We start from the raw sequence: 144,179 nt of genomic DNA, 5'->3' as shown, positions 1-144,179 counted from the left end.
CGACAGAGCTGTCCTCCGCTCACGCTTCCTGGTTCTCCGTTCCAGCCACTGGGTAAGTGCGCAGAGCAGCCTCTCATGACCTCAAAATAAAATCAATTTGTGTACGGGGTAATTTTTGATTCACCATCAAAAAGCGTTCAACTGCCGTCACTCCCTTGGAGTGAGGGATACTGGTGTACAAAGCCTGCACATCCAAAGTAGCCAATCTATATCCTTCACTCCAAGGGAACTCACTCAAAATTTGTAACACCATGGTTGTATCCTTCAAATGAGAAGGGAATAATGTGACTAAAGGCTGTAAATAAAAAATCCAGGTATAAAGATAAATTAAAAGTAATAGAATTAATGCCAGAAATAATAGGACGACCTGGAGGGGTAGTGAGGGATTTGTGAAGTTTTGGTATATAATAAAAAATAGGGACAGTGGGAGCTGGAATAAAAAGGAACTCGAATTCTGCTTTGGTTAGAATCCCCACACTTTGTGCTTTCAGGCCTTGGTGGGATCTGTCTGCAATCTTTCATACGAGATTTTGTCCGATAGGATTCTTTCAGCCTCTTTATGGCAATACACTGTATTCAGAAGAACCAGTCCTCCCCCTTTACCTGCTGATCGTACCACGATATTTGGATTAGTTCTTATTTATTTTTAATACTTAGTGTAGCCTCCTGTAAACAGCACAGGCTATACCGATCTCCCTTCTACTGTGGTAAGTCCTGTTAAGATCAGGCACCAGTAATCATCATGGGTTTTCCCCCTTCATAGCCCTGCCCTGAGTGGTAGATGCAGGCCTGGCTCTGCTGCAGGTGTGAGCAAGAGGGGAGGTTCTGCTGACATCACGAGAGATGGGGCTAGCTCTATATTTAGCAGCCAACTCCTGTGAGTAGTGTCAGTCTGTTCTGTTCAGAGTAGTATGCCGAGAGGAGTTGGAGGAGACCGCGGTATCACCTGCGCAGCCATGCAGGAGCAGAGAGGAGCGGAGACACTCAACACCTTTAGTAGAGCTGATAGAGTTATAGACCTGGTGGACCAATGCCCCTCACCCCTCTGCCTGGGGTGATGGGGAGAATCCAAGCCCCACCGCGAGAATAACCTCGGGGGTGGGCCACGGGGTATTGAAACCCTAGCCCAGACCATCCTGTCGGAGGAGAGACTTGGAGGGAAGGAGAGGAGGAGATATCTGTGTGGGAGGAGAGCGAAGTAATTTGCAAGGCTTTACGGTTGTTGTTGCTGCTGCTGGACGTCCCTACCTTTGGGAGTTGCTGAGCTGCCAATAAAGAGACTATCCTTTGTACAAAAGACTGTGTGAGTTGGAGGCTATTACCCTGGGACCGAAGGGGTTCTTCTATACAGGTTCTGTCCCATATTCCTGGGAGTATAGAAGATGGAGGCGCTGCACCACTAAGAGATCATGGAGGCTACCACCCCAGAAGCCCGGTCCTGGCTCCCCCATAACATCGCGGGAAGCTCAGGCCCTCCTGTTCCTCACAGGTATGCACCACACCGCATGTAATCTGCCCTCATGCACCCTAGACACCACCGTAGAGTCTGGGGTAAGAGGGAAAGCAGGGTTACATTAGTAATTCACTGGGATTTAAATTAGAATATGAGAATGGATTTTGAAAAAAAATTATAAATATATATATATTTTTTTTTTAATTACATCTAGAGAAAGCACAAAGTGTGGGGATTCTAACCAAAGCAGAATTCAAGTTCCTGTTTATTCCAGCTCCCACTGTCCCTATTTTTTATTATATACCAAAACTTCACAAATCCCTGACTACCCCTCCAGGTCGCCCTATTATTTCTGGCATTAATTCTATTACTTTTAATTTATCTTTATACCTGGATTTTTATTTACAGCGTGTGGGTGCTGTCCGGACAATTTGCGCCAACACCGACCACTGCTTGTGGTTAGTACCAGTTCCCCTAGTGGTTACCAATCAGGTTTTTCATAGAAACTTCTATTCTGAATGTTTAGTTTGATTAACTTTGATTTTCATTCGTGTTTTTTGGTATTGTGCTTCATAGAAGCTTATATGGGTTCAGTATCCCTATATGTGTGAGTGACCATGTATTTCATGTAGGTGTTATATGTTTATTGATTTGTGTTTTTTCCACTGTGACTTATTATTTAATTATTGTGGTTTTGTGGTCTTAAGACCAGTTATTAAAATTGTTATATTTTAAACTAATCCGTGGTGTTTTCATACAAAAGGGATTAAATTGCTGCAATGTGTACCAGTTTGTATTATACCTACACTATGTAATACGAGCTTTGCTAAACTAGCATCAGATAAAAACCATAAGATAGGGAGTCAGGTTTCCAAAAACACAGGTTGTCCTCACATAAACTATACTATACTATGCTAAAAGTTTGCAATGAAATCCAGTGTGGAATGGAACAGGGTCAACTCACTGGTGCAATATTCCTAGATTTTGAAAAGGCTTTTGATATTGTTGATCATGCAATCCTGCTTAACAAACTCCAGAGCTCTGGAATAAAGAAACATGCTTTAAACTGGTTTCAGTCCTACCTACTGTATCAGGTAGATCCCAACATGTGTCTATCTCAGGCTAAATCTCCAACCCCCTGGATATCACCTGTGGCGTCCCGCGAGGCTCTGTTCTCGGGCCCCTACTCTTCTCAGTGTTCATCAATGATCTTCCCACAGTTTGCAAGGAAGCTTCAATACACATGTATGCAGATGACACAATCCTATATGCACACAGCCATAGCCTCTCTGACCTTCAACACATACTTCAGTCTGACTTTTTGAGACTCGAAAACTGGATTTCCCAAAACAAACTGTTTTTAAACACTGACAAGACTGTAACAATGGTATTTGGGTCCAAGACTACATTTTTAAAGCTTCCAGTGACTGAGCTCCAGATCAGAACCAACGCTAACATCCTGTTACTAGTTTTAAGTACCTGGGCATATGGTTTGACTCCCACTTAACATTCGGAATGCACATTGATACCCTGACATCCAAAACCTATGCCAAACTAGGTGTACTTCACAGGAACAAATCCTCCCTAGCCTGCTGGTCAGAAAGCGTATCGCACAGCAGATGCTAATGCCAATTATCGACTATGGAGACATAGTATATGGCTCGGCGCCCCAAACCCACCTTAGTAAACTTGACACCCTCTACAATTCAATTTGTCATTTCGTTCGCCAATGCAACTGCAACACACACCACTGCGAAATGCTCAAAGAACTAGATTGGTCATCACTCGAGTCTAGGCGCAAAGTTCACCTTTCCTGTCTTGCCTTCAAATAATTTCTGGGCAAGCTACCCATCTATCTGAACAAGCTCCTCATCCCTACCACATGCAGCACTTATCATCTGAGATCAGACTCCAAAAGACTGTTCATGGTCCCAAGGCTCAACACAGTATCCGGCCGCTCCTCCTTCTCTTACCGTGCACCCCACAACTGGAACAACCTACCGGAAACTCTCACATCCACCACCAGTTTAAGTTCTTTCAAAACTAAGTCTCACATTTTATCTGGTTTGTAATTGTTACTTAGGCCTATAATATACATCTTCTCTAACTGTGCATGCAATGTATTGTATATAATGTATACCCTGTTCATTTATGTAACTGTATTTGCAACCATGTATTATTTATCATATTAACTATGGCCTGGACATACTTGAAAACGAGAGGTAACTCTCAATGTATTACTTCCTGGTAAAACATTTTATAAATAAATAAAATAAATAATACTGGCACTATCTGTAAGGTTTTGGAAAGTTGGCCTTTATAGTTGCAACCTTGTCAGAGTTCGAAAGCAATTCGCTAACCTAGGGGTGCTCAACTCCAGTCTTAAGTCCCCACCTCCCCCCAAAAAGGTCAGGTTTTCAGGACATCCCAGCTTCTGCACAGGTGGCTCAGTCAGAGCCTCTAAGTGAACCACCTGTGCTGAAACTGGGATATCCTGAAAACCTGACCCGTTGGGGGGTCTTGAGGATTGGAGTTGAGCACCCCTGTGCTAACCATTAAGTCATTGACGGGATTCATGAACATGCAGGCCATCACGCCCGACCTGGCGAGAACTACCATTCAATTCAATGGCAGTTACCACGAGATCGGAACCAATGTCCTTCATGGCGGCTTCATGACTTTCTGCCATTGTGCATTGCTATTTCATTGTACATGCTAATTTGCCAAATACTCTAAAATCGCTAGATTTATTTTCCAAATTCTTTACAAAGCTTACTAATTTGGCCACATTATCATCCCTGTGAGCAGAGATGGGTGAATTTTTAACCGACATTTTGAATTCGCGAGTTCCTTTCAGCTGCGAAAATACACAGATGAGTCTAAAAATGCACACTCACCTACCTTTGCTCAAATGCTTGCAATACCACCAGCCACCACTATTTGCACAGTTTGCGAATCTCATGAAATCCACCCACACATTTTCATATTCAATTTTTTCACTCTTCCAGACCCTGAAATATGGATTTTGCAGGAGACAGACCTATTTATATTAGTGTCCCAAGTGCTATCTATATCCCTTCAAACCCATCTTGAAATAACTTATGAAGAGACACCTGTGCACAAAAAGGAGCACACCTGGTAGATATGCTAATAGACTATGCAAAAAAAATTATTATATATATATATTCCACTTCACACCTACTAAAAGATTTCCACAATGCTTATCTTGACAAACCAGGTTTCTGAGGTACCGTGTGAGTAAAGTGGTACTGTCAGGCACAAAATGATTGGAAACCACAACCTCTGCTATTTAGGGAAGCAGCTTTAGCAGTGAGCTAAACCAGTTCCTGGGTACCATGCCCAATGCTACATCCAATGTGACAGAAAATACATAGTACAGTAATATACTTAAATGTTTGTATTCTCATAAGTTAAAGCTCATAGTTAAACCCTTTGACTTAAAGTGTTATAAGCCTGCAGCCACATCACGGCATGACCACTATGCACACCCTAACACTACCTGTGAGTACTCTCATGTACCTCTACAGTGGAGGGAGAAAGGTCAGGTACATGGAAAAATCTGCTACTTAAAAAGTGGGGAGGAATGAGCTTAAACCCAGGGAGGAGAAGCCACCAACCTCCAAACAACTGTTACCAGTTGACAATTAATGAACAAACAAGCCCATCAAGTTCTAACCCAGCACCCACCACATTTATATATATATATATATATATATATATATATATATTTATTTTTATTTTTTTAAAACCTTATTGGCTATATGCTAACGGTGGAGGTTTTTTGTCGCCTGTATAGTGTAGCCCTGGTAAGAAAATGGTCTATATTTCTATTCTCCTCCTGTGCAGTAATCCCTGGTAAGGGCAGGTGCCAGGAGTTATCATGGGATTCCCCCACTTCAAGCACTTGCCCTGATTGGTGAAGGTAGGTCACCTGACCCTGTGTCCAATCAAGAGACACAGGGGCGGTGCCTGCTGAAATCATAAAGAGCAGTGCACTTCCTATTTAGAGTTAGTCTAGGCACAAGTCTAGTGAGTAGTGAGAGTTCAAGAGAGTTAGTTAGCTAGGAGATGAGTAGAGCTGATAGTGAGTTATAGGTGGACCAAATACCTCTTACCCTGCCTATGGGGTAAGGGAAGAGCTAGCCCCACTCTGGATGGCCCTAGGTCCAGAGTGGAGGCAGGGACATCCTACAGGAGTACAGCTGGCTGCTGGTTGCTATGTGATACCTGATTGTATGCTGCAAAGAGAGAGAGAAATAAACAGCTGCTGCTATTGGAAAAAGACCTAGTGTGTGAGACTGGAATCTCTCATCCCTGGGAGGGGATTCTGCGGTATGGATTCCACCCCGTATCCCTGGGGCCTACTACAGATGGAGGCGCTGCACCATTAGAAGAAGAACGAAGGCATTCACCCAGGGACCTGTCCTGTTGTCCCCCACGTCATCACGGGAGGCTCAGGCCCTCCTGTTGCCAGTAGGTATGCACCACACAAATTCGTTCGCAATCCAGGGGGAGCATATAAGGGAAATAAAACAAAGAACAATCTAAGTGTAGACAATAAAGCAATTGTGAATTCACTCTGTGGTATATCTTGGCTCATATGCACAGCCTACTCACAAGATTCTAGTAATAAATGGGCAACAGGGAGCAGTATATGGATGAGAAGAAGAGCTCATGGTTCAGAATAGATGAAGACCTCCAGTCTCAGCAACACAGTGGTGCATGAAAAAAAAAGAAGTATCCATAGTGCAGACCAATCATAAAAAACGTAATTTTATAGGACTATAAAAAATGCAAACTTACAATAAAAACAATCAAATAATGCATATATCACAACAGTGTGATAGAAGAGAGTTGCTGTGGACACCTGGCTCACCCCCCTCCTCCGGTCTGCAATCGATTCGTGAGTCGCCTCTGTAGCAGCTCACTGCTTCCTGGTCTCTTTCAGAGGCGTTGCGTCACGTCACATCCAGTTGTTCGCGAGACGTCACTTCCGGTTTCGGATTCGGGGTCCGCAATCTCTGTCACTGCTTCTCTCCTCCTGTGGGCGGCTACCACTCTACGCGTTTTGCCTATCCGATACGTGGCTTCGTCAGGAGACCCTTTTGTTTTATTTTGTTTTGTTGTTTTATTTCCCTTATATGCTCCCCCTGGATTGCGAACGAAACTGTACCATTGGGGGACCAGAGAAACCAGTCCCTGCCAGCTGGGTTTGAGCAGGGGGTCTTAATTCAATTTATTATATTTATGTCACGTTTTTGTCACGTTTATTAATCACCATTTTGAAATCACTTGATGATTAAGTTTATTCACTGTATACTTTAGTGATCACTATTAGTGCTAGCGCCGTTTCTTTTCACTTTAACACAGCATGCACCACACAAAGACATGTAGCCAGACCACAGAACACCTTAGGGGACCTGATCTGCGATTGGGTGGGGGTCCATGGGTTACAATTGTATGTGTAGCCCCCTCTCCCCGGGCCAATCACAGATTGGCCCCCCTAAGGTGTACTGGGTCTGGCTATGTGGCTTTATGTGGTACATACTTGCTGGCAACAGGAGGGCCTGAGTCTCCCGCGATGACATGGGGGATAACAGGAACAGGTTACTGGGGTGGATGCCTTCGTTTTGGTTCAATGGTGCAGCGCCTCCATCTTTAGTAAGCCCCAGGAATGCGGGTGGAATCCTTACCAGAGAGTGTTCACACACAGGGATGAGAGATTTCAGTCTCACACAGGTTTGTCTTTATTCTCAGCAGGGCAGCAGCAGCAGCCGACAGGTACAGTTTAGTTCATACACCATCCACCAACTGTTCTCCCTTTGTGATGGTCCTTCCCTGCCTCCACTCTGGATCAAGGGATCCAGAGTGGGGCTAACTCTTCCCTCACCCCCTAAGCAGGGTGAGAGGTACTGGTCCACCTCACTAACTTCACTATAGTTGGATCAGCTCTACTCATGAGCTGATCACTCCTCTCCTCCAACTGTAACTCACTATCACACTACTCACACACTCTGCCACTAACACTAAATAGGAAGTGCACTGCTCTTTTATGATATCAGCAGGCACCGCCCCTGTGTCTCTTGCTTTGACACAGGGTCAGGTGACCTCCCTCCACCACTCAGGGCAAGTGCTTGAAGTGGGGGAAACCCATGATAACTCCTGGCAACCTGCCCTTACCAGGGATAATACCAGGAGGAGGATAGAACTATAGCCCCATTTCTTACCAGGGCTACATATGCATCATAGTTTTATTCAAATGAAATAGTTTCATCACTCTTGCCTTTAAACATTAAGGGGCCTATGCAGTAAGCGTTCATAAGCCACTTGTCAAGCACTTATCACCCAAAATGCCTACTGCTATTCAGTAAGCGGTGATAAGTGGGTGATAAAAGACTGAATCACTCAAAAAAAATTGGTCATAAAAAAAATCACTGAGGCAGCGGTGATAAGCCACTTATCACCACTTTTCGGCATGTTCATAAACTCGTGCAATTCTAGTAGCAGTGATTTGGCTATGAACGCCTATCACCACTCTAGAATGGTGATTTTATCACAAAATTCTCACGCCAGAAAAAGTTGGCTTAAAGGTGTTGGAAACCTGCAGAGAAGCGGCGAGACGGGACTTAGAAAAAAAATGCATTTTTCCTGCATAGGATTGATGCCGGGAATCTCTGGAGCTGATATCCATTAATATTAGCACCAGAGAAACCTGGCATGAATCCTGTGCAATAAAAATGCATTTACAGTAAACTTCATTACCATAGCGGATAGCCTCAGGGACCCCCTACTTCCCGAGATACAGGCCCCGTTATAGGGGGCCAGTATCTCCTATGCATTTAAATGTCCGCGTCACGTGACCATGGGAATAAAATGCATAGGAGATACCGGCACCCCATAACGGGGCCTGTATCTTGGGAAGTAGGGGGTCCCTGAGGCTGAAACCAATGCGGTTCAGCTCAGGAGACCCCCTGCTCATCTAAACTATTAACAAAATTAAAATTTATACACATAAATTTCGGGCTATATTTGCACAGGGAGAGACAGCTCTCTCAGAGCAGCTCTCTTTGCAGCAGATACAACTCACCAGGTAAGGCTTTTTCAGAGGGTCGTTCATCAGATCACCGGCTTATCACCCGTTTTGTGAATTTTGCTATGACAGGTAATGAAGGCTTTCTTAATACCGTGATAGCAACGCTCATAAAAAGGGTGATTTAAATGGTCTGGTGATTTTTTTTATGAACCTTTAGTGCATGAGGCCCTAAGTGTGGGATGTAACTAATCCTTATGTCAAAGTCCATTAATAGAAAACACAGAATGTGGGAAAGAAGCAAAGCAAATACAGTCTAATGCTAATACTTTACTAAGGGCCTCATTCAGAGAGGGTTGATAAAAATTATCGCCAGGGCATTTAAAATGCCTTTTTTGTGGGTGTTCCTATCACGGTATTCAGAAAGGCTCGATTACCAGTGATAGCAAAATTCCCAAACGGGCGATTTGCTGCCAGCGAGAGCCTCGAGCCTCTGAAAAGGCCTGAACCGGCAATTCATTTCTGCTGCAGAGAGAGCGGCTCTGAGAGAGCCGCCTTTCCCAGCTGAAATGTCGCCCGAAAATTATTTATTTAAATATACATTTCTTTCATAGTGTAGATGTGCAGGGGGTCTCCGGAGCTGAACCACGTTGGTTTTATGTCCGGGGACCCCCTGCTTCCCGAGATACAGGCACCTTTATGGGGTGTCGGTATCTCCTATGCAAGGAAATGTCCCGCGTCACGTGACGCGGGACATTTCAATGAAGAGGGATACCGGCACCCCATAAAGGTGCCTGTATCTCGGGAAGCAGGGGGTCCCCAGACATAAAACCAACGTGGTTTCGTTCCGGAGACCCCCTGCACATCTACACTATGAAAGAAATGTATATTAATAAATATTGTAATAAATATCAATACACGCCCCCCCCCCCCCCCTCCGCCCAAACCCATACATTACAGTAATGGGCAAAATAACTATTATCCAGATATGGATAATAGATTATTTGCCCATTATTAAACACTGCATTAGCATACAAAAATAAAGTAAATAAATACAGTTATACTTACCACAACAGCAGGTCCTTCTGTCCTCCGTAGCAAGAAAGCATATACAGTATACATTACATAATAAAGATATTCTAATGGCCCCTAACCCCTTAATCACCTTAGCGGTTACTAACCGCTATAGTCATTAAGGGGTTAACCCACCCTGACCCGATACAAACCCGGGAGGCCTAAGCACCCACCCCTGACTGACTATACCCACCCAGTACCCATTGTGTAGTATAGTGGTACATCATACCCATATAATAATAATATGGGCATGATAAGCCTCTATAGCACTCAATGGGCACCCTAATTACAATACATTAATACACAAGACACACAATAATAAAACATAACTAAACTCCAAAAAAACACACTTCACTAAATAAAAACAGTAGCCAGCAAATCCAATCAATACAAGCAATAACAACATCAACAATTAATTAATTAAACCATTGACCAATCAAACCAATTAATTCCTAAACCAACTCAAAATGAATAGTAACACTAACCAATCAAAACAATGAATTACTACAACATTAATGAATTTAAACAGTAAAATAGAACGAAAGAAATGCTAACAATATCTGAACTAATCATAAAACGCATTAGCTAACATAATATAACATTAACTACATAATAAACTGAAATGAAAAAAAGCAACAGCAATACCAAGCAAAAAATGCCCCCCAAATATTGTCATAATAATGTAGTGGTACAGATTAATATATTATCAGTCAATGTGCCTCCCCCAAAAAATCAAAAAGCACATCCAAAGAATAAAACTATAAAAAGAGACATTTACAAACATTCAATATATTACTTACCATTAGAAGCGGTGGCCCTCCGACTCCCGGGGTAACAGGAAGCTCATGTACCTTGAAGCCCTCCAACAGCATCCGATGCCATCCGCCATGAAGATCCGGATCAGGTACCCAAATCTTCTTTTTTCTTTCTTTAATCACCTTCTTCTATCTTCATCTGTAACCATTTCTTGATCTTCTTTATCTTCTATTTTCTTGTTGTAATCCAAAAAGCCCCATGGTAGATCCCAACCGATGTTGTCTCGTCGTCTTCTTGGGCTCAAATGAGGCGTCACGGCCTTAAATAGGGCTTGTGACATCACATTTAGCCTCAAAATGGTTAACAGCCACCTGATTGGCTGTTCAAACCATGTTCCGACTTTTTTTTTTTTGACATGACGTCACTTAAAGGGAATGATGCCAGCCAATCAGAATGCTGTGCTTCCTTTGCCTTTAAGATGACGTCACGAAGCCGGCGTCACATGGTATTTCAGCCAATCAGATCGTGGGAACCAATTCCACACTCTGATTGGCTGAAATACCTTGTGACACAGCGGCCATATTGGATTTAGTCACGTCATGTTAAAGGGAATAATGCCAGCCAATCAGAATGGCTGTGCTTAATTTGCCTTTAAGATGACGTCACTAAATCCAAGATGGCCGGTGTCACCAGGTATTTCCGCCAATCAGAGTGTGGAATTGGTTCCCACGATCTGATTGGCTGAAATACCATGTGACGCTTCGTGACATCATCTTAAAGGCAAATGAAGCACAGCCATTCTGATTGGCTAGCATCATTCCCTTTAAGTGACGTCATGTCAAAAAAAAAATTAAAGTCGGAACATGGTTTGAATAGCCAATCAGGTGGCTGTTAACCATTTTGAGGCTAAATGTGATGTCACAAGCCCTATTTAAGGCCGTGACGCCTCATTTGAGCCCAAGAAGCCGACGAGACAACATCGGTTGGGATTTACCATGGGGTTTTTTGGATTGACAGATGAAGAAAGAAGATAAAGAAGATCAAGAAATGGTGACAGATGAAGATAGAAGAAGGTGATTAAAGAAAGAAAAAAATAAGATTTGGGTACCTGATCGGGATCTTCATGGCGGATGGCATCGGATGCTATTGGAGGGCTTCAAGGTACGTGAGCTTCCTGTTAACCCGGGAGTCGGAGGGCCACTGCTTCTAATGGTAAGTACACAGGCGGCACACTTTATCCGAGTGCGGCTCATTCCGCAAGCCGGGAAATGTCCCGGCTTGCGAGCCGCACTCCCTCAGCGTGCCGCGCATCACCGATGCGAGGTCACGCATCATCGGGTGCCTGTGCCGCTTGTACGCGTGCCCAGGGCTCCCCGAGGGAGCCCTGGTGTCGCGTGGATGTCACGACGGCGGCGGGACGTTCCGGGGGACCCGGCGGACCCGGTAAGGAGAGGGGGAAGCCCCGATCGGCGGGCCTCTCCTCCGAGGCTTCGGCGCGCGCCCGGCACACTCCGGCGCGCGCCAGGTTACTGCTGCGGCCGAGAACGGGCAAATGCTCGAATAAACTCGGCCGCAGCAGTAATATATTGAATGTTTGTATATGTCTCTTTTTACAGGTGTCTTCATTGGATGTGTGTTTTGATTTTTTGGGGGAGGCACATTGACTTATAATACTGTATATTAATCTGTACCCCTTTAGGGTACAGATGAATACATTATTATGTCAATATTTGGGGGGCATTTCTCGCTTGGTATTGCTGTTGCTTTTTTTAATTTCAGTTTATTATGTGGATGTGATTGTTTGTTTTTTCATGCTTAATGCTAATAAAAGGTTTGCGATTGGTGTTCATTTGTAGTTAATGTTATATTATGTTAGCTACTGCGTTTTATGGTTATTTCAGATATTGTTAGAATTTCTTTCTTTGTATTTTAATGTTTACATTCATTAATGTTGTAGTAATTCATTGTTTTGATTGGTTAGTGTTACTATTCATTTTGAGTTGGTTTAGGAATTAATTGGTTTGATTGGTTAATGGTTTAATTAATTCATTGTTGATGTTGTTATTGCTTGTATTGATTGGATTAGCTGGCTACTGTTTTTATTTAGTGAAGTGTGTTTTTTTGGAGGTTAGTTATGTTTTATTATTGTGTGTCTTGTGTATTAATGTATCGTAATTAGGGTGCCCATTGAGTGCTATAGTGGCTTATCATGCCCAAAATTATAATATGGGTATGATGTACCACTATACTACTCAATGGGTACAGGGTGGGTATAGTCAGTCAGGGGTGGGTGCCTAGGCCTCACGGATGGGTGAAGGGGGTATTAGCCCTAAGCATGGGTGTCTAGACCTTGTAGGTGGGTAGCGGTTGGGTTAACCCCTTTATTACCTTTGCGGTATTAACCGCTAAGGTAATGAAGGGGTTAAGTCCCCCCGCAACCCTCCCCGCAAGGCCTAAACAGCCACTAAGGGCCAAATTCCCCCTTCACCCACCCTCGCTAGCCACAGTAAGCCTGGCACGGGTGTTTAACCCCTTGCTGTACATGCATTTTACATGCATCGGATGCATGCCGGGGGGGTTCGGAGCTGCTATTAATGGCTATCAGCTCCGGAGACCCCCGGCATCAATCCGAGGCAGCAAAAGTCCCGACACAACGCAGCTCATCGAAGCAATCTCCCCACCAATTTACCTAAATTTTGAGGTGAATTGGATTTGGGGAGAAGATCGCCTTTTGGGGCTGCGATAGGCTGCGACAGTGACTCGCGGGTATCTGAATCGCGCGAGTTTATGATTCTCCCGAAAATGGTCGATAAGCGGCTGATTGCCGCTCAATTGGCGATTTTCTTTTGATCATAAAATTTTACGTCTATACAGGCCGTTATCGAGCACTTATCGAGGCTTTCTGAATACGAGTAGCCATTTTGGTCGATAAGTGCTCAATAAGGGCCTTATCGAGGCTTTCTGAATGAGGCCCTAATTCTTTACAAAAGTTCTGCAGTTGAAACACACCCAAATCAAAAATAACCTTCAGGAACTTCTCTTTTCTAGCCCTTGCAGGTTTCAGAAGTATTTTCAGAGATAATTCTCTTGTTCCTCTGCTTTCCAGTGTTATTTTATAGGCAAATCTTGTGAAATATCCTGTGGCACTATACAGTACATTTATCATTATTAACCGAATGAAAGATCACAAATAAGTTATGGCAGTTTTATTTTTATATTTCAGGATACATTTGTTTTACAGTGACTTCAACTATACAGAATAAATCAATGTTGTTCTTTTTATACATAGCGTAAAAGTTATTGTTCTATTATAAAATTGAAAGAAAAAACAACAAAACAACAGTTTTTTTGGTGAACAACATAATTGGGCCCATAACTCATTATTGCCATTATTTTGCTTTTCTACATTACATGGCGAATTCATTAAACTTTGTAATATTTAATAAATAATCACAATTAGTTTGCATAAATTAAAATCTGCCCCTAATCCCACCAAGGCTGATGTTGTGAAACAAATTGAAACTTGGAGCAGAGATGTCAAGTGGCAAGGACAAAACTCAGTGAGATTTGGGGGCTTTCGACCAAACGCTGACATTTTCATGAAATAATGCAAACCTCTATCAGTGAAAATCAGATAGCTGTGAAACTTTCCCCAAATGAGTGAAATAAACACAAAATCAGTGGGAATTCATCTAAGGAACTGAGTCCCTTTAATTCCACAAAATTCCAAAATGCAGCAAGTTCTACACATGTATGGGCCAACATCTAATTATTTATTACACCATTTAAATACACAGTGACATTACAAATAAATATTCCCATACATAAAATAAATAAAAAATGGTTTGTGTCACTGTAACTTTGCACTGTACTGTAACTGACCACCTGTTCCATACATACATACATATGTAAGGGTGTGCTAAAACCAGGTGCGTGTGCATGGCAGGTTCCGCGACAGCAAGGTATACAGGGTGCCGCCATGTTGTTGCGCAATATTGCAATGGACACTGACAAGGTCGGGAGGTCACGCCTGCGTAAGGGGAGCGCGCGAACACAGGCCAATAAGGGAAAGGCTCTGATAATAGACGGCAACTCCCGCGAGCTCTGGGACAATCACCTGATGCTAGGAGCCAATGAGAGGGCGGGGATTACGGAGACAGGAACAGGAAGCGTGGGGGCAGAGACCACGCTAGGAGAGGAGCTCGGGACCGAGCGAGAGGAGGTAGTGTGAGTGCAGGGGGTCCGTGACCCGCCCGCATAGGCCAAGTATTACCCCCAGGCCCATAGGAGGTTTCCCCTGCGTCACCGTAGGCAGCTGTACTTCAGGGACGCCCGATAGTGGAGAGATTTGTCCCCTTAGTTAGGGACAGCGCACGGAGTTGTGGACAGTCACAGTCATCTGGGATCAGACGGCTGGACATCGCGACGTCCGGAAGATACGAGCGGAGGCAACGGACCCTTTGCGAAGAGGCACCGGTCACCGCCGTGACCGGAAGGTACAATTGTATATCAAGTGCACCAACACCGGTCATCAGGCGCTGATCCCGCCTTAGAAATAACTCTAGTAGTGACACTAGCAAGTGGCTAGCGGACTGAGTACATTAGCTAACCTCTTACAAGGACAACACTCTATAGAGCGTGGCAGAGCCACTGTTATCCGGGACAATTTCACTAGGAATGCGGCTGAGCCGCTGTGGTATAAGGACTCCAACGTATAGTATAAGTATATAAGTTATGTATGATGTTATGTAGAGAGTAAGACATGGGTACCTATGCACAGTAAACTTGGTTGCACGCATTGTTGGTTTGTTTCTTGCCCAGGGCGATCTTACGTAACGGGGATCCTGGGTAAGTGGAGGCGCTGCGCTAGAACCCTTACCCCAGGCTCCCAGCTAGCGGAGGCTCAAATCTCCTGGAGCCGCAGGTTAAGTACAGCACTAGTAGTCCCTTAGGAAGGTGTTCAGAAAAAGGGCTACACATACATACATACATACATACATGCATACATGCATACATGCATACATACATAGATCAGTGTTTGTGTGTACAGTACCTTTAATCCCACTTGCCAGCATTTGCAACATGTCAGGAAGACATCCCTGTTTCTGTTATATGATATATTGATTGAAATAATAATGACAAAGACCCATAATTCATCACTGTAGCATATCATTCTTAAACTTAATAAATACATATTTGCTCAAACAACAGCATTTGATTTTCTTAGTGTCATTAGCAGAGTAAAGACACTTAATAATAACACTGCCCTGAAATACACTTTTGCTATAAGGAATGAAGGTATCTCAGGTGCCATATTTATTGATCATTTATTTTCAAAAATGTTATTGTTATTATTAACAGGAATGGGACCTGTGTCATCATTTCTTTGGTGCCGGATAGTCCTGTACGCTTTTGGATATATCTTGGCTTAATGTGTTTTTACACTGGAGACAAGTAGGAATTAAATATTTATAGGAACATTATTTTTTCGTCTCTTGTGTTTTCAATGCTACCTATTTTGCCTGGGTTTTTTTTCTTCTGTTTGTTAAATCTTGGTAGGGCAAATCACAGTTTACTTTAAATAAATAAATATACATATATATATATGTAACCCCCTTTCCCTGTGCCTAAAGGAAACCGCGAGCAATTACATGTGCTGCTGTTACCTGTGAGGCTCACAGGAGGCCAAAGCCTCTGCTTCTGGGGAGCCTGGGGTGCTATATCTCACGGTGCAGCGCCTCTACCTACGCCTCCAGTGTAAGCGGGATTACTCCGCATAGGAAACAATATACACAGCAATAAACAATATCACACCAGATATTATATAACTCGTCTTTACTGTGGTCCCACAGTATGACAAATAAAACAGTACACACAATACAATACCACAGTAGCACAGTACCCCTGTGAATTCCCTCCAAAGTACTGAGGGTGCCATGGGCACCTAGAATCCTGGTGTCTGCCGAACAATTCCCATCCTAAAGAGTATGAAGGTAGAGCTACCCTCCCTGAGGTGTGGTGGTGCACGGTGGGTACCTTCCTGGCTACGACAAGGGAATTAGGGGGATCCTCTGTTAGCAGAGCCGCATCTGTGGTCCCATGATCCGGGGACTGCAAAAACTCCCCTCACGCCTTACAGGTGGTGGTCCCGTGCGGTTTCGTCTGGAGGCCACAGGTCGCTGCGTGAACGTCCGATGTCGCGGTGGCACTGGTTGTGGTATCTAGGGCGTTCCCTACAATACTATTCTCAGTAAGGATCGGGGCCTAGCTTGGACATTAGGGCAAAGTTCTGGCCTAGTCCAGGGGCTTACTTGCACCCTGGACACATCGGTCCTCCTTGCTGGCTCCCTCCGGACTGACGTTATTCCCTCTGCCCCTCGGAGGAGATCCCGTTCCTCCAAAATTGCCGCTCCGACCCTGAAAATGGCTCTGCGCTCCTCATTGGCTGTGACAGCCCATGTAACCTATCCCCATCTGGGGCTTCTGGGAGTAGTCCCGCTATAGTACCTGAAGTGCAAACCTCCAGCTAGCCGCCGCAACTTCCCCCAATGTCCCAATCTGGCAGAGCCTCGGACCACCCGGAGCACCAGCTGGCCGATGCAAAGTAGCTCCCTCTCCTTTGGGCAGGTAAAGGGGACCTCGCAACACCCTCCCCCTGGTGAAAACTCCATCCACCCCACAAGAGAAACTTATGTGCTACTAACATTTCTTTATATAATGAAAATGCATATCATATATATATATATATATATATATATATATATATATATATATATATATAACTTAACCCTAAACAATATTAAAGATTTCAGTCAGCACCGTCATTATGGATGCAAACCTGCTCTGAGACAACTGCTGAGACTCAAAATGGGGTGCTACTAGCAAATCATACACCACTCTTGTTGGAGGACGTCTCAGTCTTTGACTCCAACGAGTTTCTTCCTCAGCATTTTCTTGGTTGGAGAGGCTACCATCGGCTTGAGGCCCTGGCCCTCTCCTAAGGTGTGACAGTTTCTGACAATCTCTATTCGATATAAAGCTCGGACTCCTTGGGTCAAAAGGTCGGCTTGTTGAAGCCACTGAAGGTGGCACATGAATGACATGACCATTACCCGATTCTTCCTCTGGTACTGCCCACCAGTCTCCATTTGTTTTGGGAGAAGTTCCTTCCATTGGATCCTGTTTCTCTTCAAGTAATGGATCCAGAATTCTGCTGGAATCTTCCCGTTCCATTGGTGAAATTATGGGCGATGGATCAGGATCACTTCCCCCCACTTGAGGAATTGGTAGCAGATGGTTCCAATGCCATACCTTTAATCTGCCCTCCGAATCTTTGAAACGATAGACAGGGAGCACACTCCACTTTGGAGGGAGCCTCTCGCCATTGGTCAGCTAATTTGTGCTTCCCCGGTATTCCCATGTTCTGCAACAGAACCTTGTCTCCAGGCCGAAGTTCCCGATAGCGTACTTTACAGTCATATCTCATCTTGTTATTTGATTCCGTTTGACAGTGGCTTCTTCCGTCAACTGATATGCATTATGGTGGTTGTCTTTTAGACTTTTGACATATTGAGAGTGGGTCATGTTGGCCACCCCATCGGCCTTTAAGTGATGTTGCAGAGCTCACTTCACAGCTCCTGCTCTCCCGGGCTAGCTCCTCTCATCTACAGTGTGCTGGCAATGGGAAGGTAAGTGTAAATGTATGCGTATGTAGCCCTTGTACCCCTGGGGTACGGTAACTACTGATGCTGCTGTCACCTGTGAGGCTAACAAGAGGCCTGAGCCTCCGCCACTGAAAGCCTCGGGTATACTTACAATAGGTGCAGCGCCCCCACTGATGAGGGATCCCAACTTGGTGGGAGTGTTCCCTTATCAGAACCAATATATACTGTAACCACACGCAGTTGGATAAAACAGTATTTACTCAGGATAATAATAATAACCTTTGCATAACGTTTCATACATAAACAGCATGACATTCCTCTGCATGAATATCATCACATCACTCCACACATGTAAATGGTGGCACCACTTTAGTGTCAGTCTTTATATCACCCTAGTCCTTGGTGTACCAATGTGCCAGGGCACTTAACCTCTTAGTGTCCACCAGCTATAGATTGAAGTGTGTGTGTGAGGGACAGCGCTTCCCTGTGTTGGGGCCCGTTGGTGCACTTTAATATAATAACTTCCAGATTATGGTCCTAACCAGGAGAATCCTTGAGGAGTCTGCAATACCGCAACGTGATCCCACGTAGCACTGCACTGCTCTCTGCAGAAATGAATGCACACTCTGACTCCACAGGGGAGGGATTCCCAGACGGATTATACCTTGGCAAACAGTCTCTGTTATGCAATCAGAGTCTCTTCCTGCTACACACTGTGCTGACAGTCAGGCTCTGTCCTGCAACCTCTTTCTCACTAGGAGTACAGTAAAGGAGTCCCTGTCTTAAGGCAGTTCCCTACACAATACAGTTACTTCTCTACAGTGATTCAGGGAATTAACTGGGCCCTGGGGTTTAACTTCTGGCCTAATCCTTGGAGCACTGCTCTTTGGGTCTAAACTGCAGCTTCAGGCTCCTGGTCTTCACTGACTGCTTCCTGTTCCATCATGCAATAGTTTTTCCTGCTATTCAGCAGAATCCTTGAGCCCTACTGGCTCCCTGTTGTCTGGTGGTGTCACTGCCCCGAGCATCATGGGGATTGTAGTTCTCTCTGCAGCCTTTAACATAGGGAGCCTCATGCTCTCCCTCTAATGGATGCCGCTCTGCAGCTTGCACTCGTGCGCCCCCTGAAATGGCCGCTGTGGAGTTGCCCTGCTCATGCGCAACATCGCATGAGGTTTTTAGCACAAAATTATTTCTTTGTGCTAACCATAATTATTTCTTTGTGCTAACCAATGGCTTAGTTAGTATTTACCAGATGAATATGATTGTATCTACAATTAACTAATTTGCATCTCATTTACATACTTGCCGTTATTCATAACGCCAAGCTGTACCATTGCATAGCGAATGGAAATTTACTATAAATTATATGCACAATACTTATGTTGTATCCAGCAATAAAATTATGATTCTCAAGTGTGCATATTATATTGTTGTTCCCACAAAAAAACTCTTATCCTACTACACTGTAGTATATTTTCTGCCAACAGCTGCTACCAAATAGCTTGTGCACCTTTTGGTAGCAGAGATTCTGCAACTCTAGAGCAGTGGTGCGCAAACCTTTTTTTTAGCCGTGACCCCTAAATTGAAATGTCTACTACACAAACTCACCCCCCCCCCCCAACCATGACCCTGATAATATTAGAGGACTAACTCTGTGGGGGTCCCTGCTTCTGAATGGAACCCTGCAGTAGTAATCTTCTGATTGAAACTATTGAAACTAATTTGCACCAGCAGCAGCCCATGTCTCCCTCTGTGTCTCTCTCCCTCACTGTCTCTTTCCCTCCCTTGTCTCTCCCTCTTTCTCCATCTCTCTCCATCTCTCTAGTATCTCTCTATGCCTATCTCTCTCTCACCCTGTCTCTCCATCTCTCTCTTCTCTCTCTCACTCTCTCCCCCCCCTCTCTCCCTCCCTGTCTCTCTCCATGTCTCCCTCTCTCTTTCCCAGCACAAGAAGCAGAAGAAGCTCTCTGCTCGGTTCAGCCTGGATGATGATGTCATAGATGCCCGAATATGGATATGCCCGAATATGGATATGCCACCTACAACGTCATTATCCAGGTTGGAGTCATGAGCTTCTTCTGCTGGGGAAAGCGAGGGAGACATGGAGAGAGAGATAGAGAGAGACAGGGAGGGAGAGAAGCATGGAGGGATACACAGGCTGCTGCATTGTAGGGGTCCTTTGTAAATCCCCAGAAATTTGCCAATGACCCCCAGGAGGTTGCAACCCACAGGTTGCTTACCATAGCCAGAGCAGGGATGTGTAACATATTCTAAGGGGGGATCCAAACCGAGCCCCGCACTTACAGAGACCCCTCACTCCTCCCTACAACATTGAAATTGATTGCCGGGGAAGAGACCGGGGCCTCTATTGCTGCCTTTTACCTTCTCTCCGGCTTCTGCTCCTGCAACTTCTGATAGCGTTGACATGTTCCCATGACAACACAACGCCACATGACGCCGCAATGTCACATGCCGCCGTGACGTCGCCGAGATGAAGAGATGCCGAAGAGCAGGTAAGAGGGAAGGTGAGATGCGACTTTAAAAATGTGCGCACACCTGTTCTAGAGTATGCAGAGAAGGACTGATGATGTGTGGTAAATACCTGCAATAGGTTTTGGTTTTAGGTAGGAGTAGAGTTGCTCGGCAGGATGCCCATCTGCCATCTTGAGAATATTGAGTGTATAGGTGGATTTACAGCAAGTGGGGATGATGATGAGGTAGTGGGCATTGTATGTGACTGGATCATACATGGTGGTAATGGTGGTGAGACTTCATATAGTTTAGATGTTGATCAACTGGTGGCTCACTGTGGTTATTCATTAAACTGTGATAGTGCCGATCAGAGTTTTGATGTCACCCAATGGAGCAAACTGCTCAACAGAAAGCACAGTTGGACAGCCCCAAACTACACTATCGCAGTGTAATGAATAACCCCCATGCCCTTGTTCTAACTGCACTGGGGGATGGTTACTGCATGGAACTGTGGTTCATATTTTACTATGCATCCCTCTCGTAGTCGTACAGTATGTACTAGTACTATCAATGGTGTTGTAGAAAGTGTAAAATCTTACACATGGAATCTCAGTTGATTCAATGTCAAAACAAGAGGTGCTGAGCTCAATCTAAAAAGGTGAAACTTTTTCTTGCTAAGCCATTGGTATTAGTAACTTTAAAGCAAACTCCTTTTGAGAAGAGCAAATTAAAAATGTGCCATTTCAATATGCACTGTATGTTTATTTTCATTTCACAGAATTTTGTTGACAACGGAAGTTAACTTTTCATACTGTATGAAGTATATTTTTAATAGGGATAAGTTTAATTTTCAGAATGCTTTTACAGTTGTAATGTACACTCCAGTATATCTTTAACCTTCAGATAGTTTATTGTGCATTAAAACATACATACATTTACTGAAATGAATTAAGAATATATTATTTTTTCATGCAATATATGTGTAGTTTTGCTACTTTTGTATTATTTGACGTACATTCACACTGCGGTAAAAAAATCTTTGGCAAATGGTCTGACCTTTAGAAACAAAATTCATAATTTTAGAAACGTAAAACTTAACATTCCTTGGTAATCCAATATCACAATACATTTAGTATGATCTACTGAATGCTAGGATTCCTGCTTTCAAAAAATAAGCAATAGAAAAGCATTAACAACATGTGTGGTTTTGAAAAATTCATTTATATCGCAATGTACAACACCATGATGTATTTTGAACCAAAGAGGTACAGACAAAGGTATTGATTTTAGATCTTTAACTAAATAAACAGTATGTAAATTGTGTCTTTTTCTTCAAAATTAGATCAGAACACATGCACTGCACTGTCTTTTTTCTAAAAGAATGACATCTATTGAATTTGGCAGACATTGAAATTTGGTTAAAGAGGTAAAGACCTTTGCTCTTTGGTTCGGAATTAAATGAAGCCGCTCTAAGAAGGACAGTAGTATATCAGAATGCTGCTCTAAAAGATATCGTAACAAATTGAACTTCTCTCCCAAAAATGCATCCTCTGGATTTCACTCATTGAAAGGATATAAAAAGTCAATTACCTGAACAGTATTATGGGGCAAATGGGACTACTGAGCTGAAGAAGGTATTGGGGATATAAGGTGCAATAATACTGTCTCTCCGGTGTTTAAGAGTCCAAGCATGGCAACAAAAAGAAATATGACAGTTGTTTATATGACTATTGATTTAATTATACACCTTATCAGAAATATCCAGCAGTTACTGTCTTCATATTCCGTCCTGACATTACCATTGCCTAGACATATGGGCACATGTTTCCATCAGGCATTCCCAAATCTAAATATCTCTTCCTAAATCACCTGGCATGACCACGGTTTTGGAAATATAGACACCCTGGGCTGACCTCTCCATTGAGGATCAGATACCTATATTTGGATAAGTAGAGCCATTCAGTGCTGTCAGGGACCACTCCGAACTGCACATGTTTTAGCTTAAAATTAGAATTAGGGTTTTTCCGCTCTTTCTTTTTTTGTTACTGTCATCATTTTAGTTTTTAAGGGACGTAGAAGACATTGGTGACATTGAATAATGTTCTGCATTAAATGTTTTGAGAGGGCTGCTTGGTCACAAAGTGCTTTGGAAAAGATATATGAAGCCAATGTAATCCCCTAGATATAAATAACAACACTCTTGTTCCCCAACCTATGTTAAACTTCACTGTGCACGCATCTCATGTATCACATTCTGGCTAATTTATTTTGTTATGTTGTCTAACCAACTGATGCAACCTCCATTAACTGAACTGATATGCAGATCAATCCATTTGATCAATGGCTCACTGACTTTTCAGTAGATGGCCTTTTTATATAAGATGTCACCCATGCAGTATGATTGTCATTAAAATGACAAATATAAGTCCAATACTATGTAAATGATTACTGCAAATTAAGTATAGTAATAATGAATGGAAATAGTACCATATACTGAGCCCTTTGAGTCCAAATATCTGTACAATCATCAAAACAGTCATTTATTCTTTCCAACGTTTGCAAATGTTATATGTTTTTATTATCTTAAATATATGCTATAGATAAATAACCTCATGAAAGTTGGCTTTAATAAGGATGGTGAAATTGGTGGACAGTCTAATTCGACATTGATGGCCAACTTTTTCTTGAGTTACCACATTATAACGTGCAAAAACACTGTGTTGTATAAAAAATTATTAAAATAATCTTCAGACTGGAGAAGTCAGATAACCACATAGTGAATACTTTTAGAATACTGTATTATACCTGTGAGAAACAACTTACCCAACTATAGTCTTTTCACTCTTTGATAGTGATAGACGATACAGCAGATGCATCTAAAGTGCCACCAGAAATGACAGGCATAAAAACAACTAGACACAAAGGTATCTTAGGAAAAACCGCCACTTAGAAAATATGGGCCTATATGTCCCATTTACATAAACACTTTTTAATAAGAATTGTATTTTAGGTTTTGACCTGTGTTCCCAGTTAGGCAAAGTAAGAACAGGCTTGTTTTGTGGATCTAATGTGGTTGCTAGCATGCCTGAGTATAAAACTGTTAAAATATTTACTGAGAGCTAAAGAAAGGTCCAGTAGGATCAATATACTTCAGATTGCTCTGAAATCTTTCATCCTCTTTCTCCAGTTTCTTATTTATTAAGTTTGTGAGAGGTGTGACTTGGCAAACACATGTACCAGTCTCTGCTACAGTCCAATACAGTGCTCTGAATGATAGGGGGAGTGTCATCTTCTACCATCTGCTTGGCTCAGATGATAACAGAAGAAGGAGAGGTCATATTTTTTCTGGAGTAGTTGTAAAAATCACAACAGATTGTAAAAGTACAATCAGCATATAATGTGCTGCCCTAGATAGGAGATTGTGTTCATAAGCTTCTATCTTGCTTATCCTAAATAGGGCAGCAGTTCTTTGGTGAGAGTTAATGCGTACGTGTTTGCCAAATTTCATCACAACCAGACTGGCAGTTTTTCAGCACTAGGTTACTAAAATATGTAAGTTTGACACTTTTCTAAATGGTTGGCTCAACTGAAAAAAACAGCCCATCTTTAAAGATTAATTTCATACTTCCCATATCTGTACGTCTGGTTTCCTATTAACACTTTAAGAGCCGGTGAGGGAGCAGCACCAGAAGGCTGCAGCCCATCTGGCACTCACGATCACGTGATCGGTCCGTCACTGATAACGTAACGGAAGAGAAGGACTTCTCCTCGTCCGGTAAGATCACCCTGTGGAGCCTGGAACACAATCTCCTCTACAAAATGAACAAGTAGATTAGGACGTAGATACTATGTCATAGGGCCTCTAAAGTGCCGGACTCCAGAACCCCAAAAGGTTAAGGCAGGGGTGCTCAACTCCAGTCCTCAAGCCCCCTCCCCCAATAGGCCAGTTTTTCAGGATATTCCTGCTTCAGCACAGGTGGCTCAATCAGTCCCTGCTCAATCAGAGGCTCAGTCAATTGAGACATCTGTGCTGAAGCTGGGATATCCTGAAAAGCTGACCTGTTGGGGAGGCTTGAGAACTGGAGTTGAGCACCCCTGGGCTGAGCAGCAAATCTATCAGTTAAAGAAAGTGTCAATAATATGATATCTTGGTCAGAAAAGAACACTTCTGCACATGCATAGACGGACATTTCAATGATAAATTGGTGCATTATAGAGCATCTTTGAATTTCAATATTGTCTAAGTATAAAGTAATAATAAAAATCCTCTTTAATCATGATGAAAGCTGGGACCATGGATTGCAGAGCTTAGGGTGGAAAAATACTTAAATACTCAGAAAAAAACCAGTGTCCACTTTTTGTTCCTACAATCACTACAATGGGGGTGGGGGGGAGAGAGAGTGGGGTTCCCCCAAAGATTGATTAATTTAAAAAATTGGTGTTATCTGTATTTAATCCCAATTTTATTTTATCATTCTTTTTACTAAAGCCCTTTCACAAGTGTTACAGCAGCGATAAGGAGCTTTTAATGGCAGCAATAGGTCAGCATTATTTTTAACAGTGACCTATGCAAATGAGCATGATTTGAAAATGTATGCAAATGAGTAATTCACAACTAATTACTTATTCCCCTTTGTTTTTACTAAACTCTGATATAAAGCAACAAAAAAGGCGTTATCAAAACTGAATTTCAGTGACATAAATATATGTAAGTGAAGTGATAAACAAACAAGTGGGTTGAGGTCTAAAACTACTGTAGATGTGTGTGAATCGTGAGCAAAGCACTGTACTGGCGCAAACTAGTTTAAAACAATTTGTGACCAATAAATGTAATCATATGTGACCAATATGATAATGTGCTTGAGGGGGCTCCCCACAAACCAATCTCTGTACACAGTTGATCCAACAGTACGCAAGTACAATGGGCTCCGATGGTGTCCTTTAGATGGGTCTCCTCATAGCAAAACAACACATGACATCTATATAGCATGATGCTGTGTATGCAGCATAAAAAACGGACATGTAGCAAGGAAAGGAATTACATTCACACTTTTCCTGATGTTATACAACAGCGAGTGCTTTAAGGCATACTCTCACCCTCTCGGATCAGTTCCAGTTGCATTTCAACTCTAACCTGAGTGCAGACAGCCTGGCCGCTCTCTCTCCTGCTTCCGCATTGCAATCAGGGAAACAGCAGGGATCGCCAAGGGACTGGTGTTTGGTTGGTGGTACTGCTTCTGGGACGGTGTCCTCAGAGTGACAGTTCCCAGAGCGTTTTGGCAGTATTTCGACTTCCTCAGGGGTTCTGACTTTGAGTCCTATTCCTCTAACTGATATACACAAGGCAATCAAGGCTCAACCAATCAACTAGAATGGTGGTCTCTAATTGCAGTAGAGACTAACTTTCTACATATGGTAGCAAGGCTAAATCCACTCATTTAAAAAATGCACAATACATTTACAATTGGTTACAAATCCTCTTAAACTAGTTTGCGCCCGTGCCAGTTTTTTGCTTACTAAACTCAGATACCTAGTGATATTCTGATACAGCGGTATTTTTCATCACCTTCCCCAACCCAGCTTTAAGCCTATCTTGCCTATATTTATTATGGCCCCTATGGACATAGGCAAGATGAGACTAGCCAACCTAGAATTGATTATAAAAATACATAATATTAACAATGTAAAATGTATCAATATATTAACCCCTTGGAAACATGTGGCTATCTAGTCATGGTTAACCCATGAGTTATGCAAAGACAAAGAATAAAAACCGGGCGCTTCTCAAAGATAAGTGAATATTAAATAATTAAGTAATTATACGATATACGTGATAGTGATGTTCAATTAATAATCAATACACAAATTGTGTTTAGTGACCTTCACCAATGTGTGAAAAAATATATAAATATTAAAGTGCAATACAATAATAAAAAAGCAGCTCTACACCCTTAAGGCGGACTGTTCAGGTCCAGATGGTTCTTGTGCAGGTTTTCAAATTGGAGCGGAGCCCATGAGTACCTGGCTACTACTTGAGCAAATACATGTAATACAGTATGGATGTTATGGTTTTGTGTTTATGTTCAATGTATTTTGTAGGGTGTCTATGTTTTCTGTTAGCCCCTTTGGTGCCTGAAGGCTTTCCTTGGCCATGCATTGGTAGTCTGAGAAGTCAATGGTGTTACATTTTTTAATGCCATAGGGTTTTGTTAGAAATTCTATTTTATAACCCTACACAAGTAGGATATTCCCAGGAATGATCACATGACTGTCCAGCCCCCCGGCTAATGTAAACGGAATGGGGGAGGGCTCCACATTGGTTCATCTGCCCAAACATTCCCTAGAAAATTTGTATATTTGAAATGACACACAACAATAGGGTCTCTGGTATCTCATCGCACGTGCCAAACCAGATATGTCATAAGATCACTCTAAAGGTTAGCTATTTATATCACCAGCATAATTTAACACTGTTCATTCTCAAGCATGCAAATGAGAATCAAAATTACAACCGTTTTATGAATAAATCATTCTTAAAGAATACAGTGATAATTCTAAAGAATATTCTTTGTAATGCCAAATTGTAATGCTGCAATATCTACCTTTAGTGTATCAAGCCCAATGTTGACTACTCAGTTGCAGTCCACTTCAGTACAATGAACATTTATAAAATGAGTACAACATTTGGAACTGGTTATTTTTTTAAATGATTTCCCTTTAAAGGTGTTTCAATAAAATGATATCTTTCCTTTTTGCCTAAGAAATGTGTTTACATTTTCAATGACCATTGTCAATGCTAACGTCAAGTTGTCCTTTAATTCACATTTGCTGTTAGTTACGCTTCAAAACGCATTGGTATTCTCTGAAGTCCAAACGTAAGCTGTTTAAATTGCCTCTTGGATTTTATGTTAAATTTCCTTGTTGCGGCTTACAAAATATTTAACAACATTGACCACCACTCTAGAAAGAAAAAAGATTTATTGACAACCTTTCTAACAGGGGCAGCTGCAGCCCACAAGACGTTTATCAGTTTATGAGTTTATACAATTAACCCCGGTGTTAAGTAGGAGATTTGTTTTAAATTGCACAAAAATACAGTGATTTCTAACATTTTAGTTGCAAATGGGAAAAAAATATTTTATGACAAAATGTATTACTCATTTCCATGTTTCCATTCCACCCTGCTTTTATTCACTTTTTTTTTATGTCACTCTAAAGACAGATCCCAGGTTGTTTCCTGTCACCCAATGGAGCAAACTGCTCAACAGAAAGCACAGTTGGACAGCCCTTAATTAGTGCTACTTGGGGTAGTCAGTATCACAGTCTGTGTCAGCATCTCACTTAAACAGCAATAGAGCAATGAGAAGAATCAACTGACAGTTGAAAATGCACAACATCAGGTCTTTCACTTCCACCTACAGCAATACAATGAATGTTGCATGACTGATAATGTTATGAGAAATGTTTGAAATAATGTTTCATATGTAAATTAGACCAAAATGAACCTGTCACAATTTATTTTGCCTTGTGTCTTCTGAAATATATTTAAAGACCACCGAAAGGGATAACTAAACCGTTTTGCATTCACTGTGTGTGTGAAGCTTTGTTACCATATTTGAACCAATTGTATAACTGAGTTGTCAACAAATATAAACGGAACATGTCTAATAAAGTGTTTACTTTTAGAATAAAGGAAATGTAATTAAATGCAACACAGCCATGAAAATAAGTATATTTTAAAAATGTATAATTCATTATAAGTCCCCATAAACATTAATAAAAGTGACTTTATTATTTATAATTTTCTGTTATTGAGTCAATGATAAACATAAAATGCAGACATATTAACAGATATGTCATCATAGTTGTAAAACAATTGACTAAACAGACATTTTGATCTATTTAATATGTGAAGCATTACAATTCTTAAAATGCACTTATCCGTAAAACAAGGACGGCCTGTTTCCTTTTATATACAGTTATTCCTTCTTGAAGATGAACGTTCTAATGACATTATCACACCTTGAATTTGTCAGTCTATACCTTTTAAAGGCAGTGACATAATCTGTAAATGTGAAAATCAACTGTAAAAAGGGAAAATAAGTATTATTTTTCATCTTATAACAAATAAATTCGGCGCCTGAAACAAATATCAACAATATAGTTACATAGTTACATATAGTTACATAGTAGATGAGGTTGAAAAAAGACGTACGTCCATCAAGTTCAACCAATGCTAAATTTAGACAACAGATACTTTATCCTATATCTATACTTACTTGTTGATCCAGAGGAAGGCAAACAAAAAAACCCAGAGTCATATCATCCAATGATATCTCATAAGAGGAAAAATAAATTCCTTCCCGACTCCAAGAATTGGCAATCGGATTAATCCCTGGATCAACATCCTTCCCATGTATACTTATTTGGTATATCCCTGTATACCTTTCATATCTAAAAAGATGTCCAACCTTTTTTTGAACAAATCTATTTTCCATGGGTAATGAATTGCACATTTTAACTGCCCTTACTGTAAAGAACCCTTTCCTTTGTTGCTGGTGAAATCTCCTTTCCTCCAACTGTAAGGGATGGCCCCGAGTCCTTTGTACTGCCCTAGTACAATATGGAATCTGACCATACATAAATGTCCAGTCTGGATGATCCGGTAATTTTCAGATATTGTATGTCTTTATTTATATAGCGCCATTAATGTACATAGCGCTTCACAGTAGTAATACAAATGGTAATCAAATAAATAACTGATAATATAAATAACAGATCATGGGAATAAGTGCTTTAAACATAAAAGTAACATTAAGGAAGAGGAGTCCCTGCCCCGAGGAGCTTTCAGTCTAATTGGTAGGTAGGGAGAACGTACAGAGACAGTAGGAGGGAGTTCTGGTAAGTGCGTCTGCAGGGGGCCAATTTTTATGTATCCTGTGTTCAGAATAACCCCAGTGCTATTCATATGCTTCTTTAAGCAAGTGTGTCTTAAGTTGGGTCTTAAAGGTGGATAGAGAGGGTGCTAGTCGGGTACTGAGGGGAAGGGCATTCCAGAGGTGTGGGGCAGTCAGAGAAAAAGGTTTAAGGCGGGAGAGGGCTTTAGATACAAAGGGGGTAGAAAGAAGACATCCTTGAGCAGAACGCAAGAGTCTGGATGGTGCATAACGAGAAATTAGGGCTGATATGTAAAGAGGGGCAGAAGAGTGTAAAGCTTTAAAAGTGAGGAGAAGAATGGAGTGTGAGATCCGGGATTTGATCGGAAGCCAGGAGAGGGACTTCATGAGGGGAGATGCTGAGACAGATCTAGGAAAGAGTACCATGACTCTGGCAGCAGCATTTAGAATAGATTGTAGGGGAGACAGGTGAGAGGCAGGAAGGCCGGACAGCAGGAGGTTACAGTAATCAAGATGGGAGAGAATGAGGGCCTGAGTCAGAGTTTTAGCAGTCGAGCAACAGAGGAAAGGGCGTATCTTTGTTATATTGCGGAGAAAAAGCGACAGGTTTTAGAAATGTTTTGAATGTGACGGGCGAATGTGAGAGAGGAGTCGAGTGTGACCCCTAGGCAGCGTGCTTGGGCTACTGGGTGAATGATCGTAGTTCCAACAATAATGTGGAAGGAGGTAGTAGGGCCAGGTTTGGGAGGAAGTATGAGGAGCTCTGTTTTAGCCATGTTGAATTTAAGGCGGCGGAGGGCCATCCAGGATGATATAGCAGAGAGACATTCAGAAACTTTGATTTGTACAGCAGGTGTAAGGTCGGGTGTTGAAAAGTATATATGTGTGTCGTCAGCATAGAAGTGATTATTAAACCCAAAAGATGTTACTAGGTCACCTAGAGAGAGTGTGTACAGAGAAAAGAGAAGAGGTCCCAGGACAGAGCCCTGGGGTACCCCCACAGAGAGATCAATAGAGAAGGAGGAGGTGTTAGCAAAAGAGACACTGAAAGTACGATGGGAGAGGTAGGATGAGATCCAGGATAGAGCTTTGTTCCAAATACCAAGAGTATGGAGAATGTGAAGGAGAAGAGGGTGGTCCACGGTGTCAAATGCTGCAGAGAGGTCGAGTAATATGAGCAGAGTTTTAATGACCTCTGTCTTTGGCAGCATGGAGGTCGTCAGTTATTTTAGTGAGGGCTGTTTCCGTGGAGTGAGCAGTGCGGAAGCCAGATTGTAGAGGGTCTAGGAGATAATAGGTGTTGAGAAAATGGAGCAAGCGAGAGAATACAAGATGTTCAAGGAGTTTAGAGGCAAAAGGCAGGAGGGAGACAGGTCGATAGTTAGAAAGACAGGTAGGATCAAGCTTGCTGTTTCTGAGAAATGGTTTGACTGTTGCATGTTTGAAGGAGGATGGAAAGGTTCCAGAGCAGAGGGAGGAGTTAAAAATGTGTGTGAGTGTAGGGATTATAGTAGGAGCAGGAGGTTTTATGAGATGGGAGGGAATGGGGTCAAGAGGGCAAGTGGTAGAGTGAGAAGAGGCGATCAACAGCGACACATCCGCCTCTGAGACAGTGGGAAAAAAGTCAAGGAAGGCAGGAGGAGAGTTAGGAAGAGGTGTAGGATGGGAGGAAGAAACAGAGGGAATGTTCTGACGTATGGATTCCACCTTTTCCTTAAAATAGTCAGCAAAGTCCTGAGCGGAGATGGAGGAAGGAGAGGCAGCTGAGGGTGGTTTGAGTAGAGTATCAAAGACAGAGAACAGTCGGCGTGGGTTAGACTTGTGCATGTTGATTAGTGAAGAAAAGTAGGCTTGTTTAGCTTGCGAGAGGGCAGAGTTGAAACAGGATAGCATAAATTTGTAGTGAAGGAAGTCTGCGAGAGTATGAGATTTCCTCCAGAGGCGTTCAGAGGAACGAGTGGAGGAACGCAGCATGCGCGTGTGGGAATTTAGCCAGGGTCTAGGGTTAGAAGGGCGAGTGCAGCAAAGAGGAAGCGGGGCATGTAGATCAAGAGAGGAGGACAAGGCAGAGTGGTAGTTCGTGACCAGGTTGTCGGGGTCTGTAGCAGAGCTGAGAGAGGAGAGGGAGGAGTGTAAAGTGGACTCAAAGTCAGGTAAGTGAATAGAGCGCAGGTTTCTGCAGAACCGGGGGGCAGATGGAGGTGGAGAATACCACACGAACGATTTCACAATATATGAAAGAAAAAAAATAAGAAATATCATAGCATATAACTGTTAAAGACTGTTGGCATAGACAATACTAATGGCAAAAAAAAAAAACAGGGGCGCAAATTTCATCCAGGACAAGAAAAATAATAAAAAGCAAAAAATAGTGCAACACTGTGGGGCCTATGCAGAGAGCAGCGAATTTTAAAATTGGCGAATTTATTAAAAAGTAGCTTTTTTGGGGAGTTTTAATCTCCATATGCAGAGAAGTGCGAATTCTGCTATGTTTAACATGGATGCGTGTGGCGAGTTTAAATTGGCGAGATGCGCGCTTCAGAAATGTGTTAAAACAAATTCGCGCCTTTTTTTCCCCCTTTGTAATGGCCGCGAGCGGCAGTTTTTTCTGGCGAGTCAAAACGGAGACAATCGCGCCATTTTATTGGCGCGAACAGCCGCTAGATGCCGTTCGCGCCTCTCTGCATACGGATATTTTTAAAACTGGCGAGATTGAGGTTCTCGCCAGCCGCGAGGCGAGTTTTACAAATAGAAAAGAAAAATTGGTGCGTTTTTCGGAACTCGCCATTTTCTGCTGCTTTCTGCGCGATTTTCTCCAAAAAATGGCAAATTTCGAAATAGCGCTGCTCTCTGCATAGGCCCCTGTATATCAATATAAAACAGTACGGGTTCACCTTTGAATGTTAGACTCGTGTTCCACATAATAAACAGGTAGTTCGGTTATATAGAGTGACAAACTCTGAATTAATCCAGGTAAGTACTTCACACCGTCACAGATGTCACAAATGATCCATCGGAGAAAAAGAGGGAGGGGAACCCCACATACAAGGAGAATAAGCAAATATAGTGTAAAATGCTTTAATAAATATAAAACACAAAGTAATGAACTTACATAAGTGTCTTTGTAGCAGGCATTCAGACCACCCTGGGTCACAAACACAGAAGCTAAGCAGACGGCACTCCCAAAGCAGCCTTAGATCCTGCTGCACGGCCGATAGGCAGTCACTGGGCTGAGTATTGAAGTCCACCAGCAGTGAATGAATGCCTCCCAAAGTCTCTGTACTGCACGACTCAGCCCTACGCATTTCGACTGTCCGTCTTCCTCAGGGGCTAATAATATTTTATATTGATATACAGCGTTGCACTATATTTTGCTTTTCATTCATTTTCAAGTCCTGGATGAAATTTGCCCCCTTGTGCTTGGGGTTTTTTGTCATTTCTTATCTGGACTGGGATTGAGTCCTGTTCTGGGAGCTTCACTTTCTGCTAAGGACAGTATGTGTTTTGTTTATCACGTTCACTTTGAGTAGTGTTATTTGCACTTGCACTTCCTTTTGTCATAGATAATATTAACACTGACAAACTTACACACTGACAAACTAACAATGCAACTAAACAACACCTAGTGATAAGCTGAAACACTATTTATTAAAAGAATAAAGAGACATATGTCTAGATCACAGGGATAATGGACACTGTAGTTGATCATCCAATGAGACAAATTGAAATCCTACTTACGACAAGCAGGATTTCAACGAGCATGTTGGATAGTCTCTATCCAAACAAGCTGGCTTCAGGCTGTAGGGGAAGTCCCTCCAGGGTACTCACACCGACACTGACCATGTGGAATGGCTAATATCACCCTCACTCTCCTCGCGGTCCACAGCAGCGGCGCTCACAACGCGGAAATCGTTACTCTCAGAGGCTCAGCTCTGCTAGATCAAAAATCCCAGGATCAGCTGTGATCTAACCCTACGCATTTCGTGAAACATCACTTCCTCAGGGGTTTGTGGTTGGAATTAGCATGTCTCTCAATTTATACCCACAGAGATTAACTTGTGAGCAAATTAAAACCATATCAACTAAAGCAGAGACTTAGTAAATATCGGCTTATCATACAACATACAATACATAATGGAAATGATGCATAAATCCTTTATGCTCGCCTGAGGAGGTAATTCCCCATTTGTCAGATTCTGCACCTCAAACGTGATACAGCATAACAATGACAAGTGAAATTAGAATATAGTTAAAAACTTATATCTTATACACCTCATGGACGAAAATTACCTATCAGTCATCTCTCAGTCATTTCCTTTAGCCCTCTCTAATAATTTTTATATAATCTGTAGAGATATTCCATTTGGGTTCTCTGGTTGCAGATTTTGAATTGCGTTCATTTTTCTGTCCCCGATGGAACCTTTTATGGGATTACTTTATTGCAGCTATTATGTGGTCTAGCCATATGTTATATACATGTACCTTGTATGGCTTATTTGAACATCCTTGGGCCATTCATTGAATAACTGTTGATTGTTTATTGTGATTTATTGGATTGTATTAGTTGTTAACTGTTTGGCACTATATGTATATGTTTTATTTGCATTGTATTTATGTATTGTATTTTGTATGATAAACCGATATTTACTAAGTCTGACAAATGGGGAATAACCTCCTCAGGCGCGCATAAAGTCTCGCCTGAGCATCATTTCCTTTATGTATTGTATGTTGTACTAGCTTTTGTACCCGGCTTCGCCGGGGAATGTAATATTGAATACATGTCCCCACCCACAACTTCACCACCAGTCTCCCCCCACTAGCTGGCACATCTCCCCCCCTCCTCCCGCTGGCACATCTCCTCCTTCCCTCCCCTGCTGGCACATCTCCCCCCTCCCGCCCCTGCATCTCACATCACCCCCCGCGGACCGATCAATCTCTCTCCCTCTCTCCTCTCCCTCCTTCTCTTTCCTCTCCCTCTCTCCTCTCCCTCCTTCTCTTTCCTATCCCTCTCTCCTCTCCCTCCTTCTCTTTCCTCTCCCTCTCTCCTCTCCCTCCTTCTATTTCCTCTCTCCTCTCCCACCTTCTCTCTCCTCTCCCTCTTTCTCTCCCCTCTCCCTCCTTCTCTCTCCTCACCTCTCCCTCCTTCTTCTCTCTCCTCTGCCTCTCCCTCCTCTCCCTCTCCATTCTCTCCTCTCCCTCCTTCTCCCCCTCTCTCTTCCTCTCTCTCACACACACAGTGTCACACACACACAATGTCACACACACACACACACACACACACAGTGTCACACACACACACACACACACACACACAGTGTCAAACAGTGTCAAACACACATAGTGTCTCACACACACACACACACACACACACACACACACACACACAGTGTCTCACATACACACACAGTGTCACACACAGAGTCACACACACAGTGTCAAACACAGTGTCACACATACAGTGTCACACACACAGTGTCACACACAGTGTCACACACAGTGTCACAGTCACACACACGGTCTTGCAGCAAAAGCTGCCTCTCTCCCTCCTTCCCGTAGCTAACATGTAAGGAGAAGCAGCTGCCTCACCCCCCCCCCCTCCCTCCGCAAGTGCCGAGCTGCTAGAGCACGCTCCAAGGAGGGAGGAGGAGAGTAGAGGGGGAGAGCCAGGGACACACACACACAGTTTCCAGCAAAAGCAGCCTCTGTCCCTCCCTCAGCTCACATGTAAGGAGAAGCAGAAGCAGCAGCCTCCTATCTCCCCCCGGAAGTGCAGGGCTGCTAGAGCACTCCGAGGAGGAAAGCCAGGGGAAGCAGTGACAGAGACACGCACACTGCTCCCCAGGCAAGGACACGCCCTCTCCCTTAGTAGCCACGCCCCCCGCCCCCTGCTCTCGCTCTAACATTACTGCTGTCCAGCAGAGTGAAACTTAGAATGTCCATAATTTGGGAGGTGAGTGACATTGGAAGCTCAAAATAGTTGCATTGACCTACAAATCCACAGCAGAATGTACAGTGAAAGTTTTGTGGTGCTACATGGTGTCGTTTCTGAGATTTCGATGCTTCTGACATAAAAACAAACGGAAAACGGAATCCAACTAAGAATTATAGTATAGATGATAAGCCGATATTTACTAAGTCTCTGCTTTAGTTTATATGGTTTTAATTTACTCACAAGTTAATCTCTGTGGGTATAAATTGAGAGACATGCTAATTCCATCCACAAACCTCTGAGGAAGTGATGTTTCACGAAACGCGTAGGGTTAGAGTTGAAGGCATTCACCACAGCTGATCCTGGGATTTTTGATCGAGCACAGCTGAGTCCTGTGAGAGTAATGACTTCCGCGTTGTGAGTGCCACCGTTGCAGACTGCGAGGAGAGTGCGGGGGACATTAGATCTTCCACATGGTCAGTGTCGGTGTGAGTTCCCTGGAGGGACTTCCCCTATAGCCGCTGCAAACCGCAATGATAGCGCGGGAGTTATCCAATTCTCCACACGGATGGCGCCGGTGCAAGTGCCCGGGTTGGGTAACCCCTACAGCCGCCTGAAGCCAACTTGTTTGGATAGAGACTATCCCACATGCTCTTTGAAATCCTGCTTGTCGTAAGTAGGATTTCAATTTGTCTCATTGGATGACCAACTACAGTGTCCATTATCCCTGTGATCTATACATATGTCTTTTTATTCTTTTGATACAGTAAATAGTGTTTCAGCTTATCACTAGGTGCTGTTTAGTTGTATTGTTAGTTTGTCAGTGTGTCAGTATGTCAGTGTTAGTACTGTCTATGCCAACACTCTTTAACAGTTATACACTATGATATTTCTTATGTGTTATTTTTTTCACGTGTTGCGAGATCATTCATGTAGTATATCTGAAGATTACTGGATCATCCAGACTGGACATTTATGTATGGTCAGATTCCATATTTTTGATATTTGTTTCAAGCGCCAGATTTATTTATCATATGTTATTGTATCTGACTTGTATCGGTCAGTTTTCTCTGAGCAGTCTGGCTTATATATATATATATAGATATATGTTTTTTGTTACTTATCACTGTCTATTAGTAACACTAAGTAGTATTTAAAGCATTAGCGCTATTACCACACCCCTTTTTTTTTTACATTTTTCAGCTTTTGACTTATTTACCTGGGTGAAGGTCAGTAAAGACTACAGAACGTGTGTCCATATGAAGGCCACTTGGATCACAGACTTTCAGATGTGCAAAGGGCAAGATCGAGTGGACTGAAGGTAGATTTAACATGGGATAACAGATCTTTTGATGATGTGAAGAATGAGGGTTCCTTGGAAAATAGAATTTGATGGCAGATAAGACAACTTGGTTCAGATAGTCTGCCCATTTACCTATCCGCTGTAAAACCATAGACCCTATTTAAACCTTGGCTTTCTTTTATATCTTGGATTGTTTTAACTCTTTCCCAAGCATTTTTAATTCACATACTGTATTAGCCTTTACCACCTCTTCTCACTGCTCAGCTACTTCCTCACATTTCCCTTGAGCCTGCCATGTTCCAGCATCAGAGTATTAGGCCTGAAGGTTGGAGGAAAAGCGATTTCACCACCAACAAAGGACAGTTCAAATGTGGAATTCATTACCCATGGAGACTGTGATGGCAGATTCAATAGGTATCTTTAAGAAAAGGTTGGACATCTTTATAAAAAGGAAAGGTATACAGGGATATACCAAATAAGTGAAGATGGGAAGGATGTTGATCCAGGGAGTAATCTGATTGCCATTATTGGAGTCAGGAAGGAATTTATTTTTCCCCTTATGAGATACTGTATCATTGGATAATGTCTCTCTGGGGTTTTTTATTTACCTTCCTCTGGTTCAAGAAACTGTAAGTACAAATACAGGATAATTATCTGTCGTCTAGTTTTAACATGGGTTGAACTTAATGGACATCTTTATTCAACCTCACCAACTATGTAACTATGTAATCTCTTGCTCTAGCATTTGAAATTTTCTATTCTTCCTTCAAGCAGAACATATTAAGGTCCCTCCCTCTTTCCTGATAGGTTTTATTAAAGAGACCATGGACAAATCCCTATAAGAAACAACATTAACTATATATATTTTGCCTTTGACTCTGGTAACAGTAAAATCATATCCCAATTTATCTAGTGATTCTTTACAGTGTCTTCACCGCCATTGCCCTATTTTCCCCCAGTAATATGAAGGTGCGTGACTTGAGTGGCATGGAAATCTTTGGTTAACATCATTTTTTAACCCAAGCCACAATTTAACCTTTTGCACCTCTGCATCAGATAACAATGTACCCAAATGTACTATTTTCATATTCCCAACAAGGTTACAGGATGTTTGACAAACTGAGGATGTCATACAGTAGTGTGATCAATAGACTTTCATTGACAGTTGTTTTTTTATTTTAGTACACTCCTTCAATTGAATCTCCTATATCATTGATAAATACATTTCTGACCACATTCTTTGTGAAACCTAATCTATAATTGTGTGTCTTCTCCAATTTATGCATGGATATCTTTATTTATATAGCGCCATCTATGTACCTAGCGCTTCACAGCAGTAATACACGGGACGTAATACTATAACACACTGGGAATAAGCAGTGGAGACATAAAAGTAACATTAGGAAAAGGAAGTCCCTGCCCCGAAGAGCTTACAATCTAAGTGGAAAAATGAATATAAACAAAAATAGAACCAATAATGAAGTGAAAGAGTAAAATGCATGTATTAGCTTTCTGAGGTTTAAAAGGCAAGTTTCTTGGAAAGGGACGATTAATTTGCCTTCCTAAAACATACAGGGGCCTATGCAGAGAGCAGCGCTATTTCGAAATTCGCCATTTTTTGGAGAAAATCGCGCAGAAAGCAGCAGAAAATGGCGAGTTCCGAAAAACGCGCCAATTTTTCTTTTCTATTTGTAAAACTCGCCTCGCGGCTGGCGAGAACCTCAATCTCACCAGTTTTAAAAATATCCTAATGCAGAGAGGCGCAAACGGCATCTAGCGGCTGTTCGCGCCAATAAAATGGCGCGATTGTCTCCTTTTTGCCTCGCCAGAAAAAATTGGCAAGAAGCTGCCGCTCGCGGCCATTGCAAAGGGAAAAAAAAGGCGCGAATTTGTTTTTACACGTTTCTGAAGCGCGCATCTCGCCAATTTAAACTCGCCACACGCATCCATGTTAAACATAGCAGAATTCGCACTTTTCTGCATATGGAGAATAAAACTCTCCAAAAAAGCTACTTTTTAATAAATTCGCCAATTTTAAAATTCGCTGCTCTCTGCATAGGCCCCACAGTATCACATTCCTCCTGGTTTGGGGAGGGATCTGAGTTTTTCGGAAATCTTGAACTTTCAACCTAAATGTTTTTATTAAAAAAAAAGATTTTTCTGTGTAACATGATACTCAATAGACTTGCTTTATAATACACATGGAAAATATATTTAACCATGGAAATATTATTTTAATCCTTTACACCTACATTTTACTAACTTGTTTTCTTCTTTTTTTAAGCAAATTTGAGCACAGTGCAATTTCAATGTTGGTGGCAGCTCAGAACGAATCCGTGAATGAGACATAGCTTTACGTGATTCATGATAGCTTGCAGTAAGTCTGTTAGCCCCGTCTGGCTTCCTTCTCTGAGAGAATAATGGATAGTTACAATGTGTATAGTGACATTGTCAAGCCATCAGGAATTGCTGATTATAGCGCTAAATATTGATTTCTGCTTCAGATGTGTCAAAATTCTTTCTTCCCTTAATTAGAACTTCCCTAAGCACCATACAAGAACAAACTGAATATATCAGATCTCAGTGAGAAGAAGTGTGATGCTAGAATATAATTGTGACCTCTTGTCTTCCCTTTTCCTCCTGAGTTTTGAGATGACTTCAGCTGTCTTCCCTGCCCTTCTCAATACATGTGATAATCATACTCATTTTTACCCAGTATAACCATAGATGGAATTTTTCAAGGCTCTGTTTTTTATCATTTGGAACCATTGGAACTGTAGTGAGATGGCAGCGAAACTTAAAGTGCCAGAAGGTGCCTTTTTCTATTTGTTTGTTTCATGGTACGCCGCACCAAGCAATGACCTGTGACAAGAGAATCACACACAACAGAGACAGGTTCACCCAATCAAAGAGAGGTTTAAAATTAACACGGTTCCCTTCATTTCTCCATGCAGGAAATAGGAAGCTCAATTTCATAGGTGTCATGGTATCCTGATTATCACTATGCAACCATTTTAAATGGTTGTACAAGAATTATTCGATAAAGTACTGTATATAGCCAGTTTTGGACAATGCACAATACATTAAAACATATACTGTATGTCAAACGTGATGATAATGTAAGTCTGTTCATCTTGCAGTCTTTAGTTTATTTAAAAGCAAATAAAGAGTACACATTAGAATAGGACTATGAGGTACAGTGCAGATAGTGTGTGCTTAAACTGATTAAGGGAGAATTAGAAGCTGAATTAGAAATCACTGATCCCCATCCCAGTTACATGACAGTTTCCTCTGAATTTACTATTCTCAAATGTATAAAATGACACTAACCTCCAATTATGCATGTACCATGACAAAGCATTACTGAAGAGGTTAATGCAGCTACTTTAATTGACAAGTTCAAAGTGTAAAGCTGTTTGTTTTAGAATTTAATTGAAGTTAACCAAAGAGTCATTTTGACTATAGGACCAGGATTCCATAAGCCACAATCTGGAGTATCGCCCCAACCCAGCGTTGCCAACTATTCAAGTCAACGACAGGCAACACAAGATCAGGGTGCAATACCCCACATCGCTGCTTACTGAATCCCGTACAATGTCTCTCAGCATCAAGGTACACTGCTTAACTTCTTCTCTGTTGCATCAGCAGACAATGTGCAAAGTAGTTATATTTAAGAAATATAGGGGCATATTTACTAAGCTCTTCCATAAGAATCCTTCCAGCACTGGAAGGCACTATACAGTCCATTCACTTGAATAGGTCATAAGGTGTCTTCCAACCCTGGGAAGTGTCTTATGGAGGAATAGCAATTATAATAGTATAATAAGCCATTAATGCTATGTGGTGGAGGATGTTGTAGAACTTGTACATAGATTTAAAGGTAAAGTTTGCATAGTGTAAAAGGCTTGACAAGATACATGTATATATATCTACCATCAACTAATTGATATATCATCTATCAACTAATTGATCGGCAACTTAAATTTGTTTACAGCCCATTTAGAGATTCCCACTTTAAAAATATATATATTTTCTGCATATAATATATATATATTTAATATATATATGTAGCCCTGGTAAGAAATGGGGCTATAGTTCTATCCTCCTCCTGGTATAATCCCTGCTAAGGGCAGGTTGCCAGGAGTTATCATGGGTTTTCCCCACTTCAAGCACTTGCCCTGAATGGTGGAGGTAGGTCACCTGACCCTGTGTCCAATCAAGAGGCACAGGGGCGGTGCCTGCTGATACCATAAAGAGCAGTGCATTTCCTATTTAGTGTAGTTCTGACAGTGTGAGTCAGTGTGTGAGAGTTAGTGTTAGGGAGCAGAGGAGTGAACAGCTTATGAGTAGAGCTGATAGAAGATAGTAGATGGACCAAATACCTCTCACCCTGATTAGGGGGTGAGGGAAGAGCTAGCCCCACTCTGGATGGCTCTTGGGTCCAGAGTGGAGGCAGGGACCATCACTAAGGAGAACAGCTGGTGGCATTGTAAATTAACTGTACCTGTCTTCTGCTGCGGGAGACTGAATAAAGGAGTCTGCTGTTTAAAGAGAACCTTGTGTGAGACTGGAATCTCTCATCCCTGGGAGGGGGATTTATGTGGTAGGGATTCCACCCCGCATTCCTGGAGCTAAATACAGATGGAGGCCCTTCACCATTGAAGGAGAACGAAGGCATCCACCCCAGTAACCTGTCCTGTTGTTCCCCCATGACACCGCGGGAGACTCAGGCCCTCCTGTTGCCAGCAGGTATGCACCACACAGAGACATGTAGCCAGACCACAGAACACCTTAGGGGGCCCGATCTGCGATTGGGTGGGGAAGCATGGGTTACATATATATATATATATATATATATATATATATATATATATATATATATATATATATATTTTTTTTTATTTTTTATTTTTTATATATATATATATATATATATATATATATATATCATCACATTTTAAGTTATGGTGGGTGAAAAAGGCAACAAGAAACCTCCACCGTATTGCATATAGCAAAATTTATTAAAACGTGATGGTAAACCCCACAGCCTTGAAAATTGCAAAGCCAGCAGTACAACCAACTTTACACTGATGATACCCATTAAGGTTATAACATGTCTGTGAATGGTTTCTCTGGCTTTGCATCTGATTCCCATGCTGTGCTTCAAAGCTGTGTTAACAGCAAGCATTAGCTTATATGGGCTCCATGTAACAATGTTTTTTCAAGCAAAAGGTGACACAGTGTACTCATTTGCATGTCATTTCCCAGAATCCCTTGCTGCAGTGGAAACACTGTATGCTGGGTGATAATGGTGAAAGGCAGGGTTGCAGGCCTGCCTAAGACATGATCTCTCTCTCTCTCTCTCTCTCTCATCTAAAAGCAAAAAATATATATTTTTTTTTTTAAAGTGAGAATCTCTAAATGAGCCATAATTGAATTTAAGTTGCAGATCAATTAGTTGTCCCATTATTGATCAGCAAAATCCAGCTTACCAGGGCTCACTTAATGGCCGCCTTTCGGTTTTAATTGATCCTTCAGTCAGTGGAACTGAGCAGCTACGATGTATTCCTATATTACTATTTTAACATTATCTATTGTGACAGGAAACAGGAAAGTGTTGCAAATATCGTGCACTGCTGGGAAGGGTGCTAAAACCTGCTCCAGAAATCAAAGGATGCTTAGTACGGTATATTAAAACATTAAAAATGGCATTAAGAGTTGAATTTTAAAAAAAAGTAGTAAGTATTATTTAATACTACAGAAATTATTTAATTTATTTATTTTTTTAAACACGTAGGATATTGCATGGATTGCTCCTTTAATGTTTTAACGTGGTCTTTCTCTTCAAAATTGTTATATTAGGTTAAGAACGAGTAACAAAAAAGCACAATATTTTCCCACATTTAAATAGAAATCAGTAGCAATGTTAAAAGGGAGCCCTTATTGAATAATGCGTTAATGAACTTGAAACCAACTTGTGATAACGAAAACATGTTTGTTTGTTTTTTAGAAATATGTCTATACAGCTACAAGCGGCTTAAAATTAAATGCAGAAAGTATTCTGTGACACTACAATCTTCTTGATAGCTTTAATTTCATACTTCATAATTATCTTTAAATCAATTAAATAAATATATGTAATTTTTGTATGTGTTTGTTTAGGTGTTATTTAAGGTACTACATCACCCATATTGTCACACCTCAAATGTAGGGTATTGTTACTCTGAATTGTCAACATTTTTGTTCCACTGTATTGATTCTGTATTCTATTATTAATAATAACAATAACTTTATTTTCTTATAGCGCTTTTCTCCCAGTTGGACTCAAAGCGCTTCACAATTGCAGAATAGCGTGCGGTACGCAGCACATAGGAATTTTTACAGGCACTGTCCCTGCCCAGATGAGCTTACAATCTATGATTTTGCTACTTGAGGCACAATGAGATAAAGTGACTTTATGAAAAATGCACATAACAAACACTTCTAAATTATTGGTAATTGTATCTTAAACATGGAAACGGTAATCTTAAAGTTTCATCTGCAATAGGAAGAAGATGATCAACAATCACTTATCCAGTGTTAAGTACGGATGTCCACCTCATGAATCTTAACCAGGAGGAATAACAATAAGTGACAGATATAGTTTATAGTACTTTTTTAATAAGGAAGTGAGTCTGCTAAAGCTACTATCAACATTCTCTGGATATCAAAAATAATAACTGGTTTTGCAGTAGTACAGCTCGGAAACACAGGGGTATAAGATATACTGTACTTTAAGCTCTGTTTGATGAATCTGAGCACAGTTCCTAGGGGATAGATTACTTTAAACCATGCTCTTTTACTTTCTAATCCTAACTTGATTTGATTTGTACTTTAATACAGCTGCCTGGCAATTCAACAGCAAATAGAGACTATTTATGTAATCATATTGTAAGTAGTGGGGCAAGAAGAAACTCTCTAGAACCTTTTTGGAAAATAGTTTGTTGTACTTTTTATTTATTGAACAGCAGGGCTCCGGGCTTTCCAGTGCTCATTATAATTGGTTTTCTGCTTGAACTTTCAAAAACTGTCATGTCAATACTCAAAGAGAATTTTTTTGCTTACTATATGGCTGTGGGCTCTATTTTCTCATGTGCTACTTGACAAAGTTCTTGTAATATCTTTGAGGCAGTTCTGGAGTTTTACAGTAGTTGCTATTTAGGAGACTGCAAGTCAGAGTTATTTTGTCTTCAGTACTGTTCGAGATTCAGCCTTCCATACATATCTCAGGAGCCACCTTATTTCCAGGAACATTTCTGTTTTGACAAGGAAAATGTGTATTCTTGTCTCTCACTTTGGCTAAATTGGTTGGGTAACTTGTATCTCTCCTTTAACAGTGTGTTAGTTACTCTGAATAAAAGATAAATACCTGTCAGGCTGTTTTTATTACACGTTTCTAGTTTGTTTTGAAGAAAAAAAAATGTTTGTTTCATATTTCCTATTTGAACTCTGAAGCCAAAAGAAGCCATGTGTTTATAGAATTTATGTCATCTTGTATACTTTCATACTAAAATTAGTACTCTAGTGTCTGCGATAGTTGAAAAATAGCCTTAAGTAGTTTGATGTAAAAAATAAAATGTACTGCTTTCTATAATGATTCCAGGCATAAAAGAGTTATACGTACATGTCATTGTTTTTAGCATACTCTTCCGTCATTCCTCAACAAGGTGTTTGTAAAGAGGAATTACATGCAGACATGGATAAGAGTTATGTTCTCAATAAATGTAAAGCCAGAAAAATGATATAGCACATAGTGATAATAAACTTTATTACATATAGCGCTTTTCTTCCAATGGGACTCAAAGTGCTTCACAATTACACTCTTTGACAAAGTTCCTACCGGAACGAAATGCGTCAGAGTTACGCTTGTACATGTATACCTCAATTTTTGTTTATTATATTTGACTTTTTCATCAAGTTGCGTTTGGTAGCTTAATACTATCACTAAGGCTACTGCAGCGCTCGCTATGGCGGGCGCTGCGTGGACAAAAGCCGCCCCTTCAATGGGGCCGGGCCCGCTGCGATGGGGTGCTGCCGCGCTGCGCTGTGCGTTTTTCAGACTCACATTAAAATTGTGAGCAGAAGTAGCAACGGAGCGCTAGGCCACGCCCCAATGAGGGCTCACCTGCCGGGTGATGTCACTCGCCCGTCACGCCCCCCTTCCCTTTCTCCCTGCAGCTCACTGCAGAGCGGGGAACTCGGCTGCACGCGCCACCAGCCTCGCAGACGCGCATGTAGTGCTGTCACTGGGGCCGTAGCCTTAGCAGTGCATCACCTTCCGACCATTTTTTCTTCCTTACTTACCTTGGCTGGAGCACGCTTCCATACACGGCTGTTTCTTTCCTGTCGGCACATTCTTCATGAGGATCAACTCTGTGCACAGGTTTCCAGTCTCTGCGTGACACCAGGTGTAGTGGGGTCGTGGGACTGCAGGGAGTGTTGGTGTTTACTGGGCTTCTCACCTTACGGTGGGCACCTCAGTGGCTCTGTTTCCCTCCTTGATTCATTACCCCTCCCCCCAGCCTGTATGCATGTCCGCACTAACATATGGGACTTGGATATTCATTCATTCTATACAGCCCGTCTGTCCTACGTAATTTACTGATTTTTCAAGGATCTATATGGGGCCAGCAGTAATTGAGCACTAGTTTGGGGTTCATGTCCCATCTATCTTGCTTCACAATTACAGTATAGTGCGCAGTACGCAGCACATAGGATTGTTGCAGACAAAGTCGCTGCCCAGATGAGCTTACAATCTATGATTTTGGTGCCTGAGGCACAGGGAGATAAAGGGATTTACCCAAGGCCACCAAGAGCTGACATTGGCACCTGAACTAGATTCCCCTGGTTCAAACTCAGGGTCATTGTTGACAGAGTCAGTGCCTTTCCTCAATGAGCCATTCCTTCTTCCTAGACATGCTTTCTGGCCCAAATATTCAGGTTTTGGGGTTGCCTCCAAATATGTATATATAGTATGGCATATCTACCATTCCGCATAATAAAAACACTGATTTGCTGCTGCTTCATGTAGTGTTATAGCACTACAGGGTACAGAGAACACTACATTTTTTACACTCAAAGTACCACTTTCATTTTTTAATTTTTTTATTACATACAATTCCAATTTCTTATTAAAGAAGAAGGAATGTCGTATAAAGTATCTTCCCCTTGTTATGTTTACAGCCCAAATATTGCTTAGATTCCTTCCTATACCATAAAATCCTTTGAACCATTGCCCCAATATTTAATTAAGAACTCAACCCCCACTTTATTTTAAACCAAACAGCCCAATAAGAGCACTCCTTTTTAGGCCAACACCCTTTTCATCTTCACTTTATACACTGAAAGAGTTTGATTAAGTGGAACAGTTTGGAAGATCAGTATAATACATGTCTACTTTTTATCCACTACATAAACCTGGTACTGTATTTATAGAAACCACTCATCGTGGTATTTATCATGATTTAGATTATGGTATTATAATTATAATCAGTTCAAACAAAGAAGAAAAGTGGAACCACATCATCATTTCTGGAAGAAAACCGGTTCAAAATAGTAATGGAAATAAATCACTATTGTTAATGAATGTTTTAGCACGTGTGAAAGAATATAATACATATTCGTATTCTATATTTTATTTATGCTTTTTGAGCTACTTTCCATCTATAAATAATTACAAAAGCTAATATGATCAACAGTTTTGTATTAAAAGGGAACCCCTCCTAGGACCAAAGTGAACTAATTCCAGTGACATGTTTAAGGGGTCTCGTCTGTGTAATTGACTCTTTTTTTTACTCAAATCTGACATCTGCAAGTATTTTTAATTAATTGGATTTGGAAGGGGTTTGGATTCCTCTGGCTACTCCATTTTATATGATGTCAGTGTCGGTTTTGCAAGTGCTTGTACATCCACTCCTCCCTCCCTCCCTACCTCCTCAACTTTATTTGTTCTCTGATAAGGACAGGGTGGGGATAACGGTAAATAAAACATTTCATCGACCAAGAGTTCTACCGAACATTCAGAGGCCCCTCAGAAATTCAACTGAGTTGGGTGAAGCTTCGCAATTATCTTCGAATTTAGGGTCCAAGTTTCACATCCATACATGAGCACGGGACGAATACACTGGTCGAATACTTTCCTCTTGAGGCACAGTAGAATATTTCCTTGAAAGATTGTCCTTTCTTCCATAAATTGTTACTTGCTAGTCAATGTCAATGTCTAGTCATAGTCTTCCACTTCTTCTAGTTCTATTCCGTTTATTTAAATCTTGGTATTGTTTACACATTTGTTGAACATCCCTTTGGTCTTTCTGAGATTCCAATGGAGGCTCGCCTTTTTACTTCCTTCGTCAAGTTCTCTGCTTTGTTGCTGGAAGTCTTCTGGATTTCTGGTAAAAATAACAGTCATCTGCAAATTGTAGGTGACTCAATTATTCCCTGTTGATTCTAATTCCTTTCCCTTCCCAATTCAATGTACTGAACAATTCTTCAAGCGTTGCTGTGAAAAGCATTGGTGACATGTTCCTTATAATATCAATGTACGTTTCTTCAACATTATGTCTTCTTTTTGCATTTAAACCTGCGGACGTGTTGATACAGTAGAATCAAATGCTTTTTCGTAATTTACACATTCTAAGTTGGTAGATCATATTCATTACTTCGGAAAATCACTTCTTGTATCACGTGGACGTGGTCCATTGTGTTGTATCCACTGCAAAACCCAACTTGTTCTGTAGGCTGAGTAAAGTCCAGGGTCTGTTGCAGCTGATTAGTGAGTGAGTATCTTAGTAAAAAATCTTGTAAGTAATTTTGAAGTAGACTGATTGGCCTGTAGTTCTTGAGGTCTTGTTTGTCTCCTTTCCTGTGGATGAGGAGTACTATTACTATGGCAGTGCTTCATTGTTCTGGAATTGTCCTGTTCTTTTAGCATTATGTACAAAATAAGAAGTGTAAAGGGTGCTCCCAATTTATAGTGAAAATAATAGTGCACATAAATCTATTAGTACAACTAATATCAATAAAGTTCAAATCAAGTGTAAGTCCAATTGTTAAATGTGATAGAATGTGATATCTAACAATATATAAATTAATATATGCATGATAAATCAGTAAATAATAATAATACATGTAGCTCTAAATCACATCAAGAACTGTTCCAGATGTTCTACCAAGTGAACAAATCTTCAAAATTCAGGAAGGGCAGGTTTCATAACTGGAAATAGATAAATAAAAAACAAATTATAGTGCACTATGTTCCTACTTACATTACATATTACAATATAGCACGCAGTATGCAGCATCGGAAAGCATAGGATTTTTTTACAAGCAGTATTATATATATATATATATATATAAAATATATATATATATACAATCCTCGACAAATGCGGTCACCCTGGCGGGTCATCGGGCTTGGCACATGCGCAAAAGAATACTCCGTCCGGAGATCCCGGTGCTCATGCGCAGAAGTCTCGGCGCGCATGCGCAGAGGAGCAGGGTGTCCGGCCTGCAGGGTGGGGGATGTAGTATCTGGCGGTTGCCCCCCCCCCAATCGCCCGTCAATCACCGGACCCCTTCTTCTCTCCCCCCCCCCCGGCAACCCACTCACCCAGTCACCAACCCAGTCAGTCAGTCGAGTCACTCACCCACCCACCCAGTTAGTCACTCACTCACACACCCAGTCAGTCACCCACTCAGTCACCCTCCCCCACCCAGTCAGTTGCCCACTCAGTCAGTCACACACCCACCAGTCAGTCAGCCACCTACCCAGTGAGCCACTCTGATTGCTGGCTCGGTAAAAAGATCGCTGACTGCAGGATGGTGGAATCACATGGTCTATCAGTGGACCGATTCCCATATCAGCGTCTGACGTCTCATTGGCTGAACTGCTCACTTGACCATGGCAAGCGCGACAAATACAAAAAAATCGTCTCGGCAAGCACCTGAGCGTGGAGTGCTCATGGACACATGCGCGCACTCTGGACCAACACATTGTCGCAGCGTGTTTGATCGCGCTGATCATGAGCGCGTATGCACGTTCAGCTTCACCCTGGACGCAGCCTTATGGACCCAGAGTTGGAAACAATTGATTTGCCACAACTGGCCCCAAAAAAACACATAGACATGGATCTAAGACTACATAATACCCAAATGTTCCAAAATTAGCACCCTTAATGGTCGTGTGGTCCTCCTCACATATTGCAACCCACAATGACACTCTAAAAGGTAGACTACATGGTCCATTTTACAATTAATAAAATCAGCTAACTGAAAATGTTCACCCAAAGATTTAGATTTTAAATTGGTCTTCTCTTTTGAACAGAAAGCACATGTACAGCTGAAAAAATCTTTTGGATGATTTAGCCAACTCTTAGTAGAACTCTTAATTGTTTTGAGGTTACTAGGGGCCAACTTATTCTGTAGGTTCGGGGCCTTGCTAAAAAATAATGCTAGGGCAATCAGGAATATTTCCCCCTAATACTGGGTCACACTGCAAAATATGCCAATATGTGGCAATCACATTCTTTATAGTTTCCCTATTATATTGTGTAATATATGCCGTCTTGAAATCTTTCACCTGTCTTACTCTTTTTTCTTTGTTCAGATTTAGGTTAATGGGATATCTGTTTTTTTCAAAAGCTTCTTTTACTGTTAAATCATTAGAATCGTTTTCACAAACCTCCTTTTCAGAATTTCTGATTGTTGGTAGTATATTTACTGATCTATACATTTTCTTTTTAATCTTAAATGGCCAAAAGGGATGTTGGAAATCCATTTTGGATGGTGGTGATTAGATTTTAATATATAATTATTACTAATGTATACACTGGTTTTAAATAAATTTTGGTTTTCAGACTCCTGTCCTTTAAATAATTCCAAATCCAAAACTTCAATTTACAGTTTCTTAGTTTTTATATAAATTTCAAATTGCAGTCATTGCGATTCAGATACATAATGTATTTAGATATTCTATGTTGACCTTCCAAATAAAAAGCACAGCATCAATGTACCTATGCCATAGGACCAGGTTCTCACCAAATGTGTTAATGGAACAAATATGGTCCTCTTCCCATATGCCCATGACGACACACAAATATACTTTTCAACACCCGACCTTACACCTGCTGTACAAACCAAAGTTTCTGAATGTCTCTCTGCTATATCATCCTGGATGGCCCTCCGCCGCCTTAAACTCAACATGGCTAAAACAGAGCTCCTCATACTTCCTCCCAAACCTGGCCCTACTACCTCCTTCCACATTACTGTTGGAACTACGATCATTCACCCAGTAGCCCAAGCATGCTGCCTAGGGGTCACACTCGACTCCTCTCTCACATTCGCCCCTCACATTCAAAACATTTCTAAAACTTGTCGCTTTTTCCTCCGCAATATAACAAGATACGCCCTTTCCTCTGTTGCTCGACTGCTAAAACTCTGACTTAGGCCCTCATTCTCTCCCGTCTTGATTACTGTAACCTCCTGCTGTCCGGCCTTCCTGCCTCTCACCTGTCTCCCCTACAATCTATCCTAAATGCTGCTGCCAGAATCACTCTACTCTTTCCTAGATCTGTCTCAGCATCTCACCTCATGAAATCCCTCTCCTGGCTTCCGATCAAAACCCGCATCTCACACTCCATTCTTCTCCTCACTTTTAAAGCTTTACACTCTTCTGCCCCTCCTTACATCTCAGCCCTAATTTCTCGCTATGCACCATCCCGACTCTTGCGTTCTGTTCAAGGATGTCTTCTTTCTACCCCCTTTGTATCTAAAGCCCTTAAACCTTTTTCACTGACTGCCCCACACCTCTGGAATGCCCTTCCCCTCAGTACCCGACTAGCACCCTCTTTATCCACCTTTAAGACCCAACTTAAGACACACTTGCTTAAAGAAGCATATGAATAGCACTGTGAATATTCTGAACATGATACATAAAGCTTGGCCCCCTGCAGACGCACTTACCAGAACTCCTCCTACTGTCTCTGTACGTTCTCCCTACCTACCAATTAGACTGTAAGCTCCTCGGGGCAGGGACTCCCCTTCCTTAATGTTACGTTTATGTCTACAGCACTTATTTCCATGATCTGTTATTTATATTATCTGTTATTTATTTGATTACCACATGTATTACTACTGTGAAGCGCTATGTACATTAATGGCGCTATATAAATAAAGACATACAATACAATACAATACATTAGCACAGGGGATGGCAAACTTTTTCAGCTGCGCCCCCCTGCCTGCTCCACCGTGCTCTCGCGCCCACCTCACCATGCTCGGCGGCGTCAAATGACGCCGCAGAGTCATGTGACATCATGTGACACCGTTGCTATGGTGATGGATGTGTGACATCACTCCGCATGGCACCGTGGTGTCATCTGATGCCACATTGCCTTGGCAATGAGTCCCTGCCACTCTTCAGAATCCCGATAAGTTAGTTGCAGAGGCCTCACGCGATCCCCCGGCATTTAATTTAAATGCCTGGGGGAAGAGCGTGGGGCCTCTGCAACCGCCTGCACCCCCCCCAGACAAATCTCCTGCCCACCTGGAGGGGGTGCCCCACAGTTTATGCACCGCTGCATTAGCATACCTTTGGTACCCATCGTGGTACCACATAACTGAAGAAAATAGCTATTGTTAAACTAAAATAAAATATGTTTTAAAATAAACGCTATGGCCTCCAATCCAAAAAGAGCCTGTAGTTCTGGCATCTCTAGATCCCCCAATAAAATAGAACGGCAACATCACATGTTACCAATATAACGTCACACATTACCAATATAAGTTAATTGTTCCAATCGATATGTTCTAGAGTGGACAAAACATATGTGGTATCTTTAAGATAAGATTTTAGACCAATAACATATTTCTGAAAGAGATGATCAATATACTCCTAGAGATTGGAGGTCAAGAAATATATATACCCGAGATGAACACTCTTCCCATGGTACACCACCCTGATGAAGGTCCATAACAGATTGAAACGTTTATATATCACTTGTGGAACACAATTCAATCTATTTACAGTATATCAAGATACTAAGTGTACTGTGTCAATCAAAAACACTAGACATTTCACCCCCTAGAGGCTAAAAAGAAGAGCTCCCCTCGGCCAGTGTAACAGAGAGATGCAAACAGTGAAAACTAAATGCTGTGTAATGTTGCGGTGAAAAATGTGTACTCTAACATTGTTGCCAAAATAAATACAGTGAAACATGCTAAAAGTTCAATAAAAATAAAAAATAGAACCTAGTGCATGGAATCATCATTTGTCTATTCAAAATAAGTAGCTCTACATGCACAATATCATTATGTGCATAGTACAAAATGAATACTTCACAGTCCCATCCTTATACGTCAAAAATGTGCTGTTATATTCCAGAAGATTATTGGATATTTAATCTTGATGACCATTCTCATAGTCGCTAACATTGAAGAAAAAACTATCAATGCACTTATCCGTGGATTTAACCTATTTGTGATTAAGATTGTATCAAGTTAACTGCCTGTGTTACAGTACCATTTGTCCACATGATGTATGTATGTATGTCTTTATATATATATATAGCGCGATTAATGCACATAGCGCTTTGCAGCAGTAATACACGTGACAATCATATAAATAACAAATAATACAAATAACACATAATGGGAAGAAGGGCTTCAGACATAAAAGTAACATTTAGAAAAGGAGTCCCTGCTTCAAAGAGCTTACAGAGACAGTAGGAGGGCGTTCTGGTAAGTGCGTCTGCAAGGGGCCAAGGTTTATTTATGAGGTGTAAATTATCAGCTACGGAGCTATTAATATGCTTCATTAAGCAGGTGTGCTGGATGATGGATTAGAATGATGGACTGATGTGAAGACAAAACCGATATTGTATATTGCCCAGGTTCATTCGATTACTTCAGGTAAGTGTAATATAGGCAAAATAGTAGTAAAGGCCTGCGATTTCCTCCATTTTTGGTTAAGTCGTTAACTTGCAGAACACCTTGTAGCAGATATGTGTAAAATTTCACCATTCATCAAGATCTACCCAGAGGTAACCGAGGTGTGCAACGTCCTGAGATAAGTGGAAAAATATATATTCCATCCCGACTTCAAGCAACAAAGCCACATTTTAGGAGTTTTGCCGAGATCAATAAAGCGTAATTGTCATCCTTATCCTACTGTTCCAACAAATCATTGTAGGAAAGAACAGGAGTCCATGCATTTGTAGTCCAGACCCGGTTATTGATACATAATAGAAAACTGGGTTATCACAAAAAGCAACCTAATCCATGGTGCTCATTGAGTCTACAAGGAGATAATGTTTATAACTATTGAATTCATTACGCTTGTCTGTGAAGAAGCATGTTGGATCGATCCCCTCCTCGGCGAAGTGCTGGCACATGGTCAATTATCATGTATCGTAGGGTAGGCAATCGATGCCCTACTGTAGCAAAATGTTTAGCCACCAGTTTGTCCAAATGTATGTCCTTAGTGCTGCCTTGATGGTTGAGCGGTGTCCTGCCATCATCTCCTTAAAAGTCCTGTCAGTCTTCCCGATATAATGTAGGCCATATGGACAGACAGTAATGTACACTACAAAATTACTGGTACAAGTGAGCCTGTGTCGTAGTTTCATCGTTTGTATGAGAATGTTTAAACATAGCTCCTGTCACCATGCTACAATTGGTAATGCAGTTTGTGCATGACGCACCCAGGTTTTTGTGTAGTATAGTAGCCGATTGGTAACAGTGGGTAGGATCTGTTTTTGTTCAAATTCTTCCCCCTTGGGCAGCACATAAGGATTTTTTTATGCACCAATTCATTTAGGCTCCATCACTTTATATATAAACGGATACAATCTGCAAATAGTGGTTTAGCAGATATACCCTGCTCAAGCGAATGGAGAGGGACTAATACACCAAACAGTGTAGGGGAGGGGTGGTGCTCACAGGGAATGGATAATAGACTGAGTGAGAGGAAATAAAGAATCCCTATATTGTGGCACTAAAGAAATACACCCTAGTTAAAACTTAATATTTATTGTATAATCTTAAAATAAAGCTGTTTGGAGTAAGCCATAAATGCAGGACAAAAAGTTAAATAAAATAATTAAAAGACCGGAGAGGTGGGGTGATACATAGGGTAAAATGTATATAAACCCTATTGTCAGTCTATTTAACCCTATAATGGTCTATAAGTGTAGTTGAAGTGTCACACAGGTAAGTATAGTGGGGATATTGTTATATCACTAATCCCTTATAGTCAAAACCTAAATGAAGGCTGAGTGGGAAAAACTATAAACTTACAAAGAATAAGAGGAGGTGTAAATGGATCCTAGCTATATAGGTGAATATCTATGTCTAGAGCAGCCATCTAGATAGCCCTAGCTCTATCTATATAGCTAACCTCTTACAAAATGAACATGGACTAAAAAAACTGTTTTTAAATGTTAGTGTGTTTGTCCTTTTTGGCTTATATGCCTAATAAATGATCAATACTTTTTTGCACCAGACCCTTTTTGGATTTTCTCTTTTGGCAGTGCTCTACTCTTTTGCCACGTTCCTGATTTTTTACCCTAGTATAGCAGCACGCCACGGTACCATTATTGCGGATCAGCTGTCAACATCGAGAGGATTTCCTCTTCAAGCTGCGGAGTGGATTGGGTTTAGCCAGTGTGTAGCCGATAACCCTGCCCCTCACCTTCACCGGGAAGCAACACAACTGACGGACACATCACGGAGGAGTGGATCGTCCTGTTCCTTCTACCAGCAGCCACCACCTACGCCCCGACAGCAACGGACCGGTACATCGCAGGACATCCATCGGGCACCCGGTAAGGCGGCGGGAGACTCTGCTTGCAGGTCTCTACTACCATCTGCTTGTCCAATTTTACCGGGTTGCCGCACGTTCGGCTGAGGAGGTTTTTACCCCATTTGTCTACTGGGGGGGGGGGTGTGTATCATCGGCGTGGTCAGAACTTTTCCATGGCTCTACACAGGTGAGGTGGGGGTGATTCAGGCCCACACACACCATCGGCATACCCACGGGACACTCGGATAAACGCTTCATTATTATTATTATTTTTATACCGATTTTCTAAGTACATATTTTTTGGAAAATTTCAATGACAACCTTGCACATTTAGAGCACCACCTGGGGGTTACCCCCATATCTCCCAATTGGACAAATCTAAGTGTTAATCTACAAAGAACACTGTGTTTGCAGATGGGTACTGGGATTCAATGACATTGACCGCCCCCTCCCCCCAGCCCCCACCCTCCTTTAATAGATGAATGAGATATTGTAGATCCTGTACAAATTAATTCTATTGGTAAGAACTCAGGGGCTTCGTCCAATTCAGATATTGAATTCTCTAATTGCACAAGAATTCACAATAGACCACCTGATGTTTTAGGTATAACCACATGGTCCTAGAGAACCCATGGTATACAGGAAAAAACAGATGAAGACTGCATTCAAGGCGGGGCCGCACTAAACACAAAAGACAGAAGATCACTCAGACAGAAAAAAACTTGATGGTAAATCTCTCAAGCTACACATTGTCACTTATTGAGACAGGGGTTCTGTCAAAGGGCTTCCGTTTCAATTTCAATTTTCAGTGGACGGTTGACGTGATTAAAATTCAGAGACCTGAAACTACGTGATTTCTTTAATGACAAGACTAAGACAGATGAGAGACAACAGTATAGACCACACAGTTCCTTCGACCCTAAGTCGAATAACCCTTCAATTACTACATGTAAACGGATTCAGTAGCGTCTGAACGTAATAAAATGCCTACAAATAATTATTATACTAATTTCAGTCATGTTCTGAAAATAAAATAATTGTGATCAGCAGCGCAGATAAGGGTGGCGATATCGTGAGTGAGAATGATGTGCACTATCATAAAGAAATACTTAGATAACTGAGTGAAATGAATACATACATCCGATCATCAGCTGATACAACTTTGCTGTATAAAAAACAAATTTGCTGATATTATCCAAAAAGCAATTTCTAATCTATGGATCACTGAATTAATATCTCACTTTCTTAAGCAGTCATGTTATATTATTCATATTCTTTACCCACTACCTAAAATCCACAAATCACTTACTAATACCTGGATCTTTACTTAAACCTATTTCACAGTTGTAGTCTTTTTGCTACAGCCAATTGTTCAGAGAACATTTGCCTATTTTAAAGACACCACCACTTTCTTCAATAAAATTGCACATATCAATTCCCTTGCACAGGACACACTGTTTGTCACATTGGATGTACAAAGTTTATACACTGTTATACTGCATGGTGAGGGTGTAGAAGCTGTCAGAAAATATTTGATTAATAATCCACTTTACGAAGGTCCTCCTGCTGAATTTTTGATCCAGCTAATCACTTTGGCATTGACATTGAATTATTTAAAATTTGGCGGGTATGTCTATGGGGTCAAATCTGGCCCCGGCATGTGCCAATTTATACGTTTGACTACGAGACCAGATATATTTTTTATAAAAACACAGAATCAATTGCTTTTTACATATGGTATAACAATGATCTGTTTTTAATCTAGAATGGCAATGAAATGAGTTTGACTGACTTTGTCAACTCTCTAATCTCTTTACCCAAACCAATTCAATTCACTCAACACTATGATATTCATCCTATTGATTTTTTGGAATGTTAGAGTATACAAAACAGCTACAGGTTTAGGCACCAGCCATGTTTCAGAAGGAAACTGATTTTAACACTCTTTTACACATATAATCCATGGACCCCCACCCGGTCGCAGATCGGACCCCCTAAGGTGTTCTATGGTCTGGCTATATGTCTGTGTGGTGCATACATGCTGGCAACAGGAGGGCCTAAGTCTCCTGCGATGACATGGGGGACAACAGGAACAGGTTACTGGGATGGTTGCCTTCGTTCTCCTTCAATGGTGCAGCGCCTCCATCTGTAGTAAGCCCCAGGGACGCGGAGTGGAATCCCTACCACAGAAATCCCCCTCCCAGGGATGAGAGATTCCAGTCTCACACAAGGTTCTCTTTAAACAGCAGATTCCTTTATTACTCGGTCTCCCGCAGCAGCAGACAGGTAAAGTGGATTTACAATGCCACCAGCTGTTCTCCTTACTGATGGTCCCTGCCTCCACTCTGGACCTTAGGGCCATCCATAGTTGGGCTAGCTCTTCCCTCACCCCCTAAGCAGGGTGAGAGGTATTTGGTCCACCTCACTATATCCTATCAGCTCTACTCATGAGCTGCTCACTCCTCTGCTCCCTAACACTAACTCTCACTCCAGACTCTTTACTGTCATACTGAATAGAAAATGCACTGCTCTTTATGATCTCAGCAGGCACCGCCCCTGTGTCTCTTGATTGGACACAGGATAAGATAACCTACCTCCACCACCATTCAGGGCAAGTGCTTGAAGTGGAGGAAACCCATGATAACTCCTGTCAACCTGCCCTTAGCAGGTATTATACCAGGAGGAGGATATAACTATAGCCCCATTTTTTACCAGGGCTACACTCTCCCTCAGGTGGAAATCCAATGGTCCCTACTTGGACCTAATTTGCTGGACCATCCTGCAGGTGAACAATCTGTGAACATACAAAACATAATTAGTTAATATTGTGTACACGAGACTGTAACACCCATGATGGTGACATAACAGCGGGAAACTCCCAACATGGAGAACCCTTAACTCCAATAATAATGACGGGGATCAGGCTTCTTCACTTCCCGCGCATTATTATCCACAATCTTAACAAAGAAAGGTTGCACAGGCCCATTCTCCGGTCTGTACAATATGTTATGCATGAATATGTTCCTGTCTGTACTCTAAAATTTCATTACAGAACATATTTTGTCCTCCCTTATGTAGGCAGTGCTACCAAACTTAATTCTTAAGGGCTCAAGGACTGCATTTCTGAGCCAGGTGCCTCTCTGGTCCTCTATCTCCTGCATGATCGGCTCTGGCACGTTTGGAAACTCATAGCCATGAGATTCCTGCTCTACTTAACTTAGTAAGTTTCCGGTTTCCAGCATTTCCTGGCAGTACCCAGAACTTTGGCTCCTCAGGCGCAATATCATCATACAGAATAGATGAGCCTTTGGGGGTAATTACTTTCTGCATAGTGTCTCTCCACCTGTTATCTAACTCATCTTCAACCTCCTGTGGAGAATAGGTGCCTGCGTCCCACCAGTGATCTACAGTATCTTTCTTTATCAATACAAATCTGGTGCGGTCCATCCACTCAGCATACCCTGTGAATAACGGTGCCCACCATTTATCTCGGTGCTCTTATGAGGATGACACACTCATACCTTCCTTAGACTCTGCTCTTGAGGACACACCAGATGTCGCTGCCTCAGTAGAGTGCGAGCCTTTACGCCTCCTTCTAATGACATTCTTGTAAACCGTGGGATTCATCTTAGGTGGTTTGGGACTTACGGGACCCGCTTTTGCAGTAGACTGGGACCCTCGGGCCCTACCTCTAGGAACAGCATTAAACACAGTGGGGTTAGGTACATGTACAGCACTTGACAATGGTATCTCCCCATCAGAACCCTCATCACTTGTCACCCAATCCCGCCAATCAGTTGAAAACTTGGGAGTCTTATCCATCTTACTCCCACTAGAACCCGGTGGCAAGATACGTGACGGGGCAGGGGCAGTGGCCAGGGCAATGGCGCTAGGGGCGGTGACCACATGATCACCATAGTCCAGTACAGTGTCTCTGAGTCGGGCGATGCCACGACCAGTTGGTACTCTCTTACTGCCTCTTGCAGCAGCGCTTCGGTCTCCCCGCTTGGCCACTTGTGCCTTAAACTCCTCGAACTCGGCTTCCAGCCCAGCTCTCCTTATTGAAGCAATCAAAGCTTCCGGGCCTCTGCGCCAGTCCGACCCAGAAGTGACGTCATCGTTGGTCATCGCGGAATCTCCATCCGCTCCTTGGTCCCGCACCGGAAGTGCGTCGAGGACCAGAAGGGGCGGCGGTGGACCATCAGGGTCGCGGACGGGCAGGTAGGCCTCAAGCCCTTCTCTCTCCACAGGTTCCTCCTTCACCTGGCGGGAATAAGGGTGTGGTGGTGTCCTCTTACCGCTCCGCTGTCTTGCGATGCTCTCTGGTTCCTCCAGAGCCGTCTCGGGTCCCATCTCCGCCACACTGGGAGTCGCCACGGCCGTGGGACTTCTACGCGGTTCAGGCCGCACCAGCGCTTGCCGTTGGGGGGTCTCCGGACTCGTCTGCTCCATCTCAGGGGTAAGTGGAACCTCTTCTTTACAGCTGGGGTGGTCCGCCGGCCGGTGCATCACCACCGATGACAGGCTGTCCCTCTCATCATCCGACAAGGACTGCAACGGCTCCTCCCATGGGGAATCACCTTGAGTCCTTGCTGCACCGCCAGTGGATATGGGTGCGAAACGGGTCCACTCCGGTACCTCCACTGCGGTCGCGCTCTACTCCGTCGAAGAATCTCTTGGTAGCTGGGCCTGGGTCCCTACCACAGGGGTGATATATGGGACCAGGGCAGCCTTCGCAGCACTTCTATCAGCGTCGCTGGAGAGGCATCTCGCGGGGTCACTATTGTAGGGCATGGCTCGATAGGCCAGAGGTAGAACGTGCCACACTGTTGGCACTGTGCCGTAGTACTTGGGGCTGATCCGGGTGACCTGCATTGGACACACAGGCACCGCAGATATTCGCGGCCATCAACCTCCACAACCAGGAGGCCTCCTGGAAGCTGATAAGTCGTCACATTTAAGTCAGCCATCTTTTGCGAAGGGGTTGATTCGCTCAGCTTACTGTTCTCACACTTAGCTCCTTCTCCTTCACCAGCCAAGCAGAAGTGAAGTTCCTCAGCCTCACTTCCTCTCCCTCCTTCCGCTGGGGAGGACTGTTGGGATTGGTTCTCAATGTGCCCCCTCCCTCTGGTGGAAACAAGAGGAGGGGCACTCTCTCTCTTTGGGTGACGTGGCTTCGTCCGTCGGCCAGTCACTGCACAGGTGGGTGCGGCTACAGCTTTCACGCTGCTCCCTTCTTTTAGCTGGGGTTCTGGTTTTGGCGCCAAACCCTTGCACATCTCTTGCCACATTTCTCGTGCAGCCTGCTTGCACGCAGCACGTGCGCGAACTAGGCTTGGTGGGAGTCGCCATTTTGGATTGGCTGCAACCCGCGTTGCAGTGAATGGCACAGCAGTCGCCATTTTAACCTCCTCCATGCCCCGCAGGGCACATGTATCTCTCACCGCCATCTTTAGTGAGCCCTCTAAGCCCACGATAGCGCTACTCTCAGTGCCTATGGTGCAACTCGTTCCTAGACACTTACTACTCTCAATGGTGCTCTAACCAATGAATATAACGCATGGCATACCCCAGGCTAGGTAGAACTCTCTCCTTGTACACCGCACTCGCTGACGGTTCATTACAAGCACTCTGTGGTGTGTTTTCTGGATACTGGCTAGTGTACTTGGCATTCCTAAGTACTTGACGTCAACCTACTTTTGGCCACTCATAGTGCATACCCTATGCTGAAGTCCCTGACCTCTGTTAACAGGCTACCCCCACAGGAATCCTACACTATCTGCCTCAAGGCGACTAGAACAGCTATAGCCACTTGTACCCAAATTTACATCACCCTCTTAGGGCACCTAGGGTGAACTGTGCGAGAGGACTGTCTCTCCTGACTACCCCTTGTCTTAAAAAATGCCCATCCTTCTTCAGCACTTGCTTTGAAAGTGTACATACTATTTTCAGCTCTGATTCGCTGAAAATTTGTTCTGTTTATCTCAGCAGCGCCTCCAACTATAACCCATGGACCCCCACCTGGTCGCAGATCAGACCCCCTAAGGTGTTCTATGGTCTGGCTATATGTCTCTGTGTGGCAACAGGAGGGCCTAAGTCTCCTGCGATGACATGGGGGACAACAGGAACAGGTTACTGGGGTGGTTGCCTTCGTTCTCCTTCAATGGTGCAGCGCCTCCATCTGTAGTAAGCCCCAGGGAGGCGGGTGGAATCCCTACCACAGAAATCACCCTCCCAGGGATGAGAGATTCCAGTCTCACACAAGGTTCTCTTTAAACAGCAGACTCCTTTATTACTCAGTCTCCCGCAGCAGCAGACAGGTACAGTTGATTTACAATGCCAACAGCTGTTCCCTTAGTGATGGTCCCTGCCTCCACTCTGGACCTTAGGGCCATCCAAAGTTGGGCTAGCTCTTCCCTCACCCCCTAAGCAGGGTAGGTATTTGGTCCACCTCACTATATCCTATCAGCTCTACTCACGAGTTGCTCACTCCTCTGCTCCCTAACACTAACTCTCACTCCTGACTCTTTACTGTCAGACGAAATAGGAAATGCACTGCTCTTTATGATCTCAGCAGGCACCGCCCCTGTGTCTCTTGATTGGACACAGGGTCAGGTGACCTACCTCCACCATTCATGGCAAGTGCATGAAGTGGGGGAAACCCATGATAACTCCTGGCAACCTGCCCTTAGCAGGGATTATACCAGGAGGAGGATAGAACTATAGCCCCATTTCTTACCAGGGCTACACATACCTTCAGTTTTAATTATATGCATTTGAGAAGGGGCTTCCATTCTCACAAATGCTAAGGGTGATTAGTACAAATTTGGATGCATTACCAGAAGAAGAACAATTGGAAGCCATGGGTGATAACTTTGTCCAGAAAGGATATTGCTGAAGAGAGATTAAACAAGCCAAGTCAAATGTCAAGAGGATGGGCCATAAACATGCACTAGAGACAATATCTAGAATAGAACATAAAAGGTTTAATAGGAGTACACAATAATCTTCATTTTCACCTGTAATCAACAAGATGATCCATGAATTTTGGCCAATAATACAAAGTGATACGAGCCTAAGAGAATTGGTGCATACAAAACCCCTTATGTGCTACAAGAGGGGGAATAATTTGAATCAAACACACTGTTACCAATCAGCTACTACATTGTGACAAAACAAAAACCTGGGTGCTTCAGATGCACAAACTGCAATACTTGTCGTAGCACGGTGAAAAGAGCTATGTTTACCCATCCTCATGTAGGCCAATTGATGAAAATACAACACAGGCCGACTTGTACCAGTAATTTTGCGGTGTACATTATTGTGTGTCCCTGTGGCCTATATTACATCTGGAAGACTGACAGGACTTTCAAGGAGTACATGGCGGGACGCCGCTCAACCATCAAAGGCAGCACTAAGGGACATAAATTCGGACAAATCAGGGATTAAACATTTTGCTACAATTGCCCACCCTACGATACATGATAATTGACCATGTGCAAGCACTACGCCGAGGAGGGCATCGATCCAACATGCTTCTTTACAGGGAAGCGGAATGGATTCAATGCTTATAAACATTATCTACTCGTGGACTCAATGAGCACCATGGATTAGGTTGCTTTTTGCGATAACCCAGTTTTCTGCGATGTGTCAATAATCGAGTATGGATTACAAATGCGTGGTCTCCTGTTCTTCCCCACAATGATTTATTGGCACAGTTTCCTCAGGAGAAGGTCCTCTGTGGTGCAGTATCAAAATGCTGGTGCTCTTGTTATGGTTGGTGCCCTTAATTATACTCTTTATTCAATTAATTACCGTATGTACCGTGTATTGATACACAGTGTATATAATATATATATATATATATGTCTAAGACATGCAAATGAACATACAGTAATATTTACAGTTGCTTTATGCTTTACTGTGGAGGGTTTTTGTCACTTTTTTTACCCACCATAACCTTAATGACAGTGGTGATTACCTAGTCTAGTCTCAAACCTGCAAGCCATTAAGACCAGCCTCACACTGATGATACCCATCAAGGTTGAAACATGTATGTGAGTAGGTCTAATGGCTTTGCATCTCATCCCAGCCTCTGTTTAAAAGCTGTGTTTAAAACAGCATGCAGTGGCTTGAGGATTGGCTTGTGTAATACGAGCTTGAGACAAAAGGTGGCACTGAGTGCTCATTTGCATGTCATTTCCCAGAATCCCTTGCTGCAGTGGAAGTGCTGTATGCTGGGTGACAATGGGGAAAGACAGGGTTGCAGACCTGTCTAAGACATGCAAATGAACATACAGTAATATTTACAGTTGCTATATATATATATATATATATATATATATATATATATATATACATACACACACACACAGTATATGTTCATTTACAGCTGCTCTGCATACATCTTCTAAGATCTTATTAATAGATGTAAGTAGACCTATTTTTCTTTTAAAGGGTTTAGGCTGTAGCTAGTTAATGTATCTGAGCAGTCCCTTTTTATTACACAATTTTTTTTTTTAAAGATTCCCTCCCATTCCTGATAAAAATTCATGAAGTATTACACATCGCCCAAAGTGGAGTTGAATCATCCCAAGCACCAGCCCATATCATGATCTTTTCATACACCAAGTACAAGGGAAATATATCTTCTGTTGCCATCATGTCCCAATTCTATATCAAGGCTACTCTTTTAGTCAACTAGGAAATTTATATACTATACGCCAACCCTCCTTTAATATCCTCACTCTTTCCTCTGGGCATTTATTGCTGTTCTTTCTAGTTCAGTAACCAGTGAGCAGAAGGTTCATTAAAACTAATTGAATTGGAAACTTGTCTGCCCTGGGAAATGTTAACTCTTTGTTGTTGTCTGTAGGAAATTCCTTTTATTATGCTCTTTTGAATTAGATTATTGGACTTTCATGTTACACATAGCATGTGTAGAGTCATTTTAATGTATTGAATTGTCAAGGTAGTAGAAAAGGTGGGAACCTTCCATTACATGGCTGACTTTAAGCCGACGAATACATATTTTCAATTCTTTAAGTGTTAGATTCCAGGCTGGAATTTGTCATTTTATTTTTGCAACATTCTTTAAAAAAATGAAATCATCTGCAATTATGTATTTTGTTAAGTCACCCCCCTCCCCCTCCACATAACATTAAAGCAATACAATTCACACTACAATTAGAGAGTTAATATTCCTTAGGTGTTACAATGAATGGGCCTATTTTCTCTTCTAATCTATATTCAATACCAACAAAATGTCAAATTGAGAACATTCAAATAATTAGTTGTACTGAAACAGTGAACCTGCGATAACTCTGCTTTTCATGATTTGAGGTTTGTAAACAATTCTTACAAGACACATTTTAATGGGACTCTGTTATAATTTTGTATGTTACCGAACAATTTTGTGCTTGAAGATATTGACAAAATAACCCACTTGATAATAGTCACAGTGGTAGATTTTTGTCAGCTTTAAAAAAATCAATAGGAAATAACAAGCAACCTACTGTTGCTAATAACAGTAAATATTTATGACTGATTTGAGTGAGCTTCAATACCAGTCAATCACTTTCCAAAGGATCTTTGCAATTCATTAACCTCCTTTTACTGGTCTTGTCCCTGTCGGTATTAGCCATTAAAATAGAAAAGGGGAGGGGGCTGAATTTTCGCTTCTCATCATTCATAGCTTATTTGTTCATTCCCGTACATTGCTGCTGAATTGATTGTCTGTTTAGTCATATGAATGATAGAGTAGAGGCCCCACGAATGTTGAAAGCATCCATTAGATTCTAAAGAAGGTGGGATTCTTTCATGCAAGCAGTCTTACACTGGACTATTTTCTAGATATGCTCAGTAAAACATTTGCATTAATGCAGAGTATTATATCCACGCTTGCAATAAATGTTCTGCAAAAAAAAAACCTGTAGAATTAGCATCGGGGTTAAGACATCTCTGAGTATCTATAACTATGTGTATAAATGTATCAATTAAATTATTTATGTGCGGTATTTATGTAGATAATCCTATTGTTGATCTGAGGAATCTAATATGTAGATTTAACATGTACCTGTTCTGTTCTCTTATATCAGGGGAGGGCAATTCTAGTCCTCAAGGGCCACCAACAGGTCAGGTTTTCAGGATATCACGGCTTTAGGTGGCTCAATCAGTTGCCAACTCCCAGGGCCGTCGACAGGGAGGAGAGATGACAAGCTTCTGCATCCGGCTGCCGCGTTGCTGAGTCTCAGGTTGCCACCGCTGGGCCCTGGCTCTCAACTCTCCTCAGCTGTTGCCTCCTCTTCCCATACGGGCCTCTCTCTCTATCTCCAACCTGGGTGCACCCGGAAATCAGGCTCAGCTTGTAGCGCGCGCCGGCAGTAGAGAGAGGCCCGGCATATGACAATGCAGTATCACTTGGGGAGAGCCGGGGCCCCGTGGCGTTAGCAACCAGAGTAAGTGTATTTGTGGGGGTGGTAAGTGTATTTGAGGGGGGGGTGGTAAGTGTTTTTGTGGGGGTTGGGATGGTAATTGTATTTGTGTAGAGGGGTGGTAAGTGTATTTGTAGGGGGTTGTAGTGGTGTCTATATTTGGGTGGTAATGGTGTCTGTATTTGGGAGGGTCGTTTTGTATTGGGAGTGGGTATTGTGTGTGTATTGGTGGCATTGTATGGGCAGTGTGGGAGGGGGACTTGTATGGGTATTGGGGGGAATGGTGTGTGTATGGCCAGAGGAGGAGGGAGAAATGAGTTTGAGGTAAGGAGGGAGGGATTGAGTGAGAGGGAGTAATTGAATGATAGCGGAGGGGGGGGAGAGAGAGAAGACAGGGGGTATAAGAGAGGGAGGGGGAGAGTGAGTGAGGAAGAGGGGGGGAAATGAGAGACAGAAGGGGGAGAGAGAAATACAGGTGTGACAAGGGATGGCTCATAAGGCTGCCAGCAAAAGGGGGGTTGCTGATGCCGACACGGGGGGGGGGGGGTGCTGACACCAACACGGGGCGGAGGCGGCGAAGCTGTAGTCCTGTCTGTCTGCTGCCCTGCCCTGTGTTACATCGATGCTGCTGCCACAAAGTGAATTAAACATATACATTGATGCACTTGTGCTAATTGGGAGTAAGCAAAGTTCATGTCCTTGCGTACGTTTGCTCGTAGTCTCACTAATCGTACTCCCTTGCAGGATTTCCATAACGTAGAATGACGAAACTTGGTCATGCTTCTGTACCTTAGAATAAAAACTGTCTTTACCACAAACACTTTCCTATATGTCAAACCCATGCAACTGCAGTAACCACATACTCTGTGAAGCAAAAAAAATAGTGACCTATCCAGTTTTTCTTCCCTGAGGGTAAATGAGATACACCTCTGATTCAACTGTTAGCCTCTCCTTTTAAGTGAACTCTTTCTTGTGACATCAGCAAACATATCCAGAGAAGGTGTGTTTCACATGAAAGACAATTTCGGGGTGTAAACTCTTTAAAAAAAAAAAACGATTTTTTAAAGAACAAAGCATTTTAAAAAATAAAAATAGTTAGCAAATACATTCTTTCCATTGAGAGTAAAAGGAGGGTTCTTAACCCATCACGTAGGTCCGGCCTTAGGCTATGTGAGGCCCAAAGTGGCACGCTGGCAGCGGGGCCCCCATGTAAAACAAGTTAAGGGGGCTTACATTGATGAACGGCCCTCCTTCGGGCAGCATCATGACGTCATGGAGGCCTGTGACATCATGTGGACATGGCAATGCAATGCTGCAGGAGGTGACCTGCTCCGGGAAAGGTAAAACCACTCTCACAAAGAAAAAAATAACACGCGCACACACCTACCTCTCGATGAGAAGCGGTCCTGCCGGTCCGGGTACCCCATGTTCCCTCTTCCTGTCGGCGCTGGCATCCAACTTCCACCCCCCGACCGGAGGGGGGGACCTGGAGGAGGGGGGCTTTGTGTTCCCTCTTCTAGGTTCCCCCTCCAGTCGGGTTGAAGTTGGATTCTGGCGCCGACAGGAGGTGGGAGAGGAGGGATTGTGGGGGCCGCGACGGTGCGGCGCCCCAGGTGGCCGCATGCTCACCTTTCTCTAAGGTCGGCCCTGCGGGCAGAGTTGCCATTCCTTCCATTGAGTGCAGAAAGGAGGTCTCTGCAACATCTTGATGGACAATGCTTTGCTGGCTCTATTGGCAGGAAAGGTGTCAAAAGGTAATAATAGATATTGTGCTGACTGAAATTTAGTATAGCACATTGAATCTTCAATGTAAGACCCCGAATAAATTACACTGTAAAATGTATAGGAATTGTCTCAGATAATTAATGAGCGATGTACGATTGAGGTAATAAATAAAATAAAAATTCTATAAATGAACCTAAATTAAAAACAGTCTCTCCCTTTCCTTTTCTGATAACGCAGGGACCACGAAGCATTGTGCCTGCGTTTTATGATGCCTTCTTGCATTTCAGCATATCTTTCAAAATACACTGAAACCAGTGTAACACAAAGTAACTATTTGATAACATGTTAATGTTATGGGTTGACAGGAATTGTGGGAATGAAATATGCATTTGCATATGACATCCATGCTACTGTATATAAAATACTGATTATAAATGCAATTGAATGAATTTCATTTTCAATACAGTTGTGTGTTATTAGAGGATTAGGATTTGTTCATATATTGAATTCATCCAAACTGTCTATGGCACAAAATAAGCACAATTTTAGAATTCAATCTTCAACCACAATTATTTCATGTTAAGATGTTATTGTTAATGTCATTCCATTGTGCGTGATTTCAGAACCAGTCTAAATGTAACGAGAAAACAAAAAAGAATGATTCCTGCGCTCCTACCAATAAGGCTAGAATATAATAGTGATCTCATGTGTAAGGGTTATTTAGTTAAACTAAATGTAACAGGAGTTTAAGTGTAATATTAATATACATTTTACATATGGTATATGTTAATGCTCTGCAAAATGTGTTTTCAAACTTTATGGGGCTGATTCTATGTGTGCCGATTTCAATGTGGATTTTTGGGCAAAAACAGCCCAATCAGCCACTTTGGCACATATATAATCAGCCCCTTAGCGTTATTTGTTTGTTATAATTTTATTTACATGTATTAACATATCCACCATTCACAGCCAAAACTATTCTAATGCAAGTCTGAACCTCCCATACACTATTCTTGTACCAGAAAACCATTTCAGACGAATACAAAATAAATACAAAATAAAAAAAAGTATACAAATCTTACAATTTGAGCAAGATAGAAAAGTACGGGGTGAGGAAATTGCCAGATATTTTGTATTTGTGCCACTCAAGCACTGTGGAAAATTCTCATAAATAGTAAAGATTAGGGGTCTTCTGGACTATGACAAGTGCTATCATTTTGTTCCAAATACTTAAACAGAATTATATACCATCTAATTAACCCCAGTAATCCTTAAACGATAATTACAGTAGTGCTAGCTCTCTAAGGCTTAGATTCACTAAACGCTGATAAACTTGGATTAATATCGAAACTGGTTAAAAAAAAAAAAACAGAATGCATGTTTTTAATTTACTAATGTAGCTTTATGTAATAACATTTCTATCTTCAGAAAAGGCTCTCAATATAAAAATAAAGAGTTAATATTGAGATAAATATTGCTGTAATTTAACACTTGAGTTAACAATTAAGTTACATTTCAGTTAATATTAAGTTAAGATTTTGCTGGAGGGGTATGTAACAGGATTTCTCTTAGAAAACCCTATGGCAGAAAATAATTTTACAGCAAAAAATAGAATACTGTATCAACCCAAATTCACGAAAACCCAACATATTATCCTTATTAACCCTTTGTTCTAATATCATGCAGCATAAAAGCCTGCACATCTGGGGTTTTAGTTTCATAATGTGGCCTATGTATGACAAGTCTGCCCACCATGCCAAGGTAACCACAGATCAGGCAAGTCTCAACATCTAATGTAATTCATTGTTAAGTTGATATAAGTGATAGGAAAGGGTTAATAATGATGAAATTATGTTTTTTGAGTGAATTGATATGCATTCATCTTGTACTTTTTACTTAACTTGTTTTGGTCGCATCTCAACACCGCTCCAGTAAATTATCAAAATGTGTAAGTTCGGTTTATACTGGGTGAGCTAGTTACCATAACACTCGGAGCAAATTAGTTAACCCCTTTGTGGACAGAGGCTAACAATGTAGTGCAAATAAATACCTACAGTCCCCAAAGGGGTTAACATGCAGCATAAGTACAAAAGTAGTTCCACATCATATGAGTAAATATTAAGCATTTGGTATCCCACGTGGCTAGCTAGTCATGGATTGAGCATGACAAGGTGGTCACTTAGGCTACTGGGGGTTTAATATATGACTGTTCTACATTGTTCCTATTATGTATTTGTATCACTATCCTACAGTAGGTTGGCTGGTCTTACCTTGCCTATGTCTACAGTGGGCATTATACACATGGGCAAGCTATACCTAACTGCAGAATCTGTGCTTCTTTGAAATATTAACTCATTTTTATGGACATTTCAATGTTTGCTGTTAAATTTAACTAAACTAAAAAAAATCGTATTTTATGCAATATGACGTTAATGAATTACTCATTACAAAATCATTCAAATTTTTTTCTTAATGCGGATTTTTACCCTCATCAGAGTTAAGTGAATGTGGCAAAACTCAAGAATGCAGCTGGTCCATTTTTTTTTAAATAATAGGTAACATTGGATATGTATTATATATAAGTAGTTGTTAGAAAAGTGGGAAAGATTATGTATCAAGAAAAAAACAGTTGTTTTTACATAGGAACACATACACTTATTTTGTTAACACACTGCATTTGTTAACAAGAAGTAGGAGGAGGTTCTGAACAGCCCAGAATTAAATAGATGATTATTTCCATGCTGTTTATAAAGCCAGCTTAATAAATAACCCCTCAACATTTATTTCATATGTGAAGATAGGTATCTATATATATTTATTTTTTTCAAAATTAAGATTGTTATTCCACCTCTGATACTATCACTGTATACTAAATATGTATTTATAATTAATTTAGAAATATTTCCCCCAAGGGAAATATGTGTTTTTATCTCAAGATGTGTGCATGACTTTGTGTTTGGGTTCAACAATATGTCACGTGTTTTGGTTTTGGCTTTGGTTTTGCCAAACTCATCAAAAGGTTTTGGTTTTAGATCACAGGGGAAATGTGTATTTGATGAATATAATCATGATGTCATGTAACCTGGAGCTGTTTTTGGCTTCCTTTGTATGTAATTTACAATCTATTTAGCACAAAAAAAAATCATAACAAATAATTATTTTGTTTATGTTTGTTTCCATTGTCCAGCAAAGAACATGATGAGCTTAAAGAAAACAGGACAAGACTTGTTAGGAGGAGACTAAAATATAAATAATTATACTTCATAAGCCAACAGATAAGGGTGTTAACGTTTAAGACACCTGGAACTGATTGACTGGTTGATTTAAGTATATAATATGAGAGATTATGAGACAGGTCAGGTGGCGGTAAATCTGTGATCACCTGTATAGTTAGTTGCTCAAGAATACAATAGGTAAACCAAGACATTATGTAATTGTTAAAAGACAAAAAAAACAATGCTACATCCAATGTGACAAAATACATAGTTAAATATTTCAATGTTAGTATTCTCATGAATAAGGGTCATTTAGTTAAACCCTTTGGCCAAAGCGTTATAAGCCAGCAGCCACTTCACGGCATGCCCAGTATGCAGGTCCTAACACTACCTGTGAAAATTCTCATTTACCTCTGCTGTGGGGGGAGAATGGTCTTAATAGACCTGTCCTGCACAGGTACATGGAAAAACCTGCTACTTAAAAACGCTGGGGTTATTGTTTGCTGAGATTGTGTGTTTATTATGTCATTATTAAGTTTACCCAAATCCTACTGTTTGACAGATATAATTAATTATATAATATTTATCTGCATAGAGAGTGTATATACTGGTAGAAAAAGGTAGAGACAGGTCAGATGTTGGACTGTGATGTGGTGTCACAGCCTACCTCTTAAAATCTAAGCAAATAAAGGTATTCAAAAACAACTGGAACTTTGACTATATGAATTAAAACAGATTAACTGCATTGCTTTGCTGCAAATATTTGACCTTTTAAAACCAATTTACCATTATTTTCCTCGGATCTAACCATAACTTTATTTAGTAATTCAAAATGTTATGACTCAGTGTGTTTTAATATGTATATCAGTTCTGCAAATCATTAGTCATACTCCAAGGTTGTTGTCTTTTGTGCTACCATAGTACTGTAACATACAGTATTCTAAGTAACAATATTGATACAATGATTAGAAATCCTCAGCTTAACACACATATGCTCTGTAGGATGCCCAATGTATCGTTTTATAAAAATAAATCATTCAAAGGTAGAACCATTACAATAAAAAGTTAAAACACATCATTTCTCAGCTGTCTTAAAGAGCTTTATACTGTACCTACATGAGGAAAACAACAGTGATAGCCTTCGCTGAGTCCTGACATCTATGTACTAAGCCAGGGGTGCTCAACTCCAGTCCTCAAGCCCCCCTAACAGCTCAGGTTTTAAGGATATCCCTGCTTCTGCACAGGTGGCTCAATCAGTCCCTGTTCAGCACAGATTGCTCAATCAGTCCCTGCTTCAGCACAGGTCGCTCAATCAGAGGCTCAGTCTTCGACTAAGCCACCTGTGCAGAAGCAGGGATATCCTGAAAACCTGACCTGTTAGGGGGGCTTGAGGACTGGAGTTGTGCACCCCTGCACTAGGCTATGTACTAAGAATATATTTGAATTTGTATTGTGTGTCAAAATTGTAGTGTAGTGCTAAAAAGTAGTACAAACTTTCATAAAATGTGCATGAGGATCGTTATGTGATGTCATACATATGACGTATATTTCATTGTTTGAAATTAATTTTGACTCATTGCAACATTGATACAATTTAAATGGAAATAAAATGATGTATATTATTTTATTATAACTAGTGATAGTAAATATACATTACTGTAATATGATTTCTAACATATTTTGGTAACGTAAATAACAAAACACCCGTGCCAGGTCAAATACACTTTCGCTTGATACACAACAATTAATTCTGGGCTAGCAATATCAGCCTTCTTAGGGTGTATGCATTGTTAAACTTGGCAGACAATTTTGATGCACTTTCCACTGGGGGGGGGGGGGGCTGGGGGGTAAAGGTGTATATACTGTTTGACACTGCTGTCGCAGATTGAGACACTTTAAGTTAGTTCACAGGCCCACACAAGTGGAAATGAAAATCTAATTTCCATGCACCAGTTTTGCTCCAGATAAGCCATTTGCAATGCTTAGTACATACTGTAGGTCACAAATGTCACCTCCTGACTCCTCCCCAGAACGCCAATCAAGAGAAGGGGGAGGTACTTTGTTCCTACAAACTCCTGCTCAATGTACTGTGAGATCACACACAAGGGAATAGCTAGAGGAAATTAAAAACCCATCCCAAGTTTTAGATACCCATACAAATAATAACCTCAAACATATCACTGCCATTGGTTCATTTGGTCATGGCAATGGCAGTACCATTAAAATAGAGTTGGTGGTGGGTAGTTGTGCTGTGCAAATTGAAACACATTCATTCAGATTTTTCGAACTCCAACATTACTGCTGTTACTATATAAGCTTGTAAAAGCAGTTAATTTGCCTATATTACTACTGAGGCTTTTTACTTTATTTCCCCCCTTCAGCGCTACTTGTAATTATTTTCTGACATTAAGCCAACAATTCGTATTACGAAGTCGTCACATGTATGAGAATAGTTAAATCCCTTCCTTTCATCTTCTGAGATGGATAACAGCTTTTACAGTTGATCAACAATAAAATGTGTGGATTGTTTACAAAGAGCTTTGGATAGAACAATATGAGTATCTAACTGTTTCCTGCAGACTCTGGTACTTTCAAAAACCGGAGTGCCTGTTATTGTATGTACAGCTTCCAGAAACAAGTGCTCTTATCAAGTTTCATTAAATGCAAAAGGTTCTGTAAGGTCACTCAATATTATTGAGTTAAACATGGTCTATTTGTTGAGCCTAGATTTTATTTCAATAAATCTAAATGAAAATAATTGTTTTTAACAAGCCTAATTTTTATTTGCTTCTTTTTAAAGACCTTTCTTTTAAAACGGTGGCTTTCTATTTCATTAAGTCATTTCAATAAGTAAAGTTACAGTACAATGAGATACTTGCTGATTTTTACTGTAGCTCCTGTTTAGATATTTTTGGGAGCTTGTGCAGATCTGCGGTTTCACTTTCTGGCTAAGAATAAGATTTTGCAGCAACAGCACCTAGTGTCTAAAATCCTTGCTTTTTTGTCTCTGATTGCATGATGACTTTTTACATCATTTATGATAGCTAAACAATGTTATGATATCTTGCACGAGATTGAGGTTATAGTTTAAAATATAACAATAGAAGGGTTTTTTTATCACCTATTAGGTGTGCCTTTTTTTCTAGGTAAATTGTATCAAATTGCCAATATTTTTTTATTCGTATTAAAATAACATATTGTGGGCCCTACACAGCTGATGAAGATATCACATCGTAGTGTGTTGGAGAACTCTAAAGCACTGCAAAACTTTAGGTTCCATCATGAACTTAAAAACTGTGGACTACTCAGCCTCTACAAAACTGTTTGACAAAAGTCGACCAACAAAACAAAACCAAACATCAGTGACGGAAGCAAATAGTTCAAAGTAAGTTAAACGCCTCAAATTTTGCGTTTTTCCATTGAAATTTCAGTGTCTGTCTGGATAATGAAGTGAAGAAGCGTGTTGCAGGATCTGAAATTCAAAATATTAGTAAGTCTACAAGCACATTTTTGCAACCATATCCCTGTCATACAAGACAATAAAAGCCGAAACATGTAGTCCAAACTTTATTGCAGTGTAATGCGGTATAATACATTCAGAATAGATATGTGCAGTAAGGCTCTAGTTCATTTCACAAATGTTCATGTAAATATTTTTAGAAAATTATGCGAAGGCGAAAATAACCCCTAATATTGTAATACTGTGCAAAAAAGAGAAAAAAAGAATAAACCCAAATAAATATTAAGACAGTGTTGTGCTTAGTAACATTTTGTCTATAGAAGTGCAAAAACACAAAATTAATATGAAAAAAGTGGTTACACTACTATTAGAATACATAAAAAATAAGGACAACATAAAAAGACCCTCCACACAAGACATTCCCTTCTTATAAGTCCACAATAAAGTCCATAGGGTTTAAGTAGGATAATGGGAGACAAATATGAAACACATTGAAATAAAAAATAGTTTAATATATTTTAAATATTGGAAATGTGGTAAAAGTTGTGTTAAAGAAGAGTAATAAGTGAGGCTTGATATGACCAGGTGCAGACTAATCCCATGGACACGTGGCTGTAGCTTCTTCTCGGAACACTCAATGTTTGGGAAATATGAATAAACATGCAATGTATAAAAGCGTGTGTGTGTATATATATATATATGTAGCCCTCTTTCCTGCAGATATAGAGAGACTACTAGTGCTGTATGTACCTGCTGGCTCAGCGAGATCTGGGCCTCCGCTAACTGGGAGCCTGGGGTAACAATATGTTCTTGGCAGCACCTCCACTTACCCAGGATACCCAATAATTAAGATTCCCCTAGGTAAGAATAATGATAACAAGCCTCAACGTTGTAACCTTTTACTAATAAGTAATCGCAAAACCCTAGCGTACACCTATTAGGGATAAAACACATATAGCCACAGTACTTGAATAGCTGATATTCAGTAAATATACACCAGTGGCCTGGCCACTCTCCTCATTGAGTAATGTCACTTCCCACCACCGCGTGCACCCCACACCGTGTCCAATGTATAGACTCAGTCCCTTAGTCACTCAACCCAGTGTCCCCAAAGAACCCTCCCCCAAGGCGGGATCAGCGCCTGAAGGTACCGGTGTTGGTGCACTTATTAAATACCTTCCGGCTACTCCAGCAGCCGGTAACAGACTTCGAAAAGGATCCGCCGATCCAGCGCAGTCTTTCACGAGTTTGGAAATGTCCAGCAGCTTCAGCCCAAACCACTGTTCGCACACAGCAGCTCAGGAAGAACACTGTGTCCCTGCCTGCTGATACAGTAAGGGGATAGAATGTCTCTTTCTCTAGGGCTTTCCCTGCAGCACCACAAGCTAATGATGACTCAGGGTCTGCACTGGGCCTGAGGGGAAATCTGGCCTACGCAGGTGGGTCACTGACCCCCTGCACACACACAACCTCTCCGCTTGCTCCTCCGGTGCCCTCTGCTCGCGTGGTCTCTCCCCCACACTTCCCTTTCCTGCCTGCCAGCAATCCCTGCACTCCTATTCGTTCCCTGGTGTCATGTGGCTCTGCTGAGGCTCATGAGAATTGTAGTTTTACTGCAGAGCCTCCTGGTTATTGGCTAGCCGTTCGCGCGCTTACACTGCGCATGCGCGAACTCTCTCCGTGCCTCCGGTCGCGCATGAGTATTGCGCAATGCCCAAACAACATGGCGGCGCCCTGTGATATTGGGCCGCCGCGGAACCTCCGGACGCTCCCTCACAGCACCCCCTGTGATTGCGCCCTGCAGCGGAGGTACAGAGGGGAAGCCAGAACAACCCTACATTCTCCCCCTGGTGGAATCCAACATCCCCGCTTGGGAACGTAACCAATACACATATTACACAAAAAAAATGCATATATTAAAAATACAACTTATCACTGTATACTCTACATGAGATTATACATTTCATTGAACATTCCAATCACAGATCTCACTCTATTGCGAGCCCATTGATGAGCCTCATAATGGGGTACTCCGAATTGATCGTAAGTCATTCTCATGGGAGGTTGACCAGCTCTTTGGCTTCTGCGCAGGTGCTCTTCCATTACTCCCTCTGGAGATTAACAAATCTCGCTTGGCAATTCAGTCTCTTCCCTTGAGGGGCTCAATGTTTCGACACAGTTTCTTTGAGGCACAAAGCATGGGCTCTGTGGGTCTAAAGGCTGGCTCATTTGAGTCAGCTTATCTGGCGTTGGACCAAGGGGCCCTTTACCCGTAGCTCCTTCGGGAGATGCCCCGGTGGTCGGAAGGCCCCTTTGAGAGGTTCCCTCCATAGGATCCTCAGAGGTGGTATTAACTACAGTCTCTGAACCATCCTCTGTAACATCTGACTCTCCATCTAGCGAGGCAGTGGGCACTTCCAATGCTTTATCTCCTACTTGAGGTATGAGGAGGAGATGATTTATATGCCATACCTTTACCCGGCCTTCTGAGTCTGTGATACGGTATACCGGGAGGCCAGGCATCTGCGACTCCACTTCATATACGCCATCTCTCCAACGGTCGGCCAATTTGTGCTTTCCGGGGACACCCAGATTGGACGAATTTCCTTATGGCGCACTTTATGATCGTAGCGTCTCTTATTACTCGCATTTAGTTTAGCAGCCGCTTTCTCTGCCAATTTATATGCCTGCTGCAAGCTGTCCTGTAATCTTTGCACATACTGGAAATGCGTCCTATTGGATACCCCATCGGTAGATATCTGCAGACGCACATCCACTGGTAGCCGAGCTTCTCGTCCACACATTAGGAAGTAAGGCATATACCCCGTGGATTCATGGTGAGTACAATTATAAGCATGCACTAAAGTCTCTACGTGCTTACTCCATTCAGTCTTCTGTGAGCCTTTCAGTGTACCCAGCATGTCGAGCAGCGTTCGATTGAAACGTTCAGGCATAGCTTCCCCTTCCGGGTGGTACGGTGTAGTTCGGGACTTGGTGATACTCAGTAACTTAAGCAATTCTCGTATAAGGTTACTTTCAAAGTCCCGACTTTGATCTGAATGCAATCGATTTGGCAGTCCATAATGAAGGAAGTATTTCTCCCATAAGACTTTAGCCACAGTCACAGCCCGTTGGTCTTTGGTAGGGAAAGCTTGAGCATATCTGGTATAGTGATCTGTGATCACCAGTACATTTCCAATACCCAGACTGTCAGGTTCGATGCAAAGAAAATCCATACACACCAGATCCATAGGTCCTGAGCTCTTCAGATGGGCCATGGGTGCCGCCCGGGTGGGTAGTGTTTTCCTTTGTATACAACGGGTACACTGCCTACAATGTATCTCCACAGATTCACTCATTTTTGGCCAATAGAACCGATCACGAAGTAGCCCGAATGTTTTGTCAATGCCAAGATGACCATGGTCGTCATGTAACGCCCGGAGTACCATGGTTTGCAGAATCTTGGGTATAAATAACTGCCGCCTGTCAGGATGGTTGTGATACGGTATTACCCTATACAATAGACAGTTTTCCAGTTCAAATTTTCCCATTTCCTTCATTAGTAGGACTACCAGTTCTTTAGGAGCTCGTTTAAGTATGGAAGGATTATTTTTTGCGGCGCTTGACGAACTATTCCAACCACTGGATCCTGAATTTGATATTGCACCAAATCTTTCCAGGCAATAATCTTATCTGAAGTGACATTCATTCCTTCTGGATGGCAGTACGCCCTCGGGGTCACTTTTGATTGACATCCTAATGAATCCGCTATCCTTAATTCAGAAAAAGCTACGCGATCATCTAACACTGCTGCTATAGAGCACAATTCCCGTATGCCAGGTTCAGGAATTTCCTCCAAACTTCCTCATCTGGAGTAGGTTGGAGCCCTGGTCTTCGCGACAGAGCATCCGCCCCAATGTTCGTAGGCCCTGGCTTATATTTAAGGTTGAATAGATAATTCGACAGTGCCGCTAACCAACAGTGGCCTGTAGCATCCAGCTTAGCAGAAGTGTTGATATATGTCATAGGATTGTTATCAGTCCTGACCTCAAATTGAACACCATACAAGTAGTCGTGCAACTTATCCACTATAGCCCACTTGAGGGCTAGAAACTCCAGTTTGTGTACCAGATAGTCTTGTTCACTAGGTGTCAGACTTCGACTGGCATACGCCACCGGTCGAAGTCCAGTGTCATATTTCTGGTGTAACACTGCTCCCAAGCATTGAAGCTAGCATCCACATGCAGAACATACGCTCGATCAGGATCTGCATACGCCAATACCGGAGCCTGGGTTAAATTTGTCTTCAGCCCTAGGAATGCCTGTTCACATGCAGTGGTCCACTTGTCCCCAAATGGTGCTTGAGCTGAAGTGGCTTTCCGTCCTGTGTCTTCGGGGTAGATTTTGAGGAGGTTGTTGAGAATTTTGGCTTTACCGGAATAGCCTTCCACAAATCTTCGGTAATACCCGCAAAACCCCAGAAATTACCGTAATTCTTGGACGTTATTGGGCCACGGCCAATTCACCACTGCTTCTATTTTCCCAGGGTCGGTAGCTATTCCTTCGGCCTACACAATATGTCCACATAAGTCACTGAAGTGCGGCAGAACCGACATTTATCCATGGACAGCTTAAGCCCTTCGGTACTGAGTCGATCCAGCCCTTTCAACAACCGTTCCTCATGTTCCTCCAGTGTCTTCACGAACACTATGATATTGTCCAGATACACTAAGCATTCCCGAGGATACATATCCCCAATTGTCTTTTCCATCAGACGCTGAAAGGTGGCTGAGGCGCCACATATCCCTTGAGGCATACGCGTGAACTGATAAAATCCCAAGGGGCAAATCAAAAGTTGTCTTCTCTTGATGTTCAGAGTCCATTGGCACCTGATAGTATCCTGACCTCAGGTCCAGCACACTAAACCACTTATTCCCGGAGAGGGCATTCAGGATGTCTTCAATTCGCGAAAGGGTGTACAGATCAGGTACAGTACAGTTGTTCAAGGTTTTATATTCCACACATAGGCGTACCGTCCCGTTCTTCTTGCGCACTACCACGATGGGCGATGCATAAGGACTACGTGATCCTCGAACAATACCGGCCTCCTCCATTTTGGTTAGCGCTTCCTCACGTCGTCCACATCCCTCGGAGCGATGCGACGAGATCGTTCTCGGAAGGGCGTCGTATCGTTAAGTCGGATGGTATGCTGAGCACTGTGGCTGCACCCCACATCCATATCACCGATGGAAAATACTCCACGTCGGTTTTCCAGCTTGGTCTGTAACCTTTTTTTCCAATCCTCTGTCAAGGGTGAATCTCCGAAATCAAACGCCAATTTAGGAGCCACAGTGGAGACGGTAGCGGCCGGCAACCTAGCTTCTGTCTTCCCTTCTGGAGTAACAGGATATATTTGGCCCAGCTGCTGCCCGTGATCAATGGGCATGGGATAGGGAGAAAGGTTCCTCACATAGACCTGTACTCTATTTGGAATTCTAAACGACCACTCTCGCACGGAGGCCAACAACTTGTATCCACACTGCTAGTCATCGTCGACAGTACTCTCCAATGAGAATAGTCGATCCTCCTTGCGTCTTTCTGGGTAGCAACAAGCTGCTGTCATCATCCTTCCTCCACCTGGGGGAATCTGCGTCAATCCATGCTCAATGTTGTACAAAACCCCATGCTCTTCTTCGGCAGCTATCCTACAGCATGCCTCTTGTAACGCAGGGTACGCTGCTAGAGCCATCAACGGTAGTTCACCCGCCTCCTGCAAGTACATACAGATCACGGCTTGTACTATGTCATTATTGGTCCCCATGATTATAGGGGCACTAGGGTGGTGTTGGGGTTCAGGGCACTCTAACGCTTTCACTTCCATGGGATGATGCTTGCCGATATACAACTGTGGAATGTCCAAATGTACTCTCCCAAGATCTGGGCCTCCGCTAACTGCTAGCCTGGGGTAACAATATGTTCTTGGCAGGCCTCTACTTACCCAGGATCCCCAATAAGTTAGATTCCCCTAGGTAAGAATAATGATAACAAGCCTCAACGTTGTAACCTTTTACTAATAAGTAATCGCAAAACCCTAGTGTACACCTATTAGGGATAAAACACATATAGCCACAGTACTTGAATAGCTGATATTCAGTAAATATACACCAGTGGCCTGGCCACTCTCCTCATTGAGTAATGTCACTTCCCACCACCGCGTGCACCCCACACCGTGTCCAATGTATAAACTCAGTCCCTTGGTCACTCAACCCAGTGTCCCCAAAGAACCCTCCCTTAAGGCGGGATCAGCGCCAGAAGGTACCGGTGTTGGTGCACTTATTAAATACCCTCCGGCTACTCCAGCAGCCGGTAACAGACTTCGAAAAGGATCCGCCGATCCAGCGTAGTCTCTCACGAGTTTGGAAATGTCCAGCAGCTTGAGCCCAAACCACTGTTCGCACACAGCAGCTCAGGAAGAACACTGTGTCCCTGCCTGCTGATACAGTAAGGGGATAGAATGTCTCTTTCTCTAGGGCTTTCCCTGCAGCACCACAAGCTAATGGTGACTCAGGGTCTGCACTGTGCCTGAGGGGAAATCTGGCCTACGCAGGTGGGTCACTGACCTCCTGCACACACACACACAACCTCTCCCCTTGCTCCTCCGGTGCCCTCTGCTCGCGTGGTCTCTCCCCCAAGCTTCCCTTTCCTGCCTGCCAGCAATCCCTGCACTCCTATTGGTTCCCTGGTGTCATGAGCACATTCATATGTCTTAGACAGGTCTGCAACCCTGCTTTTTGCCATTATCACCCAGCATACAATGCTTCCACTGCAGCAAGGGATTCTGGGAAATTACATGCAAATGAACACACAGTGCCACCTTGGACATTGAGCTGTAAATACAGCAGGAATCGTCTGTGTAGTAATAGATACTCATCCGGTACACCTCCATTGAAGGGCTGGATCCTCGTGGTGGGGGGGTCTGATGCATGCACGTCTGAGTGAAGGCCAGTTACTCCGAGTCTGTGCACTCAGAATACCTTCCCCCGGCAAGCTTGTACTGCCTGTTATGTTCCACTGCTCCTCGGCTCCATCAGAGAGATGCACCTTCCTGCTCCCAGATTCCTTCAGACAGCTCAAGTTGTATAGCCCTGCCTGCAGCATCCTGCCTGCCTCTGATCATCACTTGTCCTCTGACCGCCACTACCTGCATGCTGCCTGCTTCTGACCATCACCTGCCCTCTAACCACTGTTACCTGCCTGCTGCCTGCCTCTGATCCTCACCTGTCCTCTGACCGCTGCTACCTGCCTGCTGACCATTGCCTGTCTTCCGATTGCTGCTGCATGCCTCTGACCTGTCTTTCAACTCCTGCTAACCCGTTTCCAGCAACTGGACCACAGTCCTGCAGTCTTCCCCGTGACAGTGCTTGACTGGTGCAGCGATAATTCTGTTCTTATCATTACCTTCCCCTTTCAAAGACCCAGACATTATTAACCCACAGACCACCAGACAATTCTTTGGTGAAAACGCCACAGCAACCCCATTGTTCCTGTCCACTTTGCAATAGTAATTAGATCCCATAAACCATTAGCAGTCACCAGCTATACCCTGCAACAACCCCGCGAGCATCAGGGCCACCATCAGGTGGGAGTTTCCATCAAACTGACAATCCAACAGATGATAACTAGGATGAACCAGTAACAACCAGAACGCCGACTCCATATTGATCATGTCTAACAACGCCCCTTTGCCTGCTGCCCTTACCAACCAAAAGATATATAGAACACCATAAATAGATCCTTACCAATATCATTTACCGATACCCCCTTTTGCGTACAAGTGATTAATCAGACCAAACTTCCCTAGCTCCTTCTTGGAAACCACCCACAGAAGCGACACCCGAAAATTATATGTTGGTGGCATGTTACGGGGCTTGCCATCCTTCCCAGTTCAACTTCCTTAGTAATCTATTCCCCCAACTACGTCCGGGTGCTCGGCCACTACCATAGAGTTACCAGAATGGCAAGTCCCCTTCTTTTTCCAAAAAGTTATCCAAAAAATAGCTGTAAACCCTTCTCGAATCTGGCAAGCCCCTATCCTAGCCTTATAAAGACCTAGCCAAGGCAGCATCACACTGAGGCTCACTGGCATCTTCTCCCTTAGCTTCCCTCTCCCCTACATCTGTCACTATTTCCTCTTTTAAAACTGCATATAAACGCTTGCGTCCTCTATATAATGAGCACTAGTGCTAATAACAAGACACACCTCATTTTCACTGGCTGTCATTAAATAGCCAGCAGAAGCTCTTCCTATTTCCTGCCAATGAACTTGCCTGCCCAAACCTACCGGTCAGTGCCTTAAAGGGCATCAGTCTCTGGGAGATAGTAACATCAACCGAAGATCAATGTCCTTATGATCTCACACCAGAGAATGAAAAACTGCTATTCTTTAAGGAAATTGTTTGTCACACATCCACCAGTCTTAATGTTCATACATTTTATAAGTCCCCTAAATGACGTAAAAATAGAATAACAGACCTAAACAATTCATGGATTCTTTTTCACCAATAACACTGACCATGATGGCAAATGCCTGCAGCCAAATTTCAAATGTTTCAGAAATTAAATGATACTTCTTTTTTTCTTCATCTTCCTCCTTGCCTTAACCTTTTTCTCACTCTTACTCACATTACTTCTATCCATAGCGGAGTAGTGAAAATAACAAAATGTACTCACTTTTCCAAATCCTTTCTACTTCAACTTTTAAATAGAGAGCAAATGGTCCAGCAAAGTAAGAGTAAGCATCTGCGGCTCACCATGGGCATTTTCATCTTCCCCACACACGCTACAATACCAGCTAAGATGTCCCAATGGCCACTACAGTCACTATGGACTCCAACCTCCTTTTTTGCACCCCAACTCCCACTGCCTGCTTCGGCTCCTTTTCCGTGCTGGGACTAAGTTGTTCAGTTTCGTGAGACCCTCTACACTTTTTGCCCTCATTGGGGAAGGGGGCTGGGCCACCCATATTAACCTGGAGAATCCCACAAGAAATGCTCCTTCGCCCCTATTCTTCAAAGCTTCGGCCCCAAGAGTAGCCTGTAATTCCTCAATACCCTCTCCACTAGCACCCACTACTCCATTCTATAACACTATTCAGAGAGCCCCTACTCATCCTAGCCCCACCAAAACTGAAAAAAAACATTAACCGTACGAGTTATCACCCCATGTTCTCTGCACGTTGCTCCCTCCCAACTGCTAAGATCTACAGCTAACAATGCCTTAACCGAAGACCTCTGCTCCTCCCAACCAATCCACAAGCCCTTCCGGGATTAAGTAAGCCACCGTTAAAACCTACAATGCCACTTTACTCGTAACATAGTCATGTACCCATATGCCAACATTATGCTATACTGTAGCTCTTGGGTCATATAGATAAAAGTGTACAGCCTTTCTCCTCTCCTCTCCTTTCCTCCAAGAGGTACCCCGACAGGATGGTCTGTGAGGGGCCACAGTACCCCAGTGCCCACCTCAGAGGGTCCCCTCTGGGCGGGGGTAGATCCTCCCCATCACCCCCTCATCAGGGTGAGAGGCATTAGTTCCACCGGAGCTCTGCTCACTCGCCAACTATCATAGGCCAGAGTTCACTTAGTATCTCTCCTGCTCCCAGGAGAGAGCTCGACCTACTCCTCTCCTCCAACTCCCAGGACAGACTTCCTAGAGTAGACTCGGATGAGAACTAACTGTCACTCACAGGAGCTGGCTGCTAAATAGAGTCAGCCCCACCCCTCATGATGTTAGCAGGACCTCCCCTCTGTCTCATGCCTACAGCAGAGTCAGGGGCCTGCATCTATCACTCAGGGCAGGGCGTGAAGGGAGAAAACCCATGATTACTACTGGCACCTGCCCTTAACAGGACTTACCACAGTAGTAGAAAGATATGTATAGCCTGTGCTGTTTACCGGGGGCTACATATAGATAAAAGTTTAGCTTTGTTTATATAACTGGGAACGCAGCTATACAGGTTACTAAATAAGGGTTTAAGAGACAGACAAAAAAGGATGTCCAGAGTATAAAGGAAAAAGGTTCAGAGGTAGTAAGCAAATAATTAATGATGCAGAATACTGTAGATTAATGAATCAAGATCATGTTCAAGGTACATAAATAACAACATTAAACATATAATTATCAATAGTCCTAAATATATCAAATTAACTATATTGAAAAAATGTTTTTAAAAAAAATACAGGTTTAATGTGTCCACAACTTGAATCATGTGAAATTGTAGGTGAATCTATTACGTGTATTTATTATTCTAAGTTAGATGTTTTTATTATATGGTGTAGTACTGTACATGTAAAAGGATTAGAGCAGTAAAGTAGACATAAGGAATAGGAAATCCAAATCTAATCAGTACACAATCGTGTATTCTATTATTTTAGTAATGTGTAAGATATATCTTCTTTGAAGTTTGTACTACAAGTAGCTACACATTAAATTACTCTCTCGATGCTTTTCAATCCCATCTTTTCCCATGTTAGAATTCTTTATTATTTCTCCATTTAGCAAAAACTCAGATTTCAGGATGTGTATCCCAACACCGTTTCAAATGTATTTACCTGCATTAAATAATCTTTCAACTTCCTGCATCCTAGAGACATGGCAGATAAAATAAATCTTTTCTCATAACTTTAGGAAGGGGAAGATTAATTATTTCATAAAATTGGAGAGGCAATTTTAATAAATCTTCCATGTCCAACTAAAGTAATATGTGGATATGCAGCATTACTGCAGTGCAAATATAATTTGTGCAGTTCTTACAATTTCTCCCCAGTACTAAAGATTGTAGATTTCATTAAGAGCTCTTGACTAATGTCGGGGAATTGTGCTTCTCCACCTGAGCATGGACAATATGATGACAGACTAGATCAACTAAACATGAAATCTTGGCAACCACACTCTCAAGCAATGTTGACATTTGTTATCAGACTAAGCCTGAGAAGTCTTGCTAGGGTAGGCACAACGCACATTTAAATCTAACATCAAATTAGCCTGTAAAACCCTTGTTAAAATGAGTACTTTAAAACTTCTAATATTAATCTCTCTCTCTCTCTCTCTCTCTCTCTCTCTCTCTCTCTCTCTCTCTCTCTCTCTCTCTCTCTCTCTCTCTCTCTCTCTCTCTCTCCCTCTCCCTCTCCCTCTCCCTCTCCCTCTCCCTCTCCCTCTCCCTCTCCCTCTCCCTCTCCCTCTCCCTCTCCCTCTCCCTCTCCCTCTCCCTCTCCCTCTCCCTCTCTCTCTCTCTCTCTCTCTCTCTCTCTCTCTCTCTCTCTCTTCTCTTGTCTCTCTTGTCTCTCTTGTCTCTCTTGTCTCTCTCTCTTGTCTCTCTTCTCTCTCTTCTCTCTCTTCTCTCTCTTCTCTCTCTTCTCTCTCTTCTCTCTCTTCTCTCGCTTCCCTCTTGTCCCTCTCTTCCCTCTCTTCCCTCTCTTCTCTCTCATACACACATAAATATATATATATATATATATATATATATATATATATATATATATATATATATATATATATATATATATACAGTGGTTGACAAATCACCAAAAAATCTACTCGCCACACAAAAAAATCTACTTGCCACCTAGTACCAAACGTGTGCTGCTTGGGCCAATATTTCTCGCCCGGGGGTTAAATCCACTCGCCCGGGGCGAGCAAATGTATAGGTTTGTCGAACACTGTATATATATATATATATATATATATATATATATATATATATATATATATATATATATGTAGAGGTATCAGTACCGTATTAGCCGAGCTTCAATAATCAAAAAATAAATAGATGATACCGTTCTGTGGCTAACGAAATGCTTTTATTTGTGCGAGCTTTCGAGATACACTGATCTCTTCTTCCGGCGATGTTACAATGAATGAAGCAAGGATAACTTAAAAACAGTGTCTCTTGGAATGTTATCTGTGCTTGTCCTTCCCCCAGTGTGGATGTGTTTTATGGCTAGAGGTGTCAAAGGGTAACTGAAAGCAAGTGAAGAAAGAGTGTGTATGTGTATCAGTGTGAATAAAAATGAATGGAGAGCCCACAGTATAAACAGTGCTCTACACAAGGTGTGTGTGGAGTGAGAGGGATATAAATAGTGTGGGTGGGTATGGAAATGTGAGAGTTTGTAGCACAACTAAAAGTGTGTGTGGATACTATGTGGTCCCTATTGGTGTATATGGATGGAAAAATAAGGAGTATTAGTATGTGTGAGAGACAGCTGTGTGTGCATACATATAGCACAGTATGTACAGACATGGCCTTAAGCGCTCATGGGAAGAGAGTTCGCTAGTGTCAGTAATGACTCATAAAATTTCGATCTCTGTTTAGGCCACTGCTAAGTGTACCGAACAGTTGCATAAATTTGTATTCATGCAACCGTCTCTCTTTCGGGGTTTTAAGATTACCTGTACATACTGTGCTATATGTATGCACACACAGCTGTCTCTCACACATACTAATACTCCTTATTTTTCCATCCATATACACCAATAGGGACCACATAGTATCCACACACACTTTTAGTTGTGCTACAAACTCTCACATTTCCACACCCACCCACACTATTTATATCCCTCTCACTCCACACACACCTTGTGTAGAGCACTGTTTATACTGTGGGCTCTCCATTCATTTTTATTCACACTGATACACATACACACTCTTTCTTCACTTGCTTTCAGTTACCCTTTGACACCTCTAGCCATAAAACACATCCACACCGGGGAAGGACAAGCACAGATAACATTCCAAGAGACACTGTTTTTAAATGATCCTTGCTTCATTCATCGTAACATCGCCGGAAGAAGAGATCAGTGTATCTCGAAAGCTCGCACAAATAAAAGCATTTCGTTAGCCACAGAACGGTATCATCTATTTATTTTTTGATTATATATATATATATATATATATATATATATATATATATATATATATATTATATATATATATATAAAATAAAAAATGAATAGACTATACCGTTCGGTGGCTAACTAAATGCTTTTATTTGTGCGAGCTTTCGAGATACGCTGATCTCTTCTTCCGGTGGTGTTACAATGGATAAAGCAAGAAAGGGTTTTTACTTTAAAACAGTGCATCCTGGAATGTGATCTGTGATTGAAGCCTATCCTTCCCCCCTGTGCAGTATGCAATTTTACGACTTGAGGTGTTAAATGGTCCCTGAATGTTGGTGATTTAAGAGTGTGTGTGTGTGTGTGTGTGTATGTATGTATGTAAATATAAATTTATACAGCGCCCACAGTGTATACAGCACTTTACACAAGGTGTGTGTGGAGTGGGAGTGTATATCAATGGTAGGTGTAGAAATGTTAGAGGGTGTAGCATTACTATTAGTGTGTGTAGATACTATGTGGTCCCTATTGGTACATAGGGATGGAATTACATAGTGTATTAGTAGGTATAAGAGACCGCTGTGTGTGCATTCATATAGTGCATAATGTAGACACATGGCCTTTAGCACTCATGGGAAGAGTGTTCTCTTGTGTCAGTAGTGACTCATGAAACTACAGTCTCGGTTTAGGCCACCGCTTAGTGTCCCAAACAGTTGCATAAATTTGTATTCATGCAACTGTCTCTCTTTCAGTGTTCTAAGATTACCTTTTAGTATGGCCACCTTCAGATCGTTCATCTTATGGCCAGAGTCAGACAAATGTTCACCGATAGGACTGTCTCTTGTTCCACGTGTGATGCTGTGGCGATGCAGATTCATTCTCTTGATTAGCCCCTGTCCCCTCTCACCTATGTAGTAGCAGCCCCCTGGGCATTTCATGCACATGATGAGCTACACATCATTGCTGGAGGAACAGGTGAACCTTCCTCTGATTTTGTACTCCAGATTCCTGTGTGGTATTTGTATTGTGCCCGCTGTGTGGAGCATTGTGCAGGTTTTGTATTTTGCGACCTGGCATGGTCTCATCCCGCATTCAATAGTACTGTTGAATACTTTACTCCACACCATCATTTTCTGGAGATTATGAGGTTGTCTGTATGATAATAAGGGTGTTTCAGGGAAGACCTGTTACAGTCGTATCTTCCTGGAGAATGGGTTGTAGTTCCCTGGCGATCTTGCGTAGGGCTTCTAGGTGTGGGTTATATGTGACCACCAAAGGTACCCTGTTGCTTGTTTCTTTCTGTCTGTATTCAAGAAGATCACGTCTTGGTATTCTGGTGACTTTGTGGATTTACTGGTCTACAATTCTGTGGTTATATCCACGGTTATGAAATCCAATCTCAGGGCTATAATCCGCTGGCCTTTTTCTGCTGTGTCCGAGCATATGCGGTTGTATTGTATGGCTTGACTGTAGATGGTTGCATGCGTAGTGTGTGTGGGGTGGAACCTGTTGTCCCTCAAATAGCTGGCTCTGTCTGTAGGTTTGCGGTATAAAGAAGTCTGTAGTTGGTTGTTCTTTATAGTAATGGTGGTATCTAGGAAATATACTTCGTCCAGGGAATGGGTGTTTGAGGTTGATGGTCGGGTGGAATCTATTGAAGTTCTCATGGGATTGTATGAGGTCCTGTTCACCAGAGGTCCAAATCAGGAGGATGTCATCGATGTACCGCAGGGAGACAGTCAGAGATCAGGGAGGTTAATGCATGGCTAAAAAAGTGGTGCAGGAAGGAGGGGTTTGGGTTTTTAGAGCACTGGGACTCCTTTTCTGAGAGGTGCCATCTATATTCTAGGGACGGATTGCACCTCAATGAAGAGGGATCTTCTGTGCTAGGGGGGAGAATGCTAAAAAAGTTGGAGGAGATTTTAAACTAGGATGAGGGGGGAGGGGAATGAAACAGATAATGAACTAAATGGAATAGATGAGGATACAAGGTGGTATGGAGGTAGAATGGGGGCAAGTGAAAGTTTGACAAGCAGTGAGACACCCATAGTAAATACAGATAATACTAGAAAACTTCTAAAGACTAAACAAAGTGGGCGCAGAAAGGAAGGAGCAGATAAGATAATAGTACAGGCTGAAAAAAAACTGAAATGCATGCTTGCTAATGCAAGAAGCCTGACAGATAAAATGGGGGAGCTTGAATAAATAGTTGCAAGGGAGCAGTATGATATCATAGGCATTACTGAAACATGGTGGGATGAAACTCATGACTGGACAGTTAATTTAGAGGATTATTCTCTTTTTCGGAAGGATCGAACAAATAGAAGGGGAGGTGGAGTATGTTTATATGTTAAACCGGATCTAAAACCTATTATAAGGGATGATGTCTATGAAGGGAATGATGATAATGTAGAGACTTTGTGGATAGAAATTAGCAGTGGAGGTAAAAGTATAAAGAAAATATTTGTGGGAATATGCTATAAACCACCAAATATCTGTGAGATTGAGGAAGCTAAAATACTTTTGCAAATGAAGAAGGCATCAAAACTGGGTCATGTTTGCATAATGGGGGATTTTAATTATCCAGACATAGACTGGGGCAATTAGATTAGCGTTGCAACAAAAGGGAACAGGTTTTTGGGGGTGCTTAAAGACAATTATATGACCCAAATTATTGAGGAACCAACCAGGAGAGGGGCAGTTCTGGATTTGGTCATATCAAACAAAGTAGCAGTAATAACAAATATTCAAGTCCTGGAACATTTGGGTAACAGTGATCATAACATGGTCTCATTTGAAATAAATTATCAAAAAACAGATTACTTGGGTTCAACAAAGACCTTCAACTTTGGAAAGGCAGATTTGAATAAACTGAGGTCTAATCTAGTAGTAATACAATGGGATGATGTTTTTGCAGGGAAAAATGTAGAAGATAAATGGGCAGTCTTTAAAACATTGTTAGAAAAGCACACTTATCAGTGTATACCCTTGGGTAATAAGTATAAAAGAAATAAGTCAAAACCAATGTGGCTAAATAAACAGATAGGGGAGGAAATGGACAAGAATAGGAATGCGTTTAGATTCTTTAAGTCAGAAGGGACAGAGACATCGTATCAGAATTATAAAGAATGTAACAAAAATTGCAAAAGGGCAATCAAATTAGCAAAAATGGATAATGAAAAAAGGATTGCAATAGAAAGTAAGGTCAACCCTAAAAAATTATTTAAGTACCTTAATAACAAAAAAATGAGTAAAGAAAATATAGTGTGAGATGGGTAGGCAGATTATTGGAGATGGGTGTGAGATGGGTAGGCAGATTATTGGAGATAAGGAAAAAGCTGAGGTATTAAACAAATTCTTTGCCTCTGTGTGAGATGGGTAGGCAGATTATTGGAGATAAGGAAAAAGCTGAGGTATTAAACAAATTCTTTGCCTCTGTGTTTACCAGGGAAGAATCAAGTTCAATAGTAGTGCCGCAGGAGGAAGCCACAACCTCCATATTAATGAACCATTGGTTAACTGAGGAAGAAGTTCATAAGCGACTTGAAAAAAATAAAGTTAATAAGGCACCTGGCCCCGATGGCATACATCCAAGAGTTCTCAAGGAGTTAAGCTCAGTAATAGCAAAACCATTATATTTAATATTCAAGGACTCCATTTCCACATGCTCAGTACCACAAGATTGGCGTAAAGCAGATGTGGTGCCTATATTTAAAAAGGGAGCTAGATCACAACCGGGAAATTACAGACCTGTAAGCCTGACTTCAATAGTAGGGAAACTACTTGAAGGTTTAATACGGATAATATTCAGGAATACCTAATGGAAAACAAAATTATTAGTAATAGTCAGCATGGATTTAGGAAGGATAGATCTTGCCAAACTAACATTATTTGTTTCTTTGAGGAGGTAAGTAGGAATTTAGGCCAGGGTAATGCAGTTGATGTGGTCTACTTAGATTTTGCAAAGGCTTTTAATACGGATTCACAAAAGAGGTTGGTGTACAAAATAAAGAAAGTTGGACTCAGTAATAATATATGCACCTGGATTGAAAACTGGTTAAAGGACAGACAACAGAGGGTTGTCATAAATGGTACTTTTTCAGGTTGGGCTAAAGTCGTGAGTGGAGTACCTCAGGTATCGGTACTGGGACCCCTGCTTTTTAACTTGTTTATTAATGACCTTGAGGTTGGGATCGAGAGCAAAGTCTCCATCTTTGCTGATGATACTAAATTGTGTAAGGTAATAGAATCAGAGCAGGATGTAATTTCTCTTCAGAAGGACTTGGAGAGACTGGAAACGTGGGCAGGTAAATGGCAGATGAGGTTTAATACAGATAAATGTAAGGTTATGCATTTGAGATACAAGAATAAAAAGGCGACTTACAAATTAAATGGAGATATATTGGGGGAATCCTTGATGGAGAAGGATTTAGGAGTGCTTGTAGACAGCAGGCTTTGCAATAGTGCCCAATGTCATGCAGTAGCTGCAAAGGCAAACAAGATATTATCTTGCATGAAACGGGCAATGGATGGAAGGGAAGTAAACATAATTAAGCCCCTTTACAAAGCATTAGTAAGACCACACCTTGAATATGGAGTACAATTTTGGGCCCCAATCCTAAGAAAGATATTATGGAACTAGAGAGAGTGCAGAGAAGAGCCACCAAATTAATAAAGGGGATGGACATTCTGACTTATGAGGAGAGGGTAGCTAAATTAGATTTATTTACATTTGAAAAGAGGCATCTAAGAGGGGATATGATAACTCTATACAAATATATTCAGGGACAATACAAGGAGCTTTCAAAATAACTATTCATCCCACGGGCAGTACAAAGGACTCGGGGCCATCCCTTAAGGTTGGAGGAAAGAAAATTTCACCAGCAACAAAGGAAAGGGTTCTTTACAGTAGGGGCAGTTAAAATGTGGAATTCATTACCCATGGAGACTGTGATGGCAGATACAATAGAATTGTTCAAAAAAAGTTGGACGTCTTTTTAGTTGGGAAAGGTATACAGGGATATACCAAATAAGTATACATGGGAAGGATGTTGATCCAGGGATTAATCCGATTCAAATTCTTGGAGTAAGGAAGGAATTAATTTTCCCCCTTAATAGGGTTTTTTGTTTGCCTTCCTCTGGATCAATAAGTATAGATATAGATAAAGTATCTGTTGTCTAAATTTAGCATAGGTTGAACTTGATGGACCTATGTCTTTTTTCAACCTCATCTACTATGTAACTATGTAACTATGTATGTAAGGGGTTTCAAGTGACAGGTGGAAAGAAAGACACTTTCCAGTTTTGTGCAGAACAGATTGGCATACAGTGGCGCCATCCGAGTGCCCATAGCGGTCCCGGTTGTCTGGAGGTATGTGTCATTTCCAAATGTGAGTAGTTATGGGTCAGAATAAATTCGATGCATTTAGTCACTGTCTCTGTGAGTGGCTCCTGCGGTTCCAGAAAGTATCTGAAGGCTGAAATCCTATCTTTGTGGGGGATGTAAAGTGATTCTACATCTGTGGTTGTTAGTAGTGTTCTTTTTGGGAGGGGGGCAATGGCATTGAGTTTGTTTAGCAGGTCGGTGGTGTCCTGGTTATAGCTGGGTGTGTTCTTGACAAGTGGTTTTAGAATGCCTTCCACCCAGGCAGAGATATTCTCAGTCAGTGTGCCAGATCCAGAGATAATAGGGCGTCCAGGGTTACCCTCTTTGTGAATTTTAGGGAGCATGTAGAATGTTCCAGGTTTTGGATTAGCTGGTATCAGGTGTAGAATTTGTTCTCTTGTTTGGATCAGGAGTGCTTTGATGATCCTGTTGATTTCTCTCATATATTTTTTTGTTGGATCCTCCTGCAGTTTGGTGTAATACATTGCATCAGAGAGTTGTCTGTGCTCTTCCCGCAGGTAGTTTGCGGTGTTCATTATGACCACTGCTCCTCCCTTGTCCGCAGGTTTGATTGTTATGTTGTGGTTGGCCTTTAGCGATTCTATGGCTCTCCTCTCGATCAGTGCCAGATTTTACATTTGTTTCCTCACTTTGTCCAGGATGGTAGTTTTGGCTTGGTGTCTAACGTTTTCGATGTACCAGTCCAGTCTGGGGTTTCGCCCAGTTTGTGGGATCCAGTTGGATTTTGTTTCTCCCTGCTCATGTGCAGCGGCCCTCCTTCTGCAGTATTTGCACAATCTTGGTCATGTCTGTCATGGAAGAACTCCTTAAGACGGAGTCTTCTGAAGAACTCTTCCAGTATTTATATAACTCTTCCAGTGTGTATATATATATACACACAGATGTAACAAAGGTGCAGAAGGTGGGATGTTCTGTGATATTCTGCTTTTTCACTGCCATTAATCAGTAAATCCTCTATAAAATGTGTGAAATTCTATGTTATAATACAATATTCTGTGTTATTAGTGGGTGCAATAATCTTTGCTACATCTGTATATATATGTGTGTGTGTTAAAGGGGTTGTTAAAAAGGCACAAAATCTGATACACCGGTACTACCCCATTTTTTATGTCGGAAGATAAACTAAATAGTTCCCAGTGTGTTTTTCTTTTTGGAGAGTTAGACAAGTTCACAGTGAGGACTTTGACTAAATTACTAACCAAACAAAATCCACTTCTGTGAGCATGTGCTAAAAAGAGCTACAAAAAATGTCCAGTTTAGAAATAAAAACACACAATCAAATCAGCAGTTCTAAGATCTACAGTGCCTACATATCTTTATTTAAAGGAAAGGAAAACTCCACAATAAAATGCAGGTCAATCACTAAAAGTTGATACCTGGGCAGGAATAGTTAAGTTATTGTATATTCTAATTATCGTAAGGACGTGTAACGTGTGGCTCATTATTAAGTATGGTCTCCATATACTTGTTAGGAAAGAAAAAAGAGAAAGCGTTAAAATCGCCCATTGAAAAGTACAGTTTTAATAAAAAATACATGAAAATGCATATGGTTTTACTCTCACATGGTGTCCATAAATAAAAGCCTTAACACTTTTAAGGGGAAGTGTGATGCCGACTTTGAGGGTCACGTAACGTCCTATGGTACTGTATATGGATTATTGTGTTTGTCTGCCGCTGTATGCTCCATCGATGCAGCCGGTGCAGGCGCTGATGTGACGTCACCTGCTATGCGATCAAGCTCCGCAGCAATTTTTAGACAGCTGGAGGGACCAGGACTTCACCTCAGGAATTGGGCTACCAGACAGACTTCATGGAACACTGCCAGCCCTACACGTTTCGTGAAATCATTCACTTCATCAGGGAGAGATACATATACTTGTGCCTACTTACAATATAATAGAATATTTTGATTATCAGAGTAATAGTGCACTAGCAAATACTAAATTTTTTATAATTAAAAAATATGGTACAAATTTTAACATTTTCAATAGGACAATTGCATACACAGAGGCATAGGAGTTTATTCTATATAAGCCAAAGCGGCCAATCAAGTCGTTTTCAGGCAAAATTCTCCATTGGCTTCAATGGGTAATTTTGGTCAACAAAGCCGGATCTGTCACTTGACTGCAAAAGAATGAGGCTCTTAATCCATGGCCTGAGAGCCTTCTGTAATCTAACACAATCCTGTCCAACGACAAACCATCCTCAAACTTTTTTTTTTTGTTATCACATTGTTTATTGAAGTTTTTTTAGAAGATTATACAAAATAAAAAGGCCAACATAAAAAGATTTGGCGAAGGTAGGGGGTTGGGAAGGAGCATTGACCAACAATTTAAACCATCCTAAATCTTAATTGAAGCCCTCAATCCTCAATTGCTTGAAGATCACTGTAATTCAAATATTTCTTTATCTTAATTTTTCATTATTTGATTCCATCATCACAACACCTCTCCTATAATCCTATTTTAGATACTCAAAGAAAGAAACAGAAGATGCCAAAAAGTCGATAACTTATTCTCCGGATGGATTTTTTTCTGGTCTTGACAGCATTTAGGAAGAAGGCATCAAGGCAGAGGGTACTAAAACCCACTGGATCTTAAACAATAGCTGTCATTTAAATCTCAATCTCTCTACCTCCAAATGCTGGACCCTCGGCAAGGACGTAGAACTGCAGGTCCAGGGGGAGCAGCTTGAAAAGATAAAATAGCATATTGTTGGTTTAAGTGAAGTGAGAATACAAGATGTAGGCCTCATTGAACTCAACATTTGAAAGTTTATCAGAAAGAACAGCCAGAATCATCATTCAGTTGACAAAGAGATATATTAAATGCTTCAAATTACCCAAGTGTATGCCCCAACATCAAGTCAATGAAGTAGAAAACTTCTACAATGAAATCAACCAATTTAACAACATAAAAATTGCAACCTCAAGGTCATTATGGGAGGTTTCAATGCAAAGATTGGTAATCAGAAGAAGACGTCTTATCAGTGGGTAAGTACGATTAGGGCATCAGGTATGAATTGGGAGACAGATGGGTAGCCTTCGCAGACTGTGAGAACTTCTATATCATGAATTCATTCTGTATGAAGAATCCAAACAAAAAAAAATTAAACTGGCTTGTTCGTACTGTACCGAACAAGAACCACTTGATTGAAGACTGCACAGCCCGTAACCGTTTTTACACAAGAAGTGCACTGATTGGTTTGCTGCAGATTACATTTTAACATGAAGATAGAAAGAAGAAATCTGATTAATGAGAAGACAAAAACAATCAATAATAACAGTAGATAATTAGATAATTCGAATTGGCGTTCAAAAGTCACTTTAGGTTGCTCAAGATGCACAGGAATATTTTGACAAATTTTTTTTTTTAAATTATGAAGATCATGGCTTAAAACACAGAGAAAACTGGAGGAATGGATAACAAAAAACAGGACAAGAAAATATTAGATGAGAAGAAACAGTTACTGAGGAAACAACAAAAAAATAAGCAATCCCAAGACGCAAGAGCAAAAATTGAAAATACAGAGCTGTACAGGACCACCCACAAACATACGTATATCTGAGGAGATAAGAAAATGTAACTGCGATATGGTGAAGAAGACTACTGAAGATAACAACAGTTTAAAGACGACAAAGCAGCAATTTACAATTAGGGAAAAGAAAATCATTGCCCCCAAACAAGACAATGGAACAACAATAAACAACCATTCATTTATCATAATGAGAGTTGAGGACTTCTACAAAAAAATTGCACAAAGCATAGATAACACAGGGCATAATTAAGCAGATTAAAAGGGAGAAGAAACTCCCACTGAGGAATCATGTGTCTTTCCAGAAGAAGTAACAAAGACAATAAAAGCCATCAAGAATGGAAATGCCAGAGGGGAAGATGAAATAACTTATGAAATCTTGAAGGAAGGTGGAGAAGTAAATACCAATTTTTGCAGAGCTCTTTACATGTTGCTTTAAAATAGGAATATTCCAGATTGCAATACCTTTTTAGCCACTATGGCATACAATGGGTAATGGTGAGATTTCTGTCAGTTTCCACTAGGTGTTGCAGCAAGTAGGGCGAAAACTATATGCAATTGAGATTTTTTTTCATTGACAATTCTTAAATATGGTGAAAACGTCCGTTTTTAATTGTACCAAATTGCATACCGTTTTTCTATGATCTTGCTTTGACAGTTTAATGAATAGGCCCCTTTGTTTTTTTTATGATCCCATAATCTTTTTATCTCACAGTATAAAGGACAATTGTTACTGAGTTAGTTATCACTGATAAATCCAGATAATCATACATTAACTCATGTAATACCATTTTAAGCAAAAGTTTGTTTTTTTACAGCAAAATTCTACTTTTCTTTAAACTAAGTTGAATAATATGTAGGCTGAGGATAATAGTGAATCCTGTCACAACTAAAACGTGTGTTGTTACCAGTAATGTTTGTTGAAAAGAGTCAAAGAACTTTCAATTCACCAATGAGAACATCTGATGTGGGAATAATTTGTACAACACATTAATAGCGGAGATACCCTTATGAAATATAACCAGAGATGTCCCTATTGTCAGAATAGTAACCTGTATTTTTCATTAAACAAACCAGTACAAACAGATTTAAGCAAGACCAATTCTACCAGTTTGTTCCAGTTTATGGACTTTTCTATTGAACTTGGCAAGCAAATTAAATAGGATAAATACTGCATGAAGTTTTCCAGCATTTAACGGTTTAAGAAGACATTAACCCCTCCTTGCCTCTATTGCATTGTACTGTAATATACACAGGGTGCCTCATTTCTACACATTCAATATGGAAAAACTGTTAGTTACAGACACAAGCACATCAGCAGTACAGCTAACCTGTGCTCATTAATAAAATTATAATGTAAAAGTAATTTTTCTCTTTGGTCATATCTAAGGTGCCCGTTCTCTTTACTTATAGTACATACGATATGTGTCAAAACTGTTGCAGCCCGAGGCAAATATTGCACCAGGTGAATCAGAGAAGAATTTTCTATTTGTACATTTGGTGCAGTTTTATGCCACAGAATTGCATTATAGAAATGTTAATACAAAAGAGGGCACATTAGGTACAAAAATAGCACCAGATTTATTAAGAGAAATGAAACCCATTGAAAGTGATGATAATTATTTCTTTGATTAATCTGGAATAATAATATGTTCTTGTATAGTGCTGCTAGTTGTACATTGCATTTTACAGAGACATTTTACAGAGACATTTTACAGGCAGCCCTGTAGATCTTACAATCTATGTTTTTTGGTGCCTGGGGTGCAGGGAGATAAAGTGACTTGCCCAAGGTCACAAGGAGTCAACACCAGAAACTGAACCAGGTTCCCCTAGCTTCAAACTCTCAATGCCAGTCAGTGTCTTTACTCACTGAGCCACTCCCTCTCCCTAATAATGTGTTTGCACCAGTTTTGCACCAGTTTTGCCCTAGTTCTATAGCCAGGAAACTTAGATAAATAACCCCTGTCGACTCTAACCGATCTAACAAATTGACAGCATCCATACAATTCCCTCGCATCTTTCCCAAGTATTTACGTTTTTAATTGTCTTACTTGTATTTGCTTTTAACAATTCTGCTGGAAAGCTGTTCCATTAATACACTACTCTCAATAAAAGTAATTTCAAATATTTCTAATCAGTTTCTTCCTCATCTAGCTTTAACAGTGCTGGGCATCACAGAGCTAGTCATTAAACTCCAATAAGTGCATTTCCGGGGGAAAACAGAAACACACTTGGAGAGGGCCCATTGCTTATATAGATCCAAAAAGATTAACCTAGACTCCATATGGGGAGTTACCTCAGAATATCCCTGAGATACCTGGGAAATGTCCTAATTAAAATCATTGTACATATTTTGCATACTTAAATTAGCATATTTCCCAGATCATTGGGCCCAAACCAAGACAGAAACAAACCAAAAGCTTTCTGCTTCGAATTTTGGTCCGATGCCCCCGTCACTAAATTTAAAAAAAAGACTCAAACATTCACACAAAAAAAAAGTTTTTTTCAGAACTCTGACTATTTTAAAATGTGTCAAAAAATGAAGGTGGTGAACATTTAAAAATGTGAACTTTGGAAATTTCACATTTCAAAAATTCTGATAAAAATAAGCGGATATTCAGAAATTGGAGAATATTTGCTAATTTATTTTTTTAATTAATTAAAATGTGAAAATAAACCCACAAATCAAATGTCCTCACATTTGCCCATCTCTAGTACTAGTTTAGCCCGATTATAAGGCAAGGATTTTTGTTAAAATAAAGTTAAGTTGAAAAGTACATGCCCACCTTATAATGAGGCCTCGCCCACTTTGCGAGCCAATCAGCAGTCGAATGTATGAGGTAGGAGTGTAAAACGAAGGAAGCTCCAGCTTGAGGGTCTGAAGCAGCCATGTTGCTTATGGCAGGATGCTCAAACCGAGAGAGACAGACACACAGGCACACAGAGACATAGAGAGATAGATACACAGACAGAGACACAGAGATAGACACAGAGAGTGACAGACATAGACACAGAGAGAGACAAAGAGACAGAGAGACACAGTGTGTGCGCGTGTGTGTGTGCGTGTGTGCGTGTGTGTGTGTGTGTGTGTGTGTGCGTGTGCGCGTATGTGTGTGTGTGTGAACTTTTTTTCTTTCCAGTTACTACTGAAATTAGGGAGTCACCTTATATTCAGGAGCACCCTATAGTCGGGCAAATACGGTAATTACTAAAACCCAACATAAAGACCAAGCAGGAACTCTTATCAGTGCTTCCCTTCAACGTCTGGTGGACTTTTCATTGCAACAAAATAATCAAGAAAAGGAAATCATCAGTCAAATGAAGTTGGCTCTGAGGCTCTAACTAGTTTCTTCCACCTGACGATAAAATTCCTAACACCTATACTAAAAGTTTCACTCTATTTCACTCTGTTTAACAAACATAAATATTGTAATAGAAAGTTTGTAGAACTACCAATAACGGATAAGGTAAAAAAAATTGGGAAAGGAAAACATGCTAGTGGTAAGCACCTAAAAACGTTGGATAGTTACTCAACCTGCCTGTAATGGGGAGAAACTGTAGTTCAGTGGCTGGGACAGGCTAGCAAGCAGTAGTGATGGTCAGTAGACAGGTAGTGGTCCGAGGCATGTGGCAGGCAGGTAACAATGGTCAGGAAAGAGGCAGAGGTCAGAGGCAGGCAGCAAGGAAGAAACGATGGTCAGGAAACAGGTAGTGGTCAGAGGCATCAGGCATCAGGCAACGATGGTCAAGAAATAGGCAGTGGTGAGGGACAGGCAGCAGGCAGGTAATGATGGTCAGGAAACAGGCCGACATCAGAGATTTGAGAGAAGCAAGCATAGTAAGGTCCGAAGGGGTCTGGTATAGCGAAACAGCCAAAGACACGATGAGGCTGTGAGCTTGCCTACAGGGAAAACCACAATAAACAGGCTGGGAGGAACAGGATGGCAAGGTTTCTAAAGGGCTGGCTGGGTATGTGGGACAGGGGCTGCACTGCTGAGCATTAGACAATCAAGAATTTGTAAGAGTTCTCTGCAGGAATAATCAGCAGGTCAACAGCAGTCCCGGTGGCAGACCAGGAGAACTCCAGGTTGGGAGCGAGAGAGCCCAGGATTCAAGGCCCACCAGGGATATCCATGACACTGCCATTTCGTAAGTGTCCTATATGATCCTACATCTTTCACTATGGCAGGTGCACATTCAGTCACAGGCCGTCAGGTACATGTAGAAGATTAAAACACCAGTGCACATTCCAAGCAAATAAACAGGTTTGAGTGAACAAATGGGAGTGAAAGTAGTTGCAAAAAATAAAGAATAACAAAGGGAAGAGATGAAGAGGTGACAGGGTTGTTACAGCCTCAGCTGACAGCTGTCTCATGCCATACAGCTTCTTCAAGGCATTAAATGGGTGTCGAACAGGGAGGATGTCATAAAAAGCTAGCCTCCAAATGGTCTCCACCCACCAATTTACAAAGGTGGTTAGACGTTTCATGTAATAAAGCCTAAATAGAGACAGAGATTCACTTAAAAGATTACATTTTATATTTGACTACTCATGACATGCAGAATTTGTTAACTATGCTATTCTTAACAATTGTAACATTATTTTGCTGGATCCTGTAATGAAGAACATATGTAAATTTACACCATGAAACAGACCTATAACCCAAAAAACAAGTTAGTCCGTAGTGAACTTATAAATAGACAGAAAGGATGTTGGTTGCAAAGAAGATCTAAGGGTAACTTTTGCTTTGGCTGATGTAATTTGTGTTAATACTTGAATACTGAAGAATCTTTTGACATTTTGGGTAAAAGTTTATAAAACTGTAGATTTTATTAATTGTAGGAGTTCTTATACTGTATTACTCACATCTTATTAGCCCTTGTAATTTAAGTTATATTGGAAAGGCTATTCGTCAATTAAGGATGATAATTGTAGAGCATCAGAATTTAATTCAAAAAGATAACGCAGATTTAAAATTAGTTAAACACTTGAGATATTTTCATGACTTAAATTCTAACACAAAACAAAGATGCAAAGGGCACACAATCAGTGCAAAAAATACTGAGTGATTCTCAATTTATTATAATATAATCAGGGTCCAAACTAGTTACCGGTGGGCCCTGGTCAAGTAAAAAAAAATTAAAAAACCTTTGCCCGGGTCCTACCTTATGCAATGACAAAGGGAGTCCACCTAAGTGATGATTATGGAAGTTGGGCATCACTCCTGATGGGGCCTAACTTCTGACTAGGTGGGCACCATCTTCAGTTACACCCTACACCACAGGTAGGACCCAGTTAGATGTGTGGAGAGAGGGGGGTCATTAGAAGAAATGCAAGAACTGTGTTCCGCTGATAAAATAAGTGACAGAATAGTTTTCCGGCTAGTGGAGGATGAGCTCCAAAAGGTGGGGACCCCTAGTGCAGCCAAACCATCTGCATATATCGTAGTTCCACCACTGAAAATAATAAAAATGTGAATTATGTATAAATATAATCTTATCTAAATGTGAATTATGTATAAATATATCTAGTGTAAATATACTAAAATAAATAAACACACGTGATATAAGAGAATTTAAAAATGCAGATCTAGACCCTAAAGAGAGCTGTTCAGGACATTCTTCCATGTACAAAAACTTTTCAAAGCATGGGGATCGCAGGATTCCCAACGTGGAAAAAAACATAAAAATACAATAAATATCGTGTAATCCATTCCTACTTGGATAAAGGTTTGAAAAACAAAAAGTCCTATGCACACACATATCCCAAATGGGAAATGGGCACATCAGAAAATGGTACATCATAGAATGGGATGAGGATTTCTAATTCAGCTCCAATGCAATGGATCCAATTTTCAGCAATCTTGAAGGTGGTTATATCTCAGAGGACAAGAGAGGAGGAAAACAATAATGCGGACAGTCCATGATTATCTAATTCACTTACAGACAGTCCTCGGTTATCCATGGAGGGTACCTTGCACGCAGGCTTTTGTGAAGCCCTTCTTCCACTCCCTCTGGGTGTACTAGTGTCTCTGAAATGTCTCTTTGGGGTATGAAGCAAGGGCTTCTGGGATTCAGATGGGGGCTCATTGGAGCCACCAGAGTAGGCATTTAGCTGGGCCCATTACCGTAGCTCCTTCGGGAGGTGCCCCTTGCCTTCTGGGCACCCTTGGAGATGGTCCCTCCTTAAGATCCTCTACGGTTTTGTTGACTGTTTCCTCGTTGTCTTCCGATCTTTCCGGCTCACCATTCAGTGGTATAGCAGGTATCTCTGGCTCGTCATCTCCCACTTGTGGGATAGGTAGGAGATGTTCCGGTGCAGACACTTACCCGGCCATCCGCATAAAAGCGGTAGACTGGGAGGCCCGGCATTTGTGACTCAACTTCGAACACTCCGTCTCGCCAACAGTCGGCCAATTTATGTTTCCCAGGGATTCCAAGGTTGCGGAGAAGCACTGCGTCTCCAGGACGACTCTCCCAATGGACCTTATGATCAAAACGTCTTTTATTGTTAGCGTTTAGGTGGGAAGAAGATTTATCTGCCAGTTTATAGGCCTGCTGCAGGCTTTCTTGGAGCCGTTGCACATATCGGAAGTGCGTCATATTGTGTAGGCGGCAGGGATGGCCTTGGATTGGCATCCCAAGGAATCCGCGACCCTCAGTTCTGAGAAGGCCACTTTATCTTCTACGATAGCCACCGTGTTGCACATAGCTCACATCCCTGGTCCCGGGATCTCCTCCCAGATGTTATCATCCGGGGTAGTATCCAGTCCCGGTCTTCTGGATAGGGCATCAGCTCCAATGTTCAGGGGCCCCGGTTTGTACTTCATGGTGAATCAGTAGTTTGAAAGGGTCACCAGCCATCTGTGGCCGATGACATCCAGTTTGGCCGACATCAGTATGTACGTCAATGGGTTGTTGTCCATCCACACTTCGAAGGCGACACCGTACAGGTAATCATGGAGTTTGTCTACAATTGCCCACTTGAGAGCAAGGAACTCCAACGTGTGGACAAGATAATTCTGCTCGCTGGAAGTCAAACTGCAGCTGACGTAGGCTGCTGGTCTAAGGCCAGCCGGGTACTTCTGGTGCAGGACATCACCTAGGCCATTGAAGGCTCACATCCACATGAAGGATGTACAGCTGCTCGGTATCGGCGTACGCAAGAATGGCGCCACCATTAAGCTCTTCTTCAGGCCAACGAACGCCGTTTCACAGACGGTCGTACACATGTCGCCAAATGGTAGTCGCACAGAGGTGGCTTTCCGCCCTGTATCTTCGGGGTATATTTTGAGAAGGTTGTTGAGGACCTTTGTTTTGCTGGAATACATTGGAAGCATCAAAAATAGGCACTATCTTTTGAACCGTACAGGTATCTTCCCAGCCACTATGATCTTGCTTTCTTTGATTATATTCATGGTGAACAATAAATTGTAACATTTTATCTTCATTGTCTGAGCTGAAACTGTGCAGATTAAAAGCTCTTTGAACACTATCTGAAAGATCACTATTTTCATCCTCTTCGTCTGCATTAATTTTGTCTTCTGATAAATCAAGAAGTCCTGAAGAACCAAGCTTCCTGAGGTATTTTCCTTCCATATCACTCTCTTTGGAACTTTTGCCCTTCAATGTGACTCATACACGATTTTTCATTCTGTACATAAATTCTGCTGCAAGGGATATTAGTGCTGGATTCTACTTCAATTTGGCAATCAAAAGAGCAAGGAGTGGGCAGGGATTTGGGTTTCATTTGATTGAAAACGCCTTTAAATCCTTGCTTTATCTCTGGCAATGAGTCATCGATGGCAACTGTACAGTGGATTTCCAAAACTCCAGAGCAAAGATAAACAGCTGGATTCATCATTTGTTTCTCAGGTGCTTCCATAAAACACTGATCTCTGCAAATGTGGATGACAACTTCAAAGAACTTGTCTCCCAGTCAATGGTTGGATTATTTTCCATAAACCAGGGCATTCCTGGGATAATAAAGAAGTGTGGCGCATCAATGAGATCAAACTACTGTAGGATTTCTGAATGTCTGTTACTGCAGGTCATTTTCAATGAAGGAGTAGGCCACTTCAGAGACCAGTCAATTGCTCAGACAATTTCTTCCTGTTTCTTGTGATGCCTTAGTATCCCCAACCTTTTAGTGAAGGATAAATCAAAAAGTTTCCAGTCTCTCCAGAGGTGATGAGGACTGAAATGTCAATAGGTCTTCATACTGTATGACGGCTGGAAGGTTCACGTGTGCCTTGGCCACCTGTAGTGTGCTAGCAGAACAAAGTGGAGTTTTTGGTTTCTTAATGCTCGGTAGGTTGACTCCTTAAACTGCCGAGCTAGCGCTATGGTGTAAGCTCATGGGTTTCCTGGGACATTCCAGCAAAAAAAATGTCCTAGCTTCCCACAATAAAAACATAAATCTTGCTTGCACCTTATTTCCCTTTCCTCCTTAGAAAGGGATCCCTGGGTTCGGGTGAAGGTTCCCTTAAATGGTTCCCTTAAATGGCAATCATTGTTTTCATGTCAGACTGAATGTAGGCATTTATAGATAGTTCTGGAGTCCTTCCTTTGTCTTTCTTCCTTACATTCTTCTAAAAGGTTTTCCAATTGAAGAACAAAGTCCAATTACCCTGAGTATATAGCAGGTTTCGGAACAACCTGGGCCAAAATATATTTAAACCTTCCCTATAAATATAAGGGAAGGTTCCCTTGAAATAAGATCTTGTTTCTTCCAAATACGCTCCATCACATCTTCATTCTCTGATTTATTTCAATCGAGACATACCCATTCATAAAGGTTTCCTGGTCAAGGTAGACATTATTTTATACTTCTATTTCCATTCCATTTATTTCAAGCTTTCTAGAGTTGAATCATTTTCTGAACATCAGTTTGCTCTTGTTGATATGCAAAAGGCGGCAAACTTTCTTACTTGAGTTCTGGACTTGTGGCAAAAATCACAATTTAATCTGAAGGTGTCTCATTAATTCACTGTTGATTTTCATTCCTTTGCCCTCCCAATTTAGTGAGTTTAATCATTTTTCAAGTGTTGCTGTGGAAAGCTTTGGTGATATGGTGTCTCCCTGCCGCACAGCCTTGCTTGTCCTTATCTTGCTTGTGTCTTCATATAATTTAATGGTTGCTGCGGCATTCAGGTTAATGTTCCCTAAATGGAGGATACCTCTCCATTATGATGGTAATCCTTTGTCCAGCCTTGTAGCTGTTGCTCTCCTATGACTCGAGCATGCTGGCACCTTGTCTTTTAGTTTCTTTTGTTGCCCTTTGTAGCCATACGCGTTTCATAAATGCTATTTGAATTTTATTTTACTTATTCAGCTTAAAGAGTTTTAAGTAACAAGGGTAGAACCAATAGTTGAAGATAATTATTTTATATACATATTGTGATGTACTCAGTGAGAAGGTGTTTGAAGGGAGGCATATAGGACCTAGCACTTTCCTTTCCCCTCACCTGGGCACTAATTAATGGACTGCAGTATAAAAGGCAGTCCAGAGACACCTTCCTGGGCTGCTGCTGTTCTGATCTGGAAGCCCACACGCCTCTGTGAGATACTGCAGGGAGAACTGCAGTTCATGTACAGGGTTCTGAGTGGAGAAAGAGTTTAGTTCTCCCACTTATAGTAAGTAACTGCCGGCGACACGACGGCAACTGTGACGTCAGGCTGCGGTCACTGGAAAAATCAAATTGAAATGTCTTCCAGCAATCGCGACCAAGCCGACGCTCCGTTGCGCGTCGCGCTTACTATAAGCACAAGGGATCGTGACAATGCCTTTTTTTTATGCAACGACGCGCCGCTGTCGCGGTCGCCGTCGCCCTCACTATAAGCGCAGCCTTAGTTAAAGCTCCAAAGTGGAGTTAGGTCTTTTTGTTTTTTATTTATCCTTGGTTTGCCATGTAAATAAACCCTGTTAAGCAAATCCTTTTGTGGTGTAAAATCCACAAACGGAGTTGGGCGGTTTCAATCCGCACGGATTCTTCAAAATCCGTCATTGGATACAACCCGAGGATGGATTTCTAGAATCATAATAGTGTAATAGTATAATTGGTAATACTAAACAAAAATCCACAAAACACAACTAGCCCTTTTTGACATTGATCCGCTGAAATCTGAGGACAAAAGGAACCGACCGACCCGCTGCGTATCCAGATTTGTTCCAAACATTTGCTCATCTCTATTAATTAGATCAAAAATGAAAATTAACAAATGTCCAATAGATGTTGATGTAATACATAGGACACCATTCTGGTCAAATATATATTATATAAATAATATTATGTAAAAATATCAAATATATTATATGATGAAAAATTTATATAAAAAATATGATACCAGATGTAACTTTTCATTCAGTACAAAAAGGGGCAAAACTCATGTGTATGCGGAAACATAAAAGAAGGACAGAAAAAGGCAGTAATAATAGTATTGAATAAATGCAAAAGTGTATAAATATGAAAACTACCTAATAAAAATACATATAACAAATTGTCAATAAATTAAAGGTGCTATAAAACATATACATAATAAATAGTAAATAACACTACATTAAACTATAAATAAAACTCAAAATAAAAACTGTAAAAAAAAAAACTCTCGGTGAAAAGCAGCCAAATCAATGTCTAAGTTTAGACCATATGGAGTGGTGGTGTTTAATGTATATAACCAGTATCTCTCCCCTCTGTCTGAGTTGTTTTTAAGCATCTCTATTCCTTTCATCATTCTTAACCACCTCAATCACTTTCATTTTTATTCCTAAGCAGTCTTTGAATAAGGGGATCTCCTTCATTAAAGCAGGTAATAAATCGTATCCCATTATTCTTAGAGTTATTAGAACGATAGGCTAATAATAATAAACTTATTCTATAGAATAGTTTTCCTTTCCATTTGTCTGACCTGTTTATGAAACAAGCTCTGTGTCACGTTTTTTTTTTTCTTTAAACCTATTGGTCATTCTCTATTTCAATTTTAAATTCCAGATCACAGTTGCAGGTACTACGTAACCTTCAAAATTGTCCTAAAGGAATATTCTTTATCTACTTTGTGTGGTGCCTGCTAAAGGCATGAAACTACCCATTGCTGTCACCTTTCTTCCCAAAGAAAAATTGTATAAATAGGTCCCCCTCCATCACTGAACAATAAATGGTCTAAAAAATTTATTTTCTCTGTGTATTTCACTACTAAAATACGGTCTTATTTATTTTTTATAAATAAAAGTTTTTAAAGACTCCAAAACATCTCTCACGCCTTTCCAAATAAAAAGGATATCATCTATAAAACGGATCCATAAGATTATGTTATCACAGTATAGGTTGTTAGTCCAAATATTGAACTCCTCCTAGTCTGCCATATACAAGTTTGCGTACGAGGGGGCACATTTTTTACCTATAGCATTGTCACATTTTTTTTATTTCAAACTCTTTATCAAAAATAAAAAAAATATTAGATAAAATATAATGAATTAAAAACAATTGCTGATTGGGAGATAGATACCCTTGATTTTAAAACAAATATTCGGTAGCCTCAGCTCCCTTTTTATCAGGTGTGTAGGGATTGGACATCACAGGTGATCCATATATAGCCCTCCTCCCAAGGCAAATTATGAAATTTCTGGATAAGAGGAATGGAATCCCTAAAATAAGAACCTAAAGAAAGAACAAATGGTTATAAAAATAATCTACGTATTACAATAAATTGTTTGTTAGGGACTCGATAGCCGAGATGATTGGATGTCAGGGGGGCTTATTAGTATTACTGTGGATTTGGGGCAAGTAATAAAAAAGTGCTTTTCTCAGAAATTCATTCAAAAGATACAGCTTCTCCGATTTGTTGAGTACACCGTTATTTTTAGCCATATTCAGGAGCAATTTTAGTTATTTTAATGAATACTTGAGTGGGGTCCTGATTTGATTTTGTATAGTGTGACAGGGTGAAGTCAACCCCTATCAGTTATGCCTGGGAAACATATGTCTGAGTGCTTCATCCAGCACTCATAAGGGTTAACTCAGGTGGAAGCTAGCTAATCATGATGTAAGCTGACACCTGAGAGCCAGCAAGGTAGATAAGGATCTTGTTACCAGCAGTAGCTGCCTGTCTCAGAGGAGAGCACATGGATAGATGTGCTGCTAGCCAAAAGGATACAGCACACTACTTACTGCAGCCAAAGTAAGATTTCTTTCATTTGTTTGCATGACTGCTTAAAAAGACTCTTACGGTTTGGGTATGGTTTAGCCAGCCAGCCTGCTAGCTAGGACTGCTGTGTTAGTCAGTTTTCTCCCAACGTGGAGCAGGATTTATTTGCTTAAAGGGACAGTGTACCCGCATGTTATGTTGCTGTGGAGAAATAAAGCCACTGAACGTTTTCATTTATCCTGAAACTACACATGTGGACTGTTCCCTGACCTCAGCTACAGGCCGTCCTGCCACAATAGGTATTTGTGTCCCCCAATAATCTTTGGGCTTCCTCAACATAACCTTTCCTATATAATATAATTACGCCCCTTCCCTTTTCAGCTTCTTTAATTATGATATTCATATTATTTTCTAGAGATATTAAAGCCCCACTTCTTTTTTTGTGAGATTGTTTCTCTTAAATCTTTGTTCACAGATCCTTCATCGCAGATTTGGAGAAATCTTTGATGTGATCTCTTTGTGAAGGATAGAATATTGATTTCCTTTTAGGATTACTATGTGATCGAGGGAGTTTAGGATACACAATTAAAATCAGTAGTGGTGTTAAATGGTAATGACGGTCTATTGGAGAAAAACGTTCAGCTGCCAGTGTAGTGTCCAGAATTAAGGATCTGATGACCTTGTACACAAAAGCCCTTTTGTTAGTGCAAAAATAACTTCATATTAATATTAAAGCTGTATTACACTATTGAGGGTGTTCTTGCGCTTATATTTTCCTGACACACATATATATATATATATATATATATATATATATATATATATATATATATATATATATATATATATATACCATAATACTGAGTTAAGTTATGGTGAGTAAAAAAGTGACAAAAACCCTCCACAGGAAAGCAAATATGCAAATACAACTGTATGCTCATCTGCATGTCTTAGGCAGGTCTGCAACCCCGCCTTTCCCCATTATCACCCAGCATACAGCACTTCCACTGCAGCAAGGGATTCTGGGAAATGTGTGCTCATTTGCATGTCATGAAGAGAGCAGCACCTGCTGGGGAAGTAGAAGGCTGGATGAAACCCTTCAACCGGTTCTCCTGTAGGCAGTCATTGATGACCTTCAATTCTGGCTCTGAGAGAATAGATTCTTCCGAACGAAATGGCAGCACCCAGTAATAATTCAATGGGGCAGTCATAAGAACGATGTGGGGGAAGCGTATCTGCATTCTTCTTGTCACACACATCCAAAAACTCAGAGTATGGAGTATGGAGTTGGCAGTAGATTTTCTTGGTACGAGAAAATATTATGTATTCCCACACATTCTGGTATAGAAGTTTTAGGTAGGCAGGCTAGCTGGCAGTGCTCCGAGGGAAATGTGAGTGTCTTGGTCTTCCAGTCAATTAGCGAGTTGTGGATCATGAGCCATGGAATTCCCAGGATCACTGGAAACAAAGGTGAAGGAATAAGACTAAATGAAATCTTCTCCTGATGATTGGGCTCTATGATTAGTCTAAGATTACTTGTTTTCATGGGTAACAGGTCCAGAGCTCAAAGGAGAACCGTCAACGACTTCCATCCTTTCTGGCGATTCCTTGGCTATGAAAGGTACCAAATGGCTCTTGGCGCATTCTATGTCCCTAAAATTCCCTTCCGCCCCTGAGTCACCATCACTGTGGTTGAAAAACGATGTGTCCCTTCCTCGATTATAATAGGGATAAGGAGGTGTGGATGTAGAGAAGGAGGGTTACCTCCTAGGGCATGAACCCCTTGTAAGGAATCCACACCTCAGTTTACTGCTTACCTTGCCTCACCTGTGCAGTCCTGGAACACTCCCTCTGGTATCTACTGCAGCTGTGCAAGCTATCACTGCAACCTAGCCTTGTACTCACTCATTGGAGCAATGCCTTCAAACCCTCCTCCGGGGATTGGCCCGCTGGCCTTTAAGTACTGCATCCCCACAATCCTTCTCTGCCGAGCATAACCCTTCCTGGTTTTCACAAGTGTTCTGCCACAAGCCCTATGGCTTGGCTCTGTTGTGTTCTAATCTCTCTAGTTCTATTCCCTAGTTCACGCAGAGTTCTGTTCCTGTCTCCTGTGCTGAAGCAGAGTACTCTTCTTGTTTACTTCAGCTCCCTGTTTCCTGAGACCGGCTGCTAGTCTCACGCAGCAGTCAGTTCCTGTTTCCTGTGCTGAAGCAGAGGTTTCCCCAGTGTTGTCTTCAGCTCCCTGGTTCCTGGGGCCTGCTGCTCATTCTCTATTGCAGAGGCCGTGTCCTGGTTCCTGCGCTGAAGCGGAGGATTCTCCAGCCCGCTCAGGACTCTTTCGCTGAAGCACTGATCTACCACTGCTGCCAGGCGGTGTGCCCACTCCGGTCTACCTATCACTTCCTGAGATCAGTACCATGGGCCATGGCCGCCGCACGCGCAAAGTCCACTCCCGCGCTCACGCTCCTATGCTGAAGCGGGGAACTCCTGACTACCTGTTGCCAAACTCCTGCTTGAACAACGTTTACCCCGATGTCTCTAGTCCTGACCCTGGCTTGTCCACTGACGATGCTGCCTTCTCCAGTCCTGACCCTGCTACGTACGACTACGAACTGCGCAATCCGGATCATCCTGCGCGGTCTAAGGTCGGTGCTTTTACAACCCCACCTCAGCCACGAGGTCCAACACAGGTTTGTGGCGAGCACAACCGTGACACCCCTGTCTCTCCAATTGTCTTTCAGTAAGTCTTTGATCGATATGAATGCATAAACGGACAAATTCCTCAAATCCCTCTGGAGGCACCATCCGGACTAGTTCATCTTTGATTTGCTCGGAGAGACCCTGCCAAAAATGATATCTCAGAGCGGCCTCATTCCACTCATTATTGGTAAGCCATCTGTGGAATTCGACGGTGTACTCAGCTACCGAGCATCTTCCTTGCCGAAGGTTGTTCAAAGTTGCTTCAGCGGTTTGGGTCATCAAAAATCAGACTCATGGTTTCGATGAATCCCTCCAGATCCGGGCCTCATCCATGAGCAGGGTGATGATCAGTCCAAACTTGGCTTTGTTGGTATTATAGCTGATGGGCTTTAGCGTAAAAAGAAATCTGCATTGATTAAGGAAATCCCGGAAAGATTGTTTTATTCCCCCAAAAAATTCCAGAAGGGGTATACCCGTTTTGCATGTAAAACGTGATTCATCAGGGAGAAACGTCACTATGGTATTTCCTCCCTTATAAACCCATAAACCCATACAGTGTCATTAACTGATTAGACCAAGATGAACTTTGATCTACAGTACATATTCATATATACAAAAAGTATAGAGTATATATATATATATATATATATATATATATATATATATATATATATATATATATATATATATATATATATATATATATATATATGTACAGTTCTACAATAATTTAAGGAGGTCCAAATCACAGTCATTTTGATTACCATTAATCCAAACTGTGAAATAAATAATAATGTATTAAAAAAAAATAATCATTGTACATCTAAATATTTATCAAATAATGACTGCTAGATGACTATTAAAGAGTTAATTAATACTTATCATCCTCTCTATTGGTAGATAATAAATCAAAAATATATACATGTATGTATATATGTGTGTAAATAGCAAAGCAGAGGAAGAAACCTCCAAGCCCGACGCTACTAGCCTGGAAGACAGCGTGTATCACGCGCAGGCTGTATTAACCCCCAGCACATCGGAGACAAACCATGAGAATAAAGCGCTGTAGCCTTAATAAATCTTTAGATCACATTGAACAGGAACCAGCTGGAAGCGATGGACCCTTGGTCCCCCTGAGGGAACCGACAGACCCTCGCATATACCAGGTAACCCTTAGTGATAAATCAGCAGCAAACAGTCACTGGACGGCGTACTCACAATCCAGAATCCAGGTAAGTCTGAAGTCTCCGGTGTAGGCTGCGTGCATCCAGGAATAGCAGGAATGGGTATGCAGGAGAAAAACACTAGGAGCACAGCAATGAAAAAACGAGAACTGGAGGCCAAGTGAAAAAATAACAAAAATTTAATGGGACATTTAACTATTTAAAAGAGAAACCTCTAACGCGTTTCTCGCATGGTGCGTTTTATCAAAGATAAAGCGCACCATGCGAGAAACACGTTAGAGGTTTCTCTTTTAAATAGTTAAATGTCCCATTAAATTTTTGTTATTTTTTCACTTGGCCTCCAGTTCTCGTTTTTTCATTGCTGTGCTCCTAGTGTTTTTCTCCTGCTTATGTGTGTAAATAAAATGTTCCGTAATGACATTCTTTCTATTTAATAATTTTTTTTTTAAAGAACCATAATATAACCCAAAAATAATTATATTCTCGTGAAATAATCTAAACTGCTGTTATTATATATATATATATATATATATATATATATATATATATATATATATATATATATATATATATATATATATATATATATATAATACTGTAGTATTACAAGGAGGTGGTGCCATGTTACTTTGATTACAACTGCATTGGAACTACTAAGACTGTGTGCTGTCTCGTTTTTTCCGGACTCCAATCTGGTAAATTCTACTTTTTACATGTGCATATGGGGCAAGCATCAGCATCTTACTTATGTTTACAGTGTGCCAACTGAGATGATTTTTTCATATATATATATATATTTTTTTTTTATATAATGTGTGTGTATAATTACTCCATTATTTAATAGATGCCCATGTTATTTTGCCTTGGCATAAATAAGATATTATACTATTCTCATGACGTTAATGCATCTTAAAAAGTGGCTTTATTGATGGCTCTCGGAAAAATTAACCCTTTGAGTGTCCTGCCAGGGGTCCAACAGCAATATGTTGCCAAGCAGATCATAGAAAAGCATGTAACTGAGACAGTCACCCTAAATGTGGATCCAAAACACTGTCTATATTAATTTGCTTAAACATTCTTCATTGTATAATAGCTACAAACATTTGTAGCATAAACATAAAGAAAACAATGCTTACACTTGTCTGATTTAATGAAGATCTATATCATCTAGTCTGAGTTTAGTTTAGTTTGGTTTTAGGTGTATGTGGGTGTAGGAGACATGTGCAGAGGTATAACCAGGGAGACGTCATTAAAGGAAAATAAACGTTGACTTTTATTTAGCTTGAGGCTTTAAACAGTACAGCTTCATGTCAGCATGCAAAAGCAAATGAACAGGCCTATTCCTTTGTAAGGGCAAACTCAGACTTCCCTGTCCCTATCTGCAGGGCTGGAAGGATAGGCCTCTTACCAACCTCTGACCCAAAGTCCAAAGAGGTACCTGTAAGCAGGAGGTCTTTATATTGGTCCGGGTCTGAGATCGTGTCTGTGGGGTGCACACTCTGGTGGGTTCAAGTGTCCACTGTATCCTGGAAAATATGTTTTGGTTCCCTGTGTTCTCTCTCTAGCAGCACAGTTCATCTGTGCTAGAGATATCTGTTTCCTGGGGATCTCTCTGGCAGCACAGTCCCTCTGTGCTAGAGGTCCCATGCAGTTTGGGTAGCATATTTTTAAACCTGCTTGATGAGCCAGATGGAGACTGCCTAATTGACTCTAGCTGCAATTAACCAGCTCCCTGCTGGACTCATGAGCTACAGACAGGCTTTATGTGTGCTGCCCTTTTAAACCGGGGAAAGGTCCTGTCACAGTGGGACTAAAGGTTAGTGCAGGCCTACACAACTCCAGTCCTCGAGGACCGCAAACAGGCCAGGTTTTTAGGATATCCCTACTTCAGCACAGCTGGCTCAATTAGTGGCTCAGTATGACTGAGCCACTAATTGAGCCAGCTGTGCTGATTTAGGGATATCCTGAAAACCTGGCCTGTTTGCAGCCCTCGAGGACTGGAGTTGTGCAGGCCTGGGTTAGTGTAACAGGGTCTTATCCTTGTTGAAGAAACTGCCTCTAAATCCAGCAAGGAGCTGGTTAAGTGGCATTGAAGAAGTTCGCAAGAACGAAACGTGTAGGGCGGCTTTGCGGATGTGGGTGGTGTGCTGGACATTGGTCTTGTGAGTGATTGCCCATTTTGGATTGAGTCCTTGGACCCAGGGAGCAGCAGTGGACGGCCGCCACGTGGTTTCTCCTATTGAACAAGGACTGTTGGACTTTCGCCCACTTTATAACCCAGGGTGGTCCCAATGCCCAAAACCTACCTATGTTTGTAAGTGCTACTAATTTTTAATAATTTATGTTTATAAAGCAACTGGCACTATTCTTTTGTGTCTTCTTTTCCATATCTGGGATATCTCCTCCTGGGATCTGCTATCTGAGTTGGTTACTCTAACAACTACAAGGCTCTAACTGCTCATATCAAATGTGAGTAGGATTACATCAGTATACTGGCTAGGAAAGGAAATGTGGTATATGTGGTGCTCAGAATCAGACCGGTAACTTCTGTAACATAATTGTGATTGAGACCATAAGCTTGGTGGTCTGGCGACGACGGAGTGCCCCTCAATAAGGCAATAATGCGTAATAGCTGTAGGGGAAGTGACAAGTGGAGTCAATTGGGACAGCCACTGTGATGTACACAATAAACACCCTAGCAGTATATAATTGAAGGAACTATGTCCATTGAATAGCAGGGTTTAGATAAGGCACATTGGCACTTTACCTGCACATCCGGGGGGGGCACTCTCAGGATCAGTAGCGTGCAGTCCATCAGATAAGAAGTCCAGAAGGATAGTTGGTGAAGATAGAGCACAGCTGCAGACGCCCTGCAATGTGAAGCAGGGAAAACAAAGCCAGGCCACTCCGCAATAGTAACAAAAAGTGTATTAAGCAAGCAAACACATACAGGGAACAAAAATAGAACAGATAGAACGCACCTACGCGTTTCATACAATAGTACTTGATAAAGTACTATTGTACGAAACGCGTAGGTGCGTTCTATCTGTTCTATTTTTGTTCCCTGTATGTGTTTGCTTGCTTAATACACTTTTTGTTACTATTGCGGAGTGGCCTGGCTTTGTTTTCCCTGCTTCACATTGCAGGGCGTCTACTGGCTAGGAAAGAATTCCTCATTTATATACTCTGTTGCGCTATTGTGTGTTTTTTGTTTGTCTTTTCAATATACACCTGGATGTGAGTGTGCACCTCATTACCTGCCCCACTGTCTATATGGATTTGGATTGAATCCATCTCAGGAGCTGCACCCTTCAGAGGATATAATATATACTTCTTGCTGTTTTTTCGCATTTATCTTTAACAGTATTTGCGCTTGATCTTTGTTCACAAGTATCACTGATGAGAAAGAATGTGTGCACAGTACTACTGATGTCTCAGAATCTGTAAAAGTAAAGAAAAAGTCTACAGTGACACCTGTGAGAGCTACGAACTCTGCAAACAAAGTCTTCCCACTTGTAGGATTACCAGGTGAGGTTCTAGCGAATACAGTAAAAACAGCTGCAATAGCGCCTCCCGAGGTCAGGAAGAAAAATACACCTGATAGCCCCAAAATGGAGGACAAGATGTGGCGTTCCTCTAATGAACCCTACCCCACGTAGTCACGTTCTACAAAGCTCTTGTCCAAACGAGGTTGGAAAGGGAAAGGTATCTGCGCAAATGCTCTGCAGCACTCACCATACAGGCTGCCTACAGAGGAATGAAAACTGGTTGGATAAATCGCCAAAATAAAGCAGCCTGCCTTCTCCAATCCATATGGAGAATATAACATCAAAGAAAGAATTATGAACATTTGAAGCAGTGTGTAATTTTGCTCCAGTCAAATGTTAGGAAGTATCTGCAGCAAAGATACTACAAAAAAATTAAGGAAGCTGCTGCTGTGATTCAATCCAGATATAGGTTCTACATCACAACCAAGAAAGCTGTGCATTGCTATAAGTGCATCAGCAATGCCATCTCAGTACTACGATCATCTTTCCACACAAGTCAGGAAAGAAGAACCGAATTACGACTAAGAAGCGCAATACCAATACAGTCATGCTACTGTGGCCCCATGGACCAAGCCATATTCCTCAAAAAGCAAATTGCCGCTAGAAAGATACAGTCTTTGGCTAGATTGAGGAAGAACTGTTCTAGTGTTCACACCTCTATAGGTACAACAGTAATTAACTACCAAACTGAGATGCCACAGGAGTCAATCGGTCTGGATGAAAACTCCGGCAAACTTGAACCACCCATAAATATGGCTACAGAACCCGATACAGTTGGTCACTATAAACTCAGGGAAGAAGGGATTGACCGATGCAGGGGAAAACTCATGACGAACCGGTCCTAAAAAATGCTGTGCGTGGAAAAAGTCCTCCTCGAGCAACTGAAGAGTGCTGACCTCAAGCATCTTCTTGAGGAGACATTATTGGTCTGGAGAAAGGGCTCCAATCCCAGCGGGACTAAGGGTTATCTTTCTCCATCCACTCTCATTCGAGCCACAGAGATATCTTAAATGAGTGTGGAAGGGTGAGCTTTGGCCGTGGTCAGCCTGAGCTTCCCACAAACAGAGGAGGTATGTAACAGGGACTTATCACTGGTGAAGAAACTGCCTCTAAATCCAGCAGGGAACTGGTTAAGTGCAGCCAGGTAATTTACCAGACTCCACCTGCCTAATGAAAGCTCTGTGAAAGAGTGTCATGTGAGACACAGGAAGGAGATTTTCCTCAATACAAAGGGTGCTGACAAGAGGAAAGAGGACTTAAGTGCACGAAGGACTGGCCATTGAAAACAAGACAGAAGGGGACCAGACCTCTTTTCCTGGACACAGGACCCAGGAACCTGCCAGAGGCTAGACCCTCCAACACACCAAGACACCTGGACACCACTGACCTAAAGGGCCACCTGCTTTAAGGTACCGCTGAGACTTTGGAGGTGGTATACTAGTAAGGGGCTTTTCCCACCAGTCTTACAGATAGGGACTGCGGAGTGAGTTAGCCTTTACACAGGGATAGGTGTTTGTTGTTTTATGTATATTTTTGTTTGCTGTGTTATTTAAAGGAACAGGCAATAAAGCTTTATATTAATTGCACCCTAAAAACGGTCTCCATTTTGCATACCTCTGCACACATCTCTTACAGTTAGTACCTTTAACTTCATTATACAAGGTCAACTAAGAATACTGGATAACTAAGACATACTGTATGTGTCAACTCTGAAAAGAAGAAGATGAACAAAGGAACATAGGGCACAACGGGTTTAGCAAATCAAACTCATTTATTGAGCCAACACGACGTTTCTACCATAATGGTCTTTATCAAGTGACAATGGCATAAGTACATTCCCTTGTAACAACATATAAATAGTGCCCCAAACCCCCACAATGCAACCTGTTCAATTAGTGCTGATGGAATTCATGTGCTGATTCAGTCCTTCTAGCCAATGTCCAGTCTGTATCTCTTGTTAGATAACCCCAACAGCTGTTAGCAATCCTCGTGGAGTTTACATTCTCATCATTTCTGTGTATCCTGGCATCCATCTTGCTGACGTCATCAATCCGGGTCCTTAGCAGTTGGAACGCTTGCGTTTCAGGTTCGAGCATGTGCGGTAGTTATCCGCTCGATCCTCTTCCCCTTCTGTGATTTTGGAACGCAAGAAGCGCAGACCAGTTGTAAGTCATTGCGCACGCGTAAGCCAGTCTCCCTGTGGTCCTGCAGGCATAAGGGGGGTAGTTGATCTTCTGTTTTCATCCATTCACATCCATCTTTATCTGTCATGCAGTGGGGGAGGATATCTTCGTCATCAGAAGTCCACGATGTGAAAAGAAGGGAAAAAAAGGGGGGGGGGCGTTCTGAATTAGCATAACACTTTTTGAACAAGATGTATGATATACAATCTTACTGTGAAAAGTGATTAACAATAAATAAGCTAAAAAAGGTTGGTCTTTGTCAAGTCTTTTCAAAAACATAACCCACAAGGTGTATTCACATGACCATTTATTAATATAACTACAGCAGGCAATGGCAGCAACCTATGGAGAAAAAGGGGTTTTATCTCTCCTCAATGAAACAGCTCAATGACAAAAAATCATTCAGTCCATTGGGAGATACAGTGTCTAATTGTGGACCCAGAAGGATTCCCGCTGTAATAGTAAAACATCCTTGTCCTGACCTGCCCTAGCTTTTTTAATATGTTCAATACCCATTAGTTTCAATGACGATATTGGGTGACTAAATTCGGAGCAATGTTTGATGAGAGCGGTATCCTCTGCACCATTACTGATTTTACTCTTATGTTCTATAAATCTGGTTTTGAGCATACGATTGCTCTTCCCAATATAACATAGTCCACAAGGACATTTAATCATGTAGATTATGTTTGTAGTTGTGCCGGTGATCTGCGCAATGACTCACAAGTAGTCTGCGCTTTTTGCGTTCCAAAATTATAGAAGGGTGAAGAGGATCGAGCGGATAACTACCGCACATGCGCGACCTGAAACGCAAGCGTTCCAACTGCTAAGGACCCGGATTGATGACATCAGCAAGATGGATGCCAGGATACACAGAAATGATGAGAATGTAAACTCCACGAGGATTGCTAACAGCTGTTGGGGTTATCTAACAAGAGATACAGACTGGTCATTGGCTAGAAGGACTGAATCAGCACATGAATTCCATCAGCACTAATTGAACAGGTTGCATTGTGGGGGTTTGGGGCACTATTTATATGTTGTTACAAGGGTATGTACTTATGCCATTGTCACTTGATAAAGACCATTATGGTCGAAACGTCGTGTTGGCTCAATAAATGAGTTTGATTTGCTAAACCCGTTGTGCCCTATGTTCCTTTGTTCATCTGTTCAGGACTGATTGCAGGCTTTCGTGCAAACACTGGAGCACCGGTAACTGTATCATTATTTTTCTTTTTGAGGTGTGCAGCATTTCTCTTATATTGTCTGGACTGTAACTCTGAAAAGAAACCATTTTTACTACCCACTCCCTATCTATAAATTCCTTTCCCTGTTTTTCCCTATACCCTTAACATTTTGTAATCTTATTTTTTTTAAGTATTTAAAATAATGTATTGTCACAATTCTAGCAGGCCATGTGGTCTTGAAAGCATTAATATACAGTTTTCACTTGCTTCCAGTAAAACATGCTGACTGTTACAACATGCAAGTAATCCAATATCACAAATCCAAATCCTTACATTCCTGCCAAATACCTACATATCATAACATAAAATATCAGGGGACTTCCCAATTGTTTTTGACTTATAATTCAAAATTTCCTGCAGAAATGTCTTGTACTTAAGGAACCCCAGCAAAATTAGGAAGGGATGTATGACGCTGGGGTTGAGGCAGGTTAGAAGTAAAAGTTAGGAGACGGTGGTCAGTGGGAGGGAGTTTGTGTGGGGTATATAGGGCAATGGAGGTAGGACTCGATGTCTTGGCTTCTGGAAAAACATGAGGTTTCCACCGCCCTGCCTGCCCCTCTTTTACTGCTTTCTGTTCATTCGAGAATTTGTATAGTAATATTATAGAAATGTAAAAACAAAAAGGGGAAAAGAAGAAAAAGAGGAAATTAATTAAAGTGACTCAAGGGTTTATGAGGCTTATTCAATATCACTCAAAGTGGTCGATCAGACCTATTTCAGACGAAATTCCCCATTGAGTTCAATAAAGAATTCCGGTCGAAAACAGACCGATTGGTGACTTCAGCAGATATAGAATTATCCTCTATGTGGGAGGCTTGGATACTTATGGGAGTGCTGGTGGTGGTGTTCTTTGTTTTGTCACAGCTGGCTTTGGAAGGATGGATCCATTTCACAGTTAGAAAAAGGAAGGTGTTGCTGGGCTATGACTGGGGAGGTCGGTTTGGCAGGGTGGTCTTTGTATATTTCTGTATTGTTGGTGAGTTTAGTGGTTATTATTGGTGGTGGTGGGATTGGTTAACCTCAGGTGGTCTTTAAACTGACCCAGCTAATTATGTGTATTGTTGTTATCAATAAAACCTGTGGCCATCTAACCTTATTTAGTTGTCCAGTGTGTTTGTTGGGTTACAGTGGTGGTTTTGTTTCAGTAGGGGGTAGCTCAAAACTTCCGGCATCATCAATATTATTATTATTATCGTTTATTTGTAAAGTGCCAACATATTGGGGTACAGAGTTATGTATATTACATAAACAGTTATATACAAATGAGGACGGACGTACACAAACAGATACAAGATGAGGGTCCCGATCATGAGAGCTTACAATCTAGAGGGCAGCATGTGAATGTATTTGATTTGACTACGTTTACTTATACCTGATGAACTCAACTGTTTATTCCCACCACTGCATAGAAAATTCACAAATTATATGTACAAAATGAAATATCCAGTTTCCCTGAAACAGTATATTTTCAGCTGTAACAAGTCACATTAACACGGCACTGTGTAGACACATAGCATCCTAAATTGCTGTAATCTTTGAAAATGTGCATACCATGTGCTCCATTTAACCAAGCTTATATTATTAAATCTCAAGTAAAGAAATCAAGATGACAGTAAACTGTCTACTTTTGTTTATTCATTTAAATGGCAAACTGTCAATGCATTTTACCTATCAAGTATAAAGAGTAGATACTTTCTATATCTGACAACAAGGATCCCTCCAGTGTACAGGTCTATGATGTGAATACTTAATTAGGTATATTGGAAAAGATGCTTTCTTCTGTAACTCCTATTTCTTCAGTAATTAATATTTTTCATTGTTAAGGTGAATATATACATTAAAAAGCAGGGGTGTTTACAATGCAACAAAATAAATTGTCTGCTAACCCAAGGATTGCTACATACATATATGTTCGGCCAACATTTCCTTATAACATCTCATTCAAAATGGTTTGATTGATGATGGTAGTAAGATAATGCCATGTATAATATCTCTGTGCATACTTCAAGGTAGAGTTGATCCTAAAAAAACTCAAGAGTGAAATTGATCAGTGGTTTACTATTTTGGCGATACATTAGTACAACATTTTTGTGGGGTCTTTTAGATATAGTTGCCATCAAGATTTTCTACAAAAAAAATTATGCATCTGTGACACTCTTGCTATACATTATATGTTTTATTGTATGTTTCATGATATATACTGTATGATTGTTAAGTTCTCAATGACATTTAAAAGACTATATTAGCTAATGGCATTTAAGTTACGTTAATATGATCATGCAGCCTTACAACTCTTTCATTCTGAAGCTGTTATTTGTACTTTTCTTTTTATTTGGCTTTGGCTGATTCATGGGAAATCCTTTTAGAACATAAATTGTATTTAAATATTGTGTTTTTCAGGGCTCGGTATCTCTGAAATGGGGTCCATTTCCATTACACAAATACAGAGCCTTGAAAAACACAATACAAATGGTAATGTCTTTTTTATAATTTAGGCAGCTACAATAAATATCAAAAGCACATTGTTACTTTTTGGTACCACTGCTCCCACTCTCTGGAACACTGATTTATATCTATACAGGATATTATTGTGGAGCAGTCAGTCTAATATAACAGTTACAGCACAATGGCAAATCCTCAGGTTCGCATAATTGTATTTCACTTAACAGCCCACTCATCGTTGTATTTGATTTGTTCTGTATACTCCCTATATGTTCCACATTTCCAAGAATTCTTCAAGCTAAAGGTTAAATCTGGACTGGTCAAAGAGATCTGGAATGTAAAATTAAAGATTTGATAGTGATCAATGTAAATTATTAAGAGAATAAGTCTTACAACAGCTGGATTAATTTACATGGTAATGAAGCCAGCTGTTCTGCTCAAATGGGGGGTAGTGAATGCCACAGTAGGACAAGTTGCCTATGTTAACACTTCATCTGACATTGGTAGGGAAGCAATGAACAAGTTGATCAGATGTGCACCACTCCAATGCCAACATTATCCACCCATTCAGTGCTCAAGGCTGCTTCATTTATTGTCTTTTTTAGGCAGATTGTGTCAAGATAATGTTTATTTTGTGCACGTTAATTCAGATTACAACAACCTACATATCACTTTAGATTTGTAGCACAGTAGTTTCCTGTCTCTAACTACAACTTACACCTACTATAACTTCCATGGAAAGTACTTTTAGAAAAATAAGTCAGTTATAGGTCATTTTTGAGGTAGGTCTGTTGTTAAAAAGAAGTCAGAATGTAACTATTTTTAGATTTGGTATATTTTACCTTTAGAGATTGTTGTGTCTCCTGGCTTACTGAAAAAGCTATCATAACACTTACATAAATGTATCCCTAGTACGAAAGTATAGCATACAAAAAAAGCTAAGCCAGGAGAACATTACATAGTTACATAGCTACATAGTTACATAGTTCCATAGTAGCTGAGGTTGAAAAAAGACATATGTCCATCAAGTTCAACCTATGCTAAATATTTAGCTTAAAATTATGTTTCAAAGTCAGTAACTTGTTCATGAGGAAAAAAATGTAAATAATAAAACAATTGTTGCAAGTGAACGTGTAATATCAGCACCTCAAGCAAATCATGAATGAGAGCAAGTTACACACCACAATGGAAAGCAGCACGAGGCTGCAAGGAAATCATTATTTAATCCTCCCCCATCCCCCTCTCCCCCTCACCAACCTCAACAGAAAAAAAAAAACCTTAAAGCAAACATTGACAAATGAATAAAAAGCAGCGTATTACATCAATCTCAGGTCCTCATAAACCATTTTCCTTATAAATTGTTAGGGGTGACGCTTACCTATAAGAAGCAGGTGCTCAGTTCCGGGATGTAATAGCCCTTGAGAAACACTTGTGAGCGATGCCGAAAACGGAAGGGCCTGTTTGTATGTGTTTTTATCCTACTTCAATCTAATAAACGTATTACTTTTTTATATCAACTATGGCTGCTCCAACGGAAGTGTGTGTTCTTATAATATTAGCACCTCCGGCACATCAAGAATGAGAGGTCCAGCAACAAACGACCTACCCCGATGGAGAGCAGCACAATGAGGCTTCAAGGAAATCATTATTTTACCGTCCACCCATCACCGCCCCCAACAGAAAAATTTCAATACAAACATTGACAATTAAATAAAAAGAAACACATTTAACAAATATAAGGTTCTCATAACCGTTTTCCTTATGAAAACAAAAGTTAAAGTAGCACTCCCCCCTAAATAATTTTTTTTTGCTTTTACAGAATCAGAGTGGGGAGGTTTCCCGGTGTCTCCAGGTGTTTCCCTGGCGCTGTACTGCGCTATTTTTAACTCTGGAGACTCCAGTTCCTGATATATTTAACTTTTTATGTGCCTGTGTTACTGGCCTCGTTTGGGAAACAAGAAAAGCTGTCATCCAAGCCTCACTCCCAGAGGCCAATAGGAAACTGTGATGTCGCAAAGCATGACATTGCGGAGTCCTAATGGCAGACCTTCTCTGCCATATTTTATTTTACTTCCAATTTAACAGCACGTTTTAAGTGAAACTTCTTTCTATTGTCACTGAAATGTAATTATACTCTCAAAAGTCTTTCATTCAATCAAAAGCATCAAAAGCATCAAAACCAAAAAACAATTTCAGTGACAAAACAAAAAGAAGTTTCATTTAGAACATATGTGCTCGGCACACACACACACACACACCCTTTTTTTGGTTGTTGGATGGGTCGCCAATGGGTTAATAGTTCAGCCTGACATCACTAATCCTGATTACTCTTTATGGTGTATGTGTGTATGTATATGTATATATATATATATATATATATATATATATATATATATAGATCCGGAAATGAGAGACAGCACACAGCCAAGTGAATGAAACAACTGTATTGATGTAAAATAAACAGGGCACTGCATCCAACATTTCGGTCAGCTAAACGTGACCTTCCACAGGGAAGTGAGGAAGGTCACGTTTAGCTGACCGAAACGTTGGATGCAGTGCCCTGTTTATTTTACATCAATACAGTTGTTTCATTCACTTGGCTGTGTGCTGTCTCTCCTTTCCGGATCCACAATCTGGTAATATCTGCTTCTAATATGCATATGGGACAAGCATCGGTTTACTTGCGTTTACAATGTGCCTTCTGACCTTGTTTTATGTATATACATATATGTGTATGTATATAATGTAGTGTGTGTGTGTGTGTGTGTGTGTGTGTGTGTGTGTGTGTGTGTGTGTGTGTGTGTGTGTGTGTGTGTGTGTGTGTGTGTGTGTGTGTGTGTGTCGGTCATGTGTGCTCATTTGCATGTAATTTCCCAGAATCCCTTGATGCCGTGGAAGCACTGTATGCTAGGTGATAATGGCTAAAAGGCAAGGTTGCAGACCTTTCTAAGACATGTGAATGTGCTCACAAGTGATATTCTTTATTGGCTATTTATATATACAGTTAATTAGTAGAGGTGGGCGAATCCGCCCAAATCCATTTCCCTTATTTTCTCAACACCCATTATGTGGTGTAAAATCCGCACGGATTCTTCAACATCCGCCATTGGATACAACCCTTGGATACATTTCTTGAATCCATTCTGCGGATTCAGCATTCCGTTGGCGGATTGTTAAGAATTGTGTGTTGGTGTGTCTTGTAGGAGACAGCTCAGGCCGCGTTTATAGTACCGGTGACAGCGACGTTGCGTCAAAACAAATGTATTGATGCCACCGCGTGCGCTTATAGTAGGAGCGACACAACGGCGCGACGGCTTGGTCGCGATCGCTGGAAGTCACTTCAATTTAAATTTTCCAGTGACGTCAGTGTCGCAGTCCCGTCGCAGTTGCCGGCACTATAGGCGCGGCCTTACAGAGAACGGAGTGCTGCTATAGCAGGGGTTGCTGGGATTCGTAGTCACTGGGGCCTTCCCTTCTGATTGCTTGCGGATGCTTGCCATCCACACCCGAACTACAACTCCCAGCAGGCAGCCAACAAACATCAATGATGTCACTTCCGGTTATGCGCAGTCACTCACTTCCGTTTATATATTTTCGTGACAATTTTCAGGTTTTTTTCCCTAGGAGATTTTTGTGGATGGCACTGGCACGAAAGAAGTTTCACTTCAAAAAATATTGGGAAAATGGGGGGATTATTTTTTATATCAGTCCGAGCATGTACTTGGTGATTATTTGGTGCGTGCACTGCCCATTGCCACTCTCCCTAAACCAGTGGCATGAGTAATGCAGAATATATAATACAGAACTACAGTTCTTGATCCCCAGAAGTGCAGGAAGTGTTTTTTAGGTGGAGGTGCTGTACATACGAAATATGTAAACAGACATACATTACCATAATATCAACATATTTAAACCCAGGGGGGAGGCAGCCCCTGATGCCCAGAACAGTGTCCAAATGTATATTGAAAGGGGGTGGGAATGAGATCCAGGATCACCTTCTTCCCATAGTACTGCAAAAGGTGCTGTACTTAGCAAATAATCCTGCATAGCTTTTGTCTGCTTTGCAACATTCCAGTTTCCCCATCTTATTTGACTTATGGGGCCCTAAATCATACAACAAAAGACAGAAAGACCCAATGCTACATCCAACAAGACACATCATATACTGTAGTTAGATACTTATCTGATTTTCTCTCACATGTGAGGGTCACTTAGTTAAATGATTTGGTCAAAGCATTGTAAGCTTGCAAACCACGTCAAGGTGTGCCCCCTTTATTGCAAGTGCTACAGTAGCACTATCTCTGTGAACATTCTCTTTACAAATGCAGTGGCCGTTATTCGAACAAATTACGGAGCCGTTTTCGCGTGCTCTGCTGTATTCCACGCGGCATTAACGCGGCCAATCACCCCAGGCACACGTGTTTATCGCAGTTGCTTTGTTTGAATTTCATGGATTCTGTTTCTAATCCGTGGCAGAAATGAATGAATTGTAATGTGTACAGTACTGTGCTACTGTGTCAATCTCAGGTGTTTAAAAACCAGAACACTAAAATGCCATTTTCTGCACTCGCGTCTTAATGCGGGAAGGTTAGAAGAAATCACGCGCCATGAAATGGGTATTCCGAGGTATACAACGCGTGAAATGTTCGAATAACGGCCGCTGCATCTGTACATCTCTGATAAAAAAAAGAAGTCTTAATAGACTGGTTACTCACAGCTGCATCTCAAGGTGGGCAGGGGTGAGCTTGGAAACAGGGAGGAGGGGACATCAAAATAATTGTTTACCAATTAAAATCTACAAACACACACATCACTCCTGTAAACTCAAAACCCAGACACAATGCTTACAAAGCTTTGGCCAAATAATTTAACTAAGTTTACCCTCACTCAAAAGAGAAAAACAGATAAGTATTTAACTATATGATTTGTCAGGTTAGATGTGGCATTGGGGGCTTTATGTCTTTTGCTGTATACATTGTCACAAACCCAGTAGCGGTCCTAAATGATGCAGCTGATGAATGTGGCTATATCATTGTGTTTGCATTGTATCTGTGTAAACTGTATATAGCAGTGAATATATCCCAAGAAATATCCATGTGAAGTGATTTTGGAAGTCAGAATAAACTCATCAACCTACAATATGCACTTGATTCCTTTGATCTCCACTGTGGCTTACAAAATCTTCAGTATATATGTTTTCTGACAATGGTTTATTTTCCCTTACTGCCCATCATGGATAATTGCAAGTGTATACACCATGGGATAATTGCAATTTTCTTAAATATGTAATCTAGAATTCACATGGAAAGGAGAAATCAAAGGAACTGTTTTGTAATAAAAAGGCTTAAAATAGGTCCCTTGTGATTAAAACCGTGGATGTGTCTGTGGAATCCTATTAGAGATCGTAAATTAACAAATTGGGGAACCTTGTTCAATGTGTTTAGCCTCCGTCTTAACTCCACAATATGTACACACCAGCCCTAGTTAATAAAGAAAATGAAATTATTTGGTAAACACTCACGGGATTCACAAATCCATGGTAAATATTTCATTAAAAATGGAAGGCTGCTGCAGTGAGGTCACCTAATATGATAATAAAGCTCAGTAGTGGCTCTTTAAATATTGTCACCATATGTTATAAATACAGCTAATTGTGATTTTTTTTTTTTTTTTTTTAGTTGACTTTCAAATCATCCAAAGCATTCTACTCATCCTGACAAACATTTAAAGCCTATTTTACACTGGAAAATGTTATGCTAACTTGCACAAAATATAACTAGACATGTACATAGTGATTTGCCAAATACTATGGAAACACAGCAAGTTCTCCTCATGTCATTGGTTGTGTGACAGTATTTGAAATGTGTCTGAACTTGAAACATTGGGAAGAACTTCACCTCCTTTGACAAGAAACATTGCTATGCTTACGGCTGTGTCACAGAAAATTACAATTAGCCTCATATTATGCATGGAATGGATGTTGAAAAACAAACATTTTAACGTTAACTTCTTATTTTTTCTACATGAAAGACTCAAAATGTATAAATTGTCAATCGCTGCAGGAATCATTTCCAATCTCACCTACGTTTATATATAAAGTGCTTATTTGCAGCTATCCTTATTTTGAAATCTGCACCCTATGTGTATCCATTGAAAATAAATGTTGAAAAGATACTTAGCCTATATCTCAATATTAGAGATGGGTGAACCTGTCAGAATCCGCTTTCGTGAATTTTCCCGGCCTTCTCAGGTCAGATCCGCATGCTGAAATCCGAAGTCGGATTTTATCCACTTTAGGCCGCCCAGATTCTTTAAAATCAGTCCATGGGACTCGAATTTTCAGATTGACCACTATGTATATATTTCTCCTCCTACCTATTATAATTCCGTTTGACGGATTCAGCTTCAGTTTGCTGGTTCGGATTTCAAATCCGTCGGACGGATTTTCAGTCATAGGAAAGAAAAGAAAAAACGAATTTTGAGACTAATCTACTGAAATCCGCGGCTCAAAGGAACTGGCGATTCTGCGTCGGATTATGATTTAGATGGAAAATTTGTCCATCTCTACTCAATAAAACCATATCAGAGTACCTGAGAGATCCCCACTAAGTGGTCATTTGTTATCCCTCAAGGTTTGCACAAGTTCAATCTATATTTCAATGTGGTTTAAAAGATAAACCATCAGTCCTACATTGAATTACATGAGCTATGGTATATGACTGCATCTCCAGTGCCAATATTATGGGATATATATATATATATATAAATATATATATATATATATATATATATATATATATATATATATATATATTTATTTATTTTTTCATTTGGACTAAAGGAATCTGTTTTTAATACATGATTTGAAAAGCCAGAGTTTCTTCCTCAGTTCAAGCAGCACTAAGGAATAAAGTTTGGACTAAATTTACTAAATGTTATTCCTTAGAATACCTTCTGGTGTCAGGTGTTTGGGAAAAGAACCGCTTTGTTGATATCGGTCTATATCTTACAAAACCGTGTCATAATAATACACCACATAAATCATGTATCCATTTCTCGTTAAGTGCTCACATCTTTCTCCACAATGTCAACAAGTAAATGTACATACAGGACCACCGATAGTTTTTTTTTTAATACCTCCGATAATAAAGAAATCTCAATCAGACAATTTCTTACTTGTAAAAGAAAAGGGGTGATATATTATCTTACATGTTCCTGTAACAAGATATATATATAGGTATGACATCAAGATAATTAAGCTTTCATATTCTTCTAGAGCACATTCTTGATATTAAAAATGCTAAAGTAGTCCTTGTATCACGTAAAAAGATCACCTCTGTTGCCAGACATTTTTATTTTTGTCATAATTTGAGATATCTGTCTTTCGGCATTTGGGATCGAAAAAGTAACTCTTGGCATCAGAGGGGTGACTTTGAAAAATGTCTCCTTCAGAGAAAGTATAAATGGATAGTTAAACTTGGCTATCTTATGCCAGCTGGTTGAATTCATCTTTTGGTTTTTCTATGTTTCTCTAAATTAGAGTATATTAGTTTGAATTTCATTTCTTGTTAATAACATCTATGTATACTTTATTTTACATGGTCACATGGGAGGCGTAACTCTACTGGGATGGGCATATTGAGACTTCTGAGATACCGGATGAGGTGTGAAGTCACATTTCTTGGAGTATTTATACCTCTGAGATACTGGATCCTCGCCAGACCCCGAAACACCTAGCGAAATTATTTTTCTAATGATACAATATTTTGTATTTTCAGGTATACATGAGTGTTAAGTTTTTGTTCCACAAGTATTTTTACATGTTATCACACACACACATATTACATAGAGTGCATATGTAAGCACACACACATATTACATATAGTGCATAGGTAAGCGAATGTCCTATGTACTGATGATGCAATGCACGTTTGCAGGTGTTTCTACCATTTTGCAGAAACTTGTAGGAAGAATGGAACATTCCATGCAGATGCTGTAAATGCCAGGGGAAACTGTCCAAAGGTGTCAGGAATTAAGAAAATTGTAGACCGTGAATGACCCACTGGGAAGCTAGTGAACAGTGAAAGGTTGAAACTTCCTTGCACTGATTATTTTGCCACTGAGGAAAGGTTACCCTCTACCCTTTCTGTCACTGACCAAAATCTTTTCAGAATGTCCGCCAAGTAATGGAGATGGAGAGTCATGTATCTGACTGCAACATCAGTGAAACAAAGTAATATTGCATTACAAGGGACAATATATAAAACACAAGTTCTTGGTTGCTAACTTCCATTAAACTCGGTCACACCAGCACTTCAAACCTGTTTACTGACAGAAATATTTATTTATTTGTTGTTTTATCCTTTCTTCAATCTAAAGGTTGTTTATTATCCAGCTACGAAGTCTCATGCAGGTGGGTAGTTATTAGATCATGGAGTACAGTATAAACCGGCCACCATTAGGATTTTAATGCATTTATAACTCTGCCGTATTTGTAGCAGCTTTGGTACAGCTGCATTTTCATTTATTTTCCTAGATGTAAACCCTTTCCCCTAAAACTCCCATATGTACTTTTATATTTAGTAATATATGTTGAGCTACCCTGTTACACTTTCTATCCTTAATTCAAAAAGATAAAATGTACGTCTATATGTATATACTGCTCTATAATTTAGCTTTTGAACAAAATCGTTTGTAGGACAACTGCAGCAGCATGCATTGGGCCTTCTGTGCTATTTGTAATTATACTATTTGTGGTTGGTCTTCTGGGCCTACCTGGTAAAAGCTATTTTACATAATTTACATCACGAAAACCAAATGCTAAAGGTGTTGCATGACAGAATGCTCTCCGTTAACTGCAACTGTGCAGTTTGTGCTGCTTGTGAAACCTTTTCCAGATTTTTTTTTGAATGCAAGTTTAATAAGTGGTTTGCATTTAGACCAGGGCAACTCCAGTCCTCAAGGGCCTCCGAGTTGGGTTTTCAGGATATCCCTGCTTCAGCACTGGTGGCTCAACCATTAACTCAGTCAAAGACTGACACAGTTTTTCACCATTTTGCTACAGTATTTCCTTGCTGAAGACGTTCAAGGTAAACTGCAGTAGTCATCCCACTTCACTAATGAAAATTCCACTTTCTCAAAATACTATAAACCATGTTACAAAGTGAAAACAAAAATCAATGCTATTCACACGTCTCTTTACTTCCAAATCCATGAAACTATTTATCCTCATCGAATGGTTTTACAGATGATGTACTCACTTGGATACGTACTCACTTGCATATTACATAAATGTATGCACTGAAACAGAAAGCCTTGACAAAGCACCGGAGGGTAAGAAATACATTGGGGTCTTGTCAGGTCACAGGCTGGTGCAGGTTCTGCTTATATTCATCAATTCTACTTCTCTTTCTTTTAAGTCTGTGTTTAGATGTTCTGTACCAATTATACCTACATATTTAACAATCTCATGGCTGTTTTATTACGATGTTCGACTAAACATTTAGCATATATACGTGTATATATATATGTATATGTATATGTATATGTATATGTATATATATATATATATATATATATATATATATATATATATATATATATATATATATATATACTATGTATGTATGTGTATATATATATAGCACTCACTGTTTTTCCATCTCGATTTGAATTTAGTTGTAGAAAAAAAATACTCTTCTTATAAAGATGCTGGCTGATAAGTGTACAATAAAATGTATCATTTAAAAAAATCTAAATGATATACACACAAACATACATGCATTTGTTGTACGTGTGTCTATGTGTGTGTTTAGAAGAATCAGCGGCATGCAGACTAATTTGATAGATAAAGAAACAGTGCATGTATCACCTAATGACATTGATGTGCTTTAAAGCATAATGCTCTTTTGGAATGAATCACTTTTCTGGAAGCAACATGTATGAGTGTTATTTATAATGAACAATGGATTAGCAAAAAAATTACATTTACGGAATTTTTACACAGCAAAACAATATGAGTTTAAGCTTTAAAACGGCATCACTTCTTTTCTGCCATGTTACCATCAACTTTTCGTGCACTTGGGCCAACAATTATGGAAATATCAGAAAAAGTGACGCAAGTTTGCAATGTAAATTTACAGAATGAGGTCATTTATCATGCAAGGGTCCCACAAAAGCTAAACTAACACAACAGGGGACATATATCAATGCCGCAGGAGTGCAAGAGATGCTAAAATAAGGAGATTTGTTGCTGTTTAAGTAACCCATATGCATTAAACATAACCCTTTCACCCCCAAAGGGGGAACGTTTAACATACTGTTTTACAATAGGTAGCAGGCTGCTTTGGCAGGGAAGGGGATAGGAGAGTTACAACCCCTGTGTAGCATCGCTCTATAAAACCCTACAGTGCCTGGACGGCCTGTAATGCTGGGCTTTACTTGGGTTGCAGCGCCCTATCGCCACCGATGGGTTAATGAAAGGGGATTTCATCTAATACTACATTGTCAAACACATAGCCCCAAAATAAATCATTTAATTGTGCATTTATCCATATACAAGAATTCCTGCAAATGCTAATGTGACAATAATAATATTTTTTCCTGCATAGCGCTGACTATCAGCGCAGTGATTTTTGCAGACACTGAGAACCCCTGCCCTGAAGAGCTTACCATCTAATTATAGTATATGATGCACAGGGAAAAGGACTTGCCCAAGGTCACAGGGAGAGCTACTTAGCACTGGGATTCAAACTGGGGTCACTCACAACAAGAGCCATTAACACTGAGATACGCATGAATATGTGAGCCTTTTTTAGGACTACAGTATGTCTTTGTAAGCGTATTTGCAGCAAATTACTCTGAATAAAGCAATTCAACTATGGTATGAATAGAATTCCCTACATGTGCTAAAAATATAGTTACTAGACTAACACAATGCAAATATGGCAGAAATAATTGTGCGATTATTATTTATACCCTTTTGCCTTCCAATGGTGTTGAACAATTGTCAGAACAGTCTGACAATTTATGATGTTTAATTGCATCCCCCAATTTTGCCATTACACCATTTTCAGGTGCTTTTATGAAAATATAAATATGAATGAGGCAAGTTAGTCATTTTTATCATAGGAAAATTGCTAATTATATTAGGAATATTGAGGAATATTTCTAACAATATATATATTTCATGCAAAGATTACCTCAAATTGTATTTCTTATCAATAGGTTACTTTATGCAGCAGGACTGCTTCATTGTTCATATGTCAAATTGGTATCAGCATATCACTAGCAGTGAATATTATTAACTCATTCAGGATCTTCAGAAGATACAATTTACAACTGCAAACATATATAGGGCTCTGTCTGATATGTTATTAAATAAAACGTGCCTCAAAGTAGCCAAAATAGTTATATGTTTCACCTTCACGTTTGTCCTTGCCATGTACTGTATATGTTATAACTGCATTGTCTATGTATAAATATCTTGCCCATAAGCATAGTCAATTGATTGGGTGCTATTTACAGTAGTAGCAAGAATCAAGTAATTGGCTCACAATTCTGCTTGCCTTTGTCCAGCACACCATACTGATGGTCTCTGCTTTTTGGGATATGCACAATGAAAAGAATAACCATGGAATGTGCAGATATAGATATCCTCTTCTTGCAAAAAAATATATATATCTACTGTAGAGCTGCAATTTCTCTAAATAGTAAAAGGTTTTAAGAAAACTAAATGAAGTCAAAGTACTCTTACGACTAAGCAGCAGTCAGGTTTTATTATTTTACATTTCTTCTTGAAAACCATATCATATTTATTTTATCACAGAGCATAAAAAAGGCTTGCTTTTCTCAGAGGGGAACCCCAATCCAGAAATATCAACCAACATACATGGCTATATTTCTAGAAAGCCATAAGGATTTTTTTTTTAAGTAAGTATCCATGTAGAGAGCAGAAAACAACACCAGCAACAAAAGATGATTTAAAAAAAAAAAACAGTATTAAGGATTGCACCTTAAACCCTTTGCAACAAGGACATGTAAGGTATTGCAAGGTAATGCAGTTTCCCCTGGCATTGAAAGAGTTAAGAAAGCTGGAACTGTAATAAAGAATAGCTGCATTTTAACCAAGTCTACATAGGTTTCTACTCTCATGGTTGAGGAGGTATTATATCCAAGAATATCTGACCATTTAATAAGGACAGTATAATTAGCATTCCATAAAGAAATGTAAGAAATAATAAATAATACAATGGAAAGATGTTCAGAGCATAGCAAGTAAATAGATCCCATCATCTAAAATGAAAATAATCTTTTGGACAAGGTAATGAAGATTTGCAAGAAAAGTCTTCATAAAATACATTTTACTCCCTCACTTATAACTTGCTTGAAAAAGAAATTGCATTATTTTAGTTATTTTTACCTTAACATAATCCTTATGTATTCCAAACTATTTTTGTAGTTCTATACCAAGCAGTAAAACCAGAATTTAGATTACATAGATTCAAACAAATTACTGTCTCAACATGTACCTACAAATGAAGGATTCAGTATATTGTAGCATCCTTAAAATGCAATCATATTTTCAGTACAAGGAAGTTTTTCATTCCTCTAATTTAACATGGCTGGAATTTCTGCACATAAAGCTTCTTATTTTAATGATGAAATTCAGAATAAAATACTTTTCTGCAAAAAAAAACATATCTCACCAATAAAATAACAATTATCTATATATTTAAGAGACAGAAAACGAACGATTTATTTCTGTACAAAATGTTTCCGATTTTAAGATTTACTATTTTCCTAATATAGCAATGGGAAAACACTTTCAATCAACATAAAATTATTCATTTTATTTTGTATACTTATTTTTAAGGGGGATTGGTTGTTAGATTGCACTTGAACTCTTAAACATGTATACGATCTGCCCAAAAGAAGATGCAGTTAAATATTTGTATTAAATCACATGTATTGATTGCTAATTCTAAATAGAGAGAGATCAGTGTTTGTTGTTAAAGAAAAAAGATAGAAAAAGGAAGGGTTGGAAATGGATCGATAAGGGGGGGGGTATTATATGGTACAAAAAATATATATAATAATTCGCATCAAGGACATGGTTTTATGGCTCATCTCCATAATTAAAGTTTTTGGTGCAATACCCCCAACCGTTTGTTAGATTCATTATATATTTCATCCAGCGTTTGTTTTCTGCCATAAAGATAAGAATCACCTATCAAACTGATTCCTCACTGAAGGATCAAACAGATGAGAGGAAAAAAAAGAAAAGAAAAACCAACTTGTGAAATATATTGTACACCTGATTTCTTATAATTTGGGGTGTTTTGCTTCATTACTATAGAGCAGGGGGTTTTTTTGCAGCTCATTTTATTCTGAAAATGTTTTGGCTTTCTGGGGGGTTTTCACTCCCAGGACAACATATGTTACATTAAAGAACCAATATATTCTTATGGATTAGGGCTATCCAGAAGGATCAAATCTCCTTGTAGGGTTGTAATATGAGGTTTGCCACTGGGCATGTATGGCGGGTAAGGGGTAGTTGCGCAAAAACTCTGCATTTGTCCTGAATAAAAAATATTTGATCTACAATAGAAATCCCACATAATGAAACAAACGTCTTTCAGATACAATAGAAATATTTCCTATATGTCCCCATATATTACACAATACTCAGTTGCGTTCTACCCTTGTCCAAGCAGTCGGGAAAATGCCAACAAGTGCCTGTTATTTTCTAAGGAACCCTAGTTCTGATAAAGTTATAATGACTTGTTTCTGAATTTCTGTGCCCTGCTTGTTTGCTTACTTGTGATAAGCTTCTCACTATATAATAAGCGCCTTGTCTTTCAAGAGATTGTTCTGTCTCAAGTATATTTTCCCAGCATTAAAAAAAAAAGAGAGAGATATCATCTTAATTGTACAATACAATCTTATCTACTAATCAAATAAGGTAATAGTCAGCACATTGTGTGAATTATTTTAGTATTGGATTTAGACTATCATTATATTAACGCATCATGCCAATTGTACACTGAGTACAGTCAATGAATTCAAAATAAACGATGTCAATTAGAAATCACCCTTTTATAAATGACCCAACATTAATCCAAATGTAATCCTAAACATTAAATAAATTGTTTTATATTGCACTGCTTTTTAGGTATTAGATTATATGCCATATTATTTTTAGTAGCTGCTAAGAATGTAACTTTTTCGCATAACAACTTCCCCCTTCTACTTTTTAACTTACTTTCAAGAAAGTAACTATGTTAAACCTCCTTAAAGGGGAACAATTAGTGGCTTTTGCAATATGCTGACAAACAAGATGAGATTTATAATGAATATATATTCTTGCATCTGCTGTTTAGTAAACGCCTTTTTGGGGACATGATTGTTTTCTAAAACAAAATATGAAACGATGCTGAAAAAACTGTATTAAAATATATCAATAGTAAAATATAACTAACCTTTCATGATTAAGTCCTTTTCCTTTACTTCATTTTACTGACAAAGAAAAATCACAACTTTTTTTTTTCTTCTATGCATCTTTCAATTGTGTTCTGTCCCTTTGCTGCTTTAGCAAATAATACTGTCACTTTGTCTTGGATCTTGGATAGAAATAGGCGAAAGTATATCCGTTTACAGGGTTTTATTGTTGTAAACATTAAATGTTCTTTCTTTCAAAGAAAATAATGATCAGAGGGGGGGGAAATCAGAGTCTCTTAAGTGTCATACACCATAGAAAAAAAGGCAGTGACTTGTAATGTGCCGTACTGGAATATACAAAGAAACATACTACAGATTATGCCAATATTACAAATTTTACTCAAACATGAAATAATATATTAACTGACAATTTTAGACATAATTTTTTTTCAAAGTGCTCAGTAATTTCCAGTGAGTGGTGCATTGGCACGCTGGAAACCGTTAGAAGCTGCTGCATGCAAGTTTAGGTTAGCTTTAGACAACAAAATAATTAAGATATAAACCTTTTATCAACATCAACAGTACATACAACACTTACAAACAAGGAATGTTGGACGGTGTTACAAACACTATGTGTCCCTCTTGTAGGATTATTTTATAGTAATATCTGTGCCCACCTATTTTACAGTTCAGAAAATGTTAAGCTCGGATAACTACCAATCTTTATAAAATCTAACAGACTACATAGTGTCTGAAATACTATTTATATAATATAGACATTACTGAAATAGCAATTGCCTATAACATTTCCCGACCTAGTACTGTATAAACATGCTTCCCTTTTTTATGCATTAGAGCTTTTTTTTATCTCTTTGTAATTTAATTATTTTATTTTTTTGCAAAACACAGCTTTTAGAATCGGTTTAATATTTATTCATAAATAGGCACAAAATAATTAAAAATAGCTCAATTGTATCTGATACATGTACAAGCCTTTTCCTTCTTTCATGCCACCCACTGAACATTTATTTTCACAATATATTACAGCTTTCTTGTACAGCAGAAAACTTTAGTCTCTGAAAGGGCGTTAATGTGGGCCACCTTAATACTTTTTACTAAGATCATTCTTAGTTGCACCTAGTAATGTAAGAGATATTTTCATTATATTTAGCAGTTGTTCTTCTAATACATGAATCGTGTCAACTGATAATAAAACGTTGATAGCAGTGTATTTGTAGAGTCCATTCTCAGAATCCTTGCCATTGTGCTAGAATGCCCCATCACCATCTGTCACTGGTTAAGAGATACCATTAGTCTCTGCTGGCAATTAGGCACCCAAGCTGCATCTGTTCGCTTGCGGTCCTTCAGCCAGGTAACGTTATTTGGAGTTCATTGAAATGGGAGAGTCTTAAAAAGGTAAGGTGTCCAGAAATAGTTTATCAATGATTGCTGGAGGTGGTACCAAATCTTCCAGTTTCAGGTAGAAAATGCGCTGGAGCCCCTGTGTGCAAAGTGTGCGGAGTTCAGGCAGCTTCCCCAGAAGTTTGGAAAGGTAGTTTGGGCGATTTAATCCCCCATTATTAAAAGTCACATGGTCTTTGAGGCAGTTTACTATCTTGTTTTGGAGTTCTTCCACTCGCTTGGGTTCCTTCAACCCATGTCTCTCTGTAGAAAAGAAGAATGGAACAAAGACATGTTTCACTGTTTGAGGTTTCCATCATGTTTCCATAGATCTACTTATAAAATGCATCCATTAGTAAGATGTATTTTGTACTACAGTAGATAAGATACTGACCTGTGACCATGGCCAGTGCAGCAATACAGGAAAAAGCCGAGATGTCTATGTTCATATTCTGCAAGTTGGAAGAAAATTCAACGATTGAGTCTATCCATTCACCAAAACCACGGACACATTGCAACCTGTGCAAGACCACCCCATTGCAGAAGATGAGTTTTCCCTCAGCTGGGTTAGACCTGCAATTAGTTATAAAAAAAAAAGTAGAAAAAAAAAAGACAAAAAAAAAAACTAATTAGTATGGGAATAATAAATTGGCATTTAAAAGACTTGTAATTACTGAGGAGCCAATAAAATGCAAATCAATTGACCTTGAAAGAGGGTTGCTTATATAACAATTAAGACCTAATTTGGTAATTACCTGTATGCTAACCGCAACACGAAAAGTTCAAGGAAAGCAGATTCAAATAGAAGATCTTGGTCCTGTTTATGTAGATCAGAGAAGCCTGGGATTTTTTCTGCCCATCCTCTGATGATCTCCATGGAGCCAGTCAACAGATCATAGAACTGCTGGATGTGTTGAGTGTCATCTCCATTTATCTGATATTCTGGGTTAGCTTGGAACTGGAATTCATATAAAAAAATCCACTTAATGAGGTTTTCTAAAATATATAACCCGTGAAATTGCTAACCTCATTTATAGTAAGGGAGCTTGGCTTTTATAACAATTAAAACTCTCTCTGACCAGTAAGGAAATTAGATGTTCCATTGCAATTAATTCAATCAGGGATGGTGCCACAAGGTCTCTACTTCAAGTGTATAAATTGCCTTTTACTACTGTGGAATTCAGAATGATTGGTCTGTCTTTGAAAATATAGCAAGTCCTTAAAATATCAAAATAACGACCTGCAAAACTGCAGCAAACTGCTTCTCAAATATTCCTGGTGTGTGTTTTCTCTGTGTACACAGTCCAAGCTGTTTAAGTTTAAAGACGTAATTATGTCAAAGCCAGTTGTGCAAATAGAGCAGTACGTGTGTAACATTAGAGGAAAGTTTATTTATGTGTGAAGATACCAAAAAGGTGTCTTATGAAATTAGTTTTTATGCTAAACTTAAGAAGGCAGCAAATTGGTATTCACGTGAATGAAAACATATATACTTATGGATGAAAGTGTACAGAGAAAAATAATGTATTTGCAGAATGAGTGTGTTTTGTTTCTAATGCCCTGTGTTGACAGGGAATTGCAGTTAACAGCTATCCATCTCTGCTCACAGTATCTCCCACTTACCCTGGAATAGTCCAGGCTGCTCATTGCCGGATTGGAGTCGACGTGGGCTCTCACTAGTGCACTGATCAGACTCACCGGTGGGCTAGGGGGTGATGGCTCCTGGGGGCTCTTGGGCTTGGAAGGCAAGCGACCCCTCCGACCTTTCAAACTGTCTGTACGAACCACTGCAACCAGAAAAAGATCAGGATGTTCAAGATTCAGTTCCCACTCACATTCTTGCCACACATTTTATTCTTCTCCATTACAAAGGCACTGTTCTTGACTTCAGCCTGCATGCTGTTCAGATGTGACTAATTTATGGAAAACACAGTCCACATAATAAATGTTGTAAAAGGAACTCACAGGCATGACAATTAGTACAGTATGTGTATAATACACAGATCACTTAATCTGTAAATAATGAGATTTCCATTAACTCTTTGGTAAAAAAAAAAAAAAAAAAAAAACTGTGTTGTGTCCTGTAGAAAGGGATGGTATATTTTGTTTGTAGGCAGTGAATATATATATATATATATATATATATATATACATACATACATACATACATACACACACACACACACACACACACACACACACACACACACACACACACACACACACATATATATATACACACACACACATTTATGTATGCTAGGTGATAATGGTTGAAAGGCAGGGTTGCAGACCTGTCTAAGACATGTGAAGGTGCTCACAAGTGATATTCTTTCTTTATTTATTTTTTATATATATATCTGTGTGTGTGTGTGTGTGTGTGTGTGTGTGTGTGTGTGTGTGTGTGTGTGTGTGTGTGTGTGTGTGTGTGTGTGTGTGTGTGTGTGTGTGTGTGTGTGTGTGTGTGTAAAACATTTAAAGATGGTGTCATCATGTACCTTCTTTGACCATGCCAACTACTAGGCACTTTTGAAACCGACAGTACTGACATCTATTTCTGCGTCGTTTGTCAACTGGACAGTTTTTATTTGCTAGACAAACATATTTCGCATTTTTCTGGACCGTGCGCTGAAAGAGAAGGGGGAAAAAGAGGAATTAGACGTGATTTGTTAATTTCTATTAAATCCAGCATTACAAGTGATGAGGATAACGTGTCTGAACGGCTGCGGCTTTTGTGCAGGGCATTTAACAGGAGAAAATTGATAGCGTTAACATTTGAGCTGTTCTTTCAGCTTCTAGCTGTGTTTTATATGCCAAGAGAAGAAGGGGTAGACGTTCAGTAAATACAAATCCGTGGGCATTCATATTATTTACATTCCTTGGAGACCTTCTCTATTTAAAATGATAAGATTATTCAATCAGGATGGTGAAATAAAGAGATCACTTAATTTTACCATAGGGAATTCTGTTCCACTTGGTTAGCTTAGACACGGTTCTCTGTCCTAACCAATTTAAATCTAAAGGGGAAGGCTGCTTATAGCACATGCAAATACAAATGTTCAACTAAATACAACTTCCCAGTTAGAAAGACACCTTGAGCGACTGATGTAAGCACTAAAAAACAGAACCTAATTGTTCTCAATGCCTTTCCCGTTTAGATTAACTTGTTAGACAACATACAAAATATTATATGTATTGAATACGTTATCAGTTGTAATTCTTCATTCTTATAGTTTGTTATCATGTGGATTATTATTCATTGGTCTACCCCAACTTGATGGTGGTATTATATTCTTATGTACAAAAGGCTGTCAATGACATAATTATCTTTAATATGCCTTGTACTAACCTTAAAAAATCCTTTGCATCCTTCACATGTACGAACTCCATAGTGTTGGCAGGCAGCATTGTCCCCACATACAGCACAGAGACCCTCATTTGATGGTGACCCTCGGGATGGTGGTGAAGGTACCTGGTTGTCAATCAGTTGGGAAGCATGGCTAAGTTGGAGCCCAGGAAAGCCCATGGATGCCTGTTTTCTGATAGGATTTGGAACGGCAAAAGTCTGTCCGTCTATCACATGATGGGCTCCGGAAGTCTCGGGGTTCATGGACACATGATGGCCATCAAACCTCATTTGACAACTGGATACGGGTGTCCCTGGAGGAGATTGCTTGAAAGAGAACAAGGAAAGCCTGGATACAGGAGCTTTCCTCTGATCAATCATGTGGGTGGTGGCCACGTAATTTTGATGGAAGCTGTGAAGAGAGCCAGGGTCATCCCACATTGGACTGTGTTGGACAGAGAAACCTGGAGTGGTGGAAGTTGGGGGCGATGATGGTTTGTAGTACACAGAGCCTGAATGCGCCATCATCTCGTCGGGTTGATGTGGAAGGTGGCTGTGTTGCTGGTAGCTGTGCATCTGAATATCTTCAACTTTTATAGAAGACTGCTGGCCAGGGATTGGCATTTGATACAAGCAAGGTGGCTTGACGTCGTAGCTTGTACTGTAGTTGTCCATAAAGGTACTAAAGCTGGGGAGAGAAGTGGTGGCAGTGATTTCAGTGTTGGTGAGGTCCATGCTAAACTTGACAAACTCTGGAGTTAAGAAATCGGAGCTGTATTCTCCTGAAGAGTGGTAACTGTAGCTCTGGGAAGCTGGGCTGGCTCCTTGAGGCGATGACCCATACTGAGCCTGAACACAGGGCATGGCTGTAAATGAAACAATTTAATAGATACCCATACTGTTCAACTGCACACTCTCTCCCCAATCTACACCTGATTATGGCTTATTGTTTCATTTATCATTCTTTCATTTAGACATTAATTCTAGGACTTAATTACAAACTTGAATTTATGATGTCTACTTTATGTAATTTGTTTGCAACTTTTTAAGCACATGAAATGTTTGAGACTGCACAATAAACGCAATGCATGCTCTACCCCCATTCTGCTATACAATGTTTCCTTATTACAGTATTTGCTCTAGCTTAAAACAATCACGGTATAACTTTTAAATGACATTTTCCAATGCTGCTAATGAGGTACAGTTGCCTTGTACCCCAATGTATTGTCTGACTCCTAACAAGAAATGAAGAGCAACAAACCTTCAGCCGGAGTGCAGGCGTTTTCGATGAAAGTAAAGGAGGACAGTGTTGTAATTCTTGTTGGGACAAACTTTCCAGGATTTAAACTATTCCGTTTAGAGCCCAGTCTGTCCGCAAAGGTTTCTGAAACAGAAATGCATTATTAAGCATGATATTAATGCAGCCACTGATGTCTCCATTTGTTCATAATAACCAATGCCATGTTATTTCTTTAACATAGGGATTCCGTTAATAGAGGGCCTTTTAAAGACAGTACTCCAACATATAGTATTGACTCATAGCAAAATTAGAAAACAAGTGGTACTTTAAGGCAAACTCTTTGCTGAACATGAGTCATTGACACTCTAATTCATTGCAAATAGACTACTAATATTTGAGTCACTGTGCAGTTTACACTTTCTTCGAGTGTGTATAGCTATTCAATTAGTGAATTTCATAGCAAGCCATGAGAATTTTCCATACAATAAATAAAAGGATCCTGTGTGTTGTAAAGGTACAGTATACACACAAGGAGGCCTAATAGTATTCACAGACATTACATATTTATTAATGCATCTATTAGATTTGTGTCTAAATGAGAAAAGGTTGTCATATTTTAGTTTATAACCTGAAACACGTTCTCGTGTTTGTGTACAACGGAAGGAACAGTTTTTTTCAGCATACATACATTTGAAATATACAAGTGACATCAAAGAGTAACTTTCAGCACTTGATCTTACTGTGTTCTTAACCCATTAACAAAACGTTAAAATGATTAGATCTTTTGTAAAACGGTTTTCTCTGTAAACAAAGTAATGTTGTTGCTGGACAAGCCACACTTTTTACTTACATTCGTCATTTAAAAAAAAATATTGTGACTTTTAACGTGTCTGCCTGCATGTGTTAGATCTGAATCTGCGCCAGTCAGCCATGTATACAGAATGAAATGAAAACCTCTTTCAAAATCCCTTATTAGTGTAATACATAATATCAAGGCATCCAGTTGTTCAATATTAATTGGTTTGCATCACCTCTTTCAGCTGATGGCCCATGTACAGTAACTAGGAGACCGGAAAATCACCTCCCCCAAAGCCAGCAGGGTAACTACACTACATGCAACCAGCAGCATTTCCACCTAAGCATTCACAGTTTTAAAGGATCGTGTGAGTGTGTGTGTATATATACATATACACACACACACACACACACACACACACACACACACACACACACATACATAAGAGTAAAATAATAAAAAACAGATGGAAGGCTGTCCAACAGCACGTTATTTTCTCAGAGCAACTGACACGTAGATAAACGATCTATAATCAAACATGATAGATATTCAACAACTTTTATCCAACACAAAAAACAAGACTCAGGGCCCATCTGTGAGTTATCTTTATGGTATTTTAGCAACTATACTTTTACTGCTTGTTGGATACTTGTAGGGGAGATATATATATATATATATATATATATTAGGGGATGAGTATATATAGCAACTCTTGCTTATCAAGTCTGCATTCAATATGCAACAAAAATAATATATTATGACCACTGAGACATTTTGCAGAAATCTGGAAAAATGCACCATATGCACCAGACATAGTGTTTAATACACATAACGTGGATATTAGCATCGGTTTGATTAAAGCAGCCAAAACAACAGAAAACAAAATAAACACTTACTTGCAGTGCTATAGGAGAGGCGTCTCTATGCATCCAGATGTTTGCACATCCTAGGTTAGACTGGTAGGAATCAGACCAATGCAGAGAACTTGCATGAGTTTCTATGGGAGTACAGCACTAGTTAGGCAGCACACTGAGCTAGCCTGACCGACTGGCCCTTCCCTCCAATGTGCCTTTGTTTATGTGGGCTCTGTATTCCACTGCTATCATACACTACAAGCCGCAAGCGTCAACCGACGTCAGCGCCCGCCGGCCAATCAGCGAGCTCAAGGGCTTGCTCAGTCTGTGTAGTTGGCCCGTTCTTGCTTTGGTAAATTTCCGACGTGACGTCACAGCCAGAGCAGGTTTTTAAGGTGGGAGCAACTCGGGTTGTCACTTCGAGCAGAGCTTTCCTATTGTGGGTAACCCCCAGATCCATGGAAACGGGCATGTGTCTGTGTGCGTGTTTGTGTGCATATGCTTTGAAAGCGGCTGAGAAAAATGTATGCAACACACAAAAGAAAGGAGTTCTAAAGGGAGCAAACAAAATGTGTGTGTATCTGTATTCATGCCACTGATACTGTACATGACAATCATACTGTATATATATTTATGTCTTCCAGCTTTTATATATCATATCTAATGTGTCCCCTCTGCCCCCTCTCCTCTCCCCACCCCCCCCCCCCCCCCCACCCTCCTGTCCCCCAAACAACAATTTCCATGTCAAAATATCACACGTGTGCAGAGGGATGATAGTGTACCTTTTTGGGGGGTGAGTAGTGGCAGAACATGTGAAATACTCATTTAACCCTGTTTGAGATTTAAATAATGCTTTTTTTTTTTTGCTTTAACCATTTCAGCAGTATAGAACAATTCTAGAAACCTGCTACCAATGAAGTGAGTTATGAGAACCCTTTTTTTTTTAACACATAAGTAACCTTGTCACATTTGAGTCATCAATATCAAAGTTACATTATATTTCCATATTCATATGCAGTGTGTCTCCTGTAATTAGCCATGTGAGTTAGAAAGTAATCTCTCTAATGTCTTATAATAGCATCCAGGATTACTTTCCTGTATTCAAATAGGCTTAAAGTTTCTTGTACTTTCTAAAGTAAGCTCATCATCACCATCCAGAAATCCTGCAATGCAATTGATAGGAATTCCCTTCTGCTTTGTTAACCTGTAGTAGCAACTTCTGCCCCCTTTAAGGATGCAGCTGCTTTCTCCTGGAATTGGCACACAAAGTGCTCTGTGCAATGCTAATAAACCAGTCCCCAGGTTATTAGAGAGTAAAGTAGAAACCAACCCTATTTCTGACAGCACTGAAGGAACTCAAAATATAACAAGAAAAAAGGACAATGGTGTGTTCTCAATGCAGGAATTTAAAGGGAACGGCCCGTTGAATTTAATTAATTGTCACGGTATGAGAAAGAAAAATATGATTTTACAAAAGTAAGCAAGTCAGTATATGCCTTTATGCTTAGATGGGTTGACATTTTGCACATATGCTGAGTTAAAAAAA

General features: G+C 40.7%; 1 protein-coding gene across 3 annotated transcripts; it reads right to left on the bottom strand.

Moving 5' to 3' along the window:
- Window positions 1–135,204: 135,204 nt before the first annotated feature.
- On the bottom strand, window positions 135,205–143,140 carry NR4A2 (nuclear receptor subfamily 4 group A member 2). Of its 3 annotated transcripts, none has more exons than XM_075609361.1 (8): window positions 142,676–143,140; window positions 141,005–141,127; window positions 139,747–140,609; window positions 138,896–139,025; window positions 138,096–138,184; window positions 137,153–137,355; window positions 136,792–136,970; window positions 135,205–136,661 (listed from the first exon to the last, which is right to left on the bottom strand). In XM_075609361.1, the coding sequence occupies exons 3-8, from the start codon at window positions 140,605–140,607 to the stop codon at window positions 136,405–136,407; spliced, it is 1,719 nt and encodes a 572-aa protein (XP_075465476.1). In that variant the 5' UTR covers window positions 140,608–140,609; window positions 141,005–141,127; window positions 142,676–143,140; the 3' UTR covers window positions 135,205–136,404. The 3 variants fall into 3 exon arrangements, with proteins under 3 accessions (XP_075465476.1, XP_075465478.1, XP_075465475.1); XM_075609363.1 differs by having other exon boundaries at window positions 138,021–138,184; window positions 139,747–140,431; window positions 142,676–143,137; XM_075609360.1 differs by having other exon boundaries at window positions 138,021–138,184; window positions 142,676–143,132.
- Between the last annotated feature and the right edge of the window lie 1,039 nt (window positions 143,141–144,179).

Source organism: Ascaphus truei, chromosome 7, assembly GCF_040206685.1.
Source record: "Ascaphus truei isolate aAscTru1 chromosome 7, aAscTru1.hap1, whole genome shotgun sequence".
Lineage (NCBI taxonomy): Eukaryota > Metazoa > Chordata > Amphibia > Anura > Ascaphidae > Ascaphus > Ascaphus truei.
The sequence above is the reverse complement of the archived record's forward strand: the minus strand, read 5'-3'. Positions and strand labels throughout refer to the sequence as shown.

Excerpts from the sequence above, each read along its gene's own strand:
- NR4A2 (XM_075609360.1), bottom strand. The coding sequence starts at position 140,607 with ATGCCCTGTGTTCAGGCTCAGTATGGGTCATCGCCTCAAGGAGCCAGC. Across the intron at positions 139,026-139,746 it reads GATGCAAAGGATTTTTTAAG|CGCACGGTCCAGAAAAATGC; the intron begins GTTAGTACAAGG and ends CTTCTCTTTCAG. Across the intron at positions 138,185-138,895 it reads AGTTGGCATGGTCAAAGAAG|TGGTTCGTACAGACAGTTTG; the intron begins GTACATGATGAC and ends TTCTGGTTGCAG.